The sequence below is a fragment of the Nerophis ophidion genome, unplaced genomic scaffold (genome assembly GCF_033978795.1).
Source record: "Nerophis ophidion isolate RoL-2023_Sa unplaced genomic scaffold, RoL_Noph_v1.0 HiC_scaffold_48, whole genome shotgun sequence".
Taxonomy (NCBI): domain Eukaryota; kingdom Metazoa; phylum Chordata; class Actinopteri; order Syngnathiformes; family Syngnathidae; genus Nerophis; species Nerophis ophidion.
Genome location: NW_026906970.1, coordinates 632501 through 762140, shown reverse-complemented (window position 1 = coordinate 762140; position 129640 = coordinate 632501). Strand labels below are relative to the sequence as shown.

General features: G+C 39.7%; 5 protein-coding genes, 3 non-coding genes and 1 pseudogene across 10 annotated transcripts; 4 read left to right on the top strand and 5 right to left on the bottom strand.

The window, feature by feature from the left end:
• The first annotated feature begins 8981 nt into the window (after positions 1-8981).
• On the top strand, positions 8982-25958 carry LOC133546916 (oocyte zinc finger protein XlCOF8.4-like). Its single transcript, XM_061892769.1, has 2 exons — positions 8982-9454; positions 24028-25958. The coding sequence occupies exons 1-2, from the start codon at positions 9280-9282 to the stop codon at positions 25221-25223; spliced, it is 1371 nt and encodes a 456-aa protein (XP_061748753.1). The 5' UTR covers positions 8982-9279; the 3' UTR covers positions 25224-25958.
• Positions 25959-31287: 5329 nt separating this feature from the next.
• trnaf-gaa (transfer RNA phenylalanine (anticodon GAA)) lies at positions 31288-31360 on the bottom strand. Its single transcript has one exon. It is a non-coding gene; the product is annotated as a tRNA-Phe (tRNA).
• Positions 31361-32196: 836 nt separating this feature from the next.
• On the bottom strand, positions 32197-32283 carry trnay-gua (transfer RNA tyrosine (anticodon GUA)). The gene is given in 2 exon segments: positions 32197-32232; positions 32247-32283. It is a non-coding gene; the product is annotated as a tRNA-Tyr (tRNA).
• Positions 32284-41275: 8992 nt separating this feature from the next.
• On the bottom strand, positions 41276-49938 carry LOC133546903 (zinc finger protein 180-like). 2 transcript variants are annotated; one of them, XM_061892745.1, is made up of 3 exons: positions 49522-49938; positions 48513-48779; positions 41276-42931 (listed from the first exon to the last, which is right to left on the bottom strand). In XM_061892745.1, the coding sequence occupies exons 1-3, from the start codon at positions 49622-49624 to the stop codon at positions 41748-41750; spliced, it is 1554 nt and encodes a 517-aa protein (XP_061748729.1). In that variant the 5' UTR covers positions 49625-49938; the 3' UTR covers positions 41276-41747. The 2 variants fall into 2 exon arrangements, with proteins under 2 accessions (XP_061748729.1, XP_061748731.1); XM_061892747.1 differs by lacking the exon at positions 48513-48779.
• Positions 49939-51050: 1112 nt separating this feature from the next.
• LOC133546922 (zinc finger protein 3 homolog) lies at positions 51051-57146 on the bottom strand. The gene is made up of 2 exons (XM_061892776.1): positions 56878-57146; positions 51051-53316 (listed from the first exon to the last, which is right to left on the bottom strand). Exon 2 carries the CDS (start codon positions 53264-53266, stop codon positions 52655-52657), a length of 612 nt encoding a protein of 203 aa, XP_061748760.1. The 5' UTR covers positions 53267-53316; positions 56878-57146; the 3' UTR covers positions 51051-52654.
• A 358-nt stretch (positions 57147-57504) lies between these two features.
• On the top strand, positions 57505-111745 carry LOC133546901 (uncharacterized; annotated as a pseudogene).
• LOC133546912 (oocyte zinc finger protein XlCOF22-like) lies at positions 74780-89840 on the bottom strand. Its single transcript, XM_061892764.1, has 3 exons — positions 89427-89840; positions 87787-88053; positions 74780-77370 (listed from the first exon to the last, which is right to left on the bottom strand). Exons 1-3 carry the CDS (start codon positions 89527-89529, stop codon positions 76304-76306), a joined length of 1437 nt encoding a protein of 478 aa, XP_061748748.1. The 5' UTR covers positions 89530-89840; the 3' UTR covers positions 74780-76303.
• A 6663-nt stretch (positions 111746-118408) lies between the features above and the next one.
• On the top strand, positions 118409-118481 carry trnak-uuu (transfer RNA lysine (anticodon UUU)). The gene has a single exon. It is a non-coding gene; the product is annotated as a tRNA-Lys (tRNA).
• A 3576-nt stretch (positions 118482-122057) lies between these two features.
• Positions 122058-129363, top strand: LOC133546913 (oocyte zinc finger protein XlCOF8.4-like). 2 transcript variants are annotated; one of them, XM_061892766.1, is made up of 2 exons: positions 122058-122124; positions 127980-129363. In XM_061892766.1, exons 1-2 carry the CDS (start codon positions 122106-122108, stop codon positions 129200-129202), a joined length of 1242 nt encoding a protein of 413 aa, XP_061748750.1. In that variant the 5' UTR covers positions 122058-122105; the 3' UTR covers positions 129203-129363. The 2 variants fall into 2 exon arrangements, with proteins under 2 accessions (XP_061748750.1, XP_061748749.1); XM_061892765.1 differs by having other exon boundaries at positions 122058-122565.
• The last annotated feature ends 277 nt before the right edge of the window (positions 129364-129640 follow it).

Below are 129640 nucleotides of genomic sequence, written 5' to 3'. Positions count from 1 at the left end.
CTTTAAAGCAAAGCACAAATTTGTCATAAATATTGTCCAGGATGAAGCGACAGATGCCTGCCATAGTGATGGAGTGTTTTCACAAGTATAAAACAAGTGGTTAACAGTCTCTGGGTGCATGTTACATAACATCAATGTCCTTCTTCTATTTAACCATTACAGTCTTTACAGGGTAATAGCGATGGATGATTTTAAATGATATCTCTTTGACTTTGTTGGGAAGTAAATACCTGTTAGGAAGGGACCACGTTTTGGTCCAACAGATGTCATTTACAACATTATTCCAGAGGGAAATTACATAGGAGACAGACACACAATCATTTTGGAATAAGCTGCAGATTTTCTGTTATTTTTTTGATCAAAGCAAAGTTTCCCCACATGAGTGTCAAGTGGATCATTCACAATTTTTACAGCAGAAAATAGGAGGTGTGTAAGCCATGTACAACATAATAATACCTGTTGGAATGTACAACATAATAACACCTGTTGGAATGTACAACATAATAACACCTGTTGGAATGTACAACATAATAACAGGTGTTGGAATGTACAACATAATAACACATGTTGGAATGTACAACATAATAACACCTGTTGGAATGTACAACATAATAACAGGTGTTGGAATGTACAACATAATAACACCTGTTGGAATGTACAACATAATAACACCTGTTGGAATGTACAACATAATAACACCTGTTGGAATGTACAACATAATAACACCTGTTGGAATGTACAACATAATAACACCTGTTGGAATGTACAACATAATAACAGGTGTTGGAATGTACAACATAATAACAGGTGTTGGAATGTACAACATAATAACACCTGTTGGAATGTACAACATAATAACAGGTGTTGGAATGTACAACATAATAACACCTGTTGGAATGTACAACATAATAACAGGTGTTGGAATGTACAACATAATAACACATGTTGGAATGTACAACATAATAACAGGTGTTGGAATGTACAACATAATAACACCTGTTGGAATGTACAACATAATAACACCTGTTGGAATGTACAACATAATAACACCTGTTGGAATGTACAACATAATAACACCTGTTGGAATGTACAACATAATAACACCTGTTGGAATGTACAACATAATAACACCTGTTGGAATGTACAACATAATAACACCTGTTGGAATGTACAACATAATAACACCTGTTGGAATGTACAACATAATAACACCTGTTGGAATGTACAACATAATAACAGGTGTTGGAATGTACAACATAATAACAGGTGTTGGAATGTACAACATAATAACAGGTGTTGGAATGTACAACATAATAACACCTGTTGGAATGTACAACATAATAACACCTGTTGGAATGTACAACATAATAACAGGTGTTGGAATGTACAACATAATAACAGGTGTTGGAATGTACAACATAATAACAGGTGTTGGAATGTACAACATAATAACAGGTGTTGGAATGTACAACATAATAACACCTGTTGGAATGTACAACATAATAACAGGTGTTGGAATGTACAACATAATAACAGGTGTTGGAATGTACAACATAATAACACCTGTTGGAATGTACAACATAATAACACCTGTTGGAATGTACACCATAATAACACCTGTTGGAATGTACAACATAATAACACCTGTTGGAATGTACAACATAATAACAGGTGTTGGAATGTACAACATAATAACAGGTGTTGGAATGTACAACATAATAACAGGTGTTGGAATGGCATCAAATACAATATCAAATTGTTTGGGAGACACAGGTATCTTAAATTGGTTGAGAAATTCTTGGTAATTAAAAAGTTGACCTTCCTTATTGAAAAGCTGACTCACTAAAATAATGTTATTGTTAAACCAATTGTTGAGGAAAAGAGATTTCCTTTTGTAACATATGTCTTTATTGTTCCAGATGAAATATTTGGTAGGTGAGAAGTGGTGCTTGTATACAAGAGAGCATGCTAGAAGGGCTTGTTTGTGGAAGTTTGAGAGTGCAACAGGAATCCTGTCAATGTGAGAATTACACAATAGCAAAAATGTTAGGCCTCCGAGGTTAGAGAATACATGATGAGAAATAAAGTTCCAAATTGAGGTAGGGTCTTTCAGGTAGTGTCTTATCCAATTCATTTTAAAGGTGTTGTTTAGTGTAGTGAAGTCAAGAAAGTTTAGACCACCCTGATTGTAATTGTTCATTATAACAGATTTCTTAATATAATGAATTTTGTTTTTCCAAATAAAGTCAATCAATATTTTGTCAATAGTTTTACATATTTTTTGGTTAACATGTAAAGAAATAGCTGCATACGTAAGCCTGGAGATACCTTCTGCTTTGGAAAGTAAGGTTCTGCCTTTTAAGGATAAATCTCTCTGTAGCCATTGGTTAAATCTTTTCTTAGTTTTTTCTACAATTGGATTGAAGTTCAATGCCGATCTAGAGTTTTGATTTTTAGTGATATGTATTCCTAGGTAATTAATACTATCCTTAACTGGAATTTGAGGTACAGACATCATTTCACATCTCTTCACAGCCATTAGTTCACATTTATTCACATTTAGACGGAGACCAGAAGCCAAGGAAAAAACATGAATGACATCCAAGGCTCGGGGAATTTGAGAAGAGTCTTTCAAAAAGAGTGTTGTGTCGTCAGCCAGTTGGCTGATAATTATTTCTCTGTCTAATACAGAAATCCCCTTTAAATGACTAGTTTTTATATGAACCGATAACAGTTGGGTGGCTAACAGAAATAAATATGGAGAAATAGGACAACCTTGCCGTATCCCACGTTTTAACTCCAATCTTGGAGATGTACCAGATTTGAGCTTTATAGAACTATTACCATTGCAGTACAAAGTCTTCATTGTTTTGCGGAAAAAATTGCCAAAGCCAAATTTCTCAAGTGTCCTGAATATAAATTCATGTTCGATGGAGTCAAAAGCTTTGTAAAAGTCCAGGAAAAGAAGGAAGCCTTCATCATGAATGACCTCTGGGTAATCCAGAATGTCAAGTACAAGCCTGATATTATTAGATGTGTCTTCCTCTCATAAAACCTGACTGTGTCTCATCAATTATGTCATCCAGAACCAATTTTAAACGTTTAGCAAAAATAATAGCTACAATTTTATAGTCATTGTTTAGAAGGCTAATTGGACGCCAATTATCAATGATTAGTAAGTCTTTGTTTGGCTTGGGTATAAGGGTAATAAGGCCCTGTGTTAAAGTTGGAGGAAGGGCACCTCTATCAATACTTTCACAAAATACTTCTAATAAGAAAGGAGCTAGCTCTTCTGAAAATATTCTATAGAATTCAGATGTAATACCATCCACTCCAGGAGATTTGTTATTTTTTAAACTATTAATTGATTCCACTACTTCCTTGAGACAGATTGGACGCTCACAGAATACTTGGTCAGCTGTGCTGATTGATTTAGTTTCAGTTAAGGTATCCATAAACTTAACAGCATCACTTTCAGAGTATTGACTATTGTATAATGTTTTGTAAAATTGAGAACAAAAATTTGCAATCTGTTTTGCGTCATTGCAAACCACATCATTTATTTTCAATTGATCAATGGTGTTATTTTGAGCCTGACATTTTTCTAAACGAAAGAAATACGCAGAGTTTTGTTCACCTTCCTCCAGCCATTGTTTTCTAGATCTTACAAAAGCTCCTTCTGCTTTTGATTGATACATTTTGTCTAATTTATTTTGGTTTTCTAAGAGACTTTCTTTTTCTTCTGCTGACATATTATCTGGACATAAAGAGGATAATGCAGTAATGATGGAAATCACATTTTCCTCCTCAGAACGCTTATTCTTAGCTAGATTGCTGCAATATTTTCTAATAAATTTACCTACCTCATATTTAAGGAGTTCCCAATTAGTACAATAATTATTTTGGGTTTTGGCTTTATTAAGAAAAATTTTTATTAGATCTTTAATCCTAATTTTAACTGCTTCATGACATAAAACTGAACTGTTGAGTTTCCAGTATGAGCTTTTTGAAGGATTGTGAGAGGGATGTAAAGAGATGTGAATCTGAATAGCCCTATGATCAGTCAAAGGAGTGGAGAGTAACACAGTTTTGAAGTGATTTAGAAATTAACCACATGTCTATTCTAGACTTTTTTGAACCTGATTTATTGCACCAGGTAAAGGATGTCTTATTCTGATTTGTATATCTCCAGGCATCAATTAAATCAAACCTTTGCATTAATAACTTCAGATTTGAGCTGACACTACTTTGAGAGCCTGGTGGCCATCTATCAAGTGAATTGTCAATGACAGTATTGAAGTCGCCTACATGCTAGCTGCTAGCGAGCGGACGAGAGGCAGTGTGTCACGCCAACAACCTTCCCCCCTCCCTTTACTTCCATGGTCATGATTAATACAGACGTTTTGTTAATGCTATATTATAAAAATATAACGCTGTATTATAAAAATACAGACTTTTTTTAACGCTGTATAATAAAAAAATAGAACAAATTAAAAAAAAACAATTTACAAACACAAGCTATGGGATGATGTAAGAGGAAATATGAGGAAATGTAAACCCGGAAGTAAATCCGTCATCCCAAAGTTTGTGTTTGTAAATTTTTTTATTTTTTTTTATTTGTATTTTTTATAATATAATGTTAACAAAACGTCTGTATTTTTATAATATAGTGTTATATTTTTATAATATAGCGTTAACAAAACGTCTGTATAATCATGACCCCGGAAGTAAATGGGGGGGGGAGGTTTTTGCAGGGGGGAAAAAATTTGGCGTGACAAGTGCAACTCGGTGTAAGTTGTAAGTTCTAACTTGTAAGTAAGTGTAAGTTGTAAGTAAGTGTAAGTTGTAAGTAAGTGTAAGTTGTCAACATGTTCAGCATTTGTTGTTCCTGGCACACGTTAGCTAGATGGATTTTAATATCAGTGGTGTGATTTACATTGTGTTTGTATCTGTTTGCGTGCGTGTGTGCTGTAGGTTTTAAGGGATGTCAATGAAAAGAAAACTGGATATAAGAGACTTCTTTAGGAGTCAAACTGTAAGTTACTTCAAGGGTGTATAGAGGCTCAACAATATTGAATAATTAAACAATATATCACTCCAGTCACGCCCCTCAGAGTGCTATAATGAGCATATACCATGGACTGGAGTGATATATTGCTTTTATAAAACGGTTACCAATAAAGGCATTATAAAATAGGAATACTCAATCAATTTAATGTAGTTTTATTCAACCAGAAATACATATTATCCAATAAAATAGCCTCACTGGGAAAAAATAGTCCCTCCTATCCAGACGTTAGCTCCAAATTAGCTCTGCATCTCGTCTTTTCCTCCGCTTTTTTTCAGGTGAAAGTCAATGCTCAGTCCCCTCTACCATTGTTGACCCTCCCCGTGGGTAAAAGTTAACCTTAAACGTGTGAATTCAACTACTTTAGTCCGTTTTTTAACATCGTAAAAACATCACCTGTCTTTTACTATGGACTGCAACAGTCCGTTGTCATGGATACATGACAACAACTTCCATTCATAGCAGTCATGCTTGCCTGAGGCGTAGTGATAGCCTACTGTGATAAGGCTTTAGAATATTTAAACCACGGTTAACAGCCAATCAGATCGCCGGATTTCACCTTTCCGTTTTATTTTGGAAATTATTTTTTAGTTTCATGTATTTGTGTAGAAGTGAGCAACGGTTTGAAAATACCAAAGTGGTGGAAATACAATAAACCCTCACTAGATGATCATGTGATTTTACAATGCTAAAATATAATTCATTAATATGAAGTAATATTCATATTTAGTAAAAGCCTTTTTGCTCAGGCAGTAACTGTACCATCAAGCTCTATGGTCATTGTCCTTAATGTATCTGTCATGCATCAACATATTTTTGGCCAGCAGTTCATTTCTGTTACAGAGCGGCGGAGGCATGTGTTTGGCTCTTTCCAATAGGAACAACCAGTGGACACTAATCTGCTTGTATTGGAGTATTAGTGACAAACATATTTATAGTACAAAAGCAGCAATAGAAAGAAGTAGTTGAAGGGACAAATTGTGAGTGATTTAAACACAAGTTGGGGAAAAGATTATTACAGTAATTTATGTTCATTTACTATGTTGTATTGCATGAATGTATTTCTGATGTTGTTGATGGACAGTAGGCTATGTTGATTGACAGTATGATGCACACTTGCACTACAGCCCTACACTAAAGAGTAAAGATGAGAACTCTTCCAAGTTGTCTCCCTTGCTTTCATTTTAGTTGCTGTACCCTATAACATCTGCATGATGTGAAATTATGATTGCTAATGTAAAAAAAAAAAGTAAACTTTCAGAGTGCTGCCTTGGAGCACTTTTTGTGTCCCCACCAATCTCAAAATCAAACCTATTCCCTTGGGTTAGAGTGTCTGCCCTCAGACTGGAGAGTCGTGAGTTCAAATCCTGGCCGAGTCATACCAAAGACTATAAAAACAGGACCCATTGCCTCCTTGCTTGGCACTCAGCATCAAGGGTTGGGGGTTAAATCACCAAATGATTCCCGAGTGCGGCCTCCACTGCCCTCACCTCCCAGGGGGTGAACTTGGGGATGAGGATCATTTCACCACACCTAGTGCGTGACTACCGTTGGGAACTTAACTTTAACTTACATAGGGACTGTGAATGATTCCAAAAAGTGCAGTTCCCCTTGAAATTAGAAAATAGAATAACAAGATATCATGTGAAGTGAAGGGAATTATATTTATATAGCGCTTTTCTCTACTGACTCAAAGCGCTTTACATAGTGAAACCCAATATCTAAGTTACATTTAAAACAATGTGGGTGGCACTGGGAGCAGGTGGGTAAAGTGTCTTGCCCAAGGACACAATGGCAGTGACTAGGATGGCAGAAGCTGGGATCGAACCTGTTACCCTCAAGTTGCTGGCACGGTCACTCTACCAACTGAGCTATACCGCCCCAAGTAACAAGAACAGAATATATTAATAATAAAGTTCCTCATAGCAAATGTGATGAATGGGAAAAGCTGGACGAAGTGGCTGGGGAGAGGGAAGTCTGGGCTTCTCTGCTTAGGCTGCTGTCCCCGCGACCCCACGGAAGACGAGTGATGAATGGAGGAAATGACTGCTGTCTGATAATCACATTAATAACACAATAACAATCATGTGTCTGAGTACACCTACTGATCAAATTATTTTAACACATCATTTTCATGTTAATGATAAAATATAAAGTTAGTAAACATGTGAGAGTAAGAAGTGAACAAACCTGTTCTGTGTAACACAACTTGATGTTTCTAATAATGTCCAAAGTTGGGTGAGACGAGTGGAGTTGATGCTGACATGGAGGATGAATAAAGTGTAGTTAGTAGATGTGCCGAGGCTTAGAAGCGTGTGTGGAGTAAAGGAGGACTTTGCTGCGAAGAACATATCCTCCACGCATGCGTCACTTAGGGGCGGGGCCAACGAGTCATAGTGATGGGCAAGTCGTGAACAAACCATTCAAAATGTATGTTTTCATGGTGCCCACACAAAACATGGCAACAAATGATATTTCAAATATATAAACCGTATTTTACTTTAAATCATGTATGTTTGAAAATAATTAAAGGCCTACTGAAAGCCACTACTAGCGACCACGCAGTCTGATGGTTTGTATATCAATGATTAAATATTAACATTGCAACACATGCCAATACGGCCGCTTTAGTTTACTAAATTACAATTTTAAATTTTCCGCGGAGTTTCTTGTTGTAAAAGTCGCGGAATGATGACGCGTGTTTTGTGACGTCTCGTGTTGTAGCGAACATATTAGCCCAGCACCACACACGGCTAAAAGCTGTCTCTTTTCATTGCATAATTACACAGTATTTTGGACATCTGTGTTACTGAATCTTTTGCAATTTGTACAAGTAATAAGGGAGACTATAATTAAGAATTTTGTTGGTGGAAAGCGGTGGATTGCAGCTGCCTTTAGCACTGAAACACAGCCGGTGTTTATTTGTTTGTTGTGAAGCTTTAACACAGAGCGGTCAAGCGAACATGTTTCTCTACATCAACCAGCAAGTTTTCGGATGGGAAAATTGTGATATTAAGTCGGCTCTTACCGGAGACTTCAGTGGATTATGGGACCTCCTCCTGCAGCTGTCAAAAAGGCAGTTGTGATCTTGGCTCCTCTCAGAGACACTGGCGTTCACCACAGCCATCAAACTTTCTGGTATGACTTTAGAATCTCACTAAAATACTATTAACACAAATAGGCAGATAAGGGATTTTCCAGGATTATCCTAGTAAATGTGTCTGATTACATCTGAAACCCTGCCACTGCTGCCGGCCGGATCTGTTGCTTTTTTTTTTGTGCTTCACTCTAACTTTCCTCATCCGCAAATCTTTTATCTTCGCTCAAATTAATGGGGAAATCATGGCTTTCTCGGTCCGAATAGCTCTTGCTGCTTGAGGCTATGATTATAAACAATGTGAGGATGTGAGGAGCCCTACAACCCGTGACATCACGCGCACATCGTCTGCTACTTCCGGTAAAGGCAAGGCTTTTTTATTAGCGACCAAAAGTTGCGAACTTTAACGTGGATGTTCTCTACTAAATCCTTTCAGTAAAAAATATGGCAATATCGCGAAATGATCAAGTATGACACATAGAATGGAACTTCTATCCCTGTTTAAATAAGAACATCTAATTTCAGTAGGCCTTTAAATCATGTATGTATGAAAATAATTAACTAGTACTGTTTTTAATGCGCTTATTGTGTTGTCTGTCTAATTGTAATAAATGCAGACGAGGCGTGTTCAACGTTGACTCACACAGCGTGCTCATAACCACATTCTAGCTGTCCGCATGGCGACATACGACGCTATTTCACAGGGCTACCGCGCATGCTCGTCACTACTGTTGCATGCTGGGTAGTGTGGTTCTGAAAACTCCCTAGCTCAAAACATCACAACGATGACTCTTTGGCCCCGCCCCTATGGACGCATGCTTGGAAGACATGCGCTTTGCGGCAAAGTCCTCCTTTTCTCCACACACGCTTCTAAGCCTCGGCACATCTACTAACTACACTTTATTCATCCTCCGTGTCAGCATCAACTCCACTCGTCTCACTCTACTTTGGAGATTATTAGGCCCGCTTAGTTTGTTTGTTGTTTGAGCGCGCCAATTAGCTTAGCATGCTAGTTAGCTTAGCTTGTTAGCCGCTAACAAAGAGACGCGGATTTGATCAACACATCGCTTAGTTAAGATCAAGTGTGAGTGTAAAGTGTTGTGATTGTGTGAAAATGTGCGAAAGAACGATAGAAAAGTATGAGGAGGAACTTTGTTGTGTGAAAATGTGTGAAAGAACGATAGCAGAGTACAAAGAGGAACTTTCTCGGACAAAAGAAGAGAACGAGAGACTACGTCAACTATTGGAGGCTGTTTTCAAGAAACCTCAAGTTGTGTTACACAGAACAGGTTTGTTTACTTCTTACTCTCACATTTTTACTAACTTTATATTTCATCATGAACATGACGTGTTTGCAGCAGTCATTTCCATTAGATCAGGGGTGTCCAAACTTTTTCCACAGAGGGCCGAACACGGAAAAATGTTAGCATGCAGGGGCCATTTTGATATTTTTCATTTTCAAACCATAACAAAATATATGGATTTTATTTTAATCCTTAGGGCTCCTGGGGAGCATAAAGGGCCTCAGTCAGTAAAATGTTAAAAATAAGTCAAATTATTATTATTTTTTATTTAATGCTTACAGTAAATCTCTATATCAACTTGAGGTTGATATAAAGTAAAACAAATAAGGTTTTATGCCTTTTCTGTCAAAGACAACTTAGTTTTTTATAGGAAAACTGAACTATGAAGTATTTAGATTGATAGATATATAGATAGATAGATGGATAGGACTTTATTGATTCCTTCAGGAGAGTTCCTTTATTTAGCAATTAAACCTCTCAAAGATCAATAATGCAGGACATCATTGATTTGAATTATTTAATTTTTTTGAGTAATCACAGTGAAAAGTTAAATAAAATCCTACTAAATATAATTGAGATCCGAAACGTTCCCCATTCATAAAATGATGCATTTTTATTCGTTTTTTTTTTAACTTTAAACACTTAAATTTCAAGATCAACTTCCGATATATCTGTTGATTTTAAGTTTGAACTATTATTTTGTTTATTTTATGCTCTTTTGTCAAAACTTTGATGTTTTTATATGGCAACCACAAAACATACGCAATATTTTTTCCACATAAAACATTTTAAAATGATAATTTTTAAGTAATAATTCATTATGACAGATTTTTTTTGTCCTTTTTTTTTGAGCAATGGAAAAAAAAAGAAAATAAAGACAAAAGGGAAAAAAAACTGCCTGCATGGCAGCTTTGTGTCAACATTGCCACTTTTTCTCATTAGATTTCACCTCATTCCACATTTTTTAGATGTTTTTTTTTTTTAATTTTTGCAATACTATCAATTTTGCAATTTAAGCAGAATGTGTGGCAGGCCGGTAAACAATTAGCTGCGGGCCACACTTTGGACACCCCTGCATTAGATAATGTTCAAATAGAGGTGATTTGGCACACTTATGATTAAAAAAACAAAAATAATGTTGTTTTTCATCAGATATGTAGTAGTATTGTATATGTGGATGGGGGCCCTGCTTTGGTAATAATGTGTACCCCTTTCAGAGATCACATTTAGTTCCACTTCAAACATTCACATGATGGACAATAAGATGAGATGGTATAATGTGAGGGCTTCACGGTGGAAGAGGGGTTAGTGCGTCTGCCTCACAAAACGAAGGTCCTGAGTAGTCAGGGTTCAATCCCTTTGTGAAATTTGCATGTTCCCCCGTGAATGCGTGGGTTCCCTCCGGGTACTCCGGCTTCCTCCCACTTCCAAAGACATGCACCTGGGGATAGGCCCCTCCCACCTCCAAAGACATGCACCTGGGGATAGGTTGATTGGCAACACTAAATGGTGCCTAGTCCGTGAATGTGAGTGTGAATGTTGTCTGTCTATCTGTGTTGGCCCTGCGATTAGGTGGCGACTTGTCCGGGGTGTACGCCGCCTTCCGCCCGATTGTAGCTGAGATAGGCACCAGCTCCCCCCGTGACCCCAAAGGGAATAAGCGGTAGAAATGGATGGATGGGTATAACGTGAACAGTTGTGGAACCTTTTTACTCGGGGGGGGGGGGATCTCGTTGGAAGCGCGATGTATGAGCAGACGCCGTTTGGGTATAACAAAATGGTGGCTGCCAATGTAGTTTACAATGTCACTACTTCAGTAGTTGTCAAACTTTTTTCACCAAGTACCACCTCAGAAAATACTTGGATTTCCAAGTACCACCATCATGAACAGCATTAAAGTACAGTAGCATAGTAGGCCTTAATTATTCATAAAAAACACAGAAGGCACATTATTTAACAAGTATATTTGATATTCTTAGTTACTGTAACATTACACACAGTTTGAACAGTAACACTGTGTTTGAATGTAAGAAAATAAAACACTGTACTAAATAATGAAATAATATTTGGTGTACCACTAGGTGATGCCCGTGTACCACTAGTGGTACACGTACCACAGTTTTAGAATGCACGATTGGTTCAGGAAGACATGATCAATGTATGCGTGCACAAAGACAACGTCACTCGGTAGGTTGTGAGTTCAAATCCCGGCCGAGTCCTATCAAACACTATAAAAATGGGACTCATTCCTTTCCTGCTTGGCACTCAGCATCAAGGGTTTTTAATTGGGGCTTAAATCACTAAAAATGATTCCCGGGCGCGGCACCGCTGCTGCCCACTGCTCCCCTCACATCCCAGGGGGTGATCAAGGGGATGGGTCAAATGCAGAGGACACATTTCACCACACATAGTGTGTGTGTGACAATCATTGCCACTTTAACTTTTTAACTTCCTTTTTACTTGTTTTGAGTCAGTTATGTTCCTGCATGTTGTCACTACCATAGTTTTCTTTTTTGCAATCTTTATTTGAATAACAATGTCATATAAAAGATGACATACTGATCATTTAAAAATAAGTGGCTTGTTTAAAAAAAAACATCAGCATTTCAAAAATAAGTCACATGATGGGAGTCAATTGCGCCCCCTCGCGTCATTCATTGCAATGACAGAAGAGTGAAAGTGATTGAAATCGTGGCCATAATACTCCCTGATTTTTTAAATCATGTTTATATTCTTGTTCCCTTTCACTCCAAGGTAAGTTAGTTCTTATACAAAACACTGAATATGTAGTTAGTGCTTATACATTTTCAAATATCACAGAATGTGAGGTTTCAAAATCACCTTTGTTAAAAATGTGTAAGTCTAGGAAGTGACGTAGTCTTCCAGTACCTTCCAGTACCTATGGAGTAGTGACATTGACCACCAACACTGGAATATGTTTGATTTATTTCATTACAGCACGTCCCCAAACGTTCAAGCATAATCTAGTCTAGGAAGTGACGTAGTCTTCCAGTACCTATGGAGTAGTGACATTGACCACCACCACCGGAATATGTTTGATTTATTTCATTACAGCACGTCCCTAAACGTTCAAGCATAATCTAGTCTAGGAAGTGACGTAGTCTTCCAGTACCTATGGAGTAGTGACATTGACCACCACCACCGGAATATGTTTGATTTATTTCATTACAGCACGTCCCTAAACGTTCAAGCATAATCTAGTCTAGGAAGTGACGTAGTCTTCCAGTACCTATGGAGTAGTGACATTGACCACCACCACCGGAATATCTTTGATTTATTTCATTACAGCACGTCCCTAAACGTTCAAGCATAATCTAGTCTAGGAAGTGACGTAGTCTTCCAGTACCTATGGAGTAGTGACATTGACCACCAACACCGGAATATGTTGGATTTATTTCATTACAGCACGTCCCTAAACGTTCAAGCATAATCTAGTCTAGGAAGTGACGTAGTCTTCCAGTACCTATGGAGTAGTGACATTGACCACCAACACTGGAATATGTTTGATTTATTTCATTACAGCACGTCCCTAAACGTTCAAGCATAATCTAGTCTAGGAAGTGACGTAGTCTTCCAGTACCTATGGAGTAGTGACATTGACCACCACCACCGGAATATCTTTGATTTATTTCATTACAGCACGTCCCTAAACGTTCAAGCATAATCTAGTCTAGGAAGTGACGTAGTCTTCCAGTACCTATGGAGTAGTGACATTGACCACCACCACCGGAATATGTTTGATTTATTTCATTACAGCACGTCCCCAAACGTTCAAGCATAATCTAGTCTAGGAAGTGACGTAGTCTTCCAGTACCTATGGAGTAGTGACATTGACCACCAACACTGGAATATGTTTGATTTATTTCATTACAGCACGTCCCTAAACGTTCAAGCATAATCTAGTCTAGGAAGTGACGTAGTCTTCCAGTACCTATGGAGTAGTGACATTGACCACCACCACCGGAATATGTTTGATTTATTTCATTACAGCACGTCCCTAAACGTTCAAGCATAATCTAGTCTAGGAAGTGACGTAGTCTTCCAGTACCTATGGAGTAGTGACATTGACCACCACCACCGGAATATGTTTGATTTATTTCATTACAGCACGTCCCTAAACGTTCAAGCATAATCTAGTCTAGGAAGTGACGTAGTCTTCCAGTACCTATGGAGTAGTGACATTGACCACCAACACCGGAATATCTTTGATTTATTTCATTACAGCACGTCCCTAAACGTTCAAGCATAATCTAGTCTAGGAAGTGACGTAGTCTTCCAGTACCTATGGAGTAGTGACATTGACCACCACCACCGGAATATCTTTGATTTATTTCACTACAGCACGTCCCTAAACGTTCAAGCATAATCTAGTCTAGGAAGTGACGTAGTCTTCCAGTACCTATGGAGTAGTGACATTGACCACCACCACCGGAATATCTTTGATTTATTTCATTACAGCACGTCCCTAAACGTTCAAGCATAATCTAGTCTAGGAAGTGACGTAGTCTTCCAGTACCTATGGAGTAGTGACATTGACCACCACCACTGGAATATCTTTGATTTATTTCACTACAGCACGTCCCTAAACGTTCAAGCATAATCTAGTCTAGGAAGTGACGTAGTCTTCCAGTACCTATGGAGTAGTGACATTGACCACCACCACCGGAATATCTTTGATTTATTTCACTACAGCACGTCCCTAAACGTTCAAGCATAATCTAGTCTAGGAAGTGACGTAGTCTTCCAGTACCTATGGAGTAGTGACATTGACCACCACCACCGGAATATCTTTGATTTATTTCATTACAGCACGTCCCTAAACGTTCAAGCATAATCTAGTCTAGGAAGTGACGTAGTCTTCCAGTACCTATGGAGTAGTGACATTGACCACCACCACCGGAATATCTTTGATTTATTTCATTACAGCACGTCCCTAAACGTTCAAGCATAATCTAGTCTAGGAAGTGACGTAGTCTTCCAGTACCTATGGAGTAGTGACATTGACCACCACCACCGGAATATCTTTGATTTATTTCATTACAGCACGTCCCTAAACGTTCAAGCATAATCTAGTCTAGGAAGTGACGTAGTCTTCCAGTACCTATGGAGTAGTGACATTGACCACCACCACCGGAATATCTTTGATTTATTTCATTACAGCACGTCCCTAAACGTTCAAGCATAATCTAGTCTAGGAAGTGACGTAGTCTTCCAGTACCTATGGAGTAGTGACATTGACCACCACCACCGGAATATCTTTGATTTATTTCATTACAGCACGTCCCTAAACGTTCAAGCATAATCTAGTCTAGGAAGTGACGTAGTCTTCCAGTACCTATGGAGTAGTGACATTGACCACCACCACCGGAATATCTTTGATTTATTTCATTACAGCACGTCCCTAAACGTTCAAGCATAATCTAGTCTAGGAAGTGACGTAGTCTTCCAGTACCTATGGAGTAGTGACATTGACCACCAACACCGGAATATCTTTGATTTATTTCATTACAGCACGTCCCTAAACGTTCAAGCATAATCTAGTCTAGGAAGTGACGTAGTCTTCCAGTACCTATGGAGTAGTGACATTGACCACCACCACCGGAATATCTTTGATTTATTTCACTACAGCACGTCCCTAAACGTTCAAGCATAATCTAGTCTAGGAAGTGACGTAGTCTTCCAGTACCTATGGAGTAGTGACATTGACCACCACCACCGGAATATCTTTGATTTATTTCATTACAGCACGTCCCTAAACGTTCAAGCATAATCTAGTCTAGGAAGTGACGTAGTCTTCCAGTACCTATGGAGTAGTGACATTGACCACCACCACCGGAATATCTTTGATTTATTTCATTACAGCACGTCCCTAAACGTTCAAGCATAATCTAGTCTAGGAAGTGACGTAGTCTTCCAGTACCTATGGAGTAGTGACATTGACCACCAACACCGGAATATCTTTGATTTATTTCATTACAGCACGTCCCTAAACGTTCAAGCATAATCTAGTCTAGGAAGTGACGTAGTCTTCCAGTACCTATGGAGTAGTGACATTGACCACCACCACCGGAATATCTTTGATTTATTTCACTACAGCACGTCCCTAAACGTTCAAGCATAATCTAGTCTAGGAAGTGACGTAGTCTTCCAGTACCTATGGAGTAGTGACATTGACCACCACCACCGGAATATCTTTGATTTATTTCATTACAGCACGTCCCTAAACGTTCAAGCATAATCTAGTCTAGGAAGTGACGTAGTCTTCCAGTACCTATGGAGTAGTGACATTGACCACCACCACCGGAATATCTTTGATTTATTTCATTACAGCACGTCCCTAAACGTTCAAGCATAATCTAGTCTAGGAAGTGACGTAGTCTTCCAGTACCTATGGAGTAGTGACATTGACCACCACCACCGGAATATCTTTGATTTATTTCATTACAGCACGTCCCTAAACGTTCAAGCATAATCTAGTCTAGGAAGTGACGTAGTCTTCCAGTACCTATGGAGTAGTGACATTGACCACCAACACCGGAATATCTTTGATTTATTTCATTACAGCACGTCCCTAAACGTTCAAGCATAATCTAGTCTAGGAAGTGACGTAGTCTTCCAGTACCTATGGAGTAGTGACATTGACCACCACCACTGGAATATCTTTGATTTATTTCACTACAGCACGTCCCTAAACGTTCAAGCATAATCTAGTCTAGGAAGTGACGTAGTCTTCCAGTACCTATGGAGTAGTGACATTGACCACCACCACCGGAATATCTTTGATTTATTTCACTACAGCACGTCCCTAAACGTTCAAGCATAATCTAGTCTAGGAAGTGACGTAGTCTTCCAGTACCTATGGAGTAGTGACATTGACCACCACCACCGGAATATCTTTGATTTATTTCATTACAGCACGTCCCTAAACGTTCAAGCATAATCTAGTCTAGGAAGTGACGTAGTCTTCCAGTACCTATGGAGTAGTGACATTGACCACCACCACCGGAATATCTTTGATTTATTTCATTACAGCACGTCCCTAAACGTTCAAGCATAATCTAGTCTAGGAAGTGACGTAGTCTTCCAGTACCTATGGAGTAGTGACATTGACCACCACCACCGGAATATCTTTGATTTATTTCATTACAGCACGTCCCTAAACGTTCAAGCATAATCTAGTCTAGGAAGTGACGTAGTCTTCCAGTACCTATGGAGTAGTGACATTGACCACCACCACCGGAATATCTTTGATTTATTTCATTACAGCACGTCCCTAAACGTTCAAGCATAATCTAGTCTAGGAAGTGACGTAGTCTTCCAGTACCTATGGAGTAGTGACATTGACCACCACCACCGGAATATCTTTGATTTATTTCATTACAGCACGTCCCTAAACGTTCAAGCATAATCTAGTCTAGGAAGTGACGTAGTCTTCCAGTACCTATGGAGTAGTGACATTGACCACCACCACCGGAATATCTTTGATTTATTTCATTACAGCACGTCCCTAAACGTTCAAGCATAATCTAGTCTAGGAAGTGACGTAGTCTTCCAGTACCTATGGAGTAGTGACATTGACCACCAACACCGGAATATCTTTGATTTATTTCATTACAGCACGTCCCTAAACGTTCAAGCATAATCTAGTCTAGGAAGTGACGTAGTCTTCCAGTACCTATGGAGTAGTGACATTGACCACCACCACCGGAATATCTTTGATTTATTTCACTACAGCACGTCCCTAAACGTTCAAGCATAATCTAGTCTAGGAAGTGACGTAGTCTTCCAGTACCTATGGAGTAGTGACATTGACCACCACCACCGGAATATCTTTGATTTATTTCATTACAGCACGTCCCTAAACGTTCAAGCATAATCTAGTCTAGGAAGTGACGTAGTCTTCCAGTACCTATGGAGTAGTGACATTGACCACCACCACCGGAATATCTTTGATTTATTTCATTACAGCACGTCCCTAAACGTTCAAGCATAATCTAGTCTAGGAAGTGACGTAGTCTTCCAGTACCTATGGAGTAGTGACATTGACCACCAACACCGGAATATCTTTGATTTATTTCATTACAGCACGTCCCTAAACGTTCAAGCATAATCTAGTCTAGGAAGTGACGTAGTCTTCCAGTACCTATGGAGTAGTGACATTGACCACCACCACCGGAATATCTTTGATTTATTTCACTACAGCACGTCCCTAAACGTTCAAGCATAATCTAGTCTAGGAAGTGACGTAGTCTTCCAGTACCTATGGAGTAGTGACATTGACCACCACCACCGGAATATCTTTGATTTATTTCATTACAGCACGTCCCTAAACGTTCAAGCATAATCTAGTCTAGGAAGTGACGTAGTCTTCCAGTACCTATGGAGTAGTGACATTGACCACCACCACCGGAATATCTTTGATTTATTTCATTACAGCACGTCCCTAAACGTTCAAGCATAATCTAGTCTAGGAAGTGACGTAGTCTTCCAGTACCTATGGAGTAGTGACATTGACCACCACCACCGGAATATCTTTGATTTATTTCATTACAGCACGTCCCTAAACGTTCAAGCATAATCTAGTCTAGGAAGTGACGTAGTCTTCCAGTACCTATGGAGTAGTGACATTGACCACCAACACCGGAATATCTTTGATTTATTTCATTACAGCACGTCCCTAAACGTTCAAGCATAATCTAGTCTAGGAAGTGACGTAGTCTTCCAGTACCTATGGAGTAGTGACATTGACCACCACCACCGGAATATCTTTGATTTATTTCACTACAGCACGTCCCTAAACGTTCAAGCATAATCTAGTCTAGGAAGTGACGTAGTCTTCCAGTACCTATGGAGTAGTGACATTGACCACCACCACCGGAATATCTTTGATTTATTTCATTACAGCACGTCCCTAAACGTTCAAGCATAATCTAGTCTAGGAAGTGACGTAGTCTTCCGGTACCTATGGAGTAGTGACATTGACCACCACCACCGGAATATGTTTGATTTATTTCATTACAGCACGTCCCTAAACGTTCAAGCATAATCTAGTCTAGGAAGTGACGTAGTCTTCCAGTACCTATGGAGTAGTGACATTGACCACCACCACCGGAATATGTTTGATTTATTTCATTACAGCACGTCCCCAAACATTCAAGCATAATCGTCACCATTGAACACAGCGTCCAGCAGTGGAAACGTTGCTTTATTTACTATCAAGTTCCTATTTTTAATTGTTGAAATGAAATCAGCAGTGAGGGGCTGGTTGTTGTTTGATAGCGGCTAAATTAGCATGTAGCAATATTTGTAGATGGGATCACGTCTGCGCCGAGTGGATGCTCAAAGGCTTGAAACAGCGCTTGTGTCTTCTTCCTTACGTTTACTTGAACATCATCATCCAGCACCAACTGCTGCTCACAGTCACTTGAACTGCATGCCCTGACACCTACTAACTCAAAAGTGCAGATTTGAACCATTGGAATCATTTCTATAGTTTGAAAACAACCAGCAGGCAGCATTTAAGTGTTAATTATGTTGTATTATCCCCAGGCAGCAAAGTTAATTGCCTTGTTTGTGCTGTTTTGCAAGACCCGTGTCACATGACTTCAAACTTGACACCTCATTGGCTGACAGTCTTCTTTTAACGGAAGTGAGTCTTGCTTTTTGAAGCAGTACATTTTTCAGCACTGCATTTTTTTACTGAATTTTTATGTACTGAATTTTTAACTAACCGTATCGTTTCGGATCAAAAAGCATTCTAAAAAAAGATCATTCCTGAATCCAAATACACAAAAACAGGTACCAACAAGAAAGACAAGTAGGTTTTGTATTATAGGATCCCAAACTAAGAGAGAGGGCTTTTGAGACAATAACAAAATTAAAAGCCTTGAAATTAATATAAGAAAAATCCAATTAAATCTCCATTTAAAAAAAAAAAAGTGCCCTGGTTTAAGAGAACACGTTTAAGTGTCAGCAACAACATGAAAATAACTGACCTTTAACTATGATATTTTTATACGTGAACATGATTATAGGACATACACACAATAAACATGATTATAGGACATACACAAAATAAACATGATTATAGGACATACACAAAATAAACATTATTATAGGACAAACACACAAACAATCAATCAATCAATCAATGTTTACTTATATAGCCCTAAATCACTAGTGTCTCAAAGGGCTGCACAAACCACCACGACATCCTCGCTAGGCCCACATAAGGGCAAGGAAAACTCACACCCAGTGGGACATCGGTGACAATAATGACCCAGTGGGACGTCGGTGACAATGATGACTATGAGAACCTTAGAGAGGAGGAAAGTATTATGGGCATCCACAAAATTTAAAATTGCAATTTAGTAAACTAAAAAGGCCGTGTTGGCATGTGTTGCAGTGTTAATATTTCATCATTGATATATAAACTATCAGACTGCATGGTCGGTAGTAGTGGCTTTCAGTAGGCCTTTAAATAAAGAATCAAAGATGTATTTTATATGACGTAAATATTGCAAACTGGAGAACAAATAATAAGACTGACTTATAAGCGTCCTGTCTTTTTTTTCTCCGTCAAAGTGCTGTCACGACAGTTAGCACACTTGATGTTACAAGGCAGTACTGCTCATATATATCCCACTGCCTTTTAACATCAAGTGTGCTAACTGTCGTGAAAGCACTTCGACGAAGAAAGAAGTGAGCAGGACGCTAATAAGTCAGTCTTATTTTTGTTCTCCACTTTGAAATATTTACGTCGTATAAAATACATCTTTGATTCTTTATTCAAGGATAAACATCGTCTGGATGCGCTAGAAATGGGCGCCTCAAGGACGGGACGGTTGCATGTTTCATAGTAATAGTCGTTGTGACGTGTAGAGGACGAGGAAGTTTATTACTATTGTGGGGGAGTTTTCCGTGTCTACGTACCTTGGACACATCCGTACACCCACCGGAGTGACGCCACGCTCTCTCCGCCGTGTGTTTGAGGAGCCTGCAAAAGACTTGCACGTACATGTAACAATCTTGTTCAATCAACAATACGGTTTGGTATAAACCTAAAAAAAACAAAAGACAATACAACCATAAAGGAAAAAGTTGGCTTTTGCGCCACTAGCTTAATGCTAACATACAATGGACGACCACATTGATAGGCTAACAAAAATTAGCATTGCGATCGTTTTAAATTTGTACAAAGGTTTAACAAGTAATATTTTAGTTTAACAAAAGTGACATAAGACAACAGTCAACAGATGAATTGTTCTTCCATCCATCCATCTATTTTCCATCCGGGGGTCGCTGGAGCCTATCTCAGCTGCAATCAGGCAGGAGGTTGTCACGTTCGGAACACATTGTGATGCGTGGGGATGTCAACTCAAGATGCACGGGACCAGACAAGCAAGTTAGCAGGTAGGAGCTGGATTTAATATATAAAATAATAAAAGAACACTGATACAAAGGCAAAAGAAAGCGCGTGCAACTCACCGGGAGCTAGGCTAAACGCTAACACTGAGTAAAAAGTCCACAGAAGCGTGTGTCGAGCGCACAGAAGCTAAGAAGGAACGTAGCAAGCCAGAACAGGACAAACTTAACCAAACGTGAGTGTTGCATAAAGCAAGTGAAGAACTCAGACCGAACAAAGGCAGGTATAAATACAGAAATGGTCATCAAAGACAGGTGTGCGCCGGGCGCCAGTGCAGTTGGAACAAATGAAGTCGCTATGGTGACCAATACAAACTAGGAAGTGCACTAACTAAAAATCGGAAGAATCAAACCATAAACAAGAAACACAAAAGACTCAAATATAGACAAATGATGTGATCCGGGAATCGGATCACAACAGAGGTGGTGTACATCCTGGACAAGTCGCCACCTCATCGCAGGCATTTTTACTTACATACATATATTCACCAAACTGTGTAGAAACTAAACTTTGTACTACTAGGCCTTCATGCCCATCAAATCTTCAAACTCTGATTTAGTATGGGACATTATTGCCAGGTCTTCTTGTGTCGCGAAATTGTGAAATTACATTTTTTCCACTCACAAAGACCCCAAACGTCCAGATTTTTAACCGCTGATTTGTATTTTTGATGTTCAGTTGGCCGAGCAGAGGAATTAGTTGTCACGACAGCAAACTGTGTCTTCTTCCATCACACCTTCAACCATCCTCCATTGCAGCAAATACATTACATTTCCTACAGGTATTATTATCACTGAAGGACTGTAGAACATGGCTAAACATGTTACACACAAAGGACGGGCAAGCTAAGAGCTAAGCTAGCCACTAAAGTAGCTTGAAACAAGAATAAATAAGTGCTTAGTCATTTTTCCAATTCAAAATGAATTGGCTGTTTTTCAAACTTCCACCATTTCCACTTTTTTCAAGTGATTCAAATCATTCCATCTTCAACAAATTTCACTTAACCTGGACATTCAAACTATCATTTTTCCAAGTTCAAAACATTTCCAAGAGTACCCAGAATTTCCGTTTTTTTCAAACCCTTTTTTCTCCTTTTTTTGTGTTGACCACATTTTTAGAACCACTTCAACCGTTCCATCAGCAAATAATTATTCCTAATGAGGACAAAAAACTTTTTTTTTCTCTGGAAAAATTCCTGATTTTCCCAAAATTCCAGGAATTCCATAATACTATTTCACAACAAAAAAATGTTACTACTGCAACATTTTTTGACCGATTTGAAAAATTCCAACTCATTCAAAACATTCATATATTTTAGCATTTTCTAAAAGTATTTTGATTTTCCCAAATTTTAATGAAATTCTCATTGAAAATAATGGTACGTTTTCCAAAGTTCCACATCTCCAACATTTTTCATCTGATTCACCATTGTCAAACTGTTCAGCCTATTCGGTAATCACGGGGTTTCCTTGACCAATTCCAAAAATTCCCAGAATTCCACGTTTTCTGTGACATTTTTCCCCGTTCAAAATTAATTAGCCAATTTTCAAAATGCCACCATTTCCACATTTTTCAACCGATTCAAACAATTCCACCTTCAAACTATTCCACACTGTCAAATCAATCCTTTTAATCCGGACAGAAAACAAAGTTTTTTTTTGAATTGGAAAAATTCCCAGTTTTCTCGAAATTCAAGGAATTCCCCAAAATTATTTCTCAGTCAAGTATGTTACGACTTCAACATTTCTCAACCGATTTGAAAAATTCCAACACCCCCCATTTCAACTCATTCAGAACATTCACTTTTTTTTTTAGCATTTTCAAAAAAAATCCCGCTTTCCCCGTAATTCTCCAAAATTTCCATGAAATTCCCATTGAAAGGAACAAAATAAAAGTTCCACAACTCCCACATTTTTCATCTGATTCAAAGCGTTCCAACTTCAAAATATTCAGTGTGTTCAGGAATTGTGTGCTCCCTTTCAACACTTATTAAAAGAAATTCCCTGATTTTCTGGAATTCCCCGTTGTTAGGGACATTATCCCCATTCAAAATTAATAATCCATTTTTCAAATTTCCACAATTTCCACATGTTTCAAACCATTCCTCCTTCAACACATTCAATTCATCCTGGAAATTCAAACAACCAGTTTTCCACATTCAACAAATTTCCAAGAATTCCCGTTTTTTTGTAACCTTATTTCCAACCTTCTTTAGTGCAATGACTCCTTTCACATTGTTCAACCCATTTCAACCGGTCCACTGTCAAAACATTCCTCTGAGTCAGGACAAAAAAGCATGTTGTTTTTATGAACTTAAAAAAAATCCCGGTTTTCCCGAGATTCAAACTCTTCAACATTCAAACTATTCTTACATTCATACTACATTCTGTCAACCTTTCAGTTCAACTTCAGCATTGGAGCATTCAAACACAATTCTTTCAGGAATTGCTTCATCTACTTAATATTATTATAATAATTAAATGTAGCTTACCACATTGAATGTGTGGACTGCATGAATGATGTCTTCTCAGTTCTCACTGTAACGCAATTTGAGTGTCTAGAAACACTCAAAAAAAAATTTAATATTACTATTATTAATAAGGTAAACAAGTTATCTTTTGAAAGAGTAGTCAGTAATCTGATTACTTTTTCCCAGTTTAACTGTGGTGACGCTTTTTAAATGAAAGCAAAACAGATGTCATCTTTTTTTGGCCAACATGCTTGACCTCGAACAGTACAAGCGGTAGAAAATGGATGGATGGATGGATGTTGACTATGCTCATGCTATTTTTAGAGCAGACATGTCTCTAAAGATGAATGTGAAAATGACTGTAATTATTGTCCACCAGCAGGGGGAGCTCATCACTAGTACTACTGCGTGGAGGCTGGCATGTGGTACATTATTTCCTGTGTGTGTATGACTTATTCAGAGGGAGAACAGCACACTTTTACGTATGGCGTCTACCATTAAGGATTGCAGGAATGACTTTTAGGATGTTTTTATATGAAACTGATGAGATTGAGAGATCATATGTTGGTGCAGGACAATGTCTCATGTGACTGAGCAAAGCGTGTCTTTTCTAAAGAATGTTTGTTTTCTCCCGTCCCGTAGATGTCGAAGAAGAACATTTTTTTCGTGAGCAGGAAGAGGAGCCACAGTCCCCCCACATTAAAGAGGAAGTTGAGACGCCACAGACCCATAATGTTAAACTGACCCTTCACATTAAAGGGCAAACGGAGGACCCACTGAACTTACACATCAAAAATGAAGAGGAGGACCCACTGACCCCTCACTTTAAGGAGCAAGAGAACCTGCTGACCGCTCACATTAAAAAGGAAGAGGAGGACCCACTGACCCCCTGCTTTAAAAAGGAAGAAGAGTTCCAAGAGGCGCCGCACATTAAAGAGGAAGAGGAGGAAGAGGGCATCAGTCAGCCTAAATGGTTGGAGGAGTTCCCAGTGACTGGTGTCCCTGTGAAGAGTGAAGGTGATGAGGTGAAAGGTGAAAGTGAGGAGAGGGGAGGGGGGGAGCCTCCAAGCAGCAGCTCAACACAACACATGACAACAGAAGCTGATGGAGACCACTGTGGAGGATCACAAGCAGACAAGCTCTTAGCTCCACTATCAGATAGTGAGGACACAACGTCACACTCTCCTGACACTGATGATGAAGACTCTAAAGATGATAAGACATGTCACACTGACAACACTCACTTCACATCTTCTCACTGTCAGAAAACATTTAAATACCGTCATAGTCTGAAAAGACACATGAGAACACAGACTGGAGAAAAACCCTTTTCATGCTCAATCTGTGGAAAAGGTTTTGTAGAAAGTCGCGATTTGAAAAGACACATTAGAACACACACTGGTGAAAAACCTTTTTCCTGTTCAACCTGTGGTAAACGTTTTCTTGTAAGTCACAATTTGAAAGTACACATTAGAACACACACTGGTGAAAAACCTTTTTCCTGTTCAACCTGTGGTAAACGTTTTCTTGTAAATCATCATTTGAAAAGACACATGAGAACACACACTGGTGAAAAGCCTTTTTCCTGTTCAACCTGTGGTAAAGGTTTTACAACATGTACATATGTGAAAGTACACATGAGAACACACACTGGTGAAAAATCACATTCCTGTTCAATCTGCAACAGAAGCTTTTGTGACCAATCAGACCTTGTAGCACACATGAGAAGACACCCAGGAGAGAAAGTGTTGAGTTGCAGTGTGTGTGGTGAAAGATTGTCTTCTAAGTACCAGTGTAAGAAACACAAGTGTGCTGGTGAGAACAGCAGCAGCAAATGAAACTGCAGGATTTGAAATAAACTGTCCAGACTTTCATTTTGACTTTCTAACAACATCAGCACATATAACATGTGTGACATTGTTGTTTGTCTAACAATCTGTTTAATATGCTTCTACATTTATAGATTACATATTTTGTATTAATGCTTTTTTCAGTCAAGCACATACATTAATATGCAACATTGTGTACTTTTATTAAAAAATGGGCAGAACAATTTAAGTAAAAAGGTGGGAGTAAATAGTACGGGAAATATTTTACATGCAATAAACATTTTATATGTGTGTGTGTATATATATATATTGTGTATATTCCAGATATAATTTTAGACTTATTCATATGAAATATTGAAGTATTACATATTTGTATTTGTAATTGTTAATAATCCCATAGATTATCACCTTTATATGATATACATATGTACTGGTTCACATCTGAAACATCTTCTGGACCACTTCAGGAAGCATATTATTATTTACTTTATACATCATTTCAACAATACAATTTTAAAATGTGTGACTTTTTGAATCATCTGTTGGGTCTCTTTAATCTATTTTATTCATTATATTTTTTACTCTGTATTATGATGATTGTGTTGTGATTGTTATATATGTATGTCCCCAGACCTTTATGTAATATAAAAGTGAGAGAAAATGACTGAATTATTTGTGGAAGGATGGTTTTGTTTTTACTTACATTTGTGGATATATTAAATAAATCCAGTATTGTGTTTTGAATATTTTTTATGTTTTTTTGCTTTATTTTAACATCCCCAAAACATCAATATCAGTCAAAGTTTGGAGTGTCAAGCAAAAGCCAATATTGTACATCATCCCACAGAGATTTACTTTGCATACATTCATAAAATAAACTGTTTATTTTGTTTCCCTATCACAAAAACGAACAAGTGTTCTCTGGCACTGCAGATCAACAGTGGGGCACGTGCCCCAGTAAAATATGTCTGGCGACGCCCCTGACCTATCCATGAGTAAAGTGCACGAAGCGCAGGAAGCCATACTCACAGAAACTTTCCGTCGCCAAGTGGAGTGCCAGCTGTCTTCGGGAAGTGGTGGTCACGGTGGCGGGGGAGTAGCTTCCTTCAGACCGGTGCTGCCTTTCTCCGCTAGCCTCGTTAGCTTAGCAGCTAGCTAGCTGAGGGCGGAGTGGTGAGACAGAGATCGGGTGATTTGCAAATAAAGCTGCAAAACAGTTAAAAGCACACAAATAGAACGATACTTAGCTTTTTTGCAACAAGAGCAGTCAGCGAGCAGTCATTCACGTTGACCCGGAACCGGAAGTTCAACCGGAATTATATGCATCAAGTGTTCCACTACCTCCAAATCAATACCAAGCCTCAACAGCACGACTTCTTGGTACTTTTGTGTGAGTTAATAATATTGATTGTTTGTGATAAATTTGTATTGCAACGTTTAAAAATAAGATTATTATTGATAACTGTGGTCCTTTTGCTACCCTTTGTTTTTTTTTGTTTTCATATCATCATTTACATGTAGCTTTATTTACATTTGCAAGTCCAGTACGCTAGATGGCTGTAGTGTAAATTCATAATGTTTTTTGTTGCGCCCAAAAAAGTGTTAATACTGTGAATATTGGATTTATTATGCACCAGCTGTTTGATTCTAACATTCATCTTAGTTATAGTTTTTATTACCTCATTTTGTGGGTGTTAACGTCATGAGAAATTGCTAATGCTAACCAGTAGCATGTCAATAGCTAAGCCAATCTATATTAGCATCAAGCTACCATAACTTTTATAGCGTTTTTTTGAGTCAATTTCTTTGTTGGCATTGACAGTTGCAACATTTACCTAAACGTAGTTTGACTCAGACTGCTCTCAGTGCTGCTGGAGTGATCTCCAAATGCCAAACAGAGGTCAAATGAGTTTCAAATTGGATATTCAACAGACATTCAACATCCAGCCAGGCTGACTGTTTGAAAACTCATGCCACGTCTGTCAGTCCCTGCTGACAAGTGCTTTAGTTTAAGGGACCGTCAATAAAGTACTTGTCATTGGCTCACTAAATAAATGATAAATGGGATGTACTTGTATAGCGCTTTTCTACCTTCAGAGTACTCAAAGCGCTTTGACACTACTTCCACATTTACCCATTCACACACACATTCACACACTGATGGAGGGAGCTGCCATGCAAGGCGCCAACCAGCACCCATCAGGAGCAAGGGTGAAGTGTCTTGCTCAGGACACAAGGTTGGTTCTAGGTGGGATTTGAACCAGTGACCCTCAGGTTGCGCACGGCCACTCTCCCACTGCGCCACGCCGTCCCTACAACTAAGAAGATTTCAAATGTCAGTAGCTTTAGTCATGTGACCTAGAACCTCAAACCTACTTTCATATTGTTTGTTCATCACTGCTGTAGTCGGCTCATGCCTTGAATTGTCCGGTTTTAAGGGATAAACAGTAGAAAATGGATGGATGGATGTTTAGTGACAGAGTGGAAACTGTCAAACCTCAAGCCCGCCAAGTGCTCGAACCCAAGGCAGTTTTGGGAGAAAAGTTTACAGGTCAGATGAGACTTTGCCTCACCTCCAATCAGGAGTGAAAAGGCTGATCTTTGTACACAAGCAGCTTTTCCAACAAGACAACAATATTAAACACACATAAAAACTGTTTTCAAAGGGTTTCAGGCAGGTTTCTGGAATGTCCGTTCCAGAGACTGGACCTTAACCCTGCTAAACATTTGAGAACATTGCTTTGAACTGGCTCTGTGTCAAGAAAGCAACACATGTCAATCAAATCTACCAGTATTTCCAAGAACGGGGTCAAATGTGCAAGCAAAATGTTGCCAGAAGCATCTTGCTTCATTTTTATTTATTGTTACGTGTTGTGAAGAAACCCTGAAGTGCTCTGTTATAAGAACATCAGACTTTCATTCTGACTTCCAGGATTCAAGTCCATAACTTTTATGGACAGAATTTCGAGGCGCAGTCAAGGCGTTGAGGGGATCGGGTTTGGTGACTGCAGGATTAGGTTTCTGCTTTTTGCAGATGATGTGGTCCTGATGGCTTCATCTGGCCAGGATCTTCAGTTCTCACTGGATCGGTTCGCAGCCGAATGTGAAGCGACTGGGATGAGAATCAGCACCTCCAAGTGTGAGTCCATGGTTCTTGCCCGGAAAAGGGCGGAGTGCCATCTGCGTGTTGGGGAGGAGACCCTGCCCCAAGTGGAGGAGTTCAAGTACCTCGGAGTCTTGTTCACGAGTGAGGGAAGAGTGGATGGTGAGATCGACAGGCGGATCGTAATGTGGACGCTGTATCGATGAAGAAGGAGCTGAGCCGAGAGGCAAAGCTCTCAATTTACCGGTCGATCTACGTTCCCATCCTCACCTATGGTCATGAGCTTTGGGTTATGACCGAAAGGACAAGATCACGAGTACAAGCGGCCCAAATGAGTTTCCTCCGCCCGGGTGGTGGGTCTCTCCCTTAGAGATAGGGTGAGAAGCTCTGTCATCCGGGGGGACCTCAAAGTAAAGCCGCTGCTCCTCCACATGGAGAGGAGCCAGATGAGGTGGTTCGGGCATCTGGTCAGGATTTAGGGCACGTCCAACCGGTAGGAGGCCACGGGGAAGACCCAGGACACGTTGGGAAGACTATGTCTCCCGGCTGGCCTGGAGACACCTTGGGTTCCCCCGGGAAGAGCTGGACAAAGTGACTGGGGAGAGGGAAGTCTGGGCTTCCCTGCTTAGGTTGCTGCCCCCGCGACCCGACCTCGGATAAGCGGAAGAAGATGGGTGGATTGATGGATTAAGTAATGAAGTTAAAAATTGTACTGATATGATCCAGTTTAAGATGTTGTTCAGATTAATAGTGCTTATAAAGTACAAAGAAGAGGAAAAACTTCAACCTTATTGAAAATAAGATATTCTTCATCTCAGTATGCTAATAATGACTGAATTAATGAATTACATATTACAAAACTGTTGTATCACTCATTCACGGATGTCATTTCACTATTTTACTACAAAAAAGGTCAGTAAATGAATGTATATATTTGTAAACGCTCTGAAGTGGGAAAGGGGTAGGATTAAATAAGCTTTGCTTCATCCTACTCCTTTTCGGACATGATGTAATGTGAAATGGTATTAAAGTGTCTGATGTATTATGTTGTAAGTATGTTCATGTTCAAAATAAACTAAAGAAAGAAATAAAAGAAAGAAAGTATTGATCGATTGACTGAGTTTATAATGCAATTTTACCAAGTGATAAAGTAACAGCACAAAGCACACATCAGTCATATTAAATGATGCATCAAGGACAATACTGTAATGACATCAAATAGATATTTTTAATTTCGCCAGAGTACCTGGTTGGTTTCACATCTTGTTCAACCACTTACCAGAGGGAACAAGATAGCTCTTTTTTCAAAAATCATCAAAAAGTACAGGAAGGGTATGGTGCCATGACCCGGAGTCAAAACCAGGGTTGCTGCAGCCACAACACAGAGTACTAACCACTATACCATCACAGCTGTAACAAACCATCCTGAATGATAATGTGTTTGCTTCCCTGTTCATGTTCAAAGACAGAATAGTCACAACTAGTTTGAATGCTAGTGACCAAGCCCCAACAATTTTTACTCTAACAAGAGGAAGGCGTGCTCAGGTAAGATTTGTTTTGTTTCACCTTTTTCCTCACCCACCTTTATTCTAAATAAATGTCCCGAGTATACCAACAGATACAACTTCCAGTTATCTATTTACAATGATAACAAGACAAAAAAAATGCATGTTCCAGTTAGTAGATATTTATTTTAAATGCAAAAAAACACTCAAAGAAACAGCACTGAATTTTGTTTCAGTTCAATAACAAAAAACAACGAGCTAGTCAGGAGTTGAACCTAGAATCTTCTGATCCGTAGTCAGACATGTTATCCATTGCACCACTAGCTCCGTGCCCTGTAATTTCGTACAGGTTGTATATCGTAAACATCTTAGGCCAAAGGAACACACAGTTTACATGAGGCTTACTACCAAAACAGGGCTTTACTGACTGCTTATGTTGACTTTAAAATCTAGTGACCTTCTATTTGTTGCAGCCTGGGCCTTCAGCAGCTCTACCTGTTGCAGCTAACCTCCACTAAAAATTAAAGCAAAATGCTTCTGGCAATATTTTGGGAGCATCAAGTTAAATGCAGCTCAGAGTTTGCAACTTCGGGAGAGGAGCTTCTTTTTGGTCAAAACCTTCTTTGTTGATGAGGATGTAAAACTGGCCTATCTGTCAAAAATGAGCTTTGGGTTCAGCACTTGGGGAGCTTGAACTTTGACAGTTCCCAGCTTGTCACTGAACATCCTTACTAATTCACTTTCACCTGAGATTGCCAATATGGATGTTATCTCAGATGTTGGACATATCAGCATATCAAAGGTCCTGGGTAGCTCAGTCGGCAGAGCATCAGACTTTTAATCTGAGGGTTCAAGTGGCTGATGCTGACCTCCATACATTTCTCAAAAAATGTCCCTTTGCCCCCCTGCAGCAGTCTTTCGAATCTATTTTTAATTTAAATAGTTTTCAAAAGTATTGTTTTTCCTCTGTTTAATTTGAAAAACTGAAATTCAAAAACATCCCTCACATCCACTTTAGTTCAGGTGGGAGAGCGTTAGTGTGATCATCTGAAGGATTAAACGCAATACTTTAAAGTCAAATTGTTAGACAGTGTAACTGTATGGAAAAAGTTGTGGTTAATATTTTGCTGTAGGTGTGGTTAGATGCACCTTCACCTCACACTGAGCTCAGCTTTATTACTCTCAGTTTCAAGTTATACAGTCCAAGACAAACCCTCAAGACAACAAATTTGTGTTTGAAACAGCCCGATGTAAGGCTCAGTTAAAGACCAAACATTGGCTTAAGGAACGATACACCGTTAAACCACGTAACAGTTGTCCAAATTAAAAAGAGAGGAAAGGTGTGTAACTACTGATACTAGGATTCCACCAGCAAGGTTGGCAGGCCAGGGAGACCATTCAGTATTCTAAGAGCCACAGAAGGATTATTAGTAAAAATGAATTGATTTGGAAACTCACCGAGTTGTGCTGAAACCCAGGATTGAACTAGGGACCTTCAGATCTTCAGTTTGACGCTCTCCCAACTGAGCTATTTCAGCTACGAAACATTTTCTTGGGTTTACATGTTCAAATGTAACCAAGGTCTGCCCTATTGGTGACTTTTGAGGGGTGGAAGGAGGTCTTTCCAAGGGGTCTCAAAGTCTAGTATTGGTCAGCAGAGCAGGTAATTGAATCCCGGAAGCTCAAAAAGAATGTCTTACGCTCCATGACTGAGCATGTCAGGGTCTCTAAAAATGTACCAAAATGCTTCTGAAGAATGTTTTATTACCGAGAATGTTATGATTATTGCAAACATTTGGCAGATTTTTCAGAAATGTTCAAAAGTTCTTAGCTGGCTAATAAATAAGTCTTCAAGTGTAGATGAACCTTGCTTAGAAGAAAGGTAGTTTAAACGGTATAAGAACAGATACAACTACCAGTTATACATTCGCAATAATAAAAGAGAAAAAAACCACATGTTTCAGTTAATAGATTTAAACAAAAAAAAAAAAAAAGCAAAATAAACTCCCCCTAAAATTGTACAGAATACTGTTTCAGTTGAGTTAACAAACAACAGCACGCTGGCTAGGAGTTGAACCTAGAATCTTCTAGTCCGTAGTGAGACACATAATCCATTTGCATCACTATCCCTACAGAAAGAAACATCTTACTGTAGGACAGGTTGTGTTTCGTAAATATCTTACGCCAAAACACACACAGTTTACATCCTCAGGATGTAAGACATTATTCTGATTCTTATTTGAACCACATCACACAGAAATGTAATGTATGAATGAGTGAGAATGAGGGAGGGACAGTTTTTGGGTTGGTGCACTAATTGTAAGTGTATCTTGTGTTGTTTATCTTGATTTAATCATTTAAAAAAAAAGAGTAATCCTTCGAGCCGGACTTGAACCAGCAACCTAAGGATTCCAGCATGAGCAACTACAGTCCTCCGCTCTACCAACTGAGCTATCGAAGGTTAGTATCACCACATACTTACTCTGATGTTTGAGTCACTTTAGTATCAAAGTTGACTTAGTTGACCTAAGTTGACTTATATAGCCCTAAATCACAAGTGTCTCAAAGGGCTGCACAAGCCCCAACAACGTCTTTGGCTCAGATCCCAAATCAGGGCAAGAAAAAACTCAACCCAATGGGATGACAATGAGAAACCTTGGAGGGGACCGCAGATGTAATTAAAAATATACCAAAATGAGGCCACGTCATTGAAGAATGTTTTACTACCATGAATGTTAGGAATATTGCATACAATTAAACTTCATGTAACCTGCCTGAAACCCTTTGAAACCATCCTGTTTAAATACCCTGTTGTGTACCTTGTTCATTTCGCTGTCAATTGGACTTCAACAAAAGTAGCTGACTATTTGTATGGCGTCACATTAGTGCCAAAAATCCAAGCGCATAAAAACTGTTATCGCGTGCTGATTCTCCACTTCGTGCGCGCGGTGCATTTTCGTTTTGGCACTTTGGGCGCGGGTATGCTTAGACGGCCCCTCCTTTCTGATTGGTCAGGCGAAAAAAGCTGAGCGTCAATCTGAAGTATAGCAGGGCGGGTCATGGTCAATATGTATCAAGATAATACAGCTCCTGTCGACAAACACATTCTAAATCATCCAAATTTAGTGGAGTTGTGGAAAATGTCAATTGAATTTTATCTAAAAGTCTTTGACGAAGGTAATGTCTCATCTGTTGAGAGAACATCACATAGTTAATGTGATTAATTTATTAATTTTCTTTCCTCTATCTACTTGAAGTTTACACCAGAGTCTACCCGAACCCACTTATCTATGCCTACTTCATATCAGGACCACATGATTAGCATTCTGTGGGTTCTTCCGAGGATGTCGTAGTCGTAGTGGTTTGTACAGTCCTTTGAGACATTTGTGATTTAGGGCTATATAAATAAACATTGATTGATATGGGCCTAATTATTGATGTTATGATTGCAATGACTATTTTAGTAGAATAATGAATGACAGGCTATCACTACAATTAATGAATATGGTTTTAATATTACTATAAAAAGTATTTACGTTTCTGCAAACAACTCAAATTATGGAACATGAGATATCAGCCCAGATCAGTACAGATGGCAGAGTTTAAAATATGTATTTAAAAAACAACCAAAAAAGCTAGCTCCCTACATTAGGCAAATTAATGAATGATATGATATGAATAAACACTCCATGTTTCTTCATTTTACCTCGGACAGCTGGTCCCCATCATTTTATTGGTGTCAATGGTACATGTACTATTTAAATATACAATACTCTGACATTTATAACAAATCGAACTGTTTGGAAATGAGTTGAAGTGGAGAATCAGCGCGGGACAACAGTTTTTATGTGCTTGGATTTTTGGCACTAATGTGACGCCATACATGTACTATTTAAATAACCATAACTTTCTCAATTTTCAACTAATTTCCAAACGGTTCGATTTGTTATAAATGTCTGAGTATCGTATGTATGTGTATATTTAAATAGTACATGTATCATTGACATCAATAAAATGATGGGGGCCAGCAGTCCGAGGTAAGATGGAGAAACATGGAGTGTTTATTCATATCTATGATGAAAGGTCCATGGCAGTTCCCTGGGATTAAAAAGAAAGGAAATCAGGTTTTCATGGCTGAACAAGTAAGTCTTTAATACTATTATCTCTCAGATTGAATTTGCCTAATGTATGGAGCTAGCTTTTTTTGTTGTTTTTTTAAATACATATTTTTAACTCTGCCATCTATACTGATCTGGGCTGATATCTCATTTTCCATAGTTTGAGTTGTTTGCAGAAACGTAAATACTTTTTATAGTAATATTAAAACCATATTACTTAGTTGTAGTGATAACCTGTCATTCATTATTCTACTAAAATAGTCATTGCAATCATAACATCAATAATTAGGCCCATATGCTAATCATGTGGTCCTGATATGAAGTACGCATAGATAAGTGGCTTCAGGTAGACTCGGGTGTAAACTTAAAGTAGATAGAGGAAAGAAAATTAATAGTCCCCCATTGTGGCATACATTCAATATTTACATATACAAATATTAAATGAATAACAATATTTTTTTAAACAGACAAGTGAGGAAAGAAAACACATTTGAAAATATAATTTCCATCATTGACTGACATGTGTGGACTGATTGTATGAAAAGAGAGATATTGATCTTGACTCTTCATTAACTATGTGATGTTCTCTCAACAGATGAGACATTACCTTCTTTAAAGACTTTTAGATCAAATTCAATTGGCATTTTCCACAACTCCACTAATTTGGACTTTTAGAATGTGTTTGTCGACAGGAGCTGTATCATCTTGATACATATTGTCGACAGGAGCTGTATCATCTTGATACATATTGTCGACAGGAGCTGTATCATCTTGATACATATTGTCGACAGGAGCTGTATCATCTTGATACATATTGTCGACAGGAGCTGTATCATCTTGATACATATTGACCATGACCCGCCCTGCTATACGTCTGATTGGCCTGCAGCTATTTTCGCCTGACCAATCAGAAAGGAGGGGCGGTCTAAACATAATCGCCCCCAAAGTGCCAAAACCAAGACGGCGCACAAAGACACCGGGCGCAAGCAAAAAGGACGCCACGCGCGCGCACAAAGGCACCAGACGCGCGCAAATGGGTGTCGCGCGCGTGTACGAAGTGGAGAATCAGCGCGCGATAACAGTTTTTATGCGCTTGGATTTTTGGCACTAATGTGACGCCATAGATTTCTCAACTGACCATTAAACTTGTGTCCCCAAGGCATTTGGCTCCAACTTCGGGAGAGTAGCTTCTTTTTTGGTCAAAACCTTCTTACTTGATGAGGATGTAAAAGTGTCTTAATTGTCATTAATGAGGTTTGTGTTCAAGCAATTGGTGAGTTGAGCTTTGACAGTTCCCAGCTTGTCACTGAACATCCTAACTAATTCATGTCCACCTGAGGTTGCCAATATGGCTGTTCTCTTAGATGTTGGGCACCCTCACGTCACACTGAGCCCCGCTTTACTACTCTCACTTTCAACTCATACATGTTTGTTTACTTTGGACTGTAAGTGTGTTGGATGCACCCTCACGTCACACTGAGCCCCGCTTTACTACTCTCACTTTCAACTCATACATGTTTGTTTACTTTGGACTGTAAGTGTGTTGGATGCACCCTCACGTCACACTGAGCCCAGCTTTACTACTCTCACTTTCAACTCATACATGTTTGTTTACTTTGGACTGTAAGTGTGTTGGATGCACCCTCAACGTCACACTGAGCCCCGCTTTACTACTCTCACTTTCAACTCATACATGTTTGTTTACTTTGGACTGTAAGTGTGTTGGATGCACCCTCACGTCACACTGAGCCCCGCTTTACTACTCTCACTTTCAACTCATACATGTTTGTTTACTTTGGACTGTAAGTGTGTTGGATGCACCCTCATGTCACACTGAGCCCAGCTTTACTACTCTCACTTTCAACTCATACATGTTTGTTTACTTTGGACTGTAAGTGTGTTGGATGCACCCTCAACGTCACACTGAGCCCCGCTTTACTACTCTCACTTTCAACTCATACATGTTTGTTTACTTTGGACTGTAAGTGTGTTGGATGCACCCTCACGTCACACTGAGCCCCGCTTTACTACTCTCACTTTCAACTCATACATGTTTGTTTACTTTGGACTGTAAGTGTGTTGGATGCACCCTCACGTCACACTGAGCCCAGCTTTACTACTCTCACTTTCAACTCATACATGTTTGTTTACTTTGGACTGTAAGTGTGTTGGATGCACCCTCAACGTCACACTGAGCCCCGCTTTACTACTCTCACTTTCAACTCATACATGTTTGTTTACTTTGGACTGTAAGTGTGTTGGATGCACCCTCACGTCACACTGAGCCCCGCTTTACTACTCTCACTTTCAACTCATACATGTTTGTTTACTTTGGACTGTAAGTGTGTTGGATGCACCCTCATGTCACACTGAGCCCAGCTTTACTACTCTCACTTTCAACTCATACATGTTTGTTTACTTTGGACTGTAAGTGTGTTGGATGCACCCTCAACGTCACACTGAGCCCCGCTTTACTACTCTCACTTTCAACTCATACATGTTTGTTTACTTTGGACTGTAAGTGTGTTGGATGCACCCTCACGTCACACTGAGCCCCGCTTTACTACTCTCACTTTCAACTCATACATGTTTGTTTACTTTGGACTGTAAGTGTGTTGGATGCACCCTCACGTCACACTGAGCCCAGCTTTACTACTCTCACTTTCAACTCATACATGTTTGTTTACTTTGGACTGTAAGTGTGTTGGATGCACCCTCAACGTCACACTGAGCCCCGCTTTACTACTCTCACTTTCAACTCATACATGTTTGTTTACTTTGGACTGTAAGTGTGTTGGATGCACCCTCACGTCACACTGAGCCCCGCTTTACTACTCTCACTTTCAACTCATACATGTTTGTTTACTTTGGACTGTAAGTGTGTTGGATGCACCCTCACGTCACACTGAGCCCCGCTTTACTACTCTCACTTTCAACTCATACATGTTTGTTTACTTTGGACTGTAAGTGTGTTGGATGCACCCTCACGTCACACTGAGCCCAGCTTTACTACTCTCACTTTCAACTCATACATGTTTGTTTACTTTGGACTGTAAGTGTGTTGGATGCACCCTCACGTCACACTGAGCCCAGCTTTACTACTCTCACTTTCAACTCATACATGTTTGTTTACTTTGGACTGTAAGTGTGTTGGATGCACCCTCACGTCACACTGAGCCCCGCTTTACTACTCTCACTTTCAACTCATACATGTTTGTTTACTTTGGACTGTAAGTGTGTTGGATGCACCCTCACGTCACACTGAGCCCCGCTTTACTACTCTCACTTTCAACTCATACATGTTTGTTTACTTTGGACTGTAAGTGTGTTGGATGCACCCTCACGTCACACTGAGCCCCGCTTTACTACTCTCACTTTCAACTCATACATGTTTGTTTACTTTGGACTGTAAGTGTGTTGGATGCACCCTCACGTCACACTGAGCCCCGCTTTACTACTCTCACTTTCAACTCATACATGTTTGTTTACTTTGGACTGTAAGTGTGTTGGATGCACCCTCACGTCACACTGAGCCCCGCTTTACTACTCTCACTTTCAACTCATACATGTTTGTTTACTTTGGACTGTAAGTGTGTTGGATGCACCCTCACGTCACACTGAGCCCAGCTTTACTACTCTCACTTTCAACTCATACATGTTTGTTTACTTTGGACTGTAAGTGTGTTGGATGCACCCTCATGTCACACTGAGCCCCGCTTTACTACTCTCACTTTCAACTCATACATGTTTGTTTACTTTGGACTGTAAGTGTGTTGGATGCACCCTCACGTCACACTGAGCCCAGCTTTACTACTCTCACTTTCAACTCATACATGTTTGTTTACTCTGGACTGTAAGTGTGTTGGATGCACCCTCACGTCACACTGAGCCCCGCTTTACTACTCTCACTTTCAACTCATACATGTTTGTTTACTTTGGACTGTAAGTGTGTTGGATGCACCCTCACGTCACACTGAGCCCCGCTTTACTACTCTCACTTTCAACTCATACATGTTTGTTTACTTTGGACTGTAAGTGTGTTGGATGCACCCTCACGTCACACTGAGCCCAGCTTTACTACTCTCACTTTCAACTCATACATGTTTGTTTACTCTGGACTGTAAGTGTGTTGGATGCACCCTCACGTCACACTGAGCCCCGCTTTACTACTCTCACTTTCAACTCATACATGTTTGTTTACTTTGGACTGTAAGTGTGTTGGATGCACCCTCACGTCACACTGAGCCCAGCTTTACTACTCTCACTTTCAACTCATACATGTTTGTTTACTTTGGACTGTAAGTGTGTTGGATGCACCCTCACGTCACACTGAGCCCCGCTTTACTACTCTCACTTTCAACTCATACATGTTTGTTTACTTTGGACTGTAAGTGTGTTGGATGCACCCTCACGTCACACTGAGCCCAGCTTTACTACTCTCACTTTCAACTCATACATGTTTGTTTACTTTGGACTGTAAGTGTGTTGGATGCACCCTCATGTCACACTGAGCCCCGCTTTACTACTCTCACTTTCAACTCATACATGTTTGTTTACTTTGGACTGTAAGTGTGTTGGATGCACCCTCACGTCACACTGAGCCCAGCTTTACTACTCTCACTTTCAACTCATACATGTTTGTTTACTTTGGACTGTAAGTGTGTTGGATGCACCCTCATGTCACACTGAGCCCCGCTTTACTACTCTCACTTTCAACTCATACATGTTTGTTTACTTTGGACTGTAAGTGTGTTGGATGCACCCTCACGTCACACTGAGCCCAGCTTTACTACTCTCACTTTCAACTCATACATGTTTGTTTACTTTGGACTGTAAGTGTGTTGGATGCACCCTCACGTCACACTGAGCCCCGCTTTACTACTCTCACTTTCAACTCATACATGTTTGTTTACTTTGGACTGTAAGTGTGTTGGATGCACCCTCACGTCACACTGAGCCCCGCTTTACTACTCTCACTTTCAACTCATACATGTTTGTTTACTTTGGACTGTAAGTGTGTTGGATGCACCCTCACGTCACACTGAGCCCCGCTTTACTACTCTCACTTTCAACTCATACATGTTTGTTTACTTTGGACTGTAAGTGTGTTGGATGCACCCTCACGTCACACTGAGCCCAGCTTTACTACTCTCACTTTCAACTCATACATGTTTGTTTACTTTGGACTGTAAGTGTGTTGGATGCACCCTCACGTCACACTGAGCCCAGCTTTACTACTCTCACTTTCAACTCATACATGTTTGTTTACTTTGGACTGTAAGTGTGTTGGATGCACCCTCACGTCACACTGAGCCCCGCTTTACTACTCTCACTTTCAACTCATACATGTTTGTTTACTTTGGACTGTAAGTGTGTTGGATGCACCCTCACGTCACACTGAGCCCAGCTTTACTACTCTCACTTTCAACTCATACATGTTTGTTTACTTTGGACTGTAAGTGTGTTGGATGCACCCTCACGTCACACTGAGCCCCGCTTTACTACTCTCACTTTCAACTCATACATGTTTGTTTACTTTGGACTGTAAGTGTGTTGGATGCACCCTCACGTCACACTGAGCCCAGCTTTACTACTCTCACTTTCAACTCATACATGTTTGTTTACTTTGGACTGTAAGTGTGTTGGATGCACCCTCACGTCACACTGAGCCCCGCTTTACTACTCTCACTTTCAACTCATACATGTTTGTTTACTTTGGACCGGCTTTGAGATTGATTGCAAGGTTTGCAGTATCACCAACAGTGACCCACGTGCCATCAAGGCACTTCAGTGCTAGCAGTGGCGTAAACGTCCAAAGAGTTGGAGAGGCTGAGAAAAAGAGCACCTTGCTCATTGCAGAAAGGTCCTGTCAAGCAGCTTGTCACATTTAACAATCTGATGTTGAGGTTATTTGCTCAGTTTACGGCCAGACTACACTGAGCATGCCGGATCTGGTCAGCTCTGAGAATGTAAGCCCGGTCAGGCCTGGTTAGTATTTGGATGGGAGAGTGAGCGGGAATACCATGTGCTTTACGCCTTTGGCAATGCACCCTTTTGCTTTTCTTACAACGCTTACAGGAACTTGCCATACTTGTGAATACAGCTACATATTGCTCGTCCAAACAAAACCTTGCTCTTCTGACAGAAAAACATGATACAACCTGCCTCTCATGTGATTCTACCATGTTGGCAAAATACAAACACACAATATATTGACATATATAACACATAAAACATGGAATTAGAAGTGAACAGTACCCATCCCTACCAGCAAGTGTTGTTGTACTGGAAACTAATTTACAAACACAACTTCATCACACACAATACTCCACTGTGGAATTGTTCTTATATTAAAATGAGAAACAAATCCATCTTTGTACAGCAATGGTTTGAAAAAGGCATTTGGTCGCTGATGCACTTATTGACTGATAAAATATTTTATTACTTGAATGTTTCATTAAGTACGACCTGCAAACAGACAAAATATTTTAAGCAATTATAAAGGCTTTTGTTCAAAATATTGTGATTCCTGTAAATCTTTTTTTTTTTACTTCTTTACTATTTCTTCTTTACTGTATTTTCTCTGGAACAAAAAAAAAAGAAAATACCCATAATTTGAAAGTTTCCATTCTTCCAAACGCCAAAGGGTTAATTTAAGAAAAAAAGCCCCGGATTGATAACTTTAAATAATTTTTAAGATGTTGTTTTGCAATTGAAGACAACACTTGTTCGTTCTGCGATAGGGAAACAAAATAAACACTATATTTTATGAATGAAATGAATGAATGAAATCCCTGTGAGACGATGTACAATATCGGCTTTTCCCTGACATTCCAAACTTTGATTGATATTAATATTGTTTTGGGGATGTTGAAAAAGAAAAAAAAAAAATGTCTAAAACACAATAAGGGATCTTTCTGTGTGGAGTTTGCATGTTCTCCCCGTGACTGCGTGGGTTCCCTCCGGGTACTCCGGCTTCCTCCCACCTCCAAAGACATGCACCTGGGGATAGGCCCCTCCCACCTCCAAAGACATGCACCTGGGGATAGGCCCCTCCCACCCCCAAAGACATACACCTGGGGATAGGTTGATTGGCAACACTAAATGGTCCCTAATGTGTGAATGTGAGTGTGAATGTTGTTTGTCTATCTGTGTTGGCCCTGCGATGAGGTGGCGACTTATCCAGGTTGTACACTGCCTTCCGCCTGATTGTAGCTGAGATAGGCACCAGCGCCCCCCGTGGCCCCAAAGGGAAAAGTGGTAGAAAATGGATGGATGGATGTTTTTAATTCACAAATGTATGTTTGAAAAACAAAACCATCCTTCCACAAACAATTCAGACATTTTCTCTCACTTTTTATTGCATAGAGGTCTGGGGACATACATTTAAAATAATCACAACACAATTATCATAATACAAAAGAGAGTAATAAAGATAATAATAAAATGGATTACAGATTCCCAACAAATGATTCATAAAATCACACATTTTAAAATTGTATAAAAGACAACTGTTTAAATGATGTATAAAGTAAATAATAATATGCTTCCTGAAGTGGTCCAGAAGATGTTTCAGATGTGAACCAGTACATATGTATATCATATAAAGGTGATAATCTATGGGATTATTAACAATTAGAAGTACAAATAAGTAATAATTTTATATTTCAAACTATGTAATCTATAAATGTAAAGATCATATTAAACAGATTGTTAGACAAACAACAATGTCACACATGTTATATGTGCTGATGTTGTTAGAAAGTCAAAATGAAAGTCTGGACAGTTTATTTCAAATCCTGCAGTTTCATTTGCTGCTGCTGTTCTCACCAGCACACTTGTGTTTCTTACACTGGTACTTAGAAGACAATCTTTCACCACACACACTGCAACTCAACACTTTCTCTCCTGGGTGTCTTCTCATGTGTGCTACAAAGTTTGATCGGTCACAAAAGCTTCTGTTGCAGATTGAACAGGAATGCGATTTTTTCCCAGTGTGTGTTCTCATGTGTCTTTTCACATCTGTACTTCTTGTAAAACCTTTACCACAGATTGAACAGGAAAAAGCTTTTTCACCAGTGTGTGTTCTCATGTGTCTTTTCACATCCTGACTTTGTGCAAAACCTTTACCACAGGTTGAACAGGAAAAAGGTTTTTCACCAGTGTGTGTTCTCATGTGTACTTTCAAATTGATACTTTGTCTAAAACCTTTACTGCAGAGTGAACAAGAAAAAGGTTTTTCTCCAGTGTGTGTTCTCATGTGTGTTTTCAGACTACAATGGTATTGAAAGGTTTTGTGAGAGTGAGAAGATGTGAAGTGAGTGTTGTCAGTGTGACATGTCTTATCATCTTTAGAGTCTTCATCATCAGTGTCAGGAGAGTGTGACGTTGTGTCCTCACTATCTGATAGTGGAGCTAAGAGCTTGTCTGCTTGTGATCCTCCACAGTGGTCTCCATCAGCTTCTGTTGTCATGTGTTGTGTTGAGCTGCTGCTTGGAGGCTCCCCCCCTCCCCTCTCCTCACTTTCACCTTTCACCTCATCATCTTCACTCTTCACAGGGACACCAGTCACTGGGAACTCCTCCAACCATTTAGGCTGACTGATGCCCTCTTCCTCCTCTTCCTCTTTAATGTGCGGCGGCTCTTGGTCCTCCTCTTCCTCTTTAAAGTAGGGTGTCAGTGGGTCCTCCTCTTCCTTTTTAATGTGAGGGGTCAGCAGGTTCTCTTGCTCCTTAAAGTGAGGGGTCAGTGGGTCCTCCTCTTCATTTTTGATGTGTAAGATCAGTGGGTCCTCCGCTTGCCCTTTAATGTGAAGGGTCAGTTTAACATTATGGGTCTGTGGCGTCTCGCCTTCCTCTTTAATGTGGGGGGGATGTGGCTCCTCTCCTCCCTCTTTGCTGTGCTGGGAATGTGGTACCTCTTTTTTCTCGCGTATGTTGGGGGACTGTGGTTCCTTCTCCTGCTCATGGGGTAGAGGTTCTTCTTCAACGTCTGCGGGACAGGAGAAAACAAACATTCTTTAGAAAAGTCCAGCTTTGCTCAAATCAAACCAAATCAACTTTACTTATAAAGCACATTTAATATTTACCACAAAGTGCTGTACAATAGACAGGTTAAAAGATAACACAAGGGAAACTAGCAAACACACCACAACACAAACAAAGCCCGATAGATAATAAATAAAACATAGAAACAGGTTCACAGCAGGTGCATAATGGGCTGCCATAGCAAAATGGAGATCACAGAATGTTAAAGGCCATGGAATAAAAGTGTGTTTTTAAGAGTGATTTAAAAACAGGAAGAGAGGAGGCCTGTCTAACACTCAAAGTTAAGTTGTTCCAGAGCTTGCGAGTAGCAGCGGCGAAAGCTCTGTCACCGCTTAGCTTCAGCCTTGTGTAAGAGACCGTCAACAGCAGCTGACGTTACTGCCCCCCCCCCCCCATTATCTAAGGGATCAGGTGGGGGTGGGGGGCGTGTTCAGCAAGGCCGAAGGAGGTCGGAGATGTATGTTGGAGCGATGTTGTTTAGACATTTGAAAACAAATAGTAGTTCTACTAATTGATTCGGTAGAGCCCAGGGAGCCAGTGAAGGGACGCTAGTATGGGGGTGATGTGCTCACGCCTGTGGGTCTGTGTTAGCAGACGAGCAGCAGAGTTCTGCACGAGCTGCAGGCAGGCGAGGGAGGCCCGGCTAATGCCTACATACAGAGCGTTGCAGTCGTCAAGACGAGTCGAGATAAATCCCTACGTACAGTAGTTATAAGTGCCGAGGGGAGGGAGAGCGACTTGGACTAAACAACATAAAATCACAGGGCCAACACTGATAAACAGACAACATTCACACTCACATTCACACACTAGGGCCAATTTAGTGTTGCCAATCAACCTATCCCCAGGTACATTTCTTTGGAAGTAGGAGGAAGCCGGAGTACCCGGAGGGAACCCACACATTCACGGGGAGGACATGCACACTCCACACAGAAAGATCCCGAGCCCGGGATTGAACCCTGACTACTCAGGGCCTTCATATTGTGAGGCAGACGCACTAACCCCTCTTCCATCCTGTAAACTCTGCTGGTACTATTCCAGAAGAGAGGCTACTATTGATAATGTTAAGGACGCTTGATCCAATAGTAGCAAGTACCTCCTTAAACAGGTAAGGTGGGAGGGCATCTGCAGGAGAACCAGAGGGCTTCAAATGACTAACCGTGTCCTTTAGAAAGGAAAAGGACACCGGCTCAAACTGATGGAAAACAGAAGAAAAGTGCAGAGGAATAGAAAGGTCCTAGGAAAGCTGAGATAAACTGGCTCTAGGTGACACAATTTAGTCAGTGAAAAAGTGGACAGAATTTTCACAGAATTCTGAAGAAGCATCAAAACCAACAGATTTGGGAGCATCAATGACAATGCTAATGGTCTTGAACAGAACTCTGGGGTTGTTACAGTTAGAAGCTATAATCTCAGATAGATATTTATTCATCTTTGCTGGAGGACAACATGCTCTCTTTAAAAATGGCAAAAGACACATGCAGCCTGTCTTTTTTCCATTGTTCTCTCTGCTCTCCTACATTCGCGCCTGGCCGCACGAGTGATGTCATTCAACCAGGGCTCAGGTGTGGGTTTGGCGCGGCGGAACTTGAAAGGAGGGATAGTATCCAGTGTTTGTAAACAAATAGAGTTGAACCCAGAAACCAACTCTTCAGTATTCAGACACACAGAGGCTGCAGAATTATCATCACAAAGATTCTAAAAAATGGAAGAGAAAACAGAGCAGGAGACCAAGAATTAAACATGCGAGAGCGTTGAGGCGGAGCGCACAATGTAACGGACACTGAGTGGGAATATCAAACAGGATCGGCATATGATCAGAGAACACAGCGTCGCAAACCATACGAGAGCACTAAATGGAGTTTATGCCTGCGTTCATGTGTGGAACCACACACAGACTGTACAAAGTTAAATGAGTCAGGAAGCTCCTGGAAAGCGACTCGTCTGGGCTTAGGTGTGAATATTAAAATCACCAGCAATAAGGACAAGATTATATTTAGGCAGGATTTCAGCCCAAATTTCAGAAAAGTCAGTTATAAAGTCTTTGTGGTACTTGGGTGGTCGATGGACGACGGCACACAGGACGACATCAGAAAGACCCAGTTCAAACATGCACAGTTCCAAGCTTGAAAAGGAGGATTGCAGGCGTATCAGACGGCATTTAAATTCATTTTTAAAAACCACTGCTAATCCTCCTCCTTTTCGACCAGACGACCGCGGAGAATAAACGTAGGAACACTCTGGAAGCAGAAGTTCATTAAGAGGGGCGGACTCACCGGCTCTCAGCCATGTTTCCGTCACACAGAATTGGTCAAGTCTGCGGGAAGTTCAGGATAATCGTTTTGTTTGTCAAAGATTTTGCGTTCACAAGACTGAACCTGGCAGGGGCCACCACGTCCAAGGCCGCAGCTATTCCAGGTGGGGCCCGACAGACAGCCCGCAGGTGGCGGGAATCCACCCCGCGCCTCCGGGGGCGGGGACAGCAGGAGCAACGGCGGCAAGTCTCATCCTCCAAACCAACGATATAGGAACAAGCCAGGAACCAATGGGATCCAGCGAGCATGGGTGCAGGAGGAGACCGGATACCGCACCATTCCTCCTTCGGGAAGCCATGGGAAGCCGGGCCAGGAGTGCCCTAAATTTCACCAGCTGGCCGCCACGTTTACCACGGCGCCGGAGACACTGCCGCTGGGGGAGAGGAACCAGGGGGCGGGAAAGGAAGGCAGGAATCCATGCAGGTGAAAAAGCTGACTTGGACCCCAGCAATTACACAGTCGATGCTTGTCCTGGACTGTGGCGCCGGGGAACCACACAGTGATGGAGGAGGTGAGGATGGACTCGATGATGGCTGAATAAAACTGCACCAGCATCTTGGTCGGCACCTTAAGTTACCTCAGCTGCCGCAGGAAGTACATCCTTTGTTGGGCCTTCTTCGTCATACACAAGCAGTGAGCTGACAGAGACGAAAATAGACGCAAACAACACAAAAACGAACAGAGCTGACAGCGAGACACAGCAGGCCAAAGCACATACTAGCGCCATCTTTGAAATACCTAAAACTCATTATTATATCAACGATCAGAGACAGAAACTCTTCATTTAACATAATGTCCTTGTTTGATGCTTCAAAACAGCTCAATTAACACATAAAAAGGAAAAGTGAAATAACAGACGGACAGGGCTTTGCTGTTTGTAACACACACACACACACAGCAAAATGCGCTAATGTTAAAAGCTAATTAGCCTTCACCTCAAGCCAGGACTGCAAGCGAGCTGAGCTGCTGTTTGTTTCTAGAACGTCAACGGGCTCATAGTGATGTTACTAGTACAAACCTTGTTTCCATATGAGTTGGGAAATTGTGTTAGATGTAAACATAAACGGAATAAAATGATTTGCAAATCCTTTTCAACCCATATTCAATTGAATGCACTACAAAGACAACATATTTGATGTTCAAACTCATAAACTTTATTTTTTTTGCAAATAATAATTAACTTAAAATTTCGTGGCTGCAACACATGCCAAAGTAGTTGGGAAAGGGCATGTTCACCACTGTGTTACATCACCTTTTCTTTTAACAACACTCAATAAACGTTTGGGAACTGAGGAAACTAATTGTTGAAGCTTTGAAAGTGGAATTCTTTCCCATTCTTGTTTTATGTAGAGCTTCAGTCCTTCAACAGTCCGGGGTCTCCGCTGTTGTATTTTATGCTTCATAATGTGTCACACATTTTCAATGGGAGACAGGTATGGACTGCAGGCGGGCCAGGAAAGTACCCGCACTCTTTTACAACGAAGCCACGCTGTTGTAACACTTGTCTTGCTGAAATAAGCAGGGGGCGTCCCTGATAACGTTGCTTGGATGGCAACATATGGTGCTCCAAAACCTGTATGGACCATTCAGCATTAATGGTGCCTTCACAGATGTGTAAGTTACCTATGCCTTGGGCACTAATACACCCCCATACCATCACAGATGCTGCCTTTTGAACTTTGCGCCTACAACAATCCGGATGGTTATTTTCCTCTTTGTTCTGGAGGACACCACGTCGTCTGTTTCCAGACCACAGAACACCTTTCCACTTTGCATCAGTCCATCTTAGGTGAGCTCGGGCCCAGCCAAGCCGGCGGCGTTTCAGGATATTGTTGATAAATGGGTTTGGCTTTGCATAGTAGAGTTTTAACTTGCACTTACACATGTAGCGCCCAACTATAGTTACTGACAGTGGTTTTATGAAGTGTTCCTGAGCCCATGTGGTGATATCATTTACACACTGATGTCGGTTTTTGATGCGGTACTGCCTGAGGGCTCAAAGGTCCGTAATATCATTGCTTACGTGCAGTGATTTCTCCAGATTCTCTGAACTTTTGATGATTTTACGGACCGTAGATGGTAAAATCCCTAAATTACTTGCAATAGCTTGTTGAGAAATGTTGTTCTAAAACTGTTCGACAATTTGCTTACAAAGTGGTGACCCTCATCCTTGTTTGTGAATTACTTAGCATTTCATGGAATCTGCTTTTATACCCAATCATGGCACCCACCTGTTCCCAATTAGCCTGCACACCTGTGGGATGTTCCATATAAGTGTTTGATGAGCATTCCTCAACTTTATCAGTAGGTATTGCCACCTTTCCCAACTTCTTTGTCACGTGTTGCTGGCATTAAATTCTAAAGTTAATGATTATTTGCGGGGAAAAAAAAGTTTATCAGTTTGAACATCAAATATGTTGTCTTTGTAGCATATTCAACTGAATATGGGTTGAAAATGATTTGTAAATCATTGTATTCTGTTTATATTTACATCTAACAGGATTTCCCAACTCATATGGAAACATGGTTTGTAGTTGACTGGGAGGTGTTTATTATAATTTGGGGAGAGTCCGCTGCCTGATGCTTACCTGCTAAACACCTACCTGCTCATGACGACGGTGGACCACTGACTCCTTGCGCTCTGAATACACACTGCTGATTGGCTGTTACTGCTCTGAATATGAACTGCTGATTGGCTGTTACCGCTCTTTCTGTAACCAATCAGATGGTTTTGTGGGTGGGACAATGCTGGGTGCTGTGTAGAGTACTGACAGGGACAGGCATAACGAAGCGGAGCAGCTTGTTAAGGCTTTAGGTTAATATGTTCGTGTGGAAACTCATTCGGTACACCTCCGAACCAAACCGAAACCCCCGTACCGAAACGGTTAAATACAAATACACGTATACACAAATACATCCCTAATCTTCACCACTAAACCTTTGAAATATGCTGACATATGTGCTGCTAAGGTAAATAAACAGTAGCCATATTGAATGTTTGCCTTCATTTGACCACGTGAGGTAAGGAGGACGGCCTCTAGGTCACATGGTTACACCCCAGCAATTACATTGTTGATGATTGATGGGCATTCATTTTTAAATGTTGGTGTTAAAAAGCAAGTTTATTTTCATCTTTAGTCCTAAATGTGTCCCCCGGATGAACATGTGTCACAAACATTTTATTAGATGATATGTGTATGTTGTGCTTACTTGGACTGTGATGAAGCTGTGAGGACTCAGGTGGTTTGTCTTCATGCTCTTCAGTCTTCACAGAGACAACAGTCAGTGGAAACTTGCTGACATCAGCCTCCTCCTGCCCTACAGGACACTCTCCCTCCTCTTCCTCTTTAAAATAAAAGGGCTGTGAATCCCCCTTGTCCCCTTTAAAATGTGAGGGCTGTGGATATTCTAAAGTGAAACTGTCCCCCTGCAGATGAGGGAGACATTCTTCTTGGTGTCCAATCAGCTGATGGATGTCTACAGGACACAAACAAAACACATTTTAGCTCCTACATGCTAAGTATTAAATCGTACATGAAATAATGGGCTCTAGCTATTGAAAATGTTATTAATCAAGTGTTCTACGGGAAATGTTTCCGATTAATTGAGTAACTGGATAAAACATAGTGTTGCTTGGTAAAAGACGAACTTAAGCGACTATAAGACACTTCACTTAATAATGAACAGTCAATTGGTTTGAGATGGTATGAGATCAAGATGTCATCTTTAGAGCAGGCTGTTTTTTCAATAATCAATGCAACATTAATGGCTGCATCAACGAACACCGACATGAAGGAAATAGCAGGTCAGTATAGCTTTGACACACATATATAACTTGTCAAACCTGCCAGCTAGCAGGCTAGGTTTACAGCATCAGTAACCATGGTAACTGACTCTGAATTTGTCTTACCTCTCTTATTTTTGGAGGTAAAACTCTCGAGCTTTCCATACTCAGGACTTTGCACTTAACCTGCTCTCTGGAATATTCCCCCGGTGACTGTGTGAGTTTTGTGTAAACATGTTGATACACATTGTTACAAACATCAACCTCTCATAAATATTGTGTGTCTGACAATGTCTCCTTCTTATGAACAATGTAAAACAATCAGTGCATCATCCTCACATGACAATTCATCTTCCTACAGACAATCTATTGAAGAATAGTGTGAATAATGAAATATAAAGTTGGTAAAGATGTGAGAGTAAGAAGTAAACAAACCTGTTCTGTGCAACACAACTTGATGTTTTTCATGTTGTCGCTCCTTCTCCTCTTTTGTTGGACAAAGTTCCTCCTCGTACTCTGCTGTGGTTCTTTGGCACATTTTCACACAATCACAACACTTTACACTCACACTTGATCTTTACTTAGTGATGTGTTTTGATCACTTCTGCCTCTCTTTGTTAGCAGCTAACAAGCTAAGCTAACTAGCAAGTTAAGTTAGCTCGAGAAACGTCAAAGTGCGCTCAGACTAATATAACCGGATGCAAACAGTTATTAACGATGTTTACTCTATTTACTAGAGTCTAATAAATGACATATATGTGTACATGGAGGCACAGATTAAGAACACTGAACTGTGACGACTGCAATAACGTCTTCATCGTCAGACGCCATCTTGCTTTATCCTCGCCGTGTTTGGTTCGCGCTCGGTGTTGTCAGATCTCGCGAGAGAAACAAGTAACCAGCTCTTTTCCAAATCTCGCGAGAGGAATAAGTACAACCAGCTTTCCACCCCCGGTAAAACTATTTTATTATATACTATTTACTTCTTGTGAAAATAAAAGTAAACTCGTCCATTTCAAATTTTCCCCCCAAAAAACAGAACACATAATACTTATTTCCGTGAAAATATTCAAATATTTAAAAATGTTTTGAAACAAAAGTAGCATAAGGAAAGAAAAACAAGAAACAAAATTAATATTACACTCATGATATTATTTTTGTTTTTGATGGTAATCGTTTTTATAATGTATTTTAGAATGTGGGAGGTTTTCATGTTCTTTTAAAATTTCCTTTGTCGTTATTTATATTATATCCATCAATCTATATATCTGTATATCTACCTCTCTCTCTCTCTCTCTCTCTCTCTCTCTCTCTCTCTCTCTCTATATATATATATATATATATATATATATATATATACACATACATACATATATATATATATATATATATATATATATATATATATATATATATATATATATATAGTTTTTTTTTACTAAATAGTTGGCAGCAGAGGCTCCATGTATTACCTGAAGAAACATTTTGACTTCTGACCTTTCCACATTATTTCTCTCATCTTTACTGCTGGAGATCAGCTCACTGAGGATGTAAGCTACATTTTGCTATTTTAATTATCTTTAATTATTCATAAACAGACTAAAAACAAACCATCATTATCATTACTTCCTCATTTGTTTCACTCTCTACTAATTAAAACTATTCCAGCATGAAAACATTCAGGATGTTACACATCCCCAAAAGTAACATTTTACTATTTTATTAATATCATACATTATTACATTTAATATTCACATGTTAATGAAAATGTGTATTTCCACTCAGGGATTATTAAAGTATTTCTGATTCTGATAATTACATCACTCTCATAAAGCCTTTAATGCTGAATATGTTTTTTACCATAGGTCAGCTTCACAATGTTGGAATATTGACTGCTGATATTAACATTCTTCTACTGTTTACAATATTACACTTAACTCTCTTTTTTTGCTCAAATGAAAAGGATGAAAGTGTCTTTAATTGTCACTACTGAGTGTAACTATATATAATTATGTATATAATAATCTTCCATTCTTCACCTTCATTACAGCTTGATTTAACTCTCGTCTTATTTTATCCAGAGAGAACTTGACCATAAAATAGATGGCTGCACGTCAATAAACTGTCACTAAACTTCAATAAAACTAAATATATCATATTTGGAGATTGTAAAAATGTAAAACACAAACAATGATGGATAATATTGAAATTAAAGGAATAAAGGTCATCACATTTTTATGAGTTAATATAGATGATGAAGTAAGCTGGACACTACATGTAAGTCATATAAAGAAAACATAAAAAAATAGAGTGCAATACAAAATAGAATAAAATAAATACTTATAAATATATTAACTATAATTATTGTACCCAACTTTAGTTGAAGCATACATTGTTCATTGCATAAAAGTCTGGGGACATACATATAAAACAATCACAAAACAATCATCATATTACGCAAGAGAGTAAAAAAGATAATTAATAAAATGGATTATAGAGACCCAACAAATAATTCATAAAGTCACACATTTTAAAAGTAAATGATCTTGTATAAAAACAATTGTTCAAATGATGTATAAAGTAAATAATAATATGCTTCCAGAAGTGGTCCAGAAGATGTTTTTGTAAACCAGTAAATATGAACTAAGAGGGATTTATGTGTACTCAAAAGCAAAGGTATGAACACATGTAAAACAAATATGTACATCATATATAAGAGTTCATCTATGGAATCATCTACAATTTGAAAAAAAAAATGCAACTCTTCATTATTACATAAAACATATGAAACAATATTATGAATAAGTATAAAAGTAAATTATGGATATCTACACTTAAAATGTTTACTGTAACTAACATATTTTATATACTGTTTATTCTCACCTTTTCAGTCAAAAATCTTTTCATTTTAAAGTCACAAATGTGTATAATAACTCATGTACTTGACTGAAATAAAAGCACTAATCTGAAATGTCTAATCTATAAATGTTAGATTCATAATAACATTATTGTACACACACAACAATGATGTCACACATGTTATATGTGCTGATGTTGTTAGAAAGTCAAAATGAAAGTCTGGACAGTTTATTTCAAATCCTGCAGTTTCATTTGCTGCTGCTGTTCTCACCAGCACACTTGTGTTTCTTACACTGGTACTTAGAAGACAATCTTTCACCACACACACTGCAACTCAACACTTTCTCTCCTGGGTGTCTTCTCATGTGTACTGTGAAAGATTGTCGGTGACGAAAGCTTTTGTTGCATCTTGAACAGGAGTAGGGTTTTTCACCAGAGTGTGTTCTCATGTGTGTTTTTAAAAGGGTCTTTAGAGTAAAATCTTTACCGCAGATTGAACCCGGAAAAGGTTTTTCACCAGTGTGTGTTCTCATGTGTGCTTTTAAGGTTTGATTTGTTACAAAACTTTTACCACATTCTGAGCAGGAAAAAGGTTTTTCACCAGTATGTATTCTCATGTGTGTTTTCAAATTATGCCAATGCGTAAAATCTTTACTGCAGATTGAACATGAAAAAGGTTTTTCTCCAGTGTGTGTTCTCATGTGTCTTTTCAAATTTTGTCTTTTAGTAAAATCTTTACTACAGATAAAACATGAAAAGGTTTTTCTCCAGTGTGTGTTCTCATGTGTCTTTTCAGACTACAATGGTATTTAAAAGTTTTGTGACAGAGAGAAGATGTGAAGTGAGTGTTGTCAGTGTGACATGTCTTATCATCTTTAGAGTCTTCATCATCAGTGTCAGGAGAGTGTGACGTTGTGTCCTCACTATCTGATAGTGGAGCTAAGAGCTTGTCTGCTTGTGATCCTCCACAGTGGTCTCCATCAGCTTCTGTTGTCATGTGTTGTGTTGAGCTGCTGCTTGGAGGCTCCCCCCCTCCCCTCTCCTCACTTTCACCTTTCACCTCATCATCTTCACTCTTCACAGGGACACCAGTCACTGGCATCTTGGTGACATCAACCTCCTCCAGTCCTTCAAGATACTCTCTCTGCTGACTGATGCTGTGCTCTTCCTCTTCCTCTTGAATGTGAGGGGTCAGTGGATCCACCTCTTCCTCTTTAAATCGGGGTGTCAGTGGGTCCTCCTCTTCCTTTTTAAAATGGGGCATCAGTAGGTATTTCTCTTCCTTCTTAATGTGGGAGGGCTGTGGCTCCTCCGTCTGCATCCTGAAGCTCCACTTCTGTTGCTGAGGGTGAAGATGTTCTTCACAGATGTCTGCAAGACAAACACACACCATGTCTGCTCAGTCACACAATGCATTCAGTACTTTTACATGCACTTAGGAAAAACAAGTTATCGTATGAAGTGTCTTGAAATCTCAGTGACGCACAAACACGCTGCTCTTTACAACATTATTTACAGGAATAGAAAAACAAACCAGGACGACAGGACTTTCTACTATGGATAGACGATATGGTTTAAAATGTATTTTACGATACATTATTTCATATAGAATTAGTAATAAAACCATTTTAAAACAGGCTACATGTCAGGTTCAAACACTGATGACATCAATTAAACAAGACAAGATGCAAAGAATCAAACAGAGACATAATTCAATTTGGATTCAATTGAGGAGAAACTTGTCGACCTCTAACTTTTTACAGTGTCACCCACGCTCTGGCGAAAGATTGTACTCCCCCTTCTTTATTTTACTTTCTTCGACCACATGACCACAGCTACTTCGAGAGGGAAGTGTGTCGTAAACAGCGTTGCCTTTGGTTACGGAACAGTTCAAAAGAAAAGGTCGTAAATGAGTTCAAAAAGAGGTTCGTAAAACAGTTCAAAAAGAGGTTCGTAAAACAGTTGAAAAAGTAGGTTCAAAAAGAGGTCCCCTGGAGGGGACACTGGTTCTGCTTCCTCTTTGCTTTTGTAGTACTTGGGTCAGACAATATCTTTATGTTTGATTATAATACATGAAAGAAAACAGGAACACCATCATCTTACTTTCCCCAACACAGTGGAGTTTTACGAGCCTTACTCTTGGTAGGTTTCAAAGACAGCTTTTGCTTCTCACCAGTCACTCAATGCAACACAAAGTTTTTGTGATAACTTAGAAACAATTATTCTGACACTACACAGGCTCCTAATTTAGTTGCTGAAATATGCAGTCAAATATTACATAATTTCCAGTATTATTTTGTCAAATAAATAAACCAGATATTAATAGTAAATAAACAAGTACATTAATAATAATCGTTTCGACAAAATAATACAATTAGAAAAGACACAATATGTTACTGCATATGTCAACTGCCAAATTAGGAGCTTTTGTAACCCGCTTTGAATTTTTTCTATCATCAATCATATACCAAATGATGTATCGTGACATATATTGTTATTAGGATATAGATTTGAGGTCATAGCACTCATACCAAACATTGGTTTGCCGAGTCCTTTTGTTTGGCCCACCAAATATATTTTTTTTTTATAATCTTCAGATGGGTGTGTATTAAGGGTGTAACGGTACGTGTATTTGTATTGAACCGTTTCGGTACGGGGGTTCTGGTTCGGAGGTGTATCGAACAAGTTTCCACACGGACATATTAAGTAGCGCACCACACGTTGTGTCAACAATGCACACTGAGGCACAACACACAGCATGCTAACAACGACCGGGCTACTACAAAGTGTAAAAGCCAGAGCTGGAAGACCCTCCTGCATCGTTAAGATCTCCCGTCTGGGAACACTTCGGCTTTGCAGTGCGATACAACAATGGATAACATGGCTTCAACGAAGAGAAAGACGAACAAACACTGCTCCCACTGCATTCAAGCAGCTTCTACTCTGCGACTCAGGCAGGGCTAAAGCAATAACAAATGCTGTTGGTGTTTTTACAGCAGCAGATTTAAGACCATAGTGCATTAAAAACTCGATTTTGACCCACTTCTATGGTGGAAGAACAATGAGCCCACATATCTTCTTACTGCCAAGTTAGCCAGGCACTACCTCACCATACCTGCTACCTCCGTGCCCAGCGAAAGGGTATTTTTCACAGCTGGGGACATTGTAACTGCAAGCAGGTCTGCTCTTTCTGCAGACAATGTGGATAAACTGATTTTTCTGGCAGAAAACATGAAAATTGATTGAAAGTCATCAGGGTTAAAGGCTGGAGGGTGGGAAAAAGAAAAGTTAATATGAGGCTGAGTTGACTTGAAACTGTTTAATGCTGCACTTTTTGTATGTAGAAGAAAAGTTTTGTCATTTTATTTAATCTGAGCAACAACTTGAAGCAGTTTAATGTTGCACTTTATATGTGAGAATGTTGCACTTTATATGTAGAAAGGTGTCATGACGCGGAGTCGAACCCGCATTACCTCAGCGGCTTGAGCTGCGTGTGCCTCTGCTGACAGTGAGCCAAGAGGCGCCTCTGCTGACAGCGCACCAAGAAGCGCCCTCGCTCGTGCTGAGGGCACCACGCCCACGCAGCAACGAGCCTACACGCTATCAATAATCAACACACCTGGACTTGATGAGAGGGAGCAGCATAAAGACCAGCAGACCCGAGGACCCTTTGCCAGAACGTCGCTAACCTTCCAGTAAGCATCACGTCTGACATTCCCTGTTTTCCCAGTGAATTTCTTGCCCTTGTTTTGCTCTATCTCTCTGTTTTCCCCTGGTTCATGTCCTTTTGTATTTCCTCAGTGACTACGCTATCCTTCCTTATCTGTGCCTTGTCACTCAACTCGCATCCGGATTCCTGACTGCTCTCCTCGATCCACGACCTCCCTGCTCGGACCCAGACCACGCTGCCCTGCTCTTGCCCATGACCTCCTGCCTGTCCACGACCTGCCTCTTCGCCTTGCCCTCTTGGATTACGACGAAAGATACAACCAACATTTACAGACAACAACCCTTGGTAACATTTACATATTTAATATTACACATAGTGAAGTGAAGTGAATTATATTTATATAGCGCTTTTCTCTAGTGACTCAAAGCGCTTTACATAGTGAAACCCAATATTTAAGTTACAGTTAAACCAGTGTGGGTGGAACTGGGAGCAGGTGGGTACTCATTCACTTTGAGTAGCATACACACGCCACGCATTCATCAAAGGTTTTAAATGAACCTTGTAAACCGCAGTCCTGCCCTGGTTGTTGCCTCCTTCCCTTCTCTGGTACACAACAAAAGGTTTGGTTAAGAAACCAATTCTGAGCCTTATCTTATTTAGTTTTTATTGTGTGTGTGTATATATATATATATATATATATATATATATATATATATATATATATATATATATATATATATATCTGCCTAGAGTCGGGACCCAGGGTGGTCTGCTCGTCTGTGCATCGGTTGGGGGCATCTCTGCGTTGCTGACCTGTCCCTGCTCGGGATGGTCTCCGGCTGGCCCCACTATGGATTGGACTCTCACTATTATGTTAGAAACTGGCTGGCCTGGGAACGCTTTGGGATCCCCCGGGAAGAGCTGTACGAAGCGGCTGGGGAAAAGAAAGGCTGGGCCTCTCTTCTTAGGCTGCTGCCCCCGCAATCCGACCTCAGATAAGCAGAAGATAATGGACGGATGGTTGGATGGATGGAAGGATGTGTAACACAACTTGATGTTTCCTGAAAACAGCGTCCAGTAGTTGATGTTGTCGCTCCTTCTCCTCTTTTGTTGAACAAAGTTCCTCCTTGTACTCTGCTATCGTTTTTTTTTTCTAACATCACAAATATTTCTTCAACAGCAGCAGTTAGTCGCTGATTCAGCAACACTCACATCATTTGTAATGTAGACATTTTCACACAATAAAAACACTTTACACTTACATTGGATCTCTGCTTTGATGTGTCGATCACTTCCGCCTCTCTTTGTTAGCAGCTAACAAGCTAAGCTAACCAGCAGGCTAGGCTAGCACGTCAAAGTGCACTCAGACTAATGTATCCGCATACAAACAATTAATAAGGACGTTTACTCTGTTAAACGACACACATGTGCACATGTACGTTGTAATTAAGACCTAGAAACCATAATAACCAAAACAACGTATTCTCCGCCAGACGCCATCTTGTTTTGTGCTTCCTCCTGTGTGACGTCATCGAGGTGTTCTCAACCGCGGAACAAATGTTGGCCCAGCACGTGTTTCACTGGGACAATAGTAGGTGGTGCACACTTCCTTCAAACACGCGTTTCACTGGGACAATAGTGAGTGGTGCACACTTCCTTCAAACACGTGTTTCACTGGGACAATAGTGAGTGGTGCACACTTCCTTCAAACACGTGTTTCACTGGGACAATAGTGAGTGGTGCACACTTCCTTCAAACACGTGTTTCACTGGGACAATAGTGAGTGGTGCACACTTCCTTCAAACACGTGTTTCACTGGGACAATAGTGAGTGTTGCACACTTCCTTCAAACACGTGTTTCACTGGGACAATAGTGAGTGGTGCACACTTCCTTCAAACACGTGTTTCACTGGGACAATAGTGAGTGGTGCACACTTCCTTCGCCCGGCCACAGAAGACAAAAAAGAGTTGCTGGTGTAACAATAGGAAGAATATATTCCACTCCTCTCTTGTACACGCGGCTTATGAGGTAATATACATGATATATTTTCATATTATTTATCTTATTTACCTCATATGTTGTTCGAAGCTAACGTGCTAGCGTTAGCCCGCTAGCAGGCCTTTGTAGCAAATGCGAGCGTTTTTTTTGAGGAGTGTATTTTATATGTTCTCTATGAGAATTATATTGACTTATTTAATACTTTAACTGTTTTTTGTTGTATATTACAGTCACGCTTAACATCATTAAATATTTGTTACTAGAAAGAAACGAACGTCTCGAAATTTAAGTCTGGAATAAGTCACATTATATAATAATAATACATTTTATTTGGTATAGCGCTTTTCAGTGTACTCAAAGATGCTTTACAGGATGAAAAAATAATTACAAATATTATTATTATAATGACAGTAGAATATTATTGCAGTGGTCTATTTTGTATTGGTGTCAACTTTATTAACAATAAATATAAATGATGTTTGCATGCACTTCTATTCCTTTGATAACATCCATCCATTTTCTACCGCTTGTCCCTATTTGGGGTTGCGAGGGGGGACAGGGGGTGTTGGAGCCTATCTCAGCTGCATTGGGTGGACATATCATGGAAATTAAATCAACTGATGTTTGTTATTATGAATACACTATTTGCACAATTGTAAGCGATTAATGCTTATTCAGTCAGACTAAAATAAATATTTAATTAAATAAATGTTAAATATGAAAAATGGCTTTAATATACTGCACACAAATTGAATATGCATCAATATTTTGTTTGTAATCAAATCATGAGGTACCCAAATATTCTAATATATATATATATATATATATATATATATATATATATATATATATATATATATATATATATATATATATATATATATATATATTTATATGTATATATATATATGTATATATATATATATTTATATGTATATATATATATATATATATATATATATGTATATATATATATATATTTATATGTATATATATATATGTATATATATATATATTTATATGTATATATATATATATATGTATATATATATATTTATATGTATATATATATATGTATATATATATATATATATATATATATATATATATATATATATATATATATATATGTATGTGTATATATATGTATGTGTATATATATATATATATATATATATATATATATATATTAGGGCTGGGTAACGATTAAAAATTGTAATCGAAGTTAATCGCACTATTTCTCCGATTAATCGCGATTAACTGCATTGTATACACAAAGCCCAATAATGAATTCAAAAGTAGTGTGTAGTGCACCTTTATTGGAATATTCTCTCACATGAACAAAAGCCCCCAAAACATTTGTTGTGCAAACACAATTTAAATCAGTCCTTGTTAAACAGTAGCAGTTAAATAGCATATTTTATGAAAATCAACTCAAAAAATGTAAATACAAACATTTAAGCTAATTGCCACTACCAGGGTATTTAAGTTATCCTGTTTGTTATGGAAAATAAATATAATCTACATACAAATCTCTGAGCCACAATCATAACATCTGAACAGGCAATTTCTGAGGTAACAGCAGAAACATTTTTTTAATCAGGGATCTTATGTTTAAAAAAACCTATATTACAGGTAGTGGGCTGTTTTAGGGAATTTTTGATCAAATTATCTGTTCTAGCAATATCAATAATGCTGTGTTTATTCTGCGTAGTGCACTTAAAATAATTATGACCATAGGACGGCGTGGCGCAGTGGCAGAGTGGCCGTGCGCAACCCGAGGGTCACTGGTTCAAATCCCACCTAGAACCAACCTCGTCACGTCCGTTGTGTCCTGAGCAGGACACTTCACCCTTGCTCCTGATGGTTGCTGGTTGGCGCCTTGCATGGCAGCTCCCTCCATCAGTGTGTGAATGGGTAAATGTGGAAGTAGTGTCAAAGCTCTTTGAGTACCTTGAAGGTAGAAAAGCGCTATACAAGTACAACACATTTATTTATTTATTTATCATTTATCTAGGATTTGATATGATGGGAATTTTCCGATTGTTTGCTTGGTGCTTTGATAAACTGAAGGCATCATATACATGGTACTATATTGTGATGTTATGAGCCAGGGAAAAAAAGAACTACCCTACCCAGCATGCAACAGGAGTGACGAGCATGCGTGGTAGCCCGGTATAGGTTGTGTGTCGCCATGACGGCATCTTGTATGTTGTGATATGCACGCTCTGAAAGCAAACGTTAAGAACTCAGCCAACAGTCCTGGTCTGCATTATTCATAAATAGACAGACAACACATATACTCCGCTGCTTCACAGGCCGCTGGATGTAGCCGGCAAAGTATTCCCATGCTAGCTACCCGGTCTAGTGAGCACGCCTCATTCAGTCCAAAACGGCCCGATCTATCCACATCCAGAATTGTCTGGCGGTCGTAAGTGATCCCGGAGTGACCACGCTGTAAGCCAGCCAGGAAATTTGCAGAATTGTCCGGTATTTTTGCCAAATGTTCCATCTTTAGCAAAAGCTCCTCCACGCCGAAGCCCGTCCGGGCGTCGCCATCTTGTTAAGAAAAGGCGTTAACAAAATAAAAGCATGTAAACAACATACGCAAATGTGCGATAAAATAATTGTAGGTGTTAATAGAGTGATGAATTAACTCGTAATTAACACATTAATTTGCCCACCCCTAATATATATATATATTCTCACGCCAGCACATTCCTTAAGGTGTGAGTGAGGTTCAAGCAACATACTATCACACGGCCACACTCGCTGGCACTTGTTACACGTGCTTCGCTGCACTTCTGTTTCTTGTCTGTTGGGCTAAAAATGTTGCTTTTGCAGAAGGAAAAACAAGGAGAGGATATTGTGCGTAAAAGTAAAGCCAACCGACCACAGCTCTGTAGTCCTGGTCACCGTTGACGTGAGGTGGGACTATTTTGGAGGTGCACGTCAAGGTTGGCTGGTAGGTTGGTAGTGGGAGGAGCCAGTTGGCGTCACTTGATGCTGCAGCACAATGACACTTTTATACGTGCAGACTGACTTCATGCAGTCATGACGGTATTAAAATCCCAGCAGGAGGTTTTCCATAAGTTGTTACTTTTTAATCAATAATTAATGTAAATGCAGAAAACAGGATCAATGACACAATTCATAATAATCAATAACTGATGATTATTCCATGTGTAGAAGAACATCACCACAAAGTGGTGTCAGTCCACTTGGAAAATATTATATTTGATAGACTAAAAAATATTTGACACATCTGAGCTGAAGTTTGTTTGTGTTGTCTTGCGGACGTCCAACAGATGAACGCTCGTCAAGAAGAACGTCCCCTTCAGCAACAGGAGGATCCACAGCCCCCCCACATTAAAGAGGAAGAGGAGGAAGTGTGGATCAGTCAGGAGGGAGAGTGTCCTGTAGGGCAGGAGGAGGCTGATGTCAGCAAGTTTCCACTGACTGTTGTCTCTGTGAAGACTGAAGAGCATGAAGACAAACCACCTGAGTCCTCACAGCTTCATCACAGTCCAAGTAAGCACAACATCCACATATCATCTAATACAATGTTTGTGACACATGTTCATCCGGGGGACACATTTATCACTAAAGATGGAGATATATTTGCTTTTTAACACCACCATTTAAATATGAATGCTCATCAATCATCAACAGTGTAATTGCTGGGGTGTAACCATGTGACCTAGAGGCCGTCCTCCTTACCTCACCTGGTCAAATGAAGGCAAACATTCAATATGGCTTCTGTTTATTTACCTTTGGCAGCACATATGTCAGCATATTTCAAAGGTTTAGTGATGAAGATAAGAGCTGTATACCAAGTACCATTTTTTTTTTTTAGTACTGGTTCCTAAAGGTCTACTAAAACCCACTACTAGCCACCACACAGTCTGATAGTTTATATATCAATGATGAAATATTAACATTGCAACACATGCCAATACGGCCTTTTTAGTTTACTAAATTGCAATTTTAAATTTCCCGGGAGTTTCGTCTTAAAAACGTTGTGTTACGATGACGTCTACGCAAGACGTCACGGGTTTATAGGAAGTATGAGCGCTGCACACACACACAGCTAAAAGTCGTCTGCTTTAACGGCATAATTACACAGTATTTTGGAGATCTGTGTTGCTGAATCTTTTGCAATTTGTTCAATTAATATTGGAGAAGTCACAGTAGAAAGATGGAGTTGGGAAGCTTTACCCTTTAGCCACACAAACACACGGTGATTCCTTGTTTAAAATTCCCGGAGGTGAAACTTTCCTATGGATCAGAGCGCGGTCAAGAGAACATGAATCACGACAGAATGTCAACCAGCAGGTTTCGGTGAGATAATTGTGGTTAAAACGTCGCTTCTTACCGGAGAAAAGCTGAGCTTGTGCCATCCATAAAGCTGCCGTCAACTCCCCTGAGACACTGGCGTCAAGACACCCGTGGAGACACACCTCCGACTATCAGGTACTATTTAACTCACTAAAACAATAGCAACACAATAGAAAGATAAGGGATTTCCCAGAATTATCCTAGTAAATGTGTCTAAAAACATCAGAATCCGTCCCACTGCAATCGCGTTTTTTTTTTTTTCTAGTCCGTCGCTATCAATATCTTCAACCACAAATCTTTCATCCTCACTCAAATTAATGGGGAAATTGTCGTTTTCTCCTGTCCGAATAGCACTTTTTGTTGGAGGCTCCCATTAAAATCAATGTGAATATGTGAGGAGCCCCCACACTTGTGACGTCATCGTCTGCGACTTCCGGTAGAGTCAGGGCTTTTCTCTTAGCACCGAAAGTTGCAAACTTTATCGTGGATGTTCTCTACTAAATCCTTTCAGCAAAAATATGGCAATATCGCGAAATGATCAAGTATGACACATAGAATGGACCTGCTATCCCCGTTTAAATAAGAACATCTCATTTCAGTAGGCCTTTAATTATGTGGTCCATGAAGACCGTGAAGATTCTGGACTAACGACACAACTATTTGTATTTTTAATTCCAGCTGACTGAGGTAACTATGACACGTTGTCACACTGAGTTCAGCTGCCGCTGCTACACATTACAATCAGCTTTGAATGATGACAAATAAGGAAGCAACCAAAGTTTGATGTGTGTGTTATTGAGAAGAAGATGACATAACTGCATTTCACCTTGCACTGCACACATAGTTGACTTCTTTAAGACTTCAACCTCTTCTGCAAATAGGAATGCTATTTAAAATGCCTCTTTTCCACTTTTTTATTTCCACAAATTACATGTAGTACCGACAAGAGTACCGATAAATACTGGTATCGATAAGGAATATTGATTAGGGTATCATATCCATAAATCTATAAATGTACATCCCTACTGAAGATACAAGCCAGATATTGGTCTCAAGATGGCGGCGCCCTGCTCGGCTGCGGCTGCAGAGGCTCTTGGTAGTAATAGAACATTTTGGCAAATCTACCAGTAATTTCTGTGAATTTCATGGCTGGCTTCCAGCGTGGACACTCCGTAGTAACGTAGGACCGCCAGACAATTTTGGATGTGGATGGATCGGGCAGTATTAGACCGAAAGATGCGTATACGTTGGACCTCCTCGCTATCCTGGGACTACTACGCCGGCTACATCCAGCGGCCTGTGAGGCAGCGGAGCCTAGTACCAGAGGGGACCGCAGACAGAGGAGACATAAGCGGTGGGATCAGAAACAGAAACGGAGATGCCGAGCGGGGCTAACAACAAAGCTAAAGGCTAATCCTCACAGAACGCCGCTTCCTTCCATCCTGCTCTCAAATGTCCGCTCACTGGAGAACAAACTGGACTACCTGAAGCTGGATTCATATGCAATACACTGCTGCTGGAATTGTAATTTTCCTGAAGGAACTCTCCTGAAGGAATCAATAAAGTACTATCTATTTATCTATCTAGATGAGAGACTGCTGCGCCATATTTCTCACAGAAACGTGGCTGAAACCATTCGTCCCGGGCGAGGCAGTTAGCATCGAGGAGCTAACTATGTTTGGGTCGGATAGGAGCAGCACTCTCACTGGTAAATCCCGAGGCGGTGGTGTTTGTATATACATCAATAACAACTGGTGCAACAACGGGAAGAACGTCTCATGTCACTGCTCTCCCGATGTAGAAATATTAACTATAAAATGCAGGCCATTTTATTTACCTCGGGAATTCAGTGCTATGATCTTCACAACAGTGTACATTCCCCCCAGTGCTCACACCAAAGAAGCTTTGAACGCTTTGTGCTGCTCCATCAATGAACTGCAAACTACACATCCAGAGGAAGTTTTCATCGTCGCAGGGGATTTTAATCAAGTTTACATGAAAACAGTTTTCCCTCATTTCCATCAATATGTGAATTTTGCAACCAGGGATGGAAGCAAGCTGGACTTGGTTTATAGTAATATTAAACAGGCGTATAAAGCTGCACCACGCCCCCACCTGGGCTCCTCAGACCATCTATATGTGATGCTAATTCCTGCATACAAGCCCCTGCTGATCAGAAAGCAAGCTACAGTGAAGCAGGTGAGGACCTGGCCAGAGGGAGCAATGGAAGCATTACAAGACTGCTTCGGAACCACAGACTGGGACATGTTCAAGGCAGCCGTCACCGATAATCATAACACATGTGTGGAGGAGTATGCAAAGTCTGTGTCCGCATACATTCAGAAGTGCATGGAGGATGTCAGTGTGATCAGATTAGGGGCGGCATGGCGTAGTGGGTAGAGCGGCCGTGCCAGAAACCGGGGGGTTGCAGGTTCGCTTCCCACCTATTAACATCCAAATCGCTGCCGTTGTGTCCTTGGGCAGGACACTTCACCCTTGCCCGCGGTGCCGCTCACACTGGTGAATGAATGATGAATGAATGATTGGTGGTGGTAGGAGGGGCCGTAGGCGCAAATTGGCAGCCACGCTTCCGTTGGTCTACCCCAGGGCAGCTACAGATGTAGCTTACCACCACCAGGTGTGAATGAATGATGGCTTCCCACTTCTCTGTGAGCGCTTTGAGTATCTAACAATAGAAAAGCGCGATATCAATCGAATCCATTATTATTATTATTATTATTATTATCAAGAACATCCCCACACGGGCCAACGAGAAACTCTGGATGGATGAACAGTGAGGTACTGCGTGCAATGCTGAAGGCTCGGAACAAGGCGTTTAAGTCTAGCGACATGGTAGCAGTAAAAACAGCCAGAGCTAACCTGAACCGTGCCATTAAGGTTGCAAAGGTGCTCACAGTCAGAAAGTGCAGGACTTCTTCCAGAACCCCACGAACACTCGACAAATGTGGCAGGGCATACAGGTCATCACGGACTATAAAGCTGCCCCCCATCCCTGTGACAACAGTATCAGCTTCCTAAATGACCTAAACAACTACTTTGAAAGGTTTGAGGCACTTAACACCCCTCCGGCGAGAAAATCCATCACTCCGGCGAGAAAAAACACCCCTCGCTCTGATGAGCAGCCGCTCAACTTGGACACAGCGGATGTCCTGAATACCCTGAGGAAAGTGAACCCCCGGACCTGATGACATCAAGGGCCAGGTGCTTCAGGGATGTGCAGACCAGTTGGCGGGGGTTCTCACAGACATCTTCAACATCTCGCAGGGAGGTGGTGAAACATCTGGTTGACTGGTGCAGAACCAACAACCTGGTCCTGAACGTCGACAAGACCAAGGAGATCATCGTTGACTTCAGGAAGCACCGGTCCAGCCACACTTCACTCTTCATCAACGGCACAGCGGTGGAGATGGTAAGCAGCACCAAGTTCCTGGGGGTGCAGATTACTGACAATATAACCTTGTCCCTACACACCGGAGATCTTGTAAAAAGAGCTCAGCAGCGCATGCACTTTTTGCGTCGGATGTAAAGAGCACAGCTCCCTCCCCCCATTCTCAGCACATTCTACAGAGGAACTATAGAGAGCCTGCTGACCAACAGCATCTCTGTCTGGACTGGAGCCTGCAATGGCTCAGACTGGAAGTCTCTCCAGAGAGTGGTGAGGACGACGGAAAAGATTATCAGGTACCTGAGGCAGAGCAACAGCCCCAGAGCATGATTGACCCCCCACCATGCTTAACAGTAGGGATGGTGTTCTTCTCTTTGTAAGCTTCATTTTTTTCTCCTCCACACATAACGTTGATTCATAGGCCCAAAGAGTTCCAGTTTTGTCTCATCACTCCATAGAACAGTTTCCCAAAACATTTGGGGTTTGTCCAGATGATTTTTTGGCATACTGGAGTCAATTTTTCTTGTGCCTGGTAGTCAGAAGTGGGGTGCGCCTGGGAGTTTTGGCACGGAGGCCTTCATCTCGTAGTGCGCGCCTTATTGTCTGGGACGAAACCTGCGTTCCCCCCTCTGCAATGTCCTGTTGTAGTTCCTCAGTTGTTACCCGGGGGTTTTTCACCACTGTACGCACACAGCATCCTCTTTCTACCACGCCCAGGTAGTGTTTCCACTGTGCCTTTAGCTTTAAACTTGCGAATTATGCTCCCAACTGTGTCTCTTGGAATGTGTAATGTCTTTGCTATTTTCTTATATCCATATCCTTTCTTATGAAGAGAAATTACCTCCTCTCTTGACTTCTTTGACCACTCCCTGGACTTCACCATGTTGCAAATACACCATTGACCATCTACAAGAAGCTGAGCGTCAGTCTTTTTCAATCACTTTAATTGTTGCTCGTTATGGTTCTAATCACATCTACAGGTGTGTTCAACACCTGATTGAAAAGACCTTATTCAAATTCTGTTCTTAAGAGTTATGATCTGCAAGGGGTTGAATCATTTTGTCAATGAGATATTAAGAAAAATGTCCTTTTTTGGTATTTTGTAAAATACAGTGTTAAGATTTGAGTTGCATTTGTCTATTTGAAACATCTTTATTTGATATGACTATAAACAAAATACGGAATAAATGTCCAACTAGCTAAAACACCAAAATTGTGTGGCGGTTTAATAATTTGGATCACAACTGTATATCTGCACCTTATTGTTTTTTTTATCCTGCACTACCAAGAGATAATGCAACGAAATTGCGTTCTTATTTGTACTGTAAAGTTCAACTTTGAATGACAATAAAAAGGAAGTCTAAGTCTAAATATCTTATAAAAAATAAAATCATTTTTTTATTTGGATTTAGTTACTTCTCCGCTGTCCATCAATGTCTCAACACCTTTGAGAGATGATTTAATCTAGTTCATTTCTACTAATTAGCTATGTTTTGTTGATATCAAACATCAGAATCAAACATACTTTATTAATCCCTGAGGGGAAATTAAAATGTTCAGCAGAATCCCATTCAAGGTCAGACAAACATTCCAGGGAGACAGAACAGGATCGCTGACGGGTCTGCCAACTTGCGGCGCCCCTTGCAAAAAAGGTGAGATACATACGTGTAAACAAGTGGGGGGAATGTGAGAAAAAATTAAAAATCGGTCTCAGCCTGGGCCCCTGTAGAGGGGGTCCAGACTGAGGCCAAGGGAAAAAAACTACTTATAGCCCTATCATACATCCCTCTTTCATGTGTGTAAGAGGGAAACATCAAAGAAGACAAAGGACATTAAAAGAGCAGAGCTGATGCAACCAGACACTTCTACATACATACATGAATAAAAAGTAAAAGAAACAAATACACTGTGGTGGCTTTTGCGGTGTCCCACACCATTGTCTGTTGGGGTGAAGGGAGCATGGCCAGAGACGGGAGCAGACCCAACAAAGCAACCAAGAGAGCCGACTCCACCCTCGGCCGCCGACCAAGTCTCGGCCAGTGTCCAGTCCGCATGGATGAGTGAGGATATGTCCAAGGAGACCGAGGTTTCCGATACCTGCTCATTCAGCCAAGACACTGTGAAGCTTTTCCGTCCCGGCGCTCAGTGCTAGCTCCGCAGTCCTGTCTCTTCATCTGCATCTCATCCAGTCTCTCCAAACGGATTCTGGTGTGGCAGAGACCCAGCAGCTGGTCTCCATGGCCACAAGGCTCTCGGGAGGCGGATCCAGAAGTCCACAAAAAAGCACCGCAGAAGTCACGAAAGTACCACCCCTTGTCACACAATCCCAAAGGGTCCGGACCAAAAGGCAAAAAAAAAAATATATATATATATATATATATATGTATATGTATATATATATATATATTATATATATGTATATGTATATATATATATATATATATATACATATGCATATGTATATAAACACATGAAAAGAAGATGGAAACACAAAAGGATGACACAAGAGCACAGAGTTCCTGCCAACAGCAGCCACTACAGGGTCGCCATCTTGGGGGGGGGGAGGGGGGAATTGCAGCATACAAGCTACAACAACACAGAAATCGTAAAAGTTTCCTAAAGGAAAATGTTCATATTTAAATAAGTAGAGTAAATAAATCATAAACAGGATTTTACAGTTTAAATGCAAATGTTGATGCTCCTCTTAGACACTGTTCTTTGTTCTCTTTCGGGTGTACAAGCAGCTGTCTTGTTTGTATGTAAGTGTTTTACTGCTGTGTTTATTTTTTTCATGAGTTTTTGTATTGCTTCGCTGATGTACCGTATGGTTTTGACATCTTGAAAGTCAACGTGGGGACTGATAAAATCCTCAGAGACATTATCAGAATATATGCAGGACAAAGTGTCATGTGACTGGGTAAATCTGGACTTTTCTTAAGCATTTGTTCGTCTAACTTGTGTATTGAAGAACATTTCCCTGAGCAGCAAGAGCGGACCTCAAGGATGGAGCAGAATCAGTCACAACCCCTTATATTAAAAAGGAAATGGAGGTTCTGCAGTACCCCAAGATTAAAGAGGAAGAGGATTCAAAGCAACCCCACATTAAAGGGAAGGAGGAGCCAGATAGCTCTCACATTAAGGAGAAAAATGAATCACAGCCCTCCCTTACCTTACAGAGAAAGAGGAGTCACAGCTCCACTCACAATAAAGAGGAAGAGTAGGACTCACTGACTTTTTGCTGCGTCAACACAGAAAAAGGTTAAGTGAAATAACTTAGATGTTAACTATCGGTCAATAATGCTTGTCTTTCTCTCAGACAGACAGGGCTTTACTGTCCGTAACACACACACACGCACGCACGCACACATCGCAAAATGAGCTAACGTTACGCTAAAAGCTAATCAGCCTTCACCTCAAGGACTGTGAGCGAGCTGAGCTACCGCCTATACCTCCAGATCGTCAACGGGCTCATAGTGATGTTACAAGTAGTTGACTGGGAGGTGTTTATTATGATATGGGGATCGTCCGCTGCATTATGCTCACCTGCTGAACACCTTTCTGCTAACATGCACCGTCTCTCCTCTCTGCCTGCCTCTGCCATGAGCCCTGATTCCATGCACTCTGAATACGCACTGCTGATTGGCTCTTACCGCTTTGCCTGTAACCAATCAGATGGTTGTGTGGGTGGGACAATGCTGGGGGCTGCAGAGACATAGTGACAGAGACAGAGGCAGTACGAAGCGTACCAGCTTGTTAAGACTTTAGTTTAGCACAAAATGATAATATCAATACGTCTAATGAAGTCAAATACAAATAAGGCAACCAGAGAAGTATCCTACACTTCTCTTTTGTAAAGTAAATGTGAACATGCGATATGGGCATCTACATCAACTATATGATTTGCCTGAGAAGCCGGACAGGACAAAAAAACAAAAAATGTTTTGGTTTTTTTAAGACTTTAGTTTAGGCGGTGGGTAATGTGTTGATGTTGTTAAGGTGGCCTGGCAGTATAGCTCGGTTGGTAGAGCGGCCATGCCAGCAACTTGAGGGTTCCAGGTTCAATCCCAGCTTCTGCCATCAGAGCCATTGTGTCCTTGGGCAAGACACTTCACCCACCTGCTCCCAGTGCCACCCACATTGGTTTAAATGTACACTTCCACGTGATGTAGAACAGTAGTACCACATTTTAAACATACACACACATCTAAAGAATATAAAAATAAATATATTTGGTGGGCCAAACAAAATGACTCGGCGAAACAATGTTTGGTATGGGCTATATGACTTAAAATCTATATCTTAATAACAATATATGTCACGATATATCATTTGGTATATGATTGCTAATAGAAGAATTTCAAAATGGGTTACAAAAGCTCCTAATTTGGCAGCTGACATATGCAGTAACATATTGTGTCTTTTCTAATTGTATTATTTTGGCGAAACAATTATTATTAATGTACTTGTTTATTTACTGTTAATATCTGGTTGCTTTATTTGAGAAAATAATACTGGAAATGATGAAATATTTTACTGCATATTTCATCAACTAAATTAGGAGCCTGTGTAGCCTGTTTTAAAACGGTTCTATTAATAATTCTATAAGAAATAATATATGACAGAATCAATTTTAAACCATCAACCGTCTATCCATAGTATAAAGTCCTGTTGTGCTGGTTTGTTTTTCCTTCCTGTGAATAATGTTGTAAAGAGCAGCGTGTTTGTGCGTCACTGAGATTTCAAGACAGTTCATACGATAACTTGTTTTTCCTAAGTGCATGTAAAAGTACTGAATGCATTGTGTGACTGAGCACAGATGGATGTTTCTAAAACGTGTTTGTCTTCTTGTGGCCTGCAGACGTCTGTGAAGAACATCTTCTCCCTGAGCAACAGAAGTGGAGCTTCAGGATGGAGCCACAGCCCTCCCACATTAAAAAGGAAAAGAAACACCCACTGATCCCCCATTTTAAAGCGGAAGAGGATGACCCACTGACCACTCACATCAAAGAGGAAGAGGAGGACTCATTGACCCCCAATTTTAAAAAGGAAGAGGAGAAGCCACTAATAACCCATTTTAAAGAGGAAGAGGAGGACCTACTGACCCCTTACTTTAAAGAGGAAGAGGAGGACTCATTGACCCCCAATTTTAAAAAGGAAGAGGAGAAGCCACTAATAACCCATTTTAAAGAGGAAGAGGAGGACCTACTGACCCCTCACTTTAAAGAGGAAGAGGAGGACCAAGAGCCGCCGCACATTAAAGAGGAAGAGGAGGACCAAGAGCCGCCGCACATTAAAGAGGAAGAGGAGGAAGAGGGCATCAGTCAGCCTAAATGGTTGGAGGAGTTCCCAGTGACTGGTGTCCCTGTGAAGAGTGAAGATGATGAGGTGAAAGGTGAAAGTGAGGAGAGGGGAGGGGGGGAGCCTCCAAGCAGCAGCTCAACACAACACATGACAACAGAAGCTGATGGAGACCACTGTGGAGGATCACAAGCAGACAAGCTCTTAGCTCCACTATCAGATAGTGAGGACACAACGTCACACTCTCCTGACACTGATGATGAAGACTCTAAAGATGATAAGACATGTCACACTGACAACACTCACTTCACATCTTCTCACTCTCACAAAACTTTTAAATACCATTGTAGTCTGAAATCACACATGAGAACACACACTGGAGAAAAACCTTTCTCTTGTTCAATCTGTGGTAAAGGTTTTACACAAAGTATCAATTTGAAAGTACACATGAGAACACACACTTGTGAAAAACGTTTTTCCTGTTCAACCTGTGGTAAAGGTTTTACACAAAGTCAGAGTTTGAAAATACATATTAGAACACACACTAGAGAAAAACCTTTTTCTTGTTCACTCTGTAGTAAAGGTTTTACAGAAAGTATCAATTTGAAGGTACACATGAGAACACACACCAGTGAAAAACCTTTTTCCTGTTCAATCTGTGGTAAAGGTTTTAGAGAAAGTCAACATTTGAAAAGACACATGAGAACACACACTGGTGAAAAACCTTTTTCATGTTCAAACTGCGGTAAACATTTTACTCAGAGGCCAGATTTAAAAGTACACATGAGAACACACACTGGAGAAAAACCTTTTTCATGTTCTATCTGTGGTAAAGGTTTTACAAGAAGTCAACATTTGAAAGTACACATGAGAACACACACTGGAGAAAAACCTTTTTCATGTTCAATCTGCGGTAAAGATTTTACTCGAAGGGAAAATTTCAAAAAGCACATGAGAATACACACTGGAGAAAAACCTTTTCCTGTTCAATCTGCAGTAAATATTTTGCGCAACGACACTATTTGAAAGAACACGTGAGAACACACACTGGAGAAAAACCTTTTACATGTTCAGTATGTTGTAAAAGTTTTTTACAAAGTCAGCATTTGAAAAGACACACGAGAAGACACCCAGGAGAGAAAGTGTTGAGTTGCAGTGTGTGTGGTGAAAGATTGTCTTCTAAGTACCAGTGTAAGAAACACAAGTGTGCTGGTGAGAACAGCAGCAGCAAATGAAACTGCAGGATTTGAAATAAACTGTCCAGACTTTAACTTTGACCTTCTAAAAACATCAGCACATAGTTTCTAAGATTTATAGATGAGATATTTTAGATTATTACCTTTTTTCAGTCAAGTACTACACATGACAAGTGTTTTTTAAAGTTGTTCATGATTTATCCCCCTTTTTTAGAATTCCTCAAACATTATCAATTTCAGAAAACATGGGAACGTTTGGAATGTTTGGGAAAAGTTAATTATGTACATCATCCCACAGAGCTTTACTGTACATCCATCCATTTGTTCTACCACTTGTCTCTTTCATTTTATATGTATAGCATTTAATCACAAACTTGTCCGCCAAAGGGTGTTGCGTTTTGGAGGAACTCCTTCTGTCAGAGTGCTGTTCACACTTCTTTTACTGCGGAAATCTACTCACAAAAACAATCCAAACAGTAGGAAACAAAAAATGATGGTGCGAAAAAGAGAAGACTAAATGTGCATTTTGGAAAAAATAACAAAAGCTACTTCTATACACAAATAAAGTCAACTTGGTTTGGAGTTACAAGACGTGCACACAACAAAACAACACCAAGATGGATGGCACTGGGAATGGCCAAGGTAGCAAAATACTCAAAGCATGGAATCAACTGGCGTGGAGTAGAATCGCCGAGTGCCATCCAGCTGTCAAGGTGCTGCTTAAGTAGCACCAGGGTCAATTGGAAGCAGCTGTGCACGTCCCACAACTCCGCCCACAAAGGCAACACAGGAACTCTAGGAGGAAGGAGAAATGTAAGAACAAGGTCAACTGCACCAAAAGACGAAAACTGACTGTTGGAGCCAAATTTCCTTATTTGCTTATATTGTTTTTATTTTGTTTTCTCTGATTGATAGCTGGCTTCAGTTCATGCTGAATGTCCCTTTCTGCAGATTGCTCCGCCCACTTCCTGTTGAGAACCAGGAAGTGTCGACAGGGATGGGACTGTTGCTATGGTGCGGTTGCCATCATGGTAGCCTCCTTTAATTGTGTTCAGCTGGGAACACTGGGGGGTGATTGCATGGAGGACAAACAGTTTTGGAGCGTGTGGTGTGGTGTGTGGTCAGGTCTCACTGCTGTGACAATGTGCCATTCAAGCCAAGGTCAGCATACATAATGTTCTAGAACCTACTTTTCAATTCATTTTGATAGCTTGGAATAAAGGGATTGTCATATCCAAACACATTTCTACAGTACTGGACATTCAATCATCAAACTGGTCAACACAGTATCAGTATCAGTATCAGTATCAGCCCAAAGATAAGTGCTGTACAATGAGAATAAAATGCCTCGTAGCCGATTATACAAATGTGATCAATTCATCTTGATATTGTCCTGCCACAGTGAATAGGTTTCCCTTTTTAAAGGGCAAATTCCTCGCAGGGTCTTTTGTCCTAATGACTGTCTGGATAAAGTGAGGAGAATATAATTCAGGAAAACAATTTATTTTACTAATAAACTAGATTAAGTAACACATTTTTACAGTTAGCTAAATTGGACAGAACACCTGCATCATCTTCTCAACAACACCCACATTCTTACAAACAACATATTTAAGAATGGTGGTGTTAAATACAAAGTGCATTCAGATACAAACAATTATTTTTGATCTTTAATCTATTAAAGGACATATATGTGCACATGTATGCACTGATTAAAAATACAGAACAATAATGCCCACGTTTAGACTTTCTCCATCCAACGCCATCTTGCTTTCTCCTCCTTTCTATTTCCAGCAGACTAGTAGAACATCTTAGGTGTATTGCTGCCCTCCACAGTCTATTAACAAAATGTCTTCCTTCTGTCCTATTGCCCACACTACAGACTTGGACACAAACAGGACAGAAAGTAAAAAGCAGCTTTAAGGAGGTCAAAACAAAATGTATGCATTCTTTCCAACGGCCGCTGGGTGGCAGCAGAGGCTCCATGTATTACCTGAAGAAACATTTGACTTCTGACCTTTCCACATTATTTCTCTCATCTTTACTGCTGGAGTTCAGCTCACTGAGGATGTAAGCTACATTTTGGTATCTTAATTATCTTTAATTATTCATAAACAGGCTTAAAACAAACCATTATTATCATTACTGCCTCATTTCCCCCCACTCTCTACTAATTAAAACTATTCTAGCACAAAAACATTCAGGATGTTCATACAAAAAATATTACACATCTCCAAACTTAACAATTTATTATGGTATTCATATAATATTACATTTAATATACACATGGTCATAACAGTGCTGACAATTTAAATTCCCTGTGGGGATTAATAAAGTATTTCTGATTCTGATCATTACATCACTCTCATAAAGCCTTTAATGCTGAATATGTTTTTTACGATAGCTTAGCTTCACAATGTTGGAATATTGACTGCTGATATTAATATTCTTCTATTGTTTAGAATATTACAGTCTACTCTTTTTCTTTGCTCAAATGAACAGGATGGAAGTGTCTTTAATTGTCACTACTGAGTGTAATTATGTATATAATAATCTTCATTACCGCTTGATTTAACTCTCATTTTATTTTATCCATAGAGAACTTAACCATAAAAAGATGGCTGCACATCAATAAACCATCACTAAACTTCAATAAAACTAAATACATCATATTTGAAGATTGTAAAAATGTAAAACACAAATTATGATGGATAATATTGAAATTAAAGGAATTAAGGTAATCGCATTTTTCTGAGTTAATATAGATGATGAAGTAAGCTGGACACTACATGTAAGTCATATAAAGAAAACAATAAAACAATGGAGTGCAATACTAAAGAGAATAAAATACGTACAAATATTAACTAGAATTATTGTAGCCAACTTCAGTTGAAACATACATTGTTTATTGCATAAAAGTCTGGGGACATACATATAAAACAATCACACAACAATCATCATATTACACAAGAAAGTAATAAAGACAACTAATAGAATGGATTCTAGAGACTCAACAAATTATTCAAAAAATCACACATTATAAAAGTAAAAGATCTTGTATAAAAGACAACTGTTCAAATGATGTATAAAGTAAATAATAATATGCTTCCAGAAGTGGTCCAGAAGATGTTTCAGATGTGAACCAGTAAATATGAACTAAGAGGGATTTATGTGTACTCAAAAGCAAAGGTATGAACACATGTAAAACAAATATGTACATCATATAAAGGAGTTCATCTATGGAATCATCTACAATTAGAAAATAAAATATGTAACACGTCATTTTTCAAAAAACATATAAAACACTATTATGAATAAGTATAGAGGTAAATTATGGATATTTACACATACAATGTTTATTGTATGTAACATAATTGTATGTACTGTTTATTCTCACCTTTTCAGTCAAATTGTTGTGTTCATTTCAAAGTACACAAATGTGTATATTAACTCATGTACTTGACTGTAATAAACACACTAATCTGAAGTGTCTAATCTATAAATGTTAGAATCATATTAACAAGATTGTGTTACACTAATCAACAACGATGTCACACATGTTATATGTGCTGATGTTGTTAGAAAGTCAAAATGAAAGTCTGGACAGTTTATTTCAAATCCTGCAGTTTCATTTGCTGCTGCTGTTCTCACCAGCACACTTGTGTTTCTTACACTGCTACTTAGAAGACAATCTTTCACCACACACACTGCAACTCAGCACTTTCTCACCTGCGTGTGTTCTCATATGCACTGTAAGAGTGTTTAGGTGACCAAAGCTTTTATCGCAGCTTGAACAGGAGTATGGTTTTTCACCAGAGTGCTATATCATGTGTAATTTTAATTGTCGTCCTTCTATATAACTTTTACAACATACTGAACATATGAAAGGTTTTTCACCAGCGTGTGTTCTCATTTTTACTTTTAAACTTTGTCTTATGACAAAACTTTTACCACATTATGAGAAGGAACAAGGTTTTTCTCCAGTGTGTATTCTCATGTGTGTTTTTAAATGTTGCCTTCGAATAGATTTTTTACCAAAGATTGAACATGAAAAAGGTTTTTCTCCAGTGTGTAGTGTCATGTGTGCTTTGAAATGCTTCTTTTGAGTACAATCTTTACCGCAGATTGAACATGAAAAAGGTTTTTCTCCAGTGTGTGTTCTCAAATGTACTTTTAAACCTTGATTTATTACAAAACTTTTACCACATTCTGAGCAGGAAATTTTATTTTCTCCAGTGGTAATCTCATATGTACTTTCAAAGATTGCCTTTGAGTAAAATTTTTAACACAAATTGAACATGAAAAAGGTTTTTTCTCCAGTGTGTATTGTCATGTGTGTTTTAAAATGTTGCCTTCGAGTAAAATTTTTACCACAGATTGAACATGAAAAACGTTTTACTCCAGTGTGTGTTCTCATATGTACTTTTAAACTTTGATTTAGTACGATACTTTTACCACAGTCTGAGCAGGAAACATTTTTTTTCTCCATTGTGTAATCTCATATGTACTTTCAAAGATTGCCTTTGAGTAAAATTTTTGACACAAATTGAACATGAAAAAGGTTTTTCTCCAGTGTGTATTGTCATGTGTGTTTTAAAATTTTGCCTTCGAGTAAAATTTTTACCACAGATTGAACATGAAAAAGGTTTTTCTCCAGTGTCTATTCTCATGTGTGTTTTCAAATTATGGCTTTGAGTATAATTTTTACCACATTCTGAGCAGGAACAATGTTTTCCTCCAGTGTGTGTACTCATGTGTGATTTTAAATAGTACCTTTGAATAAAAACTTTCCCACAGATTGAACATAAAAAAGGTCTTTCTCCAGTGTGTGTTCTCATGTGTACTTTCAAATGTTGACTTCGTGTAAAACCTTTACCACATTCTGAGCAAGAAAAAGGTTTTTCTCCAGTGTGTGTTCTCATGTGTGATTTCAGACGACAATGGTATTTAAAAGTTTTGTGACAGTGAGGACATGTGAAGTGAGTGTTGTCAGTGTGACATGTCTTATCATCTTTAGAGTCTTCATCATCAGTGTCAGGAGAGTGTGACGTTGTGTCCTCACTATCTGATAGTGGAGCTAAGAGCTTGTCTGCTTGTGATCCTCCACAGTGGTCTCCATCAGCTTCTGTTGTCATGTGTTGTGTTGAGCTGCTGCTTGGAGGCTCCCCCCCTCCCCTCTCCTCACTTTCACCTTTCACCTCATCATCTTCACTCTTCACAGGGACACCAGTCACTGGGAACTCCTCCAACCATTTAGGCTGACTGATGCCCTCTTCCTCCTCTTCCTCTTTAATGTAAGGGGTCACTGGGTCCTCCTCTTCCTCCTTAGAGTGAGGAGTCAGTGGATCCACCACTTCCTTTTTAAAATGGGGTGTCAGTGGGTCCTCCTCTTCCTTTTTAAAATGGGATATCAGTGGGTATTCCTCTTCCTTCTTAATGTGGGAGGGCTGTGGCTCCTCTGTCCGCATCCTGAAGCTCCACTTCTGTTGCTCAGGGTGAAGATGTTCTTCACAGACATCTGCAAGACAAACACAACATCTCTGCTCAGTCACACAATGCATTCAGTACTTTTACATGCACTTAGGAAAAACAAGTTATCGTATGAACTGTCTTGAAATCTCAGTGACGCACAAACACGCTGCTCTTTACAACATTATTCACAGGAAAAGAAACAAAAACCAGGACAGGACTTTTTACTATGGATGACCGATATGGTTTAAAATTGATTTTGCGATACAGTATTTCATTTAGAATTACTGATAGAACCATTTTAAAACAGGCTACACAGGCTCCTAATTTAGTTGCTGAAATATGCAGTAAAATATTACATTTCCAGTATTATTTTCTCAAATAAAGTAACCAGATATTAACAGTAAATAAACAAGTACATTATTAATAACTGTTTTGACAAAATAATACTATTAGAAACGAACAATATGTTACTGCATATGTCAGCTGCCAAATTAGGAGCTTTTGTACCTATTTTGAAATTATTCTATTCTCAATCATATATCAAATTATATATTGTGACATATTGTTGTTAGGATATAGATTTGAGGTCATATCGCCCATACCAAACATTGGTTCGTCGAGTCATTTTGTTTGGCCCACCAAATATATTTAATTTTAATATTCTTCAGATGTGCGTGTATGTCTAAAATGTGGGACTACTGTTCTACATCACGTGGAAGTGTCATGTCATGGGGATGGTGTGTTTTCAATTAAGGGTGTGACGATACGGTCAGCTCACCAAAGGATACTCGATATTGGCTTTAGGAGAACGAGACAATATTTTGGTGGTTAACATGATTCTTACACGTGTGTGTACTTCATGTGTATATGAATGTACTTTTAGGGACGGCGTGGCGCAGTGGGAGAGTGGCCGTGCGCAACCCGAGGGTCACTGGTTCAAATCCCACCTAGAACCAACCTCGTCACGTCCGTTGTGTCCTGAGCAAGACACTTCACCCTTGCTCCTGATGGTTGCTGGTTGGCGCCTTGCATGGCAGCTCCCTCAATCAGTGTGTGAATGTGTGTGTGAATGGGTGAATGTGGAAGTAGAGTCAAAGCGCTTTGAGTACCTTGAAGGTAGAAAAGCGCTATACAAGTACAACCCATTTATTTATTTATTTATTTACTTTCCCTTGTGTGCTTAGTTTGACTGTAACTTCATAGTGGATAATATCTATAAACAACCTCAATTGTTTTACATCTTTAATTTGAAGAACTGTTTACTTATCTGACAAATTCAAAGGAAACTGCACTTTTAAAAAATGTCACCTATCATTCACAATCCTTATGTAAGACATTTGTTTCAAACTTTTATGAATTTGAATTATTAAATAATCATGAGCAAAAAATCAGCTAACATTGGAGTCAATGGGAGCTCCTCTGTTAGACCCACAAAGTCCTCCAAATAACCATCCCAAAAAATTGCCAACAATACTCATTTTACATTTTGTGACCTGAATATTAACAAAGTATTAATGATATTGTTATTATAAGCGCTAATATTAAGGACCTACTTTTAGCGGCGCATTGATCACAGAAGTAACTAGCTTATGCTGCTATATTGACATACTGAACTGTTTTCTCACCTCTAAGATAATGAAAGCTAATTCTACAAACCCTGTTTCCATATGAGTTGGGAAATTGTGTTAGATGTAAATATAAACAGAATACAATGATTTGCAAATTATTTTCAAGCCATATTCAGTTGAATATGCTACAAAGACAACATATTTGATGTTCAAACTGATAAACATTTTTTTTTTTGCAAATAATCATTAACTTTGGAATTTGATGCCAGCAACACGTAACAAAGAAGTTGGGAAAGGTGGTAATGGATACTGATAAAGTTGAGGAATGCTCATCAAACACTTATGTGGAACATCCCACAGGTGTGCAGGCTAATTGGGAACAGGTGGGTGCCATGATTGGGTATAAAAGCAGCTTCCATGACATGCTAAGTAATTCACAAACAAGGATGGGGTGAGGGTCACCAATTTGTAAGGAAATTGTTGAACAGTTTCAGAACAACATTTCTCAACGAGCTATTGAAAGGAATTTAGGGATTTTACCATCTACGGTCCGTAAAATCGTCAAAGGGTTCAGAGAATCTGGAGACATCACTGAACGTAAGCGATGATATTACGGACCTTTGATCCCTCAGGTGGTACTGCATCAAAAACTGACGTCAGTGTGTAAAGGATATCACCACACGGGCTCAGGAACACTTCATAAAACCACTGTCAGTAACTATAGTTGGGCGCTACATGTGTAAGTGCAAGTTAAAACTCTACTATGCAAAGCGAAAACCATTTATCAACAACACACAGGAACGCCGCCGGTTTCTCTGGGCCCGAGCTCATCTAAGATGGATTGATGCAAAGTGGAAAAGTGTTCTGTGGTCTGACGAGTCCACATTTCAAATTATATTTGGAAACTGTGGACATGGTGTCCTCCGGAACAAATAGGAAAATAACCATCCGGATTGTTCTAGGCGCAGAGTTCAAAAGCCAGCATGTGTGATGGTATGAGGGTGTATTTGTGCCCAAGGCATGGGTAACTTACACATCTGTGAAGGCACCATTAATGCTGAATGGTCCATTCAGGTTTTGGAGCAACATATGTTGTCAACCAAGCAACGTTAACATGGACGTCTCTGCTTATTTCAGCAAAACAATGCCAAGCCATGTGTTACAACAGCGTGGCTTCGTAGTAAAAGAGTGCGGGTACTTTCCTGGCCCGCCCGCAGTCCAGACATGTCTCCCATCAAAAATGTGTGGCACATTATGAAGCGTAAAATACGACAAGACTGTTGAACAACTGAAGCTGTACATCAAGCAATAATGGTAAAAAATTCCACTTTCAAAGCTTCAACAATTAGTTTCCTCAGTTCCCAAACGTTTATTGAGTGTTGTTCTGCCCTCACTATATGTGTTGAGGTTATACAGCTTGGCAGACAGCAAACAACCAATCCAGGACGTTCTAATAAAGTTACAAAGCAGATGAATCCATTTAGGTGTCATGGTCCACGTCTTGGACCATGTCATTGTTCTGTTTTGTTATCACAGCCTGTTTTGTATTTGACGTCTTTAGTTTCTGGTGGTACTTCCTGGTTTGTTTCGGTTGCCTAGTTACGCATTTAGTGTCACCTGTTTGTTGTTTTTGATCACGTGCAGCTGCCTCTGATTATTTCTGCCCCTATATATGCCTGTGTTTGTTTGCCTTTTGTTCTCGGAGTTTAGTTTGCTACACGCAACAGATGATGTCACATTTCCCGATTGTGGTAAAAGACTTTTTCTTATACGATTAGCTTCCATGCTATATTGTTTGCTTGTCCGTAGTTTATATACTAGCGCTTTTTGTTCGTTCTAGCTTCCACGTTAGTTCTGTTTGTTTTGTTTTCAGTGCCTTGAGCAAGTGTTTTTTGTTCAAAAATTGTTTTTGTAGTGTATAATAAATCATTATCCTTACCCTCACGCTGTGTTCCATCCTCCACTGCACCCACGAGAGAATAACTTTTCACCACGATACCAGCAAGACGTCACAGTAAAGTCCGAGCTAATGAAGCTTCTCTCGCAGCGGAAGTCGAAGAATTCGACAGGATAACGTGGAGGTTAGCCCAAGCGATGCAGGCTGGGACATTCCGCGGCACGCCGTATGTGATGATCTTGGGGCTTGGAGGTCTCCAAGTCCCGCTTGACTCCACTAGGTCCGGCAACGCCCCGTCTCACCCCACCCCCTCGCATGCGTCGGCAGAGGCGGAAGCCGCGGCGAAGGGCATCGCCTAGCGACAGAGACACGCTAACTCCACCATCACCCCTTCACGGACACAGCCACTTTCAACTTGTCCAGGACTCACCATACACGCCTGGTAATCCTTTTGGTTTTTCTACTATTGACTCCTCCGGCTGGTCTGGTAGTCACGGGTACTGCACCCGTGACGTCAGCCCTCTTACGTCCCCAGAACATAGTGGGGATTAAGAATTTTTTTTAGAGCAGGCACTCCCTCAGTCGTCCACAGGGGACATACATGACAATCTTACACTCCTTAAAGACATTTGTTTTCAATCACAGTATAAGTCTTTATTTTCTGAATTTGATTGATTGATACTTTTATTAGTAGATTGCACAGTTCAGTACATATTCCGTACAATTGACCACTAAATGGTAACACCCCAATAAGTTTTTCAACTTGTTTAAGTCGGGGTCCACGTTAATCAATTCATGGTACAAATATATACTATCAACATAATACAGTCATCACACATGTTAATCATCATAGTATATACATTGAATTATTTACATTATTTACAATCTGGGGGTGGGATGCGGATTTTTGGTTGATATCAGTACTTCAGTCATCAACAATTGCATCAACAGAGAAATGTGGACATTGAAACAGTGAAGGTCTTACAGTAAGATATGTACAGCCAGCAGAGAACATAGTGAGTTCACATAGCATAAGAACAAGTATATACATTAGAAGTACATTTGATTATTTACATTAGGTTATTTATAATCCGGGGAGATGGGATGTAAATGGAGGAGGGTATTAGTAAAGGGTTGAAGTTGCCTGGAGGTGTTGTTTTAGAGCGCTTTTGAAGGAGGATAGAGATGCACTTACTTTTACACCTGTTGGGAGTGCATTCCACATTGATGTGGCATAGAAGGATAATGAATTAAGACCTTTGTTAGATCGGAATCTGGGTTTAACGTGGTTTGTGGAGCTCCCCCTGGTGTTGTGGTTATGGCGGTCAGGAAGTAGTTGGACATGTACTTCGGTATCAGGGAGGTGTAGCGGATTTCATAGACTAGGCTCAGTGCAAGTTGTTTTACTCTGTCCTCCACCCTGAGCCAGCCCACTTTGGAGAAGTGGGTTGGAGTGAGGTGTGATCTGGCGTGGAGGTCTAAAAGTAACCGGACTAGCTTATTCTGGGATGTTTGGAGTCTAGATTTAAGGGTGTTGGAGGTGCTAAGGTACCAGGAGGAGCAAGCGTAATCGAAAAAAGGTTAAATGAGAGTTCCCGCTAGAATATTCAAGGTGCTTTTGTTGACCAGAGAGGAGATTCTGTAGAGGAATCTCGTTCTTTGGTTGACCTTTTTGATTACCTTGGTTGCCATTTTATCGCAGGAAAGATTAGCTTCTAGAATGGAACGTAGGTAGGTGATCTCATCTTTCCAGGTGATAACAATGTCACCCACTTTTATAGTGAAATCAATGACTTTCTTAAAGGGGAACATTATCACAATTTAAAAAGGGTTAAAACCACTAAAAATCAGTTCCCAGTGGCTTATTTTATTTTTCGAAGTTTTTTTCAGAATTTTACCCGTCCCGGAATATACCTAAAAAAAAGCTTTAACGTGATTGATTTTCGTTATGTGCGAAGCCACTGTTCATTTTCCTGTGACGTCAGATAGCGATGCCAATACAAACAACATGGCGGTTACCATAGCAAGATATAGCGACATTAGCCCGGATTCAGCCTCGGATTTCAGCGGCTTTAGCGATTAAACAGATTATGCATGTATTAAAATGGATGGTAGGAGTATGGAGGCAGATAGCGTAAATGAAATTGAAGAAGAAACTGCAGCTATTGAGCGAATAGCTATTGACGCTATTCGGCCATGTCTGCGTTAGCATCGCCGGTAAAATGTGCGGACCAAACGATCAGGACTTTCGCATCTTGTGACACTGGAGCAACTTAAATCCGTCGATTGGTAAGTGTTTGTTTTGCATTAAATGTGGGTGGAAGGAAACGCTGGATGTAAATATGGTTTCAAATGTACATACAGCTAGCCTAAATAGCATGTTAGCATATGTTTGATTAGCACATAAGTCAACAACATCAACAAAACTCACCTTTGTGATTTTGTTGACTTTATCGTTGGGAATGCATCTGCTTTGAGTGTCGCATGATATCCACACATTCTTGCCATCTCTGTCGTAGCATCGCCGGTAAAAACCAAACGAGGGACTTTCGCATTTCTTGACACTGGAGCAACTTAAATCCGTCGATTGGGATGTGTTTTTTTGACATTAAATGTGGGTGGAGGGAAAGGCTGGATGTAAATATAGCTACAAATGAGGCGTAATGCTGCAATATGTATACACAGCTAGCCTAAATAGCATGTTAGCATCGATTAGCATGCCGTGCTAATCGATGCACATTCTACATAAATCAACTAGAATCATTCCCTGATCGTGTTGTTACACCCTCCGACAACACACCGACGAGGCATGATGTCTCCAAGGTACCGGAAAACAGTCGAAAAAACGGAAAATAACAGAGCTGATTTGACTTGTGTTTGTAATGTGGTGGAGAAAAATGCTGTTCTCTACCTAGGTGACGTCACGTTCTGACGTCATCACTCCGAGAGCGATAAACAGAGAGGCGTTTAATTCGCCAAAATTCACCCATTTAGAGTTCGGAAATCGGTTAAAAAAATATATGGTCTTTTTTCTGCAACATCAAGGTATATATTGACGCTTACATAGGTCTGGTGATAATGTTCCCCTTTAAGGTTGATATGGGACCCATATAGGATAGATTCCGTTTTACCTAAGTGTATGGATAGCTTGTTGTCAGAGAGCCAGGTGCAAATATTAAGTAGTTCAGCACTGAGGATTTGTTCCACCTGTGACTTGTCCTTGCCGGATACCAGCAGGGCCGAGTCATCCACAAACAGGAAGAATTCACAGTGGCATGCTGATGGCATGTCATTTACGTATATTAGGAACAGTAAAGGTCCTAGTATACTGCCTTGGGGGACTCCACAGCTTACTGAGAGGGGAGGGGCACCTCTACCACCTGTTTCTTCCCCTCCAAGTAAGATTGCATCCAGCTTGATGAGGTTTCATCGAATCCGATTGCTCTGAGCTTATCCAACAGTATAGCGTGGTTAACGGTGTCAAAGGCCTTCTGAATGTCCAGCATGACCATGCCGCAGTATTTGCCCGCCTCCACCTCATGTTTGATGTGGTCGCTCTGATAGAGAAGGCATGTGTCAGTGGAGTGGTTAGTTCTGAAGCCGGATTGGAATTTGTACATTAGTTTATTAGTAGCAAGGTATCCATCAACCTGTTCATAAACTATTTTTTCCATTACTTTCAAAATGGAACTGAGCATAGAAACAGGTCGGTAGTTACCAGGTTCTAATTTGCTTCCTTTTTTTATAAAGGGGGGTTACTCTTGCTATCTTGAAATCCTTGGGTAACTGGCCTTGTTTGATTGAGAAGTTTATTATATGTGTGATTATTGGGGCAATGGTGGTGGCAGAGTCCCCTCTGAAACCCCTCCACCTGTGACTTTTCCTCCCACCCTGTCTACCTCTTTCAGTTCCTACCCCCACTCACCCCTAGAGGTAGTTTTAGACCGTAGAGAGAGCGTCTGGCATCCGCTTGTGGAAGGGGGGGCTCGTGCTGGAGGTAGCACAGCGGCGTTCAGCCGAGTCTCTTCTCCTAGTTTGTATGGTTGACAGGTATTCTTGTTTCCATCGCTTCCAGAATCTATCAGAGAGAGATTGGACTTTCCGCCATTGTTGCGAGTGGATGTCTTTCACGTTGAAGTCTCCTGGCGGTGCAGATATGACGTCTCTCTTCAGTGTCAGCAAGGTTGCAGGTGTTAGTATTGCTGGCATCTCTGGTTTAGTTGAAACTGGAATGAGAGGTCTTGCGTTTATAATTGCCATGACCTCAGCCATGAGAGTGGTGAGCACCTCATGAGAAAGGTGAGAGCTTCCCTCCTTAAGGAGCAATGCATCCAGGATACGGCGCATGATGCCAATTAGTCTTTCCCACACTCCTCCCATGTGGGAAGAGTTTGGCGGATTGAAGATCCAAGTGCACACTTAGTCCTGCAGGTAAGTTTTCAACTCTTTTTCCAACGACTCTTCCTCTTTTTCCGACCACTTGTCCCTCGCCGTCACCTTCTCTTCCTCGCCATGCTTCTCGTCGTCTGTGCTGGAGTCCATGACGATGGCCTTGGACTTGCTCCCCGCTCTGGACTTCTTGGGGCTGGACGAGGAGCGTCCTGCTTGGGCGTCGCTCTTCTTGCCCTTGGCGGCGGACTTGTCGGCCGACACTTTTTTCTTGGCCCTCTTCTTTTTCTTGGCGTTGACTTTCAAGATGTCAAAACCATACGGTACATCAGCGAAGCAATACAAAAACTCATGAAAAAAATAAACACAGCTGTAAAACACTTACATACAAACAAGACAGCTGCTTGTACACCCGAAAGAGAACAAAGAACAGTGTCTAAGAGGAGCATCAACATTTGCATTTAAACTGTAAAATCCTGTTTATGATTTATTTACTCTACTTATTTAAATATGAACATTTTCCTTTAGGAAACTTTTATGATTTGTGTGTTGTTGTAGCTTGTATGCTGCAATTTTTTTTTTTCCCCCCAAGATGGCGACCCTGTAGTGGCTGCTGTTGGCAGGAACTCTGTGCTCTTGTGTCATCCTTTTGTGTTTCCCTCTTCTTTTCATGTTTATATATATATATACATATATATATATATATATATATGTGTATTATTATTTTTATTTTTTTTGCCTTTTGGTCCGGACCTTTTGGGACTGTGTGACAAGGGGTGGCACTTTCGTGACTTCTGCGGTGCTTTTTTGTGAACTTCTGGATCTGCCTCCCGAGAGCCTTTTGGCCATGGAGACCAGCTGCTTGGTTTCTGCCACACCAGAGTCCGTTTGGAGAGACTGGAGGAGATGCAGATGAAGAGACAGGACTGCGGAGCTAGCACTGAGCGCCGGGACGGAAAAGCTTCACAGTGTCTTGGCTGAATGAGCAGGTATCGGACACCTCGGTCTCTTTGGACATATCCTCACTCATCCATGCGGACTGGACACTGGCCGAGACTTGGTTTGGCGGCCAAGAGTGGAGTCGGCTCTCTTGGTTGCTTTGTTGGGTCTGCTCCCGTCTCTGGCCAAGCTCCCTTCACCCCAGCAGACGATGGCGTGGGACACCGCAAAAGCCACCACATTGTATATGTTTCTTTTACTTTTTATTCATAGCTGTATGTAGAAGTGGCTGGTTGCATCAGCTCTGCTCTTTTAATGTCCTTTGTCCTCTTTGATGTTTCCCTCTTACACACATGAAAGAGGAATGTGTGCTATGGCAATGAGTTGTTTTCTTCCCTTGGCCTCAGTCTGGACCCCCTCTCCAGGGGCCCAGGCTTGGACCGATTTTTTTTTTCTCTCTCATTGCCCCCACTTTTTTACCTGTATGTATCTCACCTTTTTTGCAAGGGGCGCCGCAAGTTGGCAGACCCGTCAGCGATCCTGTTCTGTCTCCCTAGAATGTTTGTCTGACCTTGAATGGGATTCTGCTGAACATTTTAATTTCCCCTCGGGGGTTAATAAAAATGTGTCTGATTCTGATGTTTAACATCAACAAAACATAGCTAATTAGTAAAAATAAACTACATTAATTCATCTCTCAACGGTGTTGAGACATTGCTGGACACCGGAGTAGTAACTAAATCCAAATAAAAAATGATTTTATTTTTTTAAGATATCTGGCTTGTATTTTCAGTAGGGATGTAAATTTATAGATTCATGGATATGATACCCTAATAAATATTCCTTATCGACACCAGTATTTATCAGTACTCTTGTCGGTACTACATGTCATTTGTGGAAATAAAAACCTGGAAAAAAGGCATTTTAAATAGCATTTCTATTAGCACAAGAGTTTGAACACCTCCAACATGATGTTCTGTAACATTTTAAAGCAGGGAAGTCTTTTATCAGCAGCTGTTTATTTGAAGTCTTAAATATATAGATAGATAGTACTTAATTGATTCCTTCAGGAGAGTTCCTTCAGGAAAATTAAAAGAAGTCAACTATGTGTGCAGTGCAAGGTGAAATGCAGTTATGTCATCTTCTTCTCAATAACACACACATCAAACTTTGGTTGCTTCCTTATTTGTCATCATTCAAAGCTGATTGTAATGTGTAGCAGCGGCAGCTGAACTCAGTGTGAAAATGTATCATAGTTACGTCAGTCAGCTGGAATTAAAACTACAAATAGTTGTGCCGTTAGTCCAGAATCTTCACGGTCCTCATGGACAACATAATTAGGAACCAGTACTAAAAAAATGGTACTTGGTGTACATCTCTTATCTTCACACTAAACCTTTGAAATATGCCGACATATGTGCTGCTAAAGGTAAATAAACAGTAGCCATATTGAATGTTTGCCTTCATTTGACCACGTGAGGTAAGGAGGACGGCCTCTAGGTCACATGGTTACACCCCAGCAATTACACTGTTGATGATTGATGAGCATTCATTTTTAAATGGTGGTGTTAAAAAGCAAACATATCTTCATCTTTAGTGATAAATGTGTCCCCCGGATGAACATGTGTCACAAACATTGTATTAGATGATATGTGGATGTTGTGCTTACTTGGACTGTGATGAAGCTGTGAGGACTCAGGTGGTTTGTCTTCATGCTCTTCAGTCTTCACAGAGACAACAGTCAGGGGAAACTTGCTGACATCAGCCTCCTCCTGCCCTACAGGACACTCTCCCCCCTCTTCCTCTTTGAAATAAGAGGGCTGTGGAACCTCCTTGTCCCCTTTAAAATGTGAGGGCTGTGGATACTTTACAGTGAAACTGTCCCCCTGCAGATGAGGGAGACATTCTTCTTGGTGTCCAATCAGCTGATGGATGTCTACAAGACACAAACAAAACGCATTTTAACTCCTACATGCTGAATATTAAATTGTACATGAAATATAGGGCTGTGGCTATTGAAAATTTTATTAATCAAGTGTTCTACTGGAAATTTTCCGATTAGTCGAGTAACTGAATAAAACAGTGTTGCTTGGTTAAAGACAAATTTAAGCGACTATAAAACATTTCACTTAATAATGAACGGTCAATTGGTTTGAGATGGAAGGAGATCAAGATGTCATCTTTAGATCAGGCTTTGTTTTTTTGCCAATCACAGCCACGTTAAAAAGTCAAAGTACCAATGATTGTCACACACACTAGGTGTGGGGAGATTATTCCCTGCATTTAGCCCATCACCCTTGATCACACCCTGGGAGGTGAGGGGAGCAGTGAGCAGCAGCGGTGGCCATGCCCGGGAATAACTTTTATGGTGATTAAACCCCAATTACAACCCTTGATGCTGAGTGCAAGGCAGAGAAGTAATGGGTCCCATTTTTATAGTATTTGGTATGACTGGGTTGGGGTTTGAACTCACAACCTACCGATCTCAGGGAGGTTGTGAAGGAAATAACAGGTCAGTATGCTTTGACACACATATATAACTTGTCAAACCTGCCAGCTATCAGGCTAGGTTTACAGCGTCAGTCACAATGGTAACTGACTCTGACTTTGTCTTACCTCTCTTATTTTTGGAGGTAAAACTCTCGAGCTTTACATACTCAGGACTTTGCGCTTAACCAGCTCTCTGGAATATTCCCCTGGTGACTGTGTGAGTTTTGTGTAAACTTGTTGATACACATTGTTACAAACATCAAACTCTCATAAATATTGTGTGTCTGACACTGTCTCGTTTTTATGAAGAACATAAAACAATTCACGGTGGCAGAGGGGTTAGTGCGTCTGCCTCACAATACCAAGTTCCTGCAGTCCTGGGTTCAAATCCAGGCTTGGGATCTTTCTGTGTGGAGTTTGCATGTTCTCCCCGTGAATGCGTGGGTTCCCTCCGGGTACTCCGGCTTCCTCCCACTTCCAAAAACATGCACCTGGGGATAGGTTGATTGGCAACACTAAATGGTCCCTAGTGTGTGAATGTGAGTGTTAATGTTGTTTGTCTATCTGTGTTGGCCCTGCGATGAGATGGCGACTTGTCCAGGGTGTACCCCGCCTTCCGCCCGATTGTAGCTGAGATAGGCGCCTGCGCCCCCCGCGACCCCAAAAGGGAATAAGCGGTAGAAAATGGATGGATGGACAAAACAATTAGTGCATCATCCTCACATAACAATTAATCTTCCTACAGACAATCTATTTAGGAATAGTGTTAATAATGAAATATAAAGTTAGTAAAGATGTGAGAGTAAGAAGTAAACAAACCTGTTCTGTGTAACACAACTTGATGTTTTTCATGTTGTTGCTCCTTCTCCTCTTTTGTTGGATAAAGTTCCTCCTCGTACTCTGCTGTGGTTCTTTGGCACATTTTCACACAATCACAACACTTTACACTCACACTTGATCTTTACTTAGTGATGTGTTTTGATCACTTCCGCCTCTCTTTGTTAGCAGCTAACAAGCTAAGCTAACTAGCAGGCTAAGCTAGCTCGAGAAGCATCAAAGTGCGCTCAGACTAATATAACCGGATGCAAACAGTTATTAACGATGTTTACTCTATTTACTAGAGTCTAATAAAGGACATATATGTGTACATGGAGGCATAGATTAAGAACACTGAACTGTGACGACTGCAATAATGTCTTCACCGTCAGACGCCATCTTGCTTTATCCTCGCCGTGTTTGGTTCGCGCGCAGTGTTGTCAGATCTCGCGAGAGAAATAAGTAAGCAGCTATTTTCCAAATCTCGCGAGAGAAATAAGTAAAACCAGCTTTCCGCCACCGGTAAAAATATTTTATTATATACTATTTACTTATTATGAAAATAAAAGTAAAATTGTCCATTTCAAATTTTCATAGTAAAGACATAAAACTTATTTCCGTAAAAAAATGTCAATATTTAAAAATATATTCAAACAAAAGTAGCATAAGGAATGACAAAAAAGAAACAAAATTAATATTACATTAATGATATTATTTTCGTTTTTGATGTTAATCATTTTTATAATGTAATTTAGAATGTAGTCCTGGGTTCAAATCCAGGCTCGGGATCTTTCTGTGTGGAGTTTGCATGTTCTCCCCGTGAATGCATGGGTTCCCTCCGGGTACTCCGGCTTCCTCCCACTTCCAAAGACATGCACCTGGGGATAGGTTGATTGGCAACACTAAATTGGCCCTAGTGTGTGAATGTGAGTGTGAATGTTGTCTGTCTATCTGTGTTGGCCCTGCGATGAGGTGGCGACTTGTCCAGGGTGTACCCTGCCTTCCGCCCGATTGTAGCTGAGATAGGCGCCAGCGCCCCCCGCGACCCCGAAAGGGAATAAGCGGTAGAAAATGGATGGATGGATTTAGAATGTGGGAGGTTTTCATGTTCTTTTCAAATTTCCTTTGAATAGAATAGAATAGAATAGAGTTTTATTGTCATTATTGCAGTGAACAGGTTCAAAGAACAACGAAATTGGAGCAGATCCCCTAAGGTGCATGTACAATATGGTAATATAAATAGTACAAAAAAAAGGTAGATAGAAATAAGAGATGTATCTATATATGTATATATATCCACACAGATGCATACATGCATGCATATGAATATATATACACACATGCATATAACATTATTGCTTATTACAGTCCGAAAAAATTGAAAGAAATTAAAAACATGACACATGAGGACATGAAGGACATATTGTGCTACTATGGCTCTTGGGTAAAAGCTGATTTTTAGTGAATTTGTACCAGCTTTTAGCACCCTATGGCGTCTGCCCGAGGGTGGCATTATATATATTATATCCATCTATCGATCGATCGATAGATAGATAGATAGATCTATCTCTCTTTCCATTTTCTACCGCTTATTCCCTTTTGGGGTTGCGGGGGGTGGGGCTGGGAGGGGGGATGCTGGTGCCTATCTCAGCTACAATTGGGCGGAAGGCGGCGTACACCCTGGACAAGTCCCCATCTTATCGCAGGACCAACACAGATAGACAGACAACATTCACACTCACACTCACACACACACTAGGGCCAATTTAGTGTTGCCAATCAACCTGTCGCCAGGTGCATGTCTTTGGAGGTGGGAGGGGCCTATCCCCAGGTGCATGTCTTCTGAAGTGGGAGGAAGCCGGAGTACCTGGAGGGAACCCACACATTCACGGGGAGGACATGCAAACTCCACACAGAAAAATCCCGAGCCCGGGATTGAACCCTGACTACTCAGGACTTTCGTATTGTGAGGCAGACGCACTAACCCCTCTTCCACCGTGCTTCCAGATATAGATGTATAGATATAATACATGTAATGCCAATTGAAATTTAAAGAGGACATGAAAACCTCCCACATTCTAAAATACATTATGAAAACAAATGATCATCAAAAACAAAAATAATATCATAAGTGTAATATTTATTTTGTTTCTTTTTTTCTTTCCTTATGCTACTGTTGTTTCAATACATTGTTAAATATTTGAATATTTTTACGAAAATAAGTTGTATGTCTTTGTTTTGAAAATTTAAAATGGAAAATGTAGATCATTTGGTGAAATGACTGTTTTGTTGTTGTTTGTGGTTACCCGTTGGAAGAACTGTGCCGAGCTGCATGAATAAGTTGGCTTTAATTAAGACTTCAGCAGGACAGTAATTGTACATACGCACTGCATGAGAGGGTGGTAGTAACTGACTCCTCGATGTGCACACCCTGGTGGTGTGTTCGAGAATTACAACATGAAAACAGCTGCAAGAAACACAATGTCTACAAAAAATGCTGCAAGTCAAAGCCACAGAGTCAGTCCAAGTTTACCACAAACAAGTGCTATGGACAGTCTGTGCATGATGTGACAGTGGATCAACACAGCCAAAGTGAAAATGACACATTCTACGTGGATGGCTTGGAAACAGAAAATTGCATTGACTCTGTAAATCCACAACAAAGAGACCAAGATGAAGGATTTGTCACAGTGTGCATAAACGACATGCCAACCAAAATGAAAGTGGATACAGGTGCTAAATGCAATGTAATGTCACTGAAGACTTTCAATAGAGTAAACAGCGGCGTGAAACTCACCAAACAACACAGAAGCACAAATTTGGTGGCTTACGGAGGAGCCAAAATCGAGACACAAGGTGAAGGTACGCTGACATGCTTTTTAAAGGGACAGCGCCACTTACTGCCATTTTTCACAGTGGATAGAATGTGACATCACTGTTGGGCTTCCGTGCATGCCTGCGTACGGGGCTAGTCGAGTTGAGTCCCGATGTGCACCATGTCACCACAGAGAACACTGGAGAGTTCAGCGCACGGATCCTCACACAATACCAAGATATTTTCAGTGAAGAGCTCGGAGAACTACCAGTTGTTTACACAATGACAGTGGACCCCAATGTGCCGCCAGTTGTTAGGCCGGCCCACCGCATCCCAGTAGCGATGCAAGACTGTGTGAAAGCTGAACTTAAACGCATGGAAAGCATAGACGTTATTACTTCAGTCACCGAACCAACAGCTTGGGTGTCATCCATGGTCGCTGGGCACACAAAAGTCAAATCAGAAATCAGATTGTGCATCAACCCCAAATATTTAAAGACCTAGTGAAATTAGATTTTCTTATTTAAACGGGGATAGCAGGTCCAATCAATATGTCATACTTGATCATTTCGCGATATTTCCATATTTTTGCTGAAAGGATTTAGTAGAGAACATCCACGATAAATTTCGGAACTTTCGGCGCTAAGAGAAAAGCCAGAAGTCGCAGACGATGACGTCACATGTTTGATGGCTCCTCACATATTCACATTGTTTTTAATGGGAGCCTCCAACAAAAAGTGCTATTCGGACCGAGAAAACGACAATTTCCCCATTAATTTGAGCGAGGATGAAAGATTTGTGTTTGATGATATTGATAGCGACGGACTAGAAAAAAACAAGTAAAAAAAAAAAAAAAACGTGATTGCATTGGGACGGATTCCGATGTTTTTAGACACATTTACTAGGATAATTCTGGGAAATCCCTTATCTTTCTATTGTGTTGCTAGTGTTTTAGTGAGTTAAATAGTACCTGATAGTCGGAAGGGTGTCTCCATGACTGTCTTGATGCGCAGTGTCTCAGGGGAGTCGACGGCAGCTATGGATGGCACAAGCTCAGCTTTTCTCCGGTAAGAACTGACTTTTTAACCACAATTTTCTCACCGAAACCTGCTGGTTGACGTGTGGTCAGGATCCATGTTCTCTTGACCGCACTCTGATCCATAGGAAAGTTTCACCTCCAGGAATTTTAAACAAGGAATTACTGTGTGTTTGTGTGGCCAAAGGCTAAAGCTTCCCAACTCCATCTTTCTACTGTGACTTCTCCAATATTAATTGAACAAATTGCAAAAAATTCAGCAACGCAGATTTTCAAAAAAACTGTATAATTATGCTGTTAAAGCAGACGACTTTTAGCTGTGTGTGTGTGCAGCGCTCATACTTCCTAAAAACCTGTGACGTCTTGCGTACACGTCATCATTACACGTTTCGAAGACGAAACTCCCGGGAAATTTAAAATTGCAATTTATTAAACTAAAAAGGCCATTTTGGCATGTGTTGCAATGTTAATATTTCCTCATTGATATATAAACTATCAGACTGCATGGTGGGTAGTAGTGGCTTTCAGTAGGCCTTTAAATGAAGCACTAAAACGGCCCCACCACCCCATGAGAAGTGTGGAGGAGGTAGCAGCACAAATGTTTTCAGTGCTAGATGCAAAAAATTCATTCTGGCAGATCCGCCTGGACAAGAAGTCCTCAATGAAGACAACATTCAGTACTCCTTTTGGACGTTACAGATTCCTTTGCATTAACTCAGCAAGCGAAGTATTCCAGCGCACAATGGATCAGCTCTTTGCTGGATATCCATGCTCAGTCATTGTCGATGACATCAAAATCGGAGGCCGTGATGTGGCGGAGCATGACGCCAACCTAAAAAAGGTGCTAGAACGTGTGAAGGAAATAAACCTCAAACTCAACCCGCAGAAATGCAAATTTCGACTTGACCAAGTATGCTACGTTTGTCATATCTTCAAAAGTAAAAGTGTGAACGTTGACCCCTCCAAAACTGCTGCTATCACAGACATGCCATTTCCCACAGATGTCACTTCACTTCACCGTTTCCTGGGAATGGTTAACTATTTTGGCAAGCACATTCCAAACCTCAGTGACATCGCAACGCCACTGAGGAAGCTGACTCACAAAGAGACCGCATGGTGCTGGTTCCAGCAACACCAAGATGCTTTCGACCGCCTGAAAGCATGTCTCTCCTTTCCACCAGTATTGGCCTACTAAGATGTCAAAGAGCCAGTCAGGCTGACCTGTGAGGCGTCATGCTTTGGACTAGGAGCTGCCTCATGCAAAATGGAAGGCCAGTAGCCTTTGCATCCCGCACCCTTACAGAAACAGAAACTCGGTACGCTCAAATTGAGAAGGAGCTTCTAGCTGTTGTGTTTGCATGCACCAAGTTCAGAGACTATGTGTATGGCAAGGCCACCACAGTAGAAACTGACCACCAACCGTTGGGGACTATCTTGAAGAAACCAATTCACAATGCCCCGGCCCGTCTTCAGCGGATGCTGCTACGCTTGCAAAGCTATGACATAAGCCTAATCTACAAAAAAGGAAAGCACATGTACTTGGCTGACACTCTTTCAAGAGCCCCTAATGCAACAGACAGTGAGAGCCCATCTGATAGTAGTTCTTTCGACGTCATGTCTGTGAGCTACATTTCTACAGCCCGCCTGGAAGAGCTCAAGAAGCACATGGAGGAGGTTGAAGTAATGCAGACTCAGTGTAGTTATCCAGCGTGGATGGCTTGCCAGAAAGACTCAGCTGCAGCCTGCCATTGAAGTTTTCTTCCCCTACAGAGACGAACTCACTGTGGAAGATGGAATTGTCATGAAAGGGCAGAAAGCAGTCATTCCAACGTCACTACAAAAGAGTACATTAATATTGTACACAAAGGTCACCCAGGCATTGAAGCAACCAAACGCAGAGCAAGAGGTATCATCTTTTGGCCATCAATGTCACGAGACATCACTAAAGAACTACTTTTTTGCACAGTGTGCAACAGCACAAAACCACATCAGCAGAAAGAACCACTTCATCTCCATCCAGTTCCAGACCTTCCGTGGTCCACAGTTGCTACAAACATTTTTGAATGGCGTGGACAACACTACCAGGTGATAGTTGATTCCTATTCTGGATGGTTTGAAATTGACCTTCTACAAAACATCACAGCGACAGTTGTAATTTCCAAAATGAAAATAACATTTTTCATTGCACGGTACACCACACACACTGCTATCTGATAATGTAAGACAGTACAAGTGTGAGCAATTCAGGAAATATGCTGAGGAGCGGGACTTCATCCACACCACCAGTAGCCCAGAGTTTCCCAAGTCGAATGGACTTGCGGAAAGAGTTGTCAGGAGTGACAAGCAACTGATGGAGAAATCCCACCGGGACAAACCTTTTTTTTTTCTTTTTTTTTTTTTTCTTCTTTGTCATGAAAAAGGGACGTTTTTGTCATGAAAAAGGGAGTTTTTTGTGGTTGGTGCACTAGTTGTAAGTGTATATTGTGTTTTTATGTTGATTTAAAAAAAAAATACAAAAAAACATTATTATTATTTTTTTTTTTTTATAAAAAATTATTCCGCGGCCCGGTGGTTGGGGACCACTGTTCTAATGTACATACTTGTTCTTATGCTATCTGAACTCACTATGTTCTCTGCTGGATGTACATATCCTACTAAATAAGACCTACACTGTTTCAATGTCCACATTTCTCTGTTGATGCAATTGTTGATGACTGAAGTACTGATATCAACCAAAGCTACTCATCCCACCCCCAGATTGTAAATAATGTAAATAATTAATTGTATATACTATGATGATTAACCTGTGTGATGACTGTATTATGCTGATAGTATATATTTGTACCATGAATTGATTAACATGGACCCCGACTTAAACAAGTTGAAAAACTTAATGGGGTGTTACCATTTAGTGGTCAATTGTACGGAATATGTACTGTACTGTGCAATCTACTAATACAAGTATCAATCAATCAATCAATCAAAAATGATATTTCAAATATATAAACCGTATTTTACTTTAAATCATGTATGTATGAGAATAATTAACTAGTACTGTTTTTAATGCATTTATTGTATTGTCTGTCTAATTGTAATAAATGCAGACGAGGCGTGTTCAACGTTGACTCACACAGCGTGCTCATAACCACATTCTAGCTGTCTGCATGGCGACATACGACACCACTTCACGGGGCTACCGCGCATGCTCGTCACTACTGTTGCATGCTGGGTAGTGTAGTTCTTATACTCCCTAGCCCAAAACATCACAACTATGACTCTTTGGCCCCGCCCCTACGGACGCATGCTTGGAAGACATGCGCTTTGCGGCAAAGTCCTCCTTTTCTCCACACACGCTTCTAAGCCTCGGCACATCTCCTCACATCGCTACTAACTACACTTTATTCATCTTCCGTGTCAGGGTAAACTCCACTCGTCTCAGCCAAATTTGGAGATTATTAGGCCCGCTTAGCTTGATAGTTGTTTGAGTGCGCCAATTAGCTTAGCATGCTAGTTAGCTTAGCTTGTTAGCCGCTAACAAAGAGACGCGGATTTGATCAACACATCGCTTAGTTAAGATCAAGTGTGAGTGTAAAGTGTTGTGATTGTGTGAAAATGTGCGAAAGAACGATAGCAAAGTATGAGGAAGAACTTTGTTGTGTGAAAATGTGTGAAAGAACGATAGCAGAGTACAAAGAGGAACTTTCTCGGACAAAAGAAGAGAACGAGAGACTACGTCAACTATTGGAAGCTGTTTTCAAGAAACCTCAAGTTGTGTTACACAGAACAGGTTTGTTTACTTCTTACTCTCACATTTTTACTAACTTTATATTTCATCATGAACATGACGTGTTTGCAGCAGTCATTTCCATTAGATCAGGGGTGTCCAAACTTTTTCCACAGAGGGCCGAACACGGAAAAATGTAAGCATGTAGGGGCCATTTTGATAATTTTCATTTTCAAACCATAACAAAATATATGGATTTTTTTTTAATACTTTGGGCTCCTGCGGAGCATAGAGGGTCTCAATCACTAAAATGTTAAAAAAAAGGTCAAATTATTATTATTATTTTTTTATTTAATGCTTACAGTAAATCTCTATATCAACTTGAGGTTGATATAAAGTAAAACAAATAAGGTTTTGTGCCTTTTCAGTCAAAGACAACTTGTTTTTTCATCGTAAAACTGAAATATGCAGTATTTAGATAGATAGATAGTACTTTATTGATTCCTTCAGGAGAGTTCCTTTATTTAGCAATTCAAGCCCTCAAAGATCAATAATGCAGGACATCATTGATTTTAATTATTTAATATTTTTGAGTAATCACAGTGAAAAGTTAAATAAAATCCTACTAAATATATTTGAGATCCGAAAGGTTCCCCACTCATAAAGTGATTCATTTTTATTAGATTTTTTTTTTTTACTTTTAACACTTAAATATAAAGATAAACTTCGGATATATCTGTCGATTTTAAGTTTGAACTATTATTTTGTTTATTTTATGTTCTTTTGTCCGAATTTTGATCTTTTTATATGGCAACCACACAACATATGCAATATTTTTCTACATAAAACATGGAAAAAAAAACAAATAAAGACACAAGGAAAAAAAAAACTGCCTGCATGGCAGCTTTGTGTCAACATTGCCACGTTTTCTCATTATATTTCACCTCATTCCACTTTTTTTAAATGTGTTTTTGAATTTTTGCTATACTATCAATTTTGCAATTTTTGCAGAATGTGTGGCGGGTCGGTAAACGATTAGCTGCGGGCCGCAAATGGCCCCCGGGCCGCACTTTGGACACCCCTGCATTAGATAATGTCCAAATAGAGGTGATTTGGCACACTTATAATTAAAAAAACTAAAATAATGTTGTTTTTCATCAGATATGTAGTAGTATTGTATATGTCAGTGGTTCTCAAACTTTTTTTGTCATCCCCCACTTTGGACAAGGGGGAGTTTTCAAGCCCCACCTGCCCCCATCGCCACAACAGAACGCTAATGGGGCGGCATAGCTCGGTTGGTAGAGCAGCCGTGCCAGCAACTTGAGGGTTGCAGGTTCGATTCCCGCTTCCGCCATCCTAGTCACTGCCGTTGTGTCCTTGGGCAAGACACTTTACCCACCTGCTCCCAGTGCCACCCACACTGGTTTAAATGTAACTTAGATATTGGGTTTCACTATGTGTGTCACTAGAGAAAAGCGCTATATAAATATAATTCACTAATGCCAAGCTTAACATTTTCAAATGTATTGAACATCAAGTAACATTCATGTCAGGGTTTCCCACACATTCATTTATTTGTGGCGGCTCGCCACGAAAGAATTACGGCCGCCACAAATAAAAAATAAAAAAACATTTTCGGCTTTTGACTCGCTTGACCGCTCATAAAAGCAGTGGGACTCTGTCTGTGAATGGAGCTTGTAGTTACATATTATGTAAATATGATATAAATATGTACATAAAGTGTTGTAATTATATTCCAACTCCGCGCTCTTCTTGGTCATTGCCGCCGCAAGAATATAATAATGAAAAAATGTTTTTAAGTGAAATTCCCTCCCGTTCCTCGCGCCCCACCTGTCATGTCTCTATTCCCCACAGGTGGGGCCCGCCCCACACTTTGAGAAACGCTGGTATATGTGGACGGGGGCCCTGCTTTGGTAATAATGTGTACCCCTCTCAGAGATCATATTTAGTTCCACTTCAAACATTCACATGATGGAAAATAAGATGAGATGGTAAAACGTGAACAGTTGTGGAACCTTTTTACTCGGGAGGTGACGGGATCTCGTTGGAAGCACGATGTATGAGCAGACGCCGTTTAGGTAAAACAAAAAGGTGTCTGCCAATTTAGTTTACAATGTCATTACGTCAGTAGTTGTCAAACTTTTTTAACCAAGTACCACCTCAGAAAATACTTGGATTTCCAAGTACCACCATCATGAACAGCATTAAAATACAGTAGCATAGTAGGCCTTAATTATTCATTAAAAACAAGGAGGACACATTATTTAACGAGTATATTTAATAATTTTAAATACTGTTGCATTACACACAGTTTGAACAGTAACACTGTGTTTGCATGTAGGAATTGATTGAATGATTGATTGATACTTTTATTAGTAGATTGCACAGTTCGGTACATATTCCGTACAATTGAACACCCAAATAAGTTTTTCAACTTGTTTAAGTCGGGGTCCACGTTAATCAATTCATGTTACAAAATGAATTGATTGGAAAATAAAAGACTGTACTTAAATATTACATAGTGCACACTAGATAGATTCTGGTGCGCACCAGATAGTTTCTAGGATGCAGCTTCCTCAGTTGACCTCTGACCTGGTCCACAAAGATGACTAATGTCTGGTGGAGGAATAGGGGGTTGCAACCATGGCTGGGGGGGAGAAGACGAGGGGGTGGCTGTGATGAGGAAAGGGCTAAAAAGGCAGTAAAAACTTTTTAAACAAAGTGTTTGCTCGTGACGTTTTCTGAAATTTGTAGGTATATTCTTGCTATCGTTTTCAGAAGGTATAATATTGTGTTTCAGAGATATGCTTTGACATTTTTGCCGATGACATCTATTAAACAAGACAAGGAGCAAAGAAATCAAACACAGACAGGATTCAATTTAGCTCATGAGGAGAAACGTCTTGGCTGCAACTTCGTACAGTTTCCCACCACGCTCTGACGAGGGAGTTCCACGCGTCCTCTTTCCTTTGGGGCTTTTCTGATTACATAGCTTCAGATGTTTCTAAAGGGAGGGGGGTCGTAAATGGCTGTCGCACTCGATCATAAACAGTTAAAAGAAAAGGTGCCTTGTGCTGCGTCAGGTCTGCTCCCTCTCCGCTTTGTAGCTCTCGGGTCAAGAAAAGGTCTCCTGTGGCTGTCAATAGATCAAAGAAACCGACACCTCCATGTTGCATCCCATCGCAGATAGTGGAGTTTTACAAGCCTTTTGTTTGATAAGATGAAAGACAGTTTTGGTCTTCTCGCAGGGGACCTGAATTCAATGGAACACAAAGTTGTTTTATAACTTATATACAATTATTCTGACAATTTTGTTATTATTGTTGATATTATCTGGAATCGATTATTGGTCGCAGTAAAGTAGCAAATTGGGTAGTTTTTAGCTCTAAATGGGGTATTTCAACAAGTAAACAGTACAGTAGGTACTAGGTTTATACATGTGTAATGCCCATAAGGGTATTCCAGTGCAATATGCCGAGATGAGATGTGTAAATATCAAAATATTACTTGAAATCAATTTTTGGCAGCAGTAAAGTGGTTGTTTTGGTATATTTTAGCTTTGTAAAGGGTATTTCTACAAGTATACAGTAGGTAATTGATTTATATATATGTCATGCCCATAAGAGTATTTAGTAAAATATGCAGAGATGAGATGTGTCAGTATCAAAATATTACTTAAAATACATTTTTGGCAGCAGTAAAGTGGCCATTTGGGTAGATATTTGCTCTAAAAATGGTATTTCAACAAGTAAACGGTACAGTAGGTACTTGATTTTGATACATGTAATGCTCATAAGGGTATTTTAGTAAACTATGCAGAGATGAGATTTGTCAGTATCAAAATATTACTTGAAATCAAATTTTGGCAGCAGCAGAGTGGTTGTTTTGGTATATTTTAGCTTTGTAAAAGGTATTTCTACAAGTATACAGTACAGTAGGTACTTTATATATATATATGTAATGTCCATAAGAGTATTCTAGTAAAATATGCAGAGATGAGATGTGTCAATATCAAAATATTACTTAAAATACATTTTTGGCAGCAACAAAGTGGCCATTTGGGTAGATATTTGCTCTAAAAAGGGTATTTCAACAAGTAAACAGTACAGTAGGTACTTGATATTGATATATGTAATGCTCATAAGGGTATTCTAGTAAAATGCGTGTGTGTAAATATGCGATGTGTAAATATCAAAATATTACATCAAATCACTTTTTTATTCAAGATTGTTTATTGTCATATGCACAGTTAAACACACAGTTTGCCGTACAATGAAAATCTTACTTTGCTAGTCCACCCTTCAACAAGTCACACGGTACTTAGCTAAAAATAAAAAATAAAAATGTATATACAAGGCACAGTAAGTAACATAACATTATTGCACATTCTGATTGACAGTCAACAGTATAAATATGGAGGTGACCTTGGGTCACAGCAGCAGTTAAAGTGTCTTTAGTGATCAACGGTGAAACGTGTCTACAGTGATGGTTCACAGTTAGGGGGTGGTCAAGGTAGCTGTCTTTTGTTCAAAAAGACAAAAGTAAAAACGGGGAGTTGGAGGGAGCTAGCATTCAAAAGTTAGCATTCACAAGCCTGATGGCCTGTGGGAAGAAACTGTTTGTCAGTCTGGTAGTCCTGGATTTCAGGCTCCTATATGGTCTGCCTGATGGTAGGAGGCTTAAGAGACTGTGTACTGTCCTTGATGATGATGTGTGCTCTCCTGGTGGCCCTGGTAGACTACATGTCCTGTAGTGAGGGGAAGGCTGCTCCTGATATGTACTGAGCAGTTTTAATCACTCGCTGGAGTGCCTTCCTGTCTTTAGCAGTGCAGTTTCCATACCAGACCGTGATTGAGCTGGTAAGGACACTCTCAACCGTACTTCTATAGAAGTTGCTGAGAATTTTGGGTGGCATGCCAAATTTTCTCAGCCTTCTTAGGAAGTACAGTCGCTGCTGGGCTTTCTTTATTGTTTGTTGGGTGTTGTGTCCCCAGGTGAGGTCCTCGCTGATGTGGGTCCCGGGGAATTTACAGGTTTTCACCCTGTCCACCTTTGTCCCCCCTATGTACAGAGGTGTGTACTGTGCACTCCTTCTCCATGGGTCAATAATCATCTCCTTGGTCTTGTCTGTGTTCAAGAAGAGATTATTATCCTGACACCAGGCCACCAGTTCCGCTACCTCCCTTCTGTACACTGCCTCAGATCCCCCGGTGATCAGTCCGACGACCGTAGTATCATCTGCTAACTTGATGATAGTGGTGTTGTTCTGGGAGGCCACACAGTCGTGTGTGAAGAGGGTGTACAATAGGGGGCTCAGCACGCAGCCTTGGGGGGTCCCAATGCTTAGAACCTTTGTGCCTGATGTCTGGTTGCCGATACTGACTGACTGGGGCCGGTTTGTGAGAAAGTTCAGGACCCAGTCACAGAGAGTTGGTGTCAGACCAACAGTGAGGAGTTTAGCAGTGAGTTTTTGTGGGATGACCGTGTTAAAAGCAGAGCTGTAGTCGATGAATAATAGCCTGGCATAGGTGTCCTTGCCCTCTACGTGGGTGAGGGTGGTGTGGATGACGGGGTTGACTGCAACCTCAGTGGACCGGTTCTGCCGGTAGGCAAACTGTAGAGCAGGGGTCACCAACGCGGTGCCCACGGGCACCAGGTCGCCTGTTAGGACCAGATGAATCGCCCGCTGGCCTTTTCGAAAAATAGCTCAAATAGCAGCACTTACCAGTGAGCTGCCTCTATTCTTTAAATTGTATTTATTTACTAGCAAGCTGGTCTCGCTTTGCTTGACCTTTTTAATTCTAAGAGAGACAAAACTCAAACAGAATTTGAAAATCCAAGAAAATATTTTAAAGACTTGGTATTCACTTGTTTAAATACATTCATTTATTTTTTTTACTTTGCTTCTTATAACTCTCAGAAAGACAATTTTTTGAGAAAATATACAACCTTAAAATTGATTTTAGGATTTTTAAACACATTCACCTTTTTACCTTTTCAATACCTTCCTCTTCCATCCATCCATCCATTTTTCTACCGCTTATTCCCTTTCGGGGTCGCGGGGGGCGCTGGCGCCTATCTCAGCTACAATCGGGCGGAAGGCGGTTTCTTTCCTGTAAATTTAAATCAATGTTCAAGTATTTTTTTATTTTTATTGTAAGGAATAATAAATACATTTTAATATAATTCTTCATTTTAGCTTCTGTTTTTTCGACAAAGTATATTAGTGAAATATTTCTTCAAACTTATTATGATTAAAATTCTAAGAAATTATTCTGGCAAATCTACAAAATCTGTAGAATCAAATTTAAATCTTATTTCAAAGTATTTTGAATTACTTTTAAAATTTTTGTTATGGAAGATTTAGAAGAAATAATGATTTGTCTTTGTTAGAAATATCGCTTGGTCCAATTTATTATATATTCTAACAAAGTGCAGATTGGATTTTAACCTATTGAAAACATGTCATCAAAATTCAAAAATTAATATTAATCAGGAAAAATTACTAATGATGTTCCATAAATTATTTTTTTTAATTTTTTCAAAAAGATTCAAATTAGCTAGTTTTTCTCTTCATTTTTTTCGGTTGAATTTTGAATTTTAAAGATAAACTATTTTTAAAAATTTTATTTTAATTTTTTTCGTGTTTTCTCCTCTTTTAAACTGTTCAATTAAGTTTTTTTTTCATCATTTATTCTCTACAAAAAAAAAAATCCGTAAAAAGAAAAAACATTTACGACAAAATGACAGACAGAAATTGTGTTGGCCCTGCGATGAGGTGGCGACTTGTCCAGGGTGCACCCCGCCTTCCGCCCGATTGTAGCTGAGATAAGCGCCAGCGCCCCCCGCAACCCCAAAAGGGAATAAGCGGTAGAAAATGGATGGATGGAAATACCCATTTTTTATATATATAGATTTATTTATTTAAGGTAATTTGAGCAAATTGGCTATTTCTGGCAATTTATTTAAGAATGTATCAAACTGGAAGCCCTTCGCATTGATCAGTACCCAAGAAGTAGCTCTTGGTTTCAAAAAGGTTGGTGACCCCTGCTGTAGAGGGTCCAGTGTGTCTGGGATGGTCTTCTTGATGTGTGACATGACTATCCTCTCGAAGCACTTCATCACTATTGGGGTGAGTTGTCTAGTATGTTTACTATTTTATTTAGGAAAAACTTTGAATAAGAATCATATGTTTAATGTACCCTAAGATTTTTTGTTAAAATAAAGCCAATAATGTACTTTTTTGTGGTCCAATTTATTTAGAGAAGTATTGAAAAGTATCGAAATACATTTTGGTATAGGTCCCGGTACTATAATATTGGTATCGGGACAACACTAGTAAGAACAGAATTAATTGGTTTATTCTTTGACTACCTTAGTAGTCATTTTTTCACTGGAGAGATTAGTCTCTACGATGCAACCAAGATAGGTAATCTCATTTTTGTTTGTTATAATATTGTCACCCACTTTGAGTGTGAAGTTATCTACTTTTCTGAGGTTAGGAATTGACCCAAAGACCTGTGTACTTGCAGGTACCGAGGCAAGTCTTATTTCGGCAGTTTGTCATTGAAAGCCTTGCTAGTCTAGGTCTTGAGGATTCTAGCTTCTCTTGTTTTGTGGCCGTTAGCCTCGGTTCTGTTCTTCATGGGTACAGAAAATGATGGAATGATCACTTAAGCCTAATACAGTAGTTCCACTCGTGGTGATCTGAGACTGGTCAGAAGTAACAAGGAGGTCTATGAAGGTTTAAAAGGACTCACTCACCCTGGTAGTGTGCTTAATGAGCTAAGTGAGACAATGTTGGTGGCACAGCTTAGTGAAGGTTTTAAAAATGGGTGCATCCTTTCAGGACATATCTGTGTTCCAGTCCCCAAGAAGTAAACCTGTATCAACATGTTTACATAAAACTCACACAGTCACTAAATACATTTTATACTGTAAACAAATCTAATTAAAGTTATAATTTCACTTCCTAAATCTGACTTACAAGTATCAATAAGTGAACATAAACAATTATTTTCAATAACTAAAGTAGTCAAAACTTGAATTATTAAGGTGACTGACTTTCCTTCAGCTTGTCGTAGATGGTCTCCAATTCCTAAAGAGGAATTGTTGATGGAGATAGTCCATAAAACAGCACATAGTAAAACATGTTTTTGTGAAAGTTCCTTTTGGCCCAGGCAACAAAATGACCACCAAAAAATATTTTGCATGATCACAAAAACATACCATGAATTTTATTGCAGTGATTTTGGAATTAGATTTTTTGAATTTCCAGGATATTTTAGTTATAGTAATAACTATGGCATTAAAATAATATGGTTAAGTTTACAGATAAAGTTTAGGTGTCATAGACCGTATACACAAAACAATATTTACCCACTTTACATCAGTGAAGTTAAGAGTGCTTCAATCAATGCTGCCTCGTACTTATAAAAACTTTTCAAATTGCCCCTCATTAAATTTCCAAGTCTGTTTTTGTACTCACTGTACCACTTTTGAATTAATTTTAGGAAAAAAGGAGGTATTTCCTGTGTTTTTATTGGTTGTTTTGCTACACACTTTTAACACAACACACAAAAGAACACAAATAATGTCATTGTGTTAACAGTGTCAGTTCAAAACTATTTCTATTCTCTCTTTATCTTATTTACTTATTTACCCAACAGATGTCCAGCAGCCCCCTCACATAAAAAAGGAAGAGGAGGATCCACAGCCCCCCCACATTAAAGAGGAAGAGGAAGAAGTGTGGATGAGTCAGGAGGGAGAGTGTCCTGTAGGGCAGGAGGAGGCTGATGTCAGCAAGTTTCCACTGACTGTTGTCTCTGTGAAGACTGAAGAGCATGAAGACAAACCACCTGAGTCCTCACAGCTTCATCACAGTCCAAGTAAGCACAACATTTTATTCTCAGGGCATTCAATCCATCACAACTGGACTCTTCACTTTGTCTTACAAGACCTTTGTCCTCTCATCCAAGTAGGCTTCATCACTTCATGCTCATACATTTCAAGTCTTGAATATAATCACTGGAATTTAGAGGTGAACTGCACTTTTTGGGTTTTTTTTTCTATTTTTCACAATTATTATGAAAGACACAACGGTTGATATATTCACACAAAAAAAATCACATTCTAACTGGGCTGGGCGATATGGCCTTTTAATAATATCTCAATATTTTTAGTCCACATCACGATACAGCATATATATGTGGATATTTTGCCTTAGCCTTGAATGAACACTTGATGCATATAATCACAGCAGTATGATGATTCTATGTGTCTACATTCAAACATTCTTCTTCATACTGCATTCATATATGCTACTTTTAAACTTTCATGCAGAGAGGGAAACCACAACTAAGTCAAATTAGCAAAAGTGTATTTATTAAACAGTTATTAAACAGTGGCACAAACATTCATGTCATTTCCAAACAGAAAGTGCAAGATTGTCAGAGACATTTCAAAACAAGCTATGAGTGCACTTTTGTGCATGATGTCACTAAGATGACATCAAAACAACACTAAATTACAGTGCTCTTTGTGTACTGAAGGCCACTACAATAGTTTAAAACAAATAAAGTGCACTTTTCTGCATGATGTCACTAATATGACATCAAAACAACACTAAATTACAGTGCACTTTGTGTACAGAAGGCCACTACAATAGTTTAAAACAAATAAAGTGCACTTTTCTGCATGATGTCACACAAGCTATTTCAATAGGTGTCAAATAAAAATGGGCTGCATAATAGGAAATCAAATAGTGTATGTCCTTCGCTATGTGGTAGGTTCCTACGGACGTTATCTCCTTCTGTTGTTGACCAATTTTTTAATATGGGGTTGATGTGGAAATGGTTGCTTGGGCATTTTGTGGGTGTGGCACCAAACTGAGATGTTGACATGCAGAGTTTCAAGGACTCCTCATTCTTTAGCGGGTGACTTTTCAAATGATGCTACACATTAGCGGTGCTGCTACTTTTTGTAGCAACACTTTTGCCACATACTTTGCGGGCTGGGCGATAAAACAATAACAATATATATCGCGATAGACATGTGATCACTATCAATAGAAAATGGGGTCGATAGAACGTTCGATAATTTCATTGAGTTCTGTTAGAAAAAAAATAGGAAGTAAGGCCCAGCTGGAACCGCACGGCACTTTGGGAGGTGTAGGCAGAAGAAAGGCTTTGGCCTCTCGACCTATCACGGCTGAGCCTGAACCGCAAGGCATTCTGGGAAATGCTAACAGGAAATAAAAAAAAGCAACAACGTCTAGCTGACCACGAGGAGTGAAACGAAATTGGAATATGAGTACGGCAGCACAAGAGGAAATTGTAAATACAAAGTGAAGCGATGGTTGAGTAGTTGCTTGAGTTATTTTTTTTATATGCTGAAGTTGGTTTGATTATTCCATAAATGACTGAAGAGGGTAAAAGGTTTGTTTTGTCACAGATGTTCAGACGCAAGTTTATTCCGATGTTTACAATATTCTGTAAGACATGTTTGTTTCTGCTTACTTAATTTGACTGTTATTTATTTGCATATATCGTTACCAATATGGCTTCAAAGCCTGAGTTGTACACTACTAATTTCTTAATTACAATACTTTGCACATTTTGTTAGATTAAGCATTTGTTTAATGTCAATATTTTGCACATCGACCAGTATTTTCATTTATAATGCTGACATCGTTTGAAAGGTTAAAGGTTAAATTTAAAATAAAAGTATTTAATTTCAGCCTTTTTTCTCCTGGTCTTTATTTAAAACAGTTGGGTTTTTTTTATATCAATAATTATCAATATCGACTGGTATGAAACAGTTATATCGTGATACATTTTTTAGTCGTATCGCCCAGCCTTACATACTTGACATATTACGGTTGTCTCGATATATGGAGTATATTCCATATATCGCCCAGCCCTAATTCTTACTCATAAATGTAAATAAAAGTCCACTTGCAATGGAGCCAATGGGAGGTCCTCTCTAAAATGAATGAGCTTTTTTTCAAAATGACACCATTTACACATTTTTCAACCGATTCAAACAATTCAACATATTCCACTAATTCTGGAAATTGAAATTACAACATTTTTCAACCCACCTTAACCGTTCCACCGTCAAATCAATCCTTTTAATCAGGACAGAAAACAAAGCTGTTTTTGAATTGGAAAAATTTCCAGTGTTCCCGAAATTAAAGAAATTCCATAAAACCATTTCTCAATTAAAAATGTTACGACTTCAACATTTCTAAACCGATTTGAAAAATTCCAACACCAACCATTTCAACTCATTCAGAACATTCACATTTTTTAGCATGTCCCAAAAAATTCCTGCTTTCCCCGAAATTCTCCAAAATTTCCATGAAATTCCCATTGAAAGGAATAAAATAAAAGTTCCAGAACTCCCACATTTTTCATCTGATTCAAACCGTTCCAACTTCAAAATATTCAGTGTGTTCAGGAATTGTGTGCTCCCTTTCAACACTTATTAAAAGAAATTCCTGGATTTTCTGGAATTCCCGGTTTTTAGGGACATTTTCCCCATTCAAAACGAATTATCCATGTTTCAAATTTCCACAATTCCCACATGTTTCAAACCATTCTACCTTCAACACATTCAATTCATCCTGGAAATTCAAACAACCAGTTTTCCACATTCAACAAATTTACAGGAATTCCCGTTTTTTTCTAACCTTATTTCCAACCTTCTTTAGTGCGATGACTCCTTTCACATTGTTCAACCCATTTCAACCGTTCCACTGTCAAAACATTCCTCTGAGTCAGGACAAAAAAGCATGTTGGTTTAAGAACTTTAAAAAATCCCGGTTTTCCCGAAGTTCAAAGTCTTCAACATTCAAACTATTCTTACATTCATACTACATTCTGTCAACCTTTCAGTTCAACTTCAGCATTGGAGAATTCACACAGAATTCTTTCAGGAATTGCTTCATCTAGTTAATATTATTATAATAATTAAATGTAGCTTACCACATTGAATGTGTGGACTGCATGAATGATGTCTTCTCAGTTCTCACTCTAACGCAATTTGAGTGTCTAGAAACACTTTAAATTAATTCAATATTACTATTATTAATAAGGTAAACAAGTTATCTTTTGAAGGAGTAGTCAGTAATCTGATTACTTCTTCCCAGTTTAACTGTGGCGACATTATCTAAATGAAAGCAAAACAGATGTCATCTTTTTTGGCCAACATGCTTGACCTCGAACAGTACAGTAGAAAATGGATGGATGGATGTTGACTATGCTCATGCTATTTTTAGAGCAGACGTGTCTCTAAAGATAAATGTGAAAATGGCAGTAATTATTGTCCACCAGCAGGGGGAGCTCTTTACTAGTACTACTGCGTGGAGGCTGGCATGTGGTACATTATTTCCTGTGTGTGTGTATGACTTATTCAGAGGGAGAACAGCACACTTTCATGTATGGCGTCTACCATTAAGGATTGCAGGAAGGACTTTTAGGATGTTTTTATATGAATAAGGTGGATTGGACGTTGGCCTGGGAAGGCATTCCCCTGAAGGTCTTCTTCATGTGTCAGCTGGAAGTACCCTGACTGCTGTGAGGGGAAACTGATGAGATTGTGAGATCATATGTTGGTGCAGGACAATGTCTCATGTGACTGAGCAAAGCTGGACTTTTCTGAAGAATGTTTGTTTTGTCCTGTCCCGCAGACCTCAATGAAGAACATCTACCTCATGAGCAGGAGGTGGAACCACAGTACCCCCACATACACAAGGAAGAAGAGGTACCACATTCCCAACACATCAAAGAGGGAGGAGAGGAGCCACATCCCCCCCACATTAAAGAGGAACATGAGGCGCCACAGACCCATAATGTTAAACTGACCCTTCACATTAAAGGGCAAGCGGAGGACCCACTGATCTTACACATCAAAAAGGAAGAGGATGATCCACTGACCCCTCCCTTTAAGGAGCAAGAGAACCCACTGAACCCTTACTTTAAAGAGGAAGAAGAGGACCAAGAGCCGCCGCACATTAAAGAGGAAGAGGAGGAAGAGGGCATCAGTCAGCCTAAATGGTTGGAGGAGTTCCCAGTGACTGGTGTCCCTGTGAAGAGTGAAGATGATGAGGTGAAAGGTGAAAGTGAGGAGAGGGGAGGGGGGGAGCCTCCAAGCAGCAGCTCAACACAACACATGACAACAGAAGCTGATGGAGACCACTGTGGAGGATCACAAGCAGACAAGCTCTTAGCTCCACTATCAGATAGTGAGGACACAACGTCACACTCTCCTGACACTGATGATGAAGACTCTAAAGATGATAAGACATGTCACACTGACAACACTCACTTCAAATGTTCTCACTGTCACAAAACCTTTCAATACCATTGTCGTCTGAAAAGACACATGAGAACACACACTGGAGAAAAACCTTTTTCTTGTTCACTCTGTAGTAAAGGTTTTACACAAAGTCACAATTTGAAAGTACACATGAGAACACACACTGGAGAAAAAACATTTTCTTGTTCAATCTGTGGTAAAAGTTTTGCACAAAGTCAGGATTTGAAAAAACACTGGAGAACACACACTGGAGAAAAACCTTTTTCCTGTTCAATCTGTGGTAAAGGTTTTGCACAAAGTCAGGATTTGAAAGTACACATGAGAACACACACTGGTGAAAAAGCTTTTTCCTGTTCAACCTGTGGTAAAGGTTTTACACAAAGTCAGAATTTGAAAGCACACAAGAGAACACACACTTGTGATAAATCACATTCCTGTTCAATCTGCAACAGAAGCTTTGGTGACCAACCAACCCTTGTAGCACACATGAGAACACACAGTGGTAAAAAAACTTTTTCTTGTTCAATATGTGGTAAAGGTTTTGCACAAAGTCAGGATTTGAAAGTACACATGAGAACACACACTGGTGAAAAACCTTTTTCTTGTTCAACCTGTGGTAAAAGTTTTACACAAAGTCAAAGTTTGAAAAGACACATGAGAACACACACTGGTGAAAAAGCTTTTTCCTGTTCAACCTGTGGTAAAGGTTTTACACAAAGTCAAGATGTGAAAGTACACATGACAACACACACTGGTGAAAAATCACATTCCTGTTCAATCTGCAACAGAAGCTTTGGTGAACGATCAAGCCTTGTAGCACACATGAGAATACACCCGGGAGAGAAAGTGTTGAATTGCAGTGTGTGTGGTGAAAGATTGTCTTCTAAGTACCAGTGTAAGAAACACAAGTGTGCTGGTGAGAACAGCAGCAGCAAATGAAACTGCAGGATTTGAAATAAACTGTCCAGACTTTCATTTTGACTTTCTAACAACATCAGCACATATAACATGTTATTGTTTGTGTAACAATCTTTTTTAATATGCTTCTACATTTATAGATGAGATCGTTTGGAATATGGAAATATTACATATTTGTATTTCTAATGGTAATAATCCCATAGATTAGCCCCTATTTATTATATACATATGTACTGGTTCACATCTGAAACATCTTCTGGACCACTTCAGGAAGCATATTATTATTTACTTTTTACATCATTTGAACAGTTGTCTTTTATACAATTTTGAAATGTTAAGTTTTATTAATCATTTGTTGGGTCTCTATAATCCATTGTATTAATTATCTTTATTACTGTCTTTTGTAATATGATGATTGTGTTGTGATTGTTTTATATGTATGTCCCCAGACCTTTATGCAATATAAAAAAATAGATGAAATGGCTGAATTGTTTGTGGAAGGATGATTTTGTTTTTACTAACATACACTTGTGGATAAAACACAAATTTCAATTATTGTGTTTTAAAACATTTTAATGTTTTTTTTTGTTGTTATTTTTTTAACATCCTCCAAAACAATATCAATATCATTCAAAGTTTGGAATGTCAGGCAAAAGCCAATTCTGTACATCATCCTACAGAGATTTACTTGGCATAAATTCATAGAGCTTTTCCGTTGGCGAGGGCAGAAATTGGCGTTTTATCCGATTTTGAGTCACAAATATATCAGATTGTAATCAGGGTGCCAATGCTGGATACTTTTATGGACACTTTATGGACGATTTTAAAGTGATCAAGGCGTATTTGTTTGTCTAAAAGACATATCACCGACCGTCAGCGAGCTTGGTGTGTCTTTAGCCAGGTGGCTAGCTAGCCAGTCCCTTCCGCTAACCTCCAGCTCGCCTTGAACTTTAAAGTTTGCTATTTTCGCCACAATTTTATCCACTTAGTTAATCGCTTTTGATGTTTGTGAGTTAACAACTGTTGTTTTGTCGAAGCTTGGTATTTTAACTATTTGCACATTTGAAATGCTGTGTCTATAGGCCTCCCAGTGCTGATGCTTTTGTATCTGAAGGAGTTATGTGAGATGTTTGACAGGGAATAGAGAAATCTATTTACTGGGTGATATGAATGTTGACTAGCTGGGACAGGGGTGTACAAACACAAATAAGATACTATCCATTTTAAATGCTTGCAATTGTCATGATCTGTGGTCTAGATCATGTGTTGTTTAGTTATGTTCTGTAAGTTTTGGACTCCATTAGTTCCTGTATTTGTGCACCCTTGTTTGTTTTAGTTAACAATGGCTACCTATTAGGTTCACCTGCCTCGTGTGTCCGGTACGCACCTGCTCTAATCAAGAAACTTTTATTTAAGCCTGTCTCTGCCAGTTTGTCGGCCTGGTTTCATTGTTTGCGTCACACCTTTTCCAAGTAAGTTTTTGTTCCATGCCATAGCCTATGCTAAGTCTAAGATGTACGTTTGTTAGGCACGCTTGCCTTTTTGTTGTTTGCTGTATGCTGCGGACTGTCTGTATTTTGGTAGTTGGGAGATTTATATTAAATAAATCTAATCCAACCTTCACGCCTTCGTCCGGAGCCGTCAGTCCTGCATTCCTGGGAGAACAGTCCTCGCATAAAGATGCGACCACGCCATGACAGCAATCTGTCCCATATTGTTGCCCCTCCCACGAGAATAGGTGTAGGTAGTGATGGTATTATTTTAGCTACATGCATTGATCATATTTATACAAATGTCCGTGACCAATGCTGCAAAGCAGTCTTGGTTCCTGGAAGTTTTACTGACCACAATACAATAGCAGTCACTAGAAAGACAAGGGTTCTTAAACCTAAAGCAAAAATTATTTTTACAAGGTCTTATAAGAGATTTGATGAGTGTATTATTGATGAAATATGCTGTTTAAATTGGAAGGAGGTGTGCAGTGAGGGAGACCCTGAGGCTGCACTGGATTTATTTATGTTAATTTACATGAGTGTTGTGGACAAGCATGCCCCTTTGAAAAAGTTTTCAGTCAAGACTAAGTCTGCCCCATGGATTGATAATGGACTTGGGAGTTTAATGACAGAAAGAGACATGGCTAAGAAAGCTTCAGTCAACTCATTTTAATAGCTTTGCTTCTTCCTACTCCTTTTCGGACATGATGTAATGTTAAATGATATGAAATTGTCTGATGTATTATGTTGTAAGTATGTTCCATCCATCCATTTTTCTGCTGCTTATTCCCTTTGGGGGGGCGCTGGTGCCTATCTCAGCTACAATCGGGCAGAAGGCGGTGTACACCCTGGACAAGTCGCCTTCCCATGGCAGGGCCAACACAGATAGACAGACAACTTCACACACTAGGGACCATTTAGTGTTGCCAATCAACCTATCCCCAGGTGCATGTCTTTGGAAGTGGGAGGGGCCTATCCCCAGGTGCATGTCATAGGAGGTGGGAGGGGCCTATCCCCAGGTGCATGTCTTTGGAGGTGGGAGGAAGCCGGAGTACCCGGAGGCAACCCACACAGTCACGGGGAGAACATGCAAACTCCACACAGAAATATCCCGAGCCCGGGATTGAACCCCCGACTACTCAGGACCTTCGTATTGTGAGGCAGACGCACTAACCCCTCTTCCACCGTGAAGCCCGTAAGTACGTTCATATTCGAAATAAACTAAAGAAAGAAAGTAATGATTGATTGACTGAGTTTATAATGCAATTTTACCAAGTGATAAAGTAACAGCACAAAGCACACATAAGTCATATTAAATGATGCATCAAGGACAATACTGTAATGACATCAAATAGATATTTTTAATTTCACCAGAGTACCTGGTTGGTTTCACGTCTTGTTCAACCACTTACCAGAGGGAACAACATACCTCTTTTTTCAAAAATCATCATCAAAAAAGTACAGCTTGATGAAAGGGTATGGTGCCATGACCCGGAGTCAAACCAGGGTTGCTGCAGCCACAACACAGAGTACTAACCACTATACCATCACAGCTGTAACAAACCATCCAGACTGATAATGTGTTTGCTTCCCTGTTCATGTTCATAGACAGAATAGTCACAACTACTTTGAATGCTAGTGACCAAGCCCCAACATGTTTTACTCTAACAAGAGGAAGCTTTGCTCAGGCAAGATTTGTTTTGTTTCACCTTTTTCCTCATCCACTTTATTCTGATTGAATGTCCCGAGTATACCAACAGATACATCTTCCAGTTATCTATTCACAATAAAAAAGACAACTTATGCATGTTCCAGTTAGTAGATATTTATTTTAAAAGCAAAAAACAGTCCCTAAGAAATGGTACTGACTTTTGTTTCAGTTCAATTGACAAATAACAACAAGATAGACAGAAGTTGAAACTAGAATCTTCTCATCTGTAAACTCGAATCCTCTGATCCGTAGTCAGACGCGTTATCCATTGCACCACTAGCCCTATGTGAAGCCTGATTTTACTGTAGTACAAGTTGTATATCGTAAACATCTTAGGCCAAAGGAACACACAGTTTACATGAGGCTTACTACCAAAACAGGGCTTTACTGACTGCTTATGTTGGACTTTAAAATCTAGTGACCTTCTATTTGTTGCAGCCTGGGCCTTCACCAGCTCTACCTGTTGCAGCTAACCTCCACTAAAAATTGAAGTAAAATGCTTCTGGCAAGGGCTACACGGTGGAAGAGGGGTTAGTGCGTCTGCCTCACAATACGAAGGTCCTGCAGTCCTGGGTTCAATCCCAGGCTCGGGATCTTTCTGTGTGGAGTTTGCATGTTCTCCCCGTGAATGCGTGGGTTTCCTCCGGATACTCCGGCTTCCTCCCACCTCCAAAGACATGCACCTGAGGATAGGTTGATTGGCAACACTAAATTGGCCCTAGATTGTGAATGTTGTCTGTCTATCTGTGTTGGCCATGCGATGAGGTGGTGACTTGTCCAGGGTGTACCCCGCCTTCCGCCCGATTGTAGCTGAGATAGGCGCCAACGCCCCCCGCGACCCCAAAAGGGAATAAGCGGTAGAAAATGGATGGATGGATAATTGCCACCTTGTCACTGAACATGCTGACTGATTCACCTTCACCTTCACCTTCACGCCGATAATATAATCATAATGAGGGACTTTAATATCCATATGAATACCCCATCGGACCCACCGTGCGTAGCGCTCCAGACTGTAATTGATAGCTGTGGTCTCACACAAATAATAAATGAACCCACGCATCGAAACGGTAATACGATAGACCTAGTGCTTGTCAGGGGTATCACCGTCTCCAAAGTTACGATACTCCCGTATACTAAAGTATTGTCCGATCATTACCTTATAAAATTCGAGGTTCAGACGCATGTTCGTCAAACTAATAATAATAATAACTGCTATAGCAGCCGCAACATTAATACAGCCACAACGACAACTCTTGCTGACCTACTGCCCTCGGTAATGGCACCATTCCCAAAGTATGTGGGCTCTATTGATAACCTCACTAACAACTTTAACGACACCCTGCGCGAAACCATTGATAACATAGCACCGCTAAAGTTAAAAAAGGCTCCAAAAAAGCGCACCCCGTGGTTTACAGAAGAAACTAGAGCTCAGAAATTATTATGTAGAAAGCTGGAACGCAAATGGCGCACGACTAAACTTGAGGTGCACCATCAAGCATGGAGTGATGGTTTAATAACTTATAAACGCATGCTTACCTTAGCTAAAGCTAAATATTACTCAAATCTCATCCACCGTAATAAAAACGATCCTAAATTTTTGTTTAGTACGGTAGCATCGCTAACCCAACAAGGGACTCCTTCCAGTAGCTCCACCCACTCAGCTGATGACTTTATGCAATTCTTTAGTAAGAAAATTGAAGTCATTAGAAAGGGGATTAAAGACAATGCGTCCCAGCTACAACGGGGTTCTATTAACACTGACACGATGGTATATACGGCGGATACTGCCCTCCAAAATAGTTTCTCTCGTTCTCTCGTTTTGAGGAAATAACATTAGAGGAATTGTTACAACGTATAAATGGAATAAAACAGACAACATGCTTACTTTACCCTCTTCCTGGGAAACTGATCAAGGAGCTCTTTGTATTATTAGGTCCATCAGTGCTAAATATTATAAACTTATCACTCTCCTCGGGCACTGTTCCCCTAGCATTCAAAAAAGCGGTTATTCATCCTCTTCTTAAAAGACCTAACCTCGATCCTGACCTCATGGTAAACTACCGACCGGTGTCTCACCTTCCCTTTATTTAAAAAATCCTTGAAAAAATTTTTGCGGAGCAGTTAAATTAACACTTAGCGTCTAACAATCTATGTGAAACCTTTCAATCCGGTTTCAGGGCAAATCACTCCACGGAGACAGCCCTCGCAAAAATGACTAATGATCTATTGCTAACGATGGATTCTGATGCGTCATCTATGTTGCTGCTCCTCGATCTTAGCGCTGCTTTCGATACCGTCGATCATAATATTTTATTAGAACGTATCAAAACACGAATTGGTATGTCAGACTTAGCCCTGTCTTGGTTTAACTCTTATCTTACTGATAGGATGCAGTGTGTCTCCCATAACAATGTGACCTCGGACTACGTTAAGGTAACGTGTGGAGTTCCCCAGGGTTCGGTCCTTGGCCCTGCACTCTTCAGCATCTACATGCTGCCGCTAGGTGACATCATACGCAAATACGGTGTTAGCTGTCACTGTTATGCTGATGACACCCAACTCTACATGCCCCTAAAGCTGACCAACACGCCGGATTGTAGTCAGCTGGAGGCGTGTCTTAATGAAATTAAACAATGGATGTCCGCTAACTTTTTGCAACTCAACGCCAAAAAAACGGAAATGCTGATTATCGGTCCTGCTAGACACCGAACTCTATTTAATAATACAACTCTAACATTTGACAACCAAACAATTAAACAAGGCGACACGGTAAAGAATCTGGGTATTATCTTCGACCCAACTCTCTCCTTTGAGGCACACATTAAAAGCGTTACTAAAACGGCCTTCTTTCATCTCCGTAATATCGCTAAAATTCGCTCCATTCTGTCCACTAAAGACGCTGAGATCATTATCCATGCGTTTGTTACGTCTCGTCTCGATTACTGTAACGTATTATTTTCGGGTCTCCCCATGTCTAGCATTAAAAGATTACAGTTGGTACAAAATGCGGCTGCTAGACTTTTGACAAGAACAAGAAAGTTTGATCACATTCCGCCTGTACTGGCTCACCTGCACTGGCTTCCTGTGCACTTAAGATGTGACTTTAAGGTTTTACTACTTACGTATAAAATACTACACGGTTTAGCTCCATCCTATCTTGCCGATTGTATTGTACCATATGTCCCGGCAAGAAATCTGCGTTCAAAGGACTCCGGCTTGTTAGTGATTCCCAAACCCCAAAAAAAGTCTGCGGGCTATAGAGCGTTTTCCGTTCGGGCTCCAGTACTCTGGAATACCCTCCCGGTAACAGCTCGAGATGCCACCTCAGTAGAAGCATTTAAGTCTCACCTTAAAACTCATTTGTATACTCTAGCCTTTAAATAGACTCCCTTTTTAGACCAGTTGATCTGCCGCTTCTTTTCTTTTTCTTCTATGTCCCACTCTCCCTTGTGGAGGGGGTCCGGTCCGATCCGGTGGCCATGTACTGCTTGCCTGTGTATCGGATGGGGACATCTCTGCGCTGCTGATCCCCCTCCGCTTGGGATGGTTTCCTGCTGGCTCCGCTGTGAACGGGACTCTCGCTGCTGTGTTGGATCCGCTTTGGACTGGACTCTCGCGACTGTGTTGGATCCATTGTGGATTGAACTTTCACAGTATCATGTTAGACCCGCTCGACATCCATTGCTTTCCTCCTCTCTAAGGTTCTCATAGTCATTATTGTCACCGACGTCCCACTGGGTCATTATTGTCACCGATGTCCCACTGGGTGTGAGTTTTCCTTGCCCTTATGTGGGCCTACCGAGGATGTCGTGGTGGTTTGTGCAGCCCTTTGAGACACTAGTGATTTAGGGCTATATAAGTAAACATTGATTGATTGATTGATTGACCCGAGATTGCCAATATGGATGATATCTCAGATGTTGGGAAAATCAGCATTGACAAGGTCCTGGGTAGCTCAGTTGGCAGAGCATCAGACTTTTAATTTGAGGGTCCAGGGTTCAAGTCCCTGTTCAAGTGGCTGATGTTAAACTCTTTACACTTCTTAAAATACATCCCTTTGCCCCGTGGTAGCAGTCCTTGTACCTGTATTAAATTTGAACAGTTTTCAACAGTGATTGCTTTTTCTCTATTTCATTTGAAAAACTGAAACCAAAAACCTCCCTCACATCCACTTTAGATCAGGTGGGAGAGCGTTAATGTGATCATTTGAAGGATTAAACGCAATACTTTAAAGTCAAATAGTTAGACAGTGTATCTGTATGAAAAAGTTGTAGTTAATATTTTGCTGTAGGTGTGTTAGATGCACCCTCACATCACACTGAGCTCAGCTTTATTACTCTCACTTTCAAGTTATACAGTCCAAGACAAACCCTCAAGACAACAAATTTGTGTTTGAAACAGCCCGATGAAAGCGTCAGTTAAATACCAAACATTGGCATGAGGAAAGATACACCATTAAACAAAATAACAGTTCTTGGAGCCTATTTATATTTATTTATTAAGTGTTTTGACAATGGAATCCAATGCCAATGATGATGTTGATTATTGGATGTTTAGATGAATTATTATCGTGTTCAGCTGCTCACACTCCTCCTGGTGAGCCACTTCCTCCTCCTATAATTAAGAAGACAGCACAGCTGGGCGCTGCCTTGGTCTGTCCGTCATGCTGAAGGAGTGAGGAGTGATATAGTTTGTTTACACTAAATAAGTTATTTCCATTATATAGAAAGTCAACCACGGAGAAATTGTTTCGTTTGAGAAAATAAATGATCAACATTTTGAATCTGGAAGTATCTTATTGAAGAATTTAGTGCGTCATAAACCTCTCCTCCTCAAGGCAACTCTGCAATCTTTATTTTTATTTTTTTGTAACTTTTTGGAACAACAGAATAGCCGTAACAACGGTTGTCCAAATTAAAAATGACGGAAAGTTGTGTGACAACTGATGCTAAGATTCCTGGCAGCAAGCTTAAGGTTTATGGTATTTATAAATGTTGTTTTTTAAAAATAGAATCAAACTACAGGCTAGTCTTTCAGCAACTGTCATCCAACACAATTCATGATGCATGATCTCAATGCCGGTCCTAAATGAGCAATGGAGAGCTAGTCTGGCAGCTCTGTTTTGGGTAAGCTGGATTTGATTTAGATCTCGTTTAGATGCATTAGAGCAGATTGCTGGGCAGGAGTCAAGATGAGACAATACAAGGGATTGTATCATTTGCTTCATAGTTGTGTTAGTTCAAAAATAGACACTTCTTCTTATGATTGAAATGCTTCTGCTCATTTTTGTTACTTTTTTATGAAGTTTTGCTTCTGAGTATGTATGTTATTTTTTATTGAACAATTAAACATACATAAACAATGTATAGACACATTAAAGGCCTACTGAAAGCCACTACTAGCCACCACACAGTCTGATAGTTTATATATCAATGATGGAATATTAACATTGCAACACATGCCAATACGGCCTTTTTAGTTTACTAATGAGCAATTCGACATTTCCCGGGAGTTTTTTCATGAAAACCTCGCGTAATGATGACATGTACGCGTGACGTCACGGGCTGTTAGGAAATATGAGCGCTGCACACACACACACACAGCTAGAAGTTGTCTGCTTTAATCGCATAATTACACAATATTTTGGAGATTTGTGTTGCTGAATCTTTTGCAATTTGTTCAATTAATATTGGAGAAGTCAAAGTAGAAAGATGGAGTTGGGAAGCTTTAGCCTTTAGCCACACAAACACACGGTGATTCCTTGTTTAAAATTCCCGGAGGTGAAACTTTACTATGGATCAGAGCGCTTTCAAGCGAACATGGATCCCGACCGAATGTCAACCAGCAGGTTTCGGTGAGAAATTTGTGGTAAAAAGTCACATCTTATTGGAGATCAGCTGAGCTTGTGCCGTCCATAAAGCTGCCGTCGACTCCCCTGAGAGACTGGTGTCAAGACACCCGTGGAGACACACCTCCGACTATTCAGCACTGTTAAACTCACTAAAACACTAGCAACACAATAGAAAGATAAGGGATTTCCTAGAATTATCCTAGTAAATGTGTCTAAAAACATCTGAATCCGTCCCAATGCAATCGCCTTTTTTTTTTTTAACTTGTTTTTTTTTTTCTAGTCCGTCGCTATCAATATCCTCAAATACAAATCTTTCATCCCCGCTCAAATTAATGGGGAAATTGTCTTTTTCTCGGTCCGAATAGCATTTTTTGTTGGAGGCTCCCAATAAAAACAATGTGAGGATGTGAGGAGCCATCAACATGTGACGTCATCGTATGCGACTTCCGGTAGTGGCAAGGCTTTTCTGTTAGCACCGAAAGTTGCGAACTTTATTGTGGATGTTCTCTACTAAATCCTTTCAGCAAAAATATGGCAATATCGCGAAATGATCAAGTATGGCACATAGAATGGACCTACTATCCCTGTTTGAATAAGAATATCTCATTTCAGGTACTTTCAATACAATTGGAGTCAATGTTTTTTCAATATTTTCAAACATCACATTAAATCCAATCCTCCAATAAACAAAACCCGTTCAAATAAAAGTAAATATGAGACCATTTGAAAAAGATTAAAATAAAAAAATATATAAATAAATAAACTTACACCTGCTTATTTAAAACCACTTAAATAATTCCAATAAATATAGTCATTTAAGGGCTTTTTCTATTTTTTACAATCTTCCAAGAATGAATTAATAAATTGAAATCATGAACACAAAGTGAGAATTTGGATTTAACGTAAAAAAGAGACTTTTGTGCATTAGAACTAATGTTTCACACTTTTTAAAAATTAAAATTAATTCATGACACGATAAATCCACGCATGCGCAAAGACTACATCACTTCCTGGACTTACGATTTGTTTTAATGACAGAGCTCCTGCGACATCACGTTCTGTGACATCTGAATGTTTTATTCATGTTTTTTTATATAAAAATACAGGACTGTCTCAGAGAATTAGAATATTGTGATAAAGTCCTTTATTTTCTGTAATGCAACTAAAAACATGAAAATGTTATACATTCTGGATTCATTGCACATCAACTGAAATATAGCAAGCCTTTTATTTTAATATTGCTGATTATGGCATACAGCTTTTTTACTTGGTCTGAGGAAATATTCAAATTTTTTGAGATACGACTTTTGAGTTTTCTTAAGCTGTATGCCATAATCAGCAATATTGAGATAATAAAAGGCTTGCAATATTTTAGTTGATGTGTAATGAATTCAGAATGTATGACATTTTCAAGTTTAGAAAATAAAGGACTTTATCACAATATAAAAGGGAACAACAATAAAAACACGTGGAAGGGTACATTTAAATAAATCAGGCAGTAATATCGCTACAATTTCTAGCACTTTCACTCTTGTCATTGCAATGAATGTCGCAGGGGGGCGCCACTGAACCCCAAAATAAAGCTTTGTTTGATATACTTTGAATTTACTTTTAGAAACAAAACACTCTTTTATATCACGTTGATATTCAAATAAATATTACGTAAAAGAAAAGCATGGTAACAGTGACAGCAGGCAATATCTTATATAGAGCTACCTCTTCGTCCACCCGGCTGTGACGTCATTCCCAGCTTCCGGGGTAAACGGAAGACATCAGAAAGAGCACATCGAATGAGAAAGACGCTAATAAGTCAGTCCTATTATTTTTTCTCCAGTTTGAAATATTTACGTCGTATAAAATACATATTTGATTCTTTATTTAAGGATAAAGTGGTCTCGATGCGCTAGAAGCACTGTGCTGCTTCTCGTGCTATCTTTGCTTGTTAGTTAGCTTAGCTCGCTAGTTAGCTTAGCTTGTTAGCTGCTAACAGAAGACACAGAAGTTATCAACACATCGCTAAGTAGAGATCAAGTGTGAGAGTAAAGTGTTGTGATTGTGTGAAAATGTCTACATTACAAATGTTGAGAGCGTTGGTGGATCAGCGACTAACTGCTGCCGTTGAAGAAATATTTGTAGTGTTAGAAAGAACGATAGCAGAATACCAGGCGGAACTTTCTAGAACAAAAGAGGAGAACAATCAACTACTGGACGCTGTTTTCAAGAAACATCAAGTTGTGTTACACAGAACAGGTTTGTTTACTTATTACTCTCACATCTTTACTAACACTATATTTGAATAATTACAAGAAAATGACATTTACATTTTATAATATAATCAGGATGAACAGTGGTGGAACAAGTCAGAGCTGAGCCGGGGGCGGCCCCCATGACGGGGCCCCCTAAACCTAAATAATAAAGCTAATTCTACCATCGTTTTACAACATGCACATGCCTCTCTGGGTTTACCGCCAACAATCTTTAACCAGGTTTTAAAACTTTTTCCAGCCATTTTTGCTGACATTTGCATTTTCCTGACATGTATTTATTTTCTCACGTTCACCACAGCATCAGCCCGTTCACAGGATGTAGAAAAATTATCAATGGGGATCTGATTTTTTTTATTTATTTTGCCTGTCTTTCACAATCCTTATGTAAGACAATAATATGTTTTTATTTTGTATGCATTCTAAGTTGGAAACAAACATTAGCAAAATCTTAACTATCCTAATTCTAACAATGGAGTCAATGGGATCACCTCTATTCCGCTCACTAAGCCCCCTAAATAAGAATGAGTTGATCAATATAATATACCCAGAAGTCTTTTTCTTAAATGCTATCCCTTTAAAACATGCTGTAAAAATGCATATCCTCTAGAAATATTCATTATAATAGCCACAAACTGGAGGGTATATTTTTTAATTAGGATAACATTTAAAACATTGTTTCAAGTTTTTATGGAATTTTCCAGGGTGTAGCCCACCTTCCGCCCCCCGTGATCCCAAAAGGGACAAGAGGTAGAAAATGGATGATGGATGGAAAAAGCACATCATGGAATGATATTTATATTCTTGAGATGCATGAAAGATAAATTTGAGTTAATGAAATATGGAGACTAGATTGTATTGTGCACCCTTTGTTTAAAAAGGGTACAGTTAGGGCTGGACCATTGTGGGAAAAATAATAATCGCCATTATTTTGATTGATATTGTAATCACAATTACACAATTATTCATTCATTTGAAAACACCAGTATTTGTTTTCATTACCAAAACTCAACGTTAAATATAGTTTAAAAAACGGATATGAGTTAGTAACTAATCAACCACAAGTAAAAAAAATAGTTCACATAAATTTAAGTAACAATGGCAATAAAAAAAGACAGTAAAATTTTGTTTTATGTTTTAATTGTTTTTAGTTCCATTTTTTACCTTTTACACTTTTTTTTTTACTACCATTTAAGTGTGTGCTTTTTTTGTCAAATAAAAATGTATACAATGTTTATTAATTAAATGCAGAATCTCTCACATTTATTGGTGAAATACATCGTTGGACAAATTTGACCCGTACTTTGGGTCAATGCATGGATAAGTTCATCATGCTTATGTGAGGTGCTTTTTTGAAACCTTTGTTAGCGCAGTCAGACCTATTATTGTGAAGGGGGAAGTGTGCTGCTGTTCTCAGCTCGAAGTGTGGAGGCCATTTGAGGCTGGTTAAAAAAAAAAAGGAGGGAGAGACTCAAGTTGCGACTGCTGTGCTGTTTGTACATTAATCCTACATGGATGATGTCGTTCACAACAACACAAGCAGATGAGATGTGTTGTGGATTATGGATTTTCCAACTTTAACTTCGTAGTTTAGTCGCTATTTCAAATGGGCGCCTCAAGGACGGGACGGTTGCATGTTTCACAGTAATAGTCGTTGTGACGTGTAGAGGACGAGGAAGTTTATTACCATTGTGGGGGAGTTTTCTGTGTCTACGTACCTTGGACACATCCGTACACCCACCGGAGTGACGCCACGCTCTCTCCGCCGTGTGTTTGAGGAGCCTGCAAAAGACTTGCACATACATGTAACAATCTTGTTCAATCAACAATACAGTTTGGTATAAACCTAAAAAAAACAAAAGACAATACAACCATAAAGGAAAAAGTTGGCTTTTGCGCCACTAGCTTAATGCTAACCTACAATGGACGACCACATTGATAGGCTAACAAAAATTAGCATTGCGATCGTTTTAAATTTGTACAAAGGTTTAACAAGTAATATTTTAGTTTAACAAAAGTGACATAAGACAACAGTCAACAGATGAATTGTTCTTCCATCCATCCATCTATTTTCCATCCGGGGGTCGCTGGAGCCTATCTCAGCTGCAATCAGGCAGGAGGTTGTCACGTTCGGAACACATTGTGATGCGTGGGGGTGTCAACTCAAGATGCACGGGACCAGACAAGCAAGTTAGCAGGTAGGAGCTGGATTTAATATATAAATTAATAAAAGAACACTGATACAAAGGCAAAAGAAAGCATGTGCAACTCACCGGGAGCTAGGCTAAACGCTAACACTGAGTAAAAAGTCCACAGAAGCGTGTGTCGAGCGCACAGAAGCTAAGAAGGAACGTAGCAAGCCAGAACAGGACAAACTTAACCAAACGTGAGTGTTGCATAAAGCAAGTGAAGAACTCAGACCCAACAAAGGCAGGTATAAATACAGAAATGGTCATCAAAGACAGGTGTGCGCCGGGCGCCAGTGCAGTTGGAACAAATGAAGTCGCTATGGTGACCAATACAAACTAGGAAGTGCACTAACTAAGAATCGGAAGAATCAAACCATAAACAAGAAACACAAAAGACTCAAATATAGACAAAAGATGTGATCCAGGAATCGGATCACAACAGAGGTGGTGTACACCCTGGACAAGTCGCCACCTCATCGCAGGCATTTTTACTTACATACATATATTCACCAAACTGTGTAGAAACTAAACTTTGTACTACTAGGCCTTCATGCCCATCAAATCTTAAAACTCTGATTTAGTATGGGACATTATTGCCAGGTCTTCTTGTATCGCAAAATTGTGAAATTAAATTTTTTCCACTCACAAAGACCCCAAACGTCCAGATTTTTAACCGCTGATTTGTATTTTTGATGTTCAGTTGGCCGAGCAGAGGAATTAGTTGTCACGACAGCAAACTGTGTCTTCTTCCATCACACCTTCAACCATCCTCCATTGCAGCAAATACATTACATTTCCTACAGGTATTATTATCACTGAAGGACTGTAGAACAAGGCTAAACATAGCTTGAAACATGAATAAGTAAGTGCTTAGTAATTTTTCCCATTCAAAATAATTTGGCTGTTTTTCAAACTTCCACCATTTCCACTTTTTTCAAGTGATTCAAATCATTCCATCTTCAACATGTTTCACTAAACCTGGACATTCAAACTATCATTTTTCCAAGTTCAAAAAATTTTGAAGAATACCCAAAATTCCCATTTTTTTCAATCCCTTTCTTCACCCTTTTTTGTGTCGACCACATTTTTCAACCCACTTCAACCGTTCCACCAGCAAATCATTCCTCTTAAAGAGGACAAAAAACAAAGTTGTTTTTTTCTCTGGAAAAATTCCTGGTTTTCCCAAAATTCCAAGAATTCTATCATACTATTTCTCAACAAAAAAAAGTTACTACTGACCGATTTGAAAAATTCCAACTCATTCAGAACATTCACATATTTTAGCATTTTCTAAAAGAATTCTGCTTTTCCCAAATTTCCAAAATTTTCATGAAATTGTCATTGAAAATAATGGTACATTTTTCAAAGTTCCCCAACTAAACATTTTTCATCCGATTCACACCGTTCCAACTTCAAACTGTTCAGCCTATTCGGTAATCACAGGGTTTCCTTGACAAATTCCAAAAATTGCCAGAATTCCACGTTTTGCGTGACATTTTTCCCCATTCAAAATGAATTAGCCATTTTTCAAAGTGCCACCATTTCCACATTTTTCAACCAATTCAAACAATTCCACCTGCAACATATTCCACTAATTCTGGAAATTGAAAATATAAAATTTTTCAACCCACTTCAACCGTTCCACCGCCTAATCATTTCTCTTAATCAGGACAGAAAACAAATGTGTTTTTTAAATTGGAAAAATCCCGGTTTTCCCGAAATTCAAGGAATTCCATAAAACCATTTCTCAATCAAAAATGTTACGACTTCAACATTTCTCAACCGATCTGAAAAATTCTAACACCAACCATTTCAACTCATTCAGAACATTCACATTTTTTAGCATTTTTGAAAAAATTCCTGCTTTCCCCGAAATTCTCCAAAATTTATATGAAATTCCTATTGAAAGGAATAAAATGAAAGTTCCACAACTCCCACATTTTTCATCTGATTCAAACCGTTCCAACTTCAAAATATTCAGTGTGTTCAGGAATTGTGTGCTCCCTTTCAACACTTATTAAAATAAATTGTCTGGAATTCCCAGTTTTTAGGGACATTTTTCCCCATTTAAAAATAACTATCCATTTTTCAAATTTCCACAATTCCCACGTTTCAAACCATTCTACCTTCAACACATTCAATTCATCCTGGAAATACAAACAACTAGTTTTCCACATTCAACAAATTTCCAGGAATTCCCAGTTTTTTCTAACCTTATTTCCAACCTTCTTTAGTGCAATGACTCCTTTCACATTGTTCAACCCATTTCAACCGTTCCACTGTCAAAACATTCCTCTGAGTCAGGACAAAAAAAGCATGTTGGTTTGAGAACTTAAAAAAATCCCAGTTTTCCCGAGATTCAAACTCTTCAACATTTAAACTATTCTTACATTCATACTACATTCTGTCAACTTTTCAGTTCAGCTTCAGCATTGGAGCATTCAAACACAATTCTTTCAGGAATTTCTTCATCTACTTAATATTATTATAATAATTAAATGTAGCTTACCACATTGAGTGGGTGGACTGCATGAATGATGTCTTCTCAGTTATCACTGCAACGCAATTTGAGTGTCTAGAAACACACTAAATTAATTCAATATTACTATTATTAATAAGGTAAACAAGTTATCTTTTGAAGGAGTAGTCAGTAATCTGATTACTTCTTCCCAGTTTAACTGTGGTGACATTATCTAAATGAAAGCAAAACAGATGTCATCTTTTTTGGCCAACATGCTTGACCTCGAACAGTACAGTAGAAAATGGATGGATGGATGTTGACTATGCTCATGCTATTTTTAGAGCAGACATGTCTCTAAAGATGAATGTGAAAATGACAGTAATTATTGTCCACCAGCAGGGGGAGCTCATCACTAGTACTACTGCGTGGAGGCTGGCATGTGGTACATTATTTCCTGTGTGTGTATGACTTATTCAGAGAGAGAACAGCAAACTTTTACGTATGGCGTCTACCATTAAGGATTGCAGGAATGACTTTTAGGATGTTTTTATATGAATAAGGTGGATTGGACGTTGGCCTGGGAAGGCATTCCCCTGAAGGTCTTCTTCATGTGTCAGCTGGAAGTACCCTGACTGCTGTGAGGGGAAACTGATGAGATTGTGAGATCATATGTTGGTGCAGGACAATGTCTCATGTGACTGAGCAAAGCTGGACTTTTCTCAAGAATGTTTGTTTTCTCCCGTCCCGTAGATGTCGAAGAACATATTTTTCGTGAGCAGGAAGAGGAACCACAGTCCCCCCACATTAAAGAGGAAGTTGAGACGCCACAGACCCATAGTGTTAAACTGACCCTTCACATTAAAGGGCAAGCGGAGGACCCACTGAACTTACACATCAAAAATAAAGAGGAGGACCCACTGACCCCTCACATTAAACAGGAAGAGGAGTACCCACTGACCCCTTACTTCAAAGAGGAAGAGGAGGACCAAGAGCCGCCGCAGATTAAAGAGGAAGAGGAGGAAGAGGGCATCAGTCAGCCTAAATGGTTGGAGGAGTTCCCAGTGACTGGTGTCCCTGTGAAGAGTGAAGATGATGAGGTGAAAGGTGAAAGTGAGGAGAGGGGAGGGGGGGAGCCTCCAAGCAGCAGCTCAACACAACACATGACAACAGAAGCTGATGGAGACCACTGTGGAGGATCACAAGCAGACAAGCTCTTAGCTCCACTATCAGATAGTGAGGACACAACGTCACACTCTCCTGACACTGATGATGAAGACTCTAAAGATGATAAGACATGTCACACTGACAACACTCACTTCACATCTTCTCACTCTCACAAAACCTTTAAATACCATAGTCTTCTGAAAACCCACATGAGAACACACACTGGAGAAAAACCTTTTTCTTGTTCACTCTGTAGTAAAGGTTTTGCACAAAGTCACGATTTGAAAAGACACATGAGAACACACACTGGAGAAAAACCTTTTTCTTGTTCAATATGTGGTAAAGGTTTTACACAACGTCAAAATTTGAAAGTACACATGAGAACACACTCTGGTGAAAAAAACGTTTCTTGTTCAATCTGTGGTAAAGGTTTTGCACAAAGTAATAATTTGAAAAGACACAAGAGAACACACACTGGAGAAAAACCTTTTTCCTGTTTGACCTGTGGTAAAGGTTTTACAAGAAGTACATATGCGAAAGTACACACGAGAACACACACTGGTGAAAAATCACATTCCTGTTCAATCTGCAACAGAAGCTTTGGTGAACGTTCAAAGCTTGAAAGACACACGAGAAGACACCCAGGAGAGAAAGTGTTGAGTTGCAGTGTGTGTGGTGAAAGATTGTCTTCTAAGTACCAGTGTAAGAAACACAAGTGTGCATCTGAAACATCTTCTGGACCACTTCAGGAAGCATATTATTATTTACTTTATACATCATTTGAACAGTTGTCTTTTATACAATTTTAAAATGTGTGACTTTATGAATCATTTGTTGGGTCTCTATAATCCATTTTATTAATCATCTTTACTACTCTCTTTTGTAATATGATGATTGTGTTGTGATTTTTTTATACTTTAACTTAATATGTATGTACTTGTACGTTTATGCAATAAAAAGTGAGAGAAAATGGCTGAGTTGTTTGTGGAAGGATGTTTTGTTTTTACTAACATACATTTGTGGGTTAAAAAAAAATCCCCACTATTGTGTTTTAAACATTCTTTACCTTTTTTTTTCTTTCTTTCTTTTTTAACATCCCCAAAACAATATCAGTCAAAGTTTGGAATGTCAGGCAAAAGCCAATATTGTACATCATCTCACAGAGCTTTATTTTGCATACATTCATGAAAAAAAAAAAGTTTAATTTGTTTCCCTATCACAGAACGAACAAGTGTTGTCTTCAATTG

Bases quoted from the DNA above. Each gene is read 5' to 3' on its own strand.
- LOC133546912 (XM_061892764.1), bottom strand. From the start codon at position 89,529: ATGTGCCAAAGAACCACAGCAGAGTACGAGGAGGAACTTTATCCAACA. The intron at 88,054-89,426 runs GTTTGTTTACTT...TGTGTCTTGTAG, and splicing joins AGTTGTGTTACACAGAACAG to ACATCCATCAGCTGATTGGA. The intron at 77,371-87,786 runs GTAAGCACAACA...TTTGTCTTGCAG, and splicing joins ACAGCTTCATCACAGTCCAA to ATGTCTGTGAAGAACATCTT.
- LOC133546913 (XM_061892765.1), top strand. From the start codon at position 122,379: ATGTCTACATTACAAATGTTGAGAGCGTTGGTGGATCAGCGACTAACT. The intron at 122,566-127,979 runs GTTTGTTTACTT...CCCGTCCCGTAG, and splicing joins AGTTGTGTTACACAGAACAG to ATGTCGAAGAACATATTTTT.
- LOC133546922 (XM_061892776.1), bottom strand. From the start codon at position 53,266: ATGCAGACGGAGGAGCCACAGCCCTCCCACATTAAGAAGGAAGAGAAA.
- LOC133546903 (XM_061892745.1), bottom strand. From the start codon at position 49,624: ATGTGCCAAAGAACCACAGCAGAGTACGAGGAGGAACTTTGTCCAACA. The intron at 48,780-49,521 runs GTTTGTTTACTT...TGTGTCCTGTAG, and splicing joins AGTTGTGTTGCACAGAACAG to ACATCCATCAGCTGATTGGA. The intron at 42,932-48,512 runs GTAAGCACAACA...CCTGTCCCGCAG, and splicing joins ACAGCTTCATCACAGTCCAA to ACGTTGAAGAAGAACCTCTA.
- LOC133546916 (XM_061892769.1), top strand. From the start codon at position 9,280: ATGTGCGAAAGAACGATAGAAAAGTATGAGGAGGAACTTTGTTGTGTG. The intron at 9,455-24,027 runs GTTTGTTTACTT...CCCGTCCCGTAG, and splicing joins AGTTGTGTTACACAGAACAG to ATGTCGAAGAAGAACATTTT.